The following is a 144179-nucleotide window of genomic DNA, read 5'->3' as shown; positions in this document are numbered from 1 at the left end:
CGTTGTCTACGAATATAGTCCCTAGTGTGGACAGTGTGTTACTTGCTATTTTTTTATACCCTTTCGATAACCGTGTTCCCCGGCCTATTTGTTGAAATAACCCGAGGTAACCAATGTCAATATATGTGTTAGGTGACCAAAGTTAACCAAATTGAGTACGTGTGTAATGTGACTAGGACATGATTGTAAGGTGACCAGAGGTCAGGTCAGCATAGTGAATATATGTACAAGGTGACCAGAGGTAACCAAATTAAATGAGTGTGTAATGTGACCAGAGCATCATTGTAACTGGACCAGGGGTAAACATAGTCAGTATGTGTCCAAGGTGACCAGAGGTAACCTAAGTCAATATATGAACAGCGGTGTAAGGTGACCAGAGGTAACCATAGTCAATATTGGTCCGGGAGCACAGTTATCGTCCCTTGATTTTCGTTGTCTACAAATATAGTCCCTAGTGTAGACAGTGTGTTACTTGCTATTTTTTTTATACCTTTTCCATAATCGTGGTCTCCGGCTTATTTGTTGAAATGACCCGAGGTATCCAACGTCAATATATGTGTTAGGTGACCAGAGTTAACCAAATTGAATACGTGTGTAATGTGACCAGGACATGATTGTAAGGTGACCAGAGGTCAGCATAGTGAATATATGTACAAGGTGATAAGAGGTAACCAAATTAAATGAGTGTGTAATGTGACCAGAGCATCATTGTAACTGGACCAGGGGTAAACATAGTCGGTATGATTCCAAGGTGACCAGAGGTTACCTAAGTCAATATATGAACAGCGGTGTAAGATGACCAGAGGTAACCATAGTCAATATTGGTCCGGGAACACAGTTATCGTCCTTTGATTTTCGTTGTCTACGAATATAGTCCCTAGTGTGGACAGTGTGTTACTTGCTATTTTTTTTATACCTTTTCCATAACCGTGTTCTCCGGCCTATTTGTTGAAATGACCCGAGGTAACCAATGTCAATATATGTGTTAGGTGACCAAAATTAACCAGATTGAATACGTGTGTAATGTGACTAGGACATGATTGTAAGGTGACCAGAGGTCAGCATAGTGAATATATGTACAAGGTGACCAGAGGTAACCAAATTAAATGAGTGTGTAATGTGACCAGATCATCATTGTAACTGGACCAGGGGTAAACATAGTCAGTATGTGTCCAAGGTGACCAGAGGTAACCTAAGTCAATATATGAACAGCGGTGTAAGGTGACCAGAGGTAACCATAGTCAATATTGGTCCGGGAGCACAGTTATCGTCCCTTGATTTTCGTTGTCTACGAATATAGTCCCTAGTGTGGACAGTGTGTTACTTGCTATTTTTTTATACCCTTTCCATAACCGTGTTCTCCGGCCTATTTGTTGAAATAATCCGAGGTAACCAACGTCAATATATGTGTTAGGTGACCAGAGTTAAACAAATTGAATACGTGTGTAATGTGACCAGGTCATGATTGTAAGGTAACCAGAGATCAGCATAGTGAATATATGTACAAGGTGACCAGAGGTAACCAAATTAAATGAGTGTGTAATGTGACCAGAGCATCATTGTAACTGGACCAGCGGTAAACATAGACAGTATGTGTCCAAGGTGACCAGAGGTAACCTAAGTCAATATATGAACAGCTGTGTAAGGTGACCAGAGGTAACCATAGTCAATATTGGTCCGGGAACACAGTTATCGTCCCTTGATTTTCGTTGTCTACGAATATAGTCCCTAGTGTGGACAGTGTGTTACTTGCTATTTTTTTATACCCTTTCGATAACCGTGTTCCCCGGCCTATTTGTTGAAATAACCCGAGGTAACCAATGTCAATATTTGTGTTAGGTGACCAAAGTTAACCAAATTGAGTACGTGTGTAATGTGACTAGGACATGATTGTAAGGTGACCAGAGGTCAGGTCAGCATAGTGAATATATGTACAAGGTGACCAGAGGTAACCAAATTAAATGAGTGTGTAATGTGACCAGAGCATCATTGTAACTGGACCAGGGGTAAACATAGTCAGTATGTGTCCAAGGTGACCAGAGGTAACCTAAGTCAATATATGAACAGCGGTGTAAGGTGACCAGAGGTAACCATAGTCAATATTGGTCCGGGAGCACAGTTATCGTCCCTTGATTTTCGTTGTCTACGAATATAGTCCCTAGTGTGGACAGTGTGTTACTTGCTATTTTTTTATACCCTTTCGATAACCGTGTTCCCCGGCCTATTTGTTGAAATAACCCGAGGTAACCAACGTCAATATATGTGTTAGGTGACCAGAGTTAACCAAATTGAATACGTGTGTAATGTGACCAGGACATGATTGTAAGGTGACCAGAGGTCAGCATAGTGAATATATGTACAAGGTGACCAGAGGTAACCAAATAACGTGTGTGTAATGTGACCAGAGCATCATTGTAACTGGACCAGGGGTAAACATAGTCAGTATGTGTCCAAGGTGACCGGAGGTAACCTAAGTCAATATATGAACATCGGAGTAAGGTGACCAGAGGTAACCATAGTCAATATTGGTCCGGGAGCACAGTTATCGTCCCTTGATTTTCGTTGTCTACAAATATAGTCCCTAGTGTAGACAGTGTGTTACTTGCTATTTTTTTTATACCTTTTCCATAATCGTGGTCTCCGGCTTATTTGTTGAAATGACCCGAGGTATCCAACGTCAATATATGTGTTAGGTGACCAGAGTTAACCAAATTGAATACGTGTGTAATGTGACCAGGACATGATTGTAAGGTGACCAGAGGTCAGCATAGTGAATATATGTACAAGGTGATAAGAGGTAACCAAATTAAATGAGTGTGTAATGTGACCAGAGCATCATTGTAACTGGACCAGGGGTAAACATAGTCGGTATGATTCCAAGGTGACCAGAGGTTACCTAAGTCAATATATGAACAGCGGTGTAAGATGACCAGAGGTAACCATAGTCAATATTGGTCCGGGAACACAGTAATCGTCCTTTGATTTTCGTTGTCTACGAATATAGTCCCTAGTGTGGACAGTGTGTTACTTGCTATTTTTTTTATACCTTTTCCATAACCGTGTTCTCCGGCCTATTTGTTGAAATGACCCGAGGTAACCAATGTCAATATATGTGTTAGGTGACCAAAATTAACCAGATTGAATACGTGTGTAATGTGACTAGGACATGATTGTAAGGTGACCAGAGGTCAGCATAGTGAATATATGTACAAGGTGACCAGAGGTAACCAAATTAAATGAGTGTGTAATGTGACCAGATCATCATTGTAACTGGACCAGGGGTAAACATAGTCAGTATGTGTCCAAGGTGACCAGAGGTAACCTAAGTCAATATATGAACAGCGGTGTAAGGTGACCAGAGGTAACCATAGTCAATATTGGTCCGGGAGCACAGTTATCGTCCCTTGATTTTCGTTGTCTACGAATATAGTCCCTAGTGTGGACAGTGTGTTACTTGCTATTTTTTTATACCCTTTCGATAACCGTGTTCCCCGGCCTATTTGTTGAAATAACCCGAGGTAACCAATGTCAATATATGTGTTAGGTGACCAAAGTTAACCAAATTGAGTACGTGTGTAATGTGACTAGGACATGATTGTAAGGTGACCAGAGGTCAGGTCAGCATAGTGAATATATGTACAAGGTGACCAGAGGTAACCAAATTAAATGAGTGTGTAATGTGACCAGAGCATCATTGTAACTGGACCAGGGGTAAACATAGTCAGTATGTGTCCAAGGTGACCAGAGGTAACCTAAGTCAATATATGAACAGCGGTGTAAGGTGACCAGAGGTAACCATAGTCAATATTGGTCCGGGAGCACAGTTATCGTCCCTTAATTTTCGTTGTCTACGAATATAGTCCCTAGTGTGGACAGTGTGTTACTTGCTATTTTTTTATACCCTTTCGATAACCGTGTTCCCCGGCCTATTTGTTGAAATAACCCGAGGTAACCAACGTCAATATATGTGTTAGGTGACCAGAGTTAACCAAATTGAATACGTGTGTAATGTGACCAGGACATGATTGTAAGGTGACCAGAGGTCAGCATAGTGAATATATGTACAAGGTGATTAGAGGTAACCAAATTAAATGAGTGTGTAATGTGACCAGAGCATCATTGTAACTGGACCAGCGGTAAACATAGACAGTATGTGTCCAAGGTGACCAGAGGTAACCTAAGTCAATATATGAACAGCTGTGTAAGGTGACCAGAGGTAACCATAGTCAATATTGGTCCGGGAACACAGTTATCGTCCCTTGATTTTCGTTGTCTACGAATATAGTCCCTAGTGTGGACAGTGTGTTACTTGCTATTTTTTTTTTATAACCTTTCAATAACCGTGTTCTCCGGCCTATTTGTTGAAATGACCCGAGGTAACCAACGTCAATATATGTGTTAGGTGACCAGATTTAACCAAATTGAATACGTGTGTAATGTGACCAGGACATGATTGTAAGGTGACCAGAGGTCAGCATAGTGAATATATGTACAAGGTGACCAGAGGTAACCAAATAACGTATGTGTAAAGTGACCAGAGCATCATTGTAACTGGACCAGGGGTAAACATAGTCAGTATGTGTCAAAGGTGACCAGAGGTAACCTAAGTCAATATATGAACATCGGTGTAAGGTGACCAGAGGTAACCATAGTCAATATTGTTCCGGGAACACAGTTATCGTCCCTTGATTTTCGTTGTCTACGAATATAGTCTTTAGTGTGGACAGTGTGTTACTTGCTATTTTTTTTTATACCCTTTCCATAACCGTGGTCTCCGGCTTATTTGTTGAAATGACCCGAGGTATCCAACGTCAATATATGTGTTAGGTGACCAGAGTTAAACAAATTGAATACGTGTGTAATGTGACCAGGTCATGATTGTAAGGTAACCAGAGATCAGCATAGTGAATATATGTACAAGGTGACCAGAGGTAACCAAATTAAATGAGTGTGTAATGTGACCAGAGCATCATTGTAACTGGACCAGCGGTAAACATAGACAGTATGTGTCCAAGGTGACCAGAGGTAACCTAAGTCAATATATGAACAGCTGTGTAAGGTGACCAGAGGTAACCATAGTCAATATTGGTCCGGGAACACAGTTATCGTCCCTTGATTTTCGTTGTCTACGAATATAGTCCCTAGTGTGGACAGTGTGTTACTTGCTTTTTTTTTATACCCTTTCGATAACCGTGTTCCCCGGCCTATTTGTTGAAATAACCCGAGGTAACCAATGTCAATATATGTGTTAGGTGACCAAAGTTAACCAAATTGAGTACGTGTGTAATGTGACTAGGACATGATTGTAAGGTGACCAGAGGTCAGGTCAGCATAGTGAATATATGTACAAGGTGACCAGAGGTAACCAAATTAAATGAGTGTGTAATGTGACCAGAGCATCATTGTAACTGGACCAGGGGTAAACATAGTCAGTATGTGTCCAAGGTGACCAGAGGTAACCTAAGTCAATATATGAACAGCGGTGTAAGGTGACCAGAGGTAACCATAGTCAATATTGGTCCGGGAGCACAGTTATCGTCCCTTGATTTTCGTTGTCTACGAATATAGTCCCTAGTGTGGACAGTGTGTTACTTGCTATTTTTTTATACCCTTTCGATAACCGTGTTCCCCGGCCTATTTGTTGAAATAACCCGAGGTAACCAACGTCAATATATGTGTTAGGTGACCAGAGTTAACCAAATTGAATACGTGTGTAATGTGACCAGGACATGATTGTAAGGTGACCAGAGGTCAGCATAGTGAATATATGTACAAGGTGATTAGAGGTAACCAAATTAAATGAGTGTGTAATGTGACCAGAGCATCATTGTAACTGGACCAGGGGTAAACATAGTCAGTATGTGTCCAAGGTGACCAGAGGTAACCTAAGTCAATATATGAACAGCTGTGTAAGGTGACCAGAGGTAACCATAGTCAATATTGGTCCGGGAACACAGTTATCGTCCCTTGATTTTCGTTGTCTACGAATATAGTCCCTAGTGTGGACAGTGTGTTACTTGCTATTTTTTTTTTATAACCTTTCAATAACCGTGTTCTCCGGCCTATTTGTTGAAATGACCCGAGGTAACCAACGTCAATATATGTGTTAGGTGACCAGATTTAACCAAATTGAATACGTGTGTAATGTGACCAGGACATGATTGTAAGGTGACCAGAGGTCAGCATAGTGAATATATGTACAAGGTGACCAGAGGTAACCAAATAACGTATGTGTAAAGTGACCAGAGCATCATTGTAACTGGACCAGGGGTAAACATAGTCAGTATGTGTCAAAGGTGACCAGAGGTAACCTAAGTCAATATATGAACATCGGTGTAAGGTGACCAGAGGTAACCATAGTCAATATTGTTCCGGGAACACAGTTATCGTCCCTTGATTTTCGTTGTCTACGAATATAGTCTTTAGTGTGGACAGTGTGTTACTTGCTATTTTTTTTTATACCCTTTCCATAACCGTGGTCTCCGGCTTATTTGTTGAAATGACCCGAGGTATCCAACGTCAATATATGTGTTAGGTGACCAGAGTTAAACAAATTGAATACGTGTGTAATGTGACCAGGTCATGATTGTAAGGTAACCAGAGATCAGCATAGTGAATATATGTACAAGGTGACCAGAGGTAACCAAATTAAATGAGTGTGTAATGTGACCAGAGCATCATTGTAACTGGACCAGCGGTAAACATAGACAGTATGTGTCCAAGGTGACCAGAGGTAACCTAAGTCAATATATGAACAGCTGTGTAAGGTGACCAGAGGTAACCATAGTCAATATTGGTCCGGGAACACAGTTATCGTCCCTTGATTTTCGTTGTCTACGAATATAGTCCCTAGTGTGGACAGTGTGTTACTTGCTTTTTTTTTATACCCTTTCGATAACCGTGTTCCCCGGCCTATTTGTTGAAATAACCCGAGGTAACCAATGTCAATATATGTGTTAGGTGACCAAAGTTAACCAAATTGAGTACGTGTGTAATGTGACTAGGACATGATTGTAAGGTGACCAGAGGTCAGGTCAGCATAGTGAATATATGTACAAGGTGACCAGAGGTAACCAAATTAAATGAGTGTGTAATGTGACCAGAGCATCATTGTAACTGGACCAGGGGTAAACATAGTCAGTATGTGTCCAAGGTGACCAGAGGTAACCTAAGTCAATATATGAACAGCGGTGTAAGGTGACCAGAGGTAACCATAGTCAATATTGGTCCGGGAGCACAGTTATCGTCCCTTGATTTTCGTTGTCTACGAATATAGTCCCTAGTGTGGACAGTGTGTTACTTGCTATTTTTTTATACCCTTTCGATAACCGTGTTCCCCGGCCTATTTGTTGAAATAACCCGAGGTAACCAACGTCAATATATGTGTTAGGTGACCAGAGTTAACCAAATTGAATACGTGTGTAATGTGACCAGGACATGATTGTAAGGTGACCAGAGGTCAGCATAGTGAATATATGTACAAGGTGATTAGAGGTAACCAAATTAAATGAGTGTGTAATGTGACCAGAGCATCATTGTAACTGGACCAGGGGTAAACATAGTCAGTATGTGTCCAAGGTGACCAGAGGTAACCTAAGTCAATATATGAACAGCTGTGTAAGGTGACCAGAGGTAACCATAGTCAATATTGGTCCGGGAACACAGTTATCGTCCCTTGATTTTCGTTGTCTACGAATATAGTCCCTAGTGTGGACAGTGTGTTACTTGCTATTTTTTTTTTATAACCTTTCAATAACCGTGTTCTCCGGCCTATTTGTTGAAATGACCCGAGGTAACCAACGTCAATATATGTGTTAGGTGACCAGATTTAACCAAATTGAATACGTGTGTAATGTGACCAGGACATGATTGTAAGGTGACCAGAGGTCAGCATAGTGAATATATGTACAAGGTGACCAGAGGTAACCAAATAACGTATGTGTAAAGTGACCAGAGCATCATTGTAACTGGACCAGGGGTAAACATAGTCAGTATGTGTCAAAGGTGACCAGAGGTAACCTAAGTCAATATATGAACATCGGTGTAAGGTGACCAGAGGTAACCATAGTCAATATTGTTCCGGGAACACAGTAATCGTCCCTTGATTTTCGTTGTCTACGAATATAGTCTTTAGTGTGGACAGTGTGTTACTTGCTATTTTTTTTTATACCCTTTCCATAACCGTGTTCTCCGGCTTATTTGTTGAAATGACCCGAGGTAACCAACCTCAATATATGTGTTAGTTGACCAGAGATAACCAAATTGAATACGTGTGTAATGTGACCAGGGCATGATTGTAAGGTGACCAGAGGTCAGCATAGTGAATATATGTACAAGGTGACCAGAGGTAACCAAATTAAATGAGTGTGTTTTGTGACCAGAGCATCATTGTAACTGGACTAGGGGTAAACATAGTCAGTATGTGTCCAAGGTGACCACAGGTAACCTAAGTCAATATATGAACAGCGGTGTAAGGTGACCAGAGGTAACCATAGTCAATATTGGTCCTGGAACTCAGTTATCGTCCCTTGATTTTCGTTGTCTACGAATATAGTCCCATATGGACAGTGTGTTACTTGCTATTTTTTATACCCTTTCCATAATCGTGTTCTCCGGCCTATTTGTTGAAATGACCCGAGGTAGCCAACGTCAATATATGTGTTAGTTGACCAGAGTTAACCAAATTGAATACGTGTGTAATGTGACCAGGACATGATTGTAAGGTGACCAGAGGTCAGCATAGTGAATATATGTACAAGGTGACCAGAGGTAATCAAATTAAATGAGTGTGTAATGTGACCAGAGCATCATTGTAACTGGACCAGGGGTAAACATAGTCAGTATGTGTCCAAGGTGACCACAGGTAACCTAAGTCAATATATGAACAGCGGTGTAAGGTGACCAGAGGTAACCATAGTCAATATTGGTCGGTGAACACAGTTATCGTCCCTTGATTTTCGTTGACTACGAATATAGTCCCTAGTGTGGACAGTGTGTTACTTGCTATTTTTTTTTATACCCTTTCCATAATCGTGTTCTCCGGCCTATTTGTTGAAATGACCCGAGGTAGCCAACGTCAATATATGTGTTAGTTGACCAGAGTTAACCAAATTGAATACGTGTGTAATGTGACCAGGACATGATTGTAAGGTGACCAGAGGTCAGCATAGTGAATATATGTACAAGGTGACCAGAGGTAACCAAATTAAATGAGTGTGTAATGTGACAAGAGCATCAATGTAACTGGACCAGGGGTAAACATAGTCAGTATGTGTCCAAGGTGACCAGAGGTAACCTAAGTCAATATATGAACAGCGGTGTAAGGTGACCAGATGTAACCATAGTCAATATTGGTCCGGGAACACAGTTATCGTCCTTTGATTTTCTTTGTCTACGAATATAGTCCCTTGTGTGGACAGTGTGTTACTTGCTTTTTTTTTTGATACCCTTTCCATAATCGTGTTCTCCGGCTGATTTGTTGAAATGACCCGAGGTAACCAACGTCAATATATGTGTTAGTTGACCAGAGTTAACCAAATTGAATACGTGTGTAATGTGACCAGGACATGATTGTAAGGAAACCAGAGGTCAGCATAGTGAATATATGTACAAGGTGACCAGAGGTAACCAAATTAAATGAGTGTGTAATGTGACCAGAGCATCATTGTAACTGGACCAGGGGTAAACATAGTCAGTATGTGTCCAAGGTGACCACAGGTAACCTAAGTCAATATATGAACAGCGGTGTAAGGTGACTAGAGGTAACCATAGTCAATATTGGTCCGGGAACACAGTTATCGTCCTTTGATTTTCGTTGTCTACGAATATAGTCCCTAGTGTAGACAGTGTGTTACTTGCTATTTTTTTTGTACCCTTTCCATAATCGTGTTCTCCGGCCTATTTGTTGAAATGACCCGAGTTAACCAACGTCAATATATGTGTTAGTTGACCAGAGTTAACCAAATTGAATACGTGTGTAATGTGACCAGGACATGATTGTAAGGTGACCAGAGGTCAGCATAGTGAATATATGTACAAGGTGACCAGAGGTAACCAAATTAAATGAGTGTGTAATGTGACAAGAGCATCAATGTAACTGGACCAGAGGTAACCATAGTCAATATTGGTCCGGGAACACAGTTATCGTCCTTTGATTTTCGTTGTCTACGAATATAGTCCCTAGTGTGGACAGTGTGTTACTTGCTATTTTTTTTATACCCTTTCCATAATCGTGTTCTCCGGCCTATTTGTTGAAATGACCCGAGGTAGCCAACGTCAATATATGTGTTAGTTGACCAGAGTTAACCAAATTGAATACGTGTGTAATGTGACCAGGACATGATTGTAAGGTGACCAGAGGTCAGCATAGTGAATATATGTACAAGGTGACCAGAGGTAATCAAATTAAATGAGTGTGTAATGTGACCAGAGCATCATTGTAACTGGACCAGGGGTAAACATAGTCAGTATGTGTCCAAGGTGACCACAGGTAACCTAAGTCAATATATGAACAGCGGTGTAAGGTGACCAGAGGTAACCATAGTCAATATTGGTCGGTGAACACAGTTATCGTCCCTTGATTTTCGTTGACTACGAATATAGTCCCTAGTGTGGACAGTGTGTTACTTGCTATTTTTTTTTATACCCTTTCCATAATCGTGTTCTCCGGCCTATTTGTTGAAATGACCCGAGGTAGCCAACGTCAATATATGTGTTAGTTGACCAGAGTTAACCAAATTGAATACGTGTGTAATGTGACCAGGACATGATTGTAAGGTGACCAGAGGTCAGCATAGTGAATATATGTACAAGGTGACCAGAGGTAACCAAATTAAATGAGTGTGTAATGTGACAAGAGCATCAATGTAACTGGACCAGAGGTAACCATAGTCAATATTGGTCCGGGAACACAGTTATCGTCCTTTGATTTTCGTTGTCTACGAATATAGTCCCTAGTGTGGACAGTGTGTTACTTGCTATTTTTTTTATACCTTTCCATAATCGTGTTCTCCGGCCTATTTGTTGAATGACCCGAGTTAACCAACGTCAATATATGTGTTAGTTGACCAGAGTTAACCAAATTGAATACGTGTGTAATGTGACCAGGATATGATTGTAAGGTGACCAGAGGTCAGCATAGTGAATATATGTACAAGGTGACCAGAGGTAACCAAATTAAATGAGTGTGTAATGTGACAAGAGCATCAATGTAACTGGACCAGGGGTAAACATAGTCAGTATGTGTCCAAGGTGACCAGAGGTAACCTAAGTCAATATATGAACAGCGGTGTAAGGTGACCAGATGTAACCATAGTCAATATTGGTCCGGGAACACAGTTATCGTCCTTTGATTTTCTTTGTCTACGAATATAGTCCCTTGTGTGGACAGTGTGTTACTTGCTTTTTTTTTGATACCCTTTCCATAATCGTGTTCTCCGGCTTATTTGTTGAAATGACCCGAGGTAACCAACGTCAATATATGTGTTAGTTGACCAGAGTTAACCAAATTGAATACGTGTGTAATGTGACCAGGACATGATTGTAAGGAAACCAGAGGTCAGCATAGTGAATATATGTACAAGGTGACCAGAGGTAACCAAATTAAATGAGTGTGTAATGTGACCAGAGCATCATTGTAACTGGACCAGGGGTAAACATAGTCAGTATGTGTCCAAGGTGACCACAGGTAACCTAAGTCAATATATGAACAGCGGTGTAAGGTGACTAGAGGTAACCATAGTCAATATTGGTCCGGGAACACAGTTATCGTCCTTTGATTTTCGTTGTCTACGAATATAGTCCCTAGTGTAGACAGTGTGTTACTTGCTATTTTTTTTGTACCCTTTCCATAATCGTGTTCTCCGGCCTATTTGTTGAAATGACCCGAGTTAACCAACGTCAATATATGTGTTAGTTGACCAGAGTTAACCAAATTGAATACGTGTGTAATGTGACCAGGACATGATTGTAAGGTGACCAGAGGTCAGCATAGTGAATATATGTACAAGGTGACCAGAGGTAACCAAATTAAATGAGTGTGTAATGTGACAAGAGCATCAATGTAACTGGACCAGAGGTAACCATAGTCAATATTGGTCCGGGAACACAGTTATCGTCCTTTGATTTTCGTTGTCTACGAATATAGTCCCTAGTGTGGACAGTGTGTTACTTGCTATTTTTTTTATACCCTTTCCATAATCGTGTTCTCCGGCCTATTTGTTGAAATGACCCGAGGTAGCCAACGTCAATATATGTGTTAGTTGACCAGAGTTAACCAAATTGAATACGTGTGTAATGTGACCAGGACATGATTGTAAGGTGACCAGAGGTCAGCATAGTGAATATATGTACAAGGTGACCAGAGGTAATCAAATTAAATGAGTGTGTAATGTGACCAGAGCATCATTGTAACTGGACCAGGGGTAAACATAGTCAGTATGTGTCCAAGGTGACCACAGGTAACCTAAGTCAATATATGAACAGCGGTGTAAGGTGACCAGAGGTAACCATAGTCAATATTGGTCGGTGAACACAGTTATCGTCCCTTGATTTTCGTTGACTACGAATATAGTCCCTAGTGTGGACAGTGTGTTACTTGCTATTTTTTTTTATACCCTTTCCATAATCGTGTTCTCCGGCCTATTTGTTGAAATGACCCGAGGTAGCCAACGTCAATATATGTGTTAGTTGACCAGAGTTAACCAAATTGAATACGTGTGTAATGTGACCAGGACATGATTGTAAGGTGACCAGAGGTCAGCATAGTGAATATATGTACAAGGTGACCAGAGGTAACCAAATTAAATGAGTGTGTAATGTGACAAGAGCATCAATGTAACTGGACCAGAGGTAACCATAGTCAATATTGGTCCGGGAACACAGTTATCGTCCTTTGATTTTCGTTGTCTACGAATATAGTCCCTAGTGTGGACAGTGTGTTACTTGCTATTTTTTTTATACCTTTCCATAATCGTGTTCTCCGGCCTATTTGTTGAATGACCCGAGTTAACCAACGTCAATATATGTGTTAGTTGACCAGAGTTAACCAAATTGAATACGTGTGTAATGTGACCAGGATATGATTGTAAGGTGACCAGAGGTCAGCATAGTGAATATATGTACAAGGTGACCAGAGGTAACCAAATTAAATGAGTGTGTAATGTGACAAGAGCATCAATGTAACTGGACCAGGGGTAAACATAGTCAGTATGTGTCCAAGGTGACCAGAGGTAACCTAAGTCAATATATGAACAGCGGTGTAAGGTGACCAGATGTAACCATAGTGAATATTGGTCCGGGAACACAGTTATCGTCCTTTGATTTTCTTTGTCTACGAATATAGTCCCTTGTGTGGACAGTGTGTTACTTGCTTTTTTTTTGATACCCTTTCCATAATCGTGTTCTCCGGCTTATTTGTTGAAATGACCCGAGGTAACCAACGTCAATATATGTGTTAGTTGACCAGAGTTAACCAAATTGAATACGTGTGTAATGTGACCAGGACATGATTGTAAGGAAACCAGAGGTCAGCATAGTGAATATATGTACAAGGTGACCAGAGGTAACCAAATTAAATGAGTGTGTAATGTGACCAGAGCATCATTGTAACTGGACCAGGGGTAAACATAGTCAGTATGTGTCCAAGGTGACCACAGGTAACCTAAGTCAATATATGAACAGCGGTGTAAGGTGACTAGAGGTAACCATAGTCAATATTGGTCCGGGAACACAGTTATCGTCCTTTGATTTTCGTTGTCTACGAATATAGTCCCTAGTGTAGACAGTGTGTTACTTGCTTTTTTTTTTGTACCCTTTCCATAATCGTGTTCTCCGGCCTATTTGTTGAAATGACCCGAGTTAACCAACGTCAATATATGTGTTAGTTGACCAGAGTTAACCAAATTGAATACGTGTGTAATGTGACCAGGACATGATTGTAAGGTGACCAGAGGTCAGCATAGTGAATATATGTACAAGGTGACCAGAGGTAACCAAATTAAATGAGTGTGTAATGTGACAAGAGCATCAATGTAACTGGACCAGGGGTAAACATAGTCAGTATGTGTCCAAGGTGACCAGAGGTAACCTAAGTCAATATATGAACAGCGGTGTAAGGTGACCAGATGTAACCATAGTCAATATTGGTCCGGGAACACAGTTATCGTCCTTTGATTTTCTTTGTCTACGAATATAGTCCCTTGTGTGGACAGTGTGTTACTTGCTTTTTTTTTTGATACCCTTTCCATAATCGTGTTCTCCGGCCTATTTGTTGAAATGACCCGAGGTAACCAACGTCAATATATGTGTTAGTTGACCAGAGTTAACCAAATTGAATACGTGTGTAATGTGACCAGGACATGATTGTAAGGAAACCAGAGGTCAGCATAGTGAATATATGTACAAGGTGACCAGAGGTAACCAAATTAAATGAGTGTGTAATGTGACCAGAGCATCATTGTAACTGGACCAGGGGTAAACATAGTCAGTATGTGTCCAAGGTGACCACAGGTAACCTAAGTCAATATATGAACAGCGGTGTAAGGTGACTAGAGGTAACCATAGTCAATATTGGTCCGGGAACACAGTTATCGTCCTTTGATTTTCGTTGTCTACGAATATAGTCCCTAGTGTAGACAGTGTGTTACTTGCTATTTTTTTTGTACCCTTTCCATAATCGTGTTCTCCGGCCTATTTGTTGAAATGACCCGAGTTAACCAACGTCAATATATGTGTTAGTTGACCAGAGTTAACCAAATTGAATACGTGTGTAATGTGACCAGGACATGATTGTAAGGTGACCAGAGGTCAGCATAGTGAATATATGTACAAGGTGACCAGAGGTAACCAAATTAAATGAGTGTGTAATGTGACAAGAGCATCAATGTAACTGGACCAGGGGTAAACATAGTCAGTATGTGTCCAAGTTGACCAGAGGTAACCTAAGTCAATATATGAACAGCGGTGTAAGGTGACCATATGTAACCATAGTCAATATTGGTCCGGAAACACAGTTATCGTCCTTTAATTTTCTTTGTCTACGAATATAGTCCCTTGTGTGGACACTGTGTAACTTGCTTTTTTTTTTTGATACCCTTTCCATAATCGTGTTCTCCGGCCTATTTGTTGAATTGACCCGAGGTAACCAACGTCAATATATGTGTTAGTTGACCAGAGTTAACCAAATTGAATACGTGTGTAATGTGACCAGGACATGATTGTAAGGTGACCAGAGGTCAGCATAGTGAATATGTGTACAAGGTGACCAGAGGTAACCAAAGTGAATGAGTGTGTAATGTGACCAGAGCATCATTGTAACTGGACCAGGGGTAAACATTGTGCGTATGTGTCCAAGGTGACCAGAGGTAACCAAAGTAAATATATGAACAGCGGTGTAAGGTGACCAGAGGTAACCATAGTCAATATTGGTCCGGGAACACAGTTATCGTCCCTTGATTTTTGTTGTCTACGAATATAGTCCCTAGTGTGGACAGTGTGTTACATTTTTTTTTTTTATACCCTTTCCATAACCGTGTTCTCCGGTCTATTTGTTGAAATGACCCGAAGTAACCAACGTCAATATATGTGTTAGGTGATTAGAGTTAACCAAATTGAATACGTGTGAAATGTGGTCAGGACATGATTGTAAGGTGACCAGAGGTCAGCATAGTGAATATATGTACAAGGTGACCAGAGGTAACCAAATTAAATGAGTGTGTAATGTGACCAGAGCATCATTGTAACTGGACCAGGGGTAAACATAGTCAGTATGTGTCCAAGGTGACCAGAGGTAACCTAAGTCAATATATGAACAGCGGTGTAAGGTGACCAGAGGTAACCATAGTCAATATTGGTCCGGGAGCACAGTTATCGTCCCTTGATTTTCGTTGTCTACGAATATAGTCCCTAGTTTGGACAGTGTGTTACTTGCTATATTTTTATACCCTTTCCATAACCGTGTTCTCCGGCCTATTTGTTGAAATGACCCGAGGTAACCAACGTCCCAGAGTTAACCAAATTGAATACGTGTGTAATGTGACAAGGACATGATTGTAAGGTGACCAGAGGTCAGCATAGTGAATATATGTACAAGGTGACAGAGGTAACCAAATTAAATGAGTGTGTAATGTGACCAGAGCATCAATGTAACTGGACCAGGGGTAAACATAGTCAGTATGTGTCCAAGGTGACCAGAGGTAACCTAAGTCAATATATGAACAGCGGTGTAAGGTGACCAGAGGTAACCATAGTCAATATTGGTCCGGGAACACAGTTATCGTCCTTTGATTTTCTTTGTCTACGAATATAGTCCCTTGTGTGGACAGTGTGTTACTTGCCATTTTTTTTTGTAACCTTTCCATAATCGTGTTCTCCGGCCTATTTGTTGAAATGACCCGAGGAAACCAACGTCAATATATGTGTTAGTTGACCAGAGTTCACCAAATTGAATACGTGTGTAATGTGACCAGGACATGATTGTAAGGTGACAAGAGGTCAGCATAGTGAATATATGTACAAGGTGACCAGAGGTAACCAAAGTGAATGAGTGTGTAATGTGACCAGAGCATCATTGTAACTGGACCAGGGGTAAACATTGTGCGTATGTGTCCAAGGTGACCAGAGGTAACCTAAGTAAATATATGAACAGCGGTGTAAGGTAACCAGAGGTAACCATAGTCAATATTGGTCCGGGAACACAGTTATCGTCCCTTGATTTTTGTTGTCTACGAATATAGTCCCTAGTGTGGACAGTGTGTTACATGCTATTTTTGTATACCCTTTCCATAACCGTGTTCTCCGGCCTATTTGTTGAAATGACCCGAGTTAACCAACGTCAATACATGTGTTAGGTGACCAGAGTTAACCAAATTGAATACGTGTGAAATGTGGTCAGGACATGATTGTAAGGTGACCAGAGGTCAGCATAGTGAATATATGTTAAAGGTGACCAGAGGTAACCAAATCAAATGAGTGTGTAATGTGAACAGAGCATCATTGTTACTGGACCAGGGGTAAACATAGTCAGTATGTGTCCGAGGTGACTAGAGGTAACCTAAGTCAATATTGGTCCGGGAACACAGTTATCGTCCCTTGATTTTCGTTGTCTACGAATATAGTCCCTAGTGTGGACAGTGTGTTACTTGCTATTTTTTTATACCGTTTCCATAACCGTGTTCTCGGGCCTATTTGTTGAAATGACCCGAGGTAACCAACGTCAATATGTGTTAGTTGACCAGAGTTAACCAAATTGAATACGTGTTTAATGTGACCAGGAGATGATTGTAAGGTGACCAGAGGTCAGCATAGTGAATATATGTACAAGGTGACCAGAGGTTACCAAATTAAATGAGTGTGTAATGTGACCAGAGCATCATTGTAACTGGACCAGGGGTAAACATAGTCAGTATGTGTCCAAGTTGACCAGAGGTAACCTAAGTCAATATATGAACAGTGGTGTAAGGTGACCAGAGGTAACCATAGTCAATATTGGTCCAGGAACACAGTTATCGTCCCTTGATTTTCATTGTAAACGAATATAGTCCCTAGTGTGGACAGTGTTTTACTTGCTATCTTTTTATACCCTTTCCATAACCGTGTTCTCCGGTCTATTCTGAAAACATATCCCACAATATGGCACACCCATAGGAAGCTTGTGTTAATATATGAAGTGTTTGTGATTAGTAGGTTTTGAGAAAAGTGTGACAAAAAATTTGGAAATCAAAATCATATTTTGAAAAATAAACAGTCGTTAAACAGGTAGTACATAGTCGCCTTGGTCTGAAAACATATCCCACAATATGGCTTGCTTATAGGAAGCTTGTGTCAAAATATTAAATGTCTGTGATTAGTAGCTGCTGAGTAAATTGTGAAGAAAGGTTGTTACGGACGAACACACACACATACTCATGGACTTACAGACAGGAATAAACCAGTATACCCCCTTCCCCGTTGTGCACAATACCATTGGGTAATTAAAATTCTCTTAAAGTTTCATCAAATTTCATCCAGTTTTTTAAGAGTAATTGCAGATACAAAGAGGAGACAGATGAACAGACACCACAAACACTATATTTCACAATTTTTTTAAAAGCAGGGGTATAACTAGACATCACTGATAAAAGAACCGTCTCTGTGAGCCCTGCTGTGAATAACGTGTGGTAATTAATTTGTATCTTTACCATAGAACATGGGGTTGTCAACTGAACCCAATGTTTTTGTCCTTGACCGTTGACCAAGGAAGTTGTACATACATTATGACACACCCTCTGGTGTTGTTTAATATACATGTCAAGCATAAACTTTGAAATCATAACGGTTCTCAAGATATAGAGTGGACATGATCTTTACCATAGAACATGGGGTTGTCAACTGAAACCAAAGTTTTTGACCTTGACCTTTGACCTAGGAAGTTTAACATACATAATGACACACCCTCTGGTGTTGGTTAATATACATGTCAAGTATAAACTTTGAAATCATAAGGGTTCTCAAGATATAGAGTGGACACGATCTTTACCATAGGACATGGGGTTGTCAACTGAAACCAAAGTTTTTGACCTTGACCTTTGATCTAGGAAGTTTTACATACATAATGACACACCCTCTGGTGTTGGTTAACATACATGTCAAGTATAAACTTTGAAATCATAACGGTTCTCAAGATATAGAGCGGACACGATCTTTACCATAGGACATGGGGTTGACCTTTGACCTAGGAAGTTGTACAAACATTATGACACATCCTCTGGTGTTGGTTAATATACATGTCAAGTATAAAGTATGAAATCCTAACGGTTCTCTAGATATAGATTAGACACAATTTGTTACAGACGGACAGACAAACGGACGGACGGACAGACTGATCACTATAGGGCGACCCGCCATTTGACGGGGGCCTAATAATAGATCCACTGTTGTAGGAACTCAAACAAATATATAGTAACGTTTATTTATAAATGACAATTTTTTTTTTTTTTCATGACATTGAAAAATAGAAATGCATGCATTGTACTTACATCAGTCAATGTTAAGAATGAATTAAGTGGATTGACTGTAATGAAAGGTAAAATCTAATATTTACAAATTAATAAAATTAAATACATTTTTTTCATGACAAGTTGTGTTACAATGTAAAAGAGGTAAAGACCCAAATATACATATTTATATCATAATATAAGGTAAAAATAAAAAAAATAATTGTGATTCTAAAATTGCTTAATCTGCATATTAATATTTAGTGTTTTTCAACATGTACACTATCATTTATGCTTATCACTAAAGACAAGAATGCAGACACTATAATGTCTCTCCCACATTAAATGTTTAATTTTAAATGAGGAAGCCCTTTATTTCAAATCTTACATCAAGTACATTTACTACAATAAAAAGCTATGCCAAGTGCAACAAAATATGACAACAGATGTGGTATGACCGAGCTCATTCATACTTTGCTCATTCCTGACCTGGTTATTCATCTTGCTAGGTTGGGGGAACTAGCAGGTATCTTTCATATGAATACATGTTAACGTAACACCCATTCAAAGTTCTAGATATAAATGTTTATTAAATCAGCATTCAGTATAATTCAGCAATCACAATAATCACATAAGTTCATGATACATAATATAACAGCATGCCTGGGTCATCCACCACGTATGACCAAGGCCAGTACTTTGCTCATTCCTGACCTGGTTATTCATCTTGCTAGGTTGGGGGAACTAGCTGGTATCTTTCATATGAATACATGTTAACGTAACACTGATTCAAAGATCTAGATATAAATGATTATTGAATCAGCAGCTTGATACGACCGCAGAGGTCGAATCCTGAACAGTTGGGGCAAATTTGGATACAATATTCAAGCTTGATACTGGCTGAATTTGGATTGTGATCAAATTTTTGACATAATATAGGTTTCTGAACCGAAATAAATATATATCAATTCATTTTTGTTAGATGAATTTCCCCTTTTCAAAGAACTGATTAATTATGTCTACATTATACTGGCCATCACATACATGGAAAAGCAATATGTAATAACAAAACTATAAAATCAAATATATAAATGTATCAATCATGTATCATATACGGTAAATTGGGTTATTTTGGTTGTAGTTTTATTTTGGTTTATTTGGTGCCTCCAATGAAAGTGCCAAAATTAAACACACGAAAATAAAGCAAACACTACAAATTGAAACACCAAAATCGTGTACCGGTACGACAATATCGTAATGTTAATTGTTAGGAAACTATTTTATGTTATTATATCTTCCGTATATTTCCAACAATTCTATACATAGCCAACTCTGCAAGTAAATACCTGATATAATTTGACAACGACACAATATAATTTTTACTTAATTGTCAATTTTCTGAAATTATTAAGAAAACACAATATGAATTTTTATTCACACATGTCATAGATATGCCAGGCTATTGCTGATTAGACCCTGTTATTGATAATTAGAATCAAAACTCCTTGTAATCCTTTATCTTCAATTAATTAACATTTACTGCCAGAGGCATACTGATTAAAATTTAAATCCTTGATCGTCAATAAATTAACATGTACTACAATAGAGATGATTAAAATTTATTTCATATGATATTTATAAAAAAAAATAATCTATTTAAAAAGTGATTTTAATGTATAAGACTTTATTTCATATTTTCTTTCAGCTTTGAACCAAGATATACGGAATTATTTGCAATTGCATCCGATTCGTTCATTAAGTTAACTTTGTCGTGTTTCTAGTTTGAGAAATTCAATGATATTTTGTCAATAAACGGGTAAATACAGGCAAATTTGAATGAGCCTGCTCACTACTGTTGCTCCAAAATTAAACATATTAATTGGAAGAAGCACCAAAATTACACACACCAAAATAAAACACATACCTTTCGAGAGAAAACCACCAAAATAACCTGACGCCAAAATTTCCCAATTTACGGTAAATACATTCATCATCATTTGAAAACTTGTGTTAAATAAACAAATTGAGTTTTTTTTGCCAATTAAATATAAATATAAATTCAAACTCTATATAAACTGTTAAGTAATCCTCATCAGAATATAATTACAATTTTTATAACATCTGGTTGTTAAATAAATAGTGTACTCTACAGTAGAAGAAGTGTAATTAATTATGTTAGTAAAGTATAAAAACTGGTACAAAATAACAAATACTACTTGCATGTATTTACAATATATACCTATTTTGCAGTTTAAATCAAAACTGCTTTATAATGCATCTAATTAACTCTATCACAATCTTGAAACACCTATAGCATGCCATTTAATTATCAGAATATACAGATGTCCCATAAGAGCATGAATAATTACTTATAATGTATGTTACAAAAATAAAATTATGCTAAAAATCTCAAAATATTAAAAAACATAGAGTTGAGAGCTATAGCTCAATATTTAAATAATTAATATAAAATGCTATGCTAAGTGCTAAATCTGTAGCAACATTATGGATTCTGAATTTTATAAGAAACATGATGTAAATCAGAAGCAAAAAAGGATGAAAAGAAAGATTATATGAGCAATAAAGAAATAGCCCCATTATAGCTCAGAAACTGTAAGATCTGGCACAAATTTGATAAAAAAACCCAATGATAAACATTTCATAAGGAATCTATAGAAAAATAAATGTGGATAGTGTCCACATGTGGACACAGATGATGCCCCTGCTTGCATATCATATAGTTATAAAGGGACATAACTGAAGAAAGGTAAAAGTGACGCTACCCAAATTTGAACTTGATCTGAGTTTTGTGGTAATAAGCATTGTGTGTAAGTCTCATAACATTTGGTTGAGGCTAACTTAAGTAGAGAACAGAAACTAAAAATTCAGCAATTTTTCTATTTGTAAACACGCATAACTCTAGAACGGTTGTGTATAAGTTTTATAACATTTGGTTGAGACAAACTAAAAAATTCAGCAATTTTTATGTTTATAAAGGGACATAACTCAAGAATGGTAAAAGTGTCGCCACCAAATTTCGTACCTAATCTGTATTATGTAGTAATAGGCATTGTGTATAAGTTTCATAACATTTGGTTGAGGCAAACTAAAGTTTGAAAACGGAAACAAAAAATTTATACTTGATCTTAGTTTTGTGGTAATGAATATTGTGTATAGGTTTCATAATGTTTGGTTGGGGCAAACTTAAGTTACAGAATGGAAACTAAAAATTTTGCAATCTTTCGATTTATAAAGGGGCATAACTCAATAATGGTTAAAGTGACACTACCCAAATTCAACTTGATCTGTGTTTTATCAGTGGAAGTCAAAATTAAACATTGTATTGTATAAAGCATTGATTGTAGTTGATTCAACTATAATCATGGACAAAGGAAGATAACTCCAATTTTAATAAAATGCTTCGCTGGGGCGCAGCTTGATACGACCGCAGAGGTCGAACCCTGAACAGTTGGGGCAAGTATGGACACAACATTCAAGCTTGGTACAGCTCTGAATTTAAATTGTGATTAAATATTTGACACAGCATAGGTTTCTGACACAGAAAGAATGTGGTCTAAGAACTTCAATTTTTTTAATTTACATATTATGGTCCAATGTCCAAAATCAAAATACATGGTTAGATTCAGCATATCAAAGAACCCCATATATTCAATTTTTGTTAAAATCAAACAAAGTTTAATTTTGGACCCCAACTTGGACAAACTTGAAAACTAGGCCCATAATCAAAAATCTAAACACATGTTTAGATTCAGCATATCAAAGAACCCCAAGAATTCAATTTTTGCTAAAATCAAACTAAGTTTAATTTTGGACCCTTTGGACCTTAATGTAGACCAATTTAAAAAACGGAACTTAAAATTAAAAATCTAAATACACGGTTAGATTTGGAATATCAAAGAACCCCAATAATTCAATTTTTGATGAAATCAAACAAAGTTTAATTTTGGACCCTTTTGACCTCAATATGAACCAATTTGATAGCGGGACCCACAAATAAAAAATCTAAATTCATGGTTAGATTCAGCATATCAAAGAACCCCATATATTCAATTTTTGTTGAAATCAAAAAAAGTTTAATTTTGGACCCCAACTTGGACCAACTTGAAGTTGGGCCCATAATCAAAAATCTAAACACATGTTTAGATTCAGCATATCAAAGAACCCCAAGAATTCAATTTTTGTTAAAATCAAACTAAGTTTAATTTTGGACCCTTTGGACCTCAATGAAGACCAATTTAAAAAACAGGACCCAAATTAAAAATCTAAAAACACGGTTAGATTTGGCATTTCAAAGAACCCCAATAATTCAATTTTTGATGAAATCAAACAAAGTTTAATTTTGGACCCTTTTGACCTCAATATGAACCAATTTGATAGCGGGGCCTACAAATAAAAAATCTAAAAACATGGTTAGATTCAGCATATCAAAGAACCTCATATATTCAATTTTTGTTGAAATCAAACAAAATTTAATTTTGGACCCCAATTTGGACCAACTTGAAAACTGGGCCCATAATCAAAAATCTAAATACATGTTTAGATTCAGCATATCAAAGAACCCCATATATTCAATTTTTATTGAAATCAAACAACGTTTAAATACTGGACCCTATCTTGGACCAACTTGAAAACTGGGCCCATAATCAAAAATCTAAACACATGTTTAGATTCAGCATATCAAAGAACCCCAAGAATTCAATTTTTGTTAAAATCAAACTAAGTTTAATTTTGGACCCTTTGGACCTTAATGTAGACCAATTTAAAAAACAGGACCCAAAATTAAAAATCTAAATACACGGTTAGATTTAGAATATCAAAGAACCCCAATAATTCAATTTTAGATGAAATCAAACAAAGTTTAATTTTGGACCCTTTTGACCTCAATATGAACCAATTTGATAACGGGGTCCACAAATAAAAAATCTAAATACATGGTTAGATTCAGATTATCAAAGAACCCCATATATTCAATTTTTGTTGAAATCAAACAAAGTTTAATTTTGGACCCCAATTTGGACCAACTTGAAAACTGGGCCAAAAATCAAAAATCTAAATACATGTTTAGATTCAGCATATCAAAGAACCTCATATTTTCAATTTTTGCTAAAATCAAACAAAGTTTAATTTTGGAACCTTTGGACCTTAATGTAGACCAATTTGAAAACTGGACCCAAAATTAAAAATGTAAATAACTGTTAGATTCGGCATTACAAATAAATAAATGTGATCAAAGATTTTACAAATCTAATGCGCCATACTGTGCAATTAAAGATTACTTCTTGAAATTTTCAATATTTGAAATTTGAAAAAAAAATAATATTTGAAGAATAATTCTTTTTAATTTCTGAAATCTGAAATGAGAAAAAATTGACCCCCCACAATTTCTTTTTATCCCCCCCCCCTTTTTTTCCCCCAAAAAATTCTTTCCCTCAAGATATGGTCATAATCTCAATTCAAATTTCCAATGGAGTTGGCAACCATAATTACCCATTTAAATTTACCATAGTGCTAACTTAATCTATTTTATTATAGAATTAAAAATATAGTGTCAAATCTTTCATATGGATTTTTTTGTAAAAAAAAAAGATGCAACATTTGCAGATATTTTTACTGGTCTTCCTTTATAAATATGCATTTCTTTAAACATAATTTAAAAGCAGTGTAAGGGAAGTAACCAAAACGTTGTATTTGGATTACCTCCCTTACACTGTTTTAAATTATCTTTATTGTTCATTAACCATTACTTTATACATAATTTAAAAGCAGTGTAAGGGAGATAATTTCAATGATGAATTTGATTTATCTCCCTTACACTGCTTTAAATTATGTTTTGTACTAAAGTATTTGTCCATTAACCAGGACAACCTTGTTTTCCCCCTTTTTTGCCCCTAATTCCTTAACGGTTTGAGCCATAATCCCCCAAAGCAAATCCTAACCATTAGTTTGTGGTATGGAAACTTGTAGTATAATTTCAGAGAGATCCATACACCGTTCCACAGTTATTGTCTGGAAACTAGAAAATGCTTATTTTTGGCCCCTTTTTGGCCCCTAATTCCTTAACTGTTGGTACCATAACCCCCAAAATCAATCTCAACCTTCCTTTTGTGGTATTTAACCTTATGGTCAAATTTCAAAAAGATCCATTCACTTAAACTAAAGTTAGAGTGCGAAAACCAATGTGTCTTCGGACGACGACGCCGGACGACGACGACGACGACGACGACGACGACGACGACGCCAACGTCATACCAATATACGACCACAAAATTTTTTTGCGGTCGTATAAAAATTACTTGATATTTAGAAGAAAATAAAAATTTTGCAATTTTTCCATTTATAAAGGGGCATAACTCTAGAACGGTTAGTGACGCCACCAAAATTCAAACTTGATCTGTATTTTGTGGTAATAAGCATTGTGTATAAGTTTCATAACATTTGGTTGATGCAAACTTAAGTAAGAGAACGGAAACGAAAAATTCAGCAATTTTTCCATTTGTAAAGGGGCATAACTCTAGAAAGTGTGAATAGACACCACCAAAATTCAAACTTGATCTGTATTTTGTGGTAATAAGAATTGTGTATAAGTTTCATAACATTTGGTTGAGGCAAACTAAAGCAAGAGAACGGAAACCAACTTTGGGATGTACGGACGGACGGACGTACAGATGAACAAGGGTAAAACTTAATGCCCCCTCCGCTACGGCGGGGGCATAAAAAAAGAGTAAGAAATAAACCTGATAAAAGAATATGCCCCATGTCCCATTATTCAAACAGTACAAAAATATTAATCTCTTTTTGGTGAAGTCACACCAACAAATCTGAGTCTGTAAGACACAAAGGATGCCTTCGCAGTAGAAAACTAGAAATACTTTGAAATAATAGTGAGGACATTCTGAATATCATTTAATAAATAAATAAATGGGAACACAGATGATGCCCCGGCTTGCATATCATATAAAGTTATAAAGGGACTAAACTGAAGAACAGTAAAAGTGACACTACCCAAATTTGTACTTGATCTGAGTTTTGTGGTAGTAATTATTGTGTATAAGTTTCATAACATTTGGTTGAGGCTAACTTAAGTTAGAGAACGGAAACGAAAAATTCAGCAACTTTTCCATTTGTAAACAGGCATAACTCTAGAACAGTAAAAGTGACACCACCAAAATTCAAACTTGACCTGTATTTTGTGGTAATAATCATTGTGTTCAAGTTTCATAACATTTGGTTGAGGCATATTAAAGTTAGAGAACGAAAACAAAAAATTCAGCAATTTTTCTTGTTAAGGGGCATAACTCTAGAACGGTTAAAGTGACACCACCAAAATTCAAAATTGATCTGTGTTATGTGGTAATAAGCATTGTGTATAAGTTTCGTAACATTTGGTTGAGGCAAACTAAAATTAGAGAACGGAAACCAACTTTGGGACTTACGTACAGACGGACGTACGTACATACGAACGTACAGACGGACGTACGTACATACGAACGTACAGACGGACAAGGGTAAAACTTAATGCCCCCTCCGCCACGGCAGGGGCATAAAAATTGTGTCTAAAAATCTGAAAAGATACTTGCCAATCCTATTACAAATGTACAACTGCATTATGTCCATACAAATATCCATGATGAAATAAACACGTTAACAATGTTAATATTTCAAAGACAACATTTACTGACAATACAGCCAAAATATGTAGTCGATTAATAATTCAATAAGACAATGCATAATAAAATGCTCCGCTGGGCGCAGCTTGATACAACCGCAGAGGTCGAACCCTGAACAGTTGGGGCAAGTATGGACACAACATTCAAGCTTGATACAGCACTGAATTTGGATTGTTATCAAATATTTGACACAGCATAGGTTTCTGACACAGAATGAATGTGGTCTAAGAACTTAATAATTTTTAATTTACCTATTCAAACCATATCATTATTATTTGCTTTTATATAAAAATCAGAAATAACCAATTTAAAATGGAAAATTTTAAAGAAAAAAAAGGGGAAAAAAATCCCCCCTCAAATGTTTTGAACCCCCTTATGATTCATCACCCTTAAACTCAATCCCAGCCTTCCCTTTGTGTTACAATGTATGGTACCTTGCAGTACAATATCAGAGAGATCCATACACTTGAACACAAGTTATTGTCTGGAAACTAGAAAAATGCTTGTTTTTTGGCCCCTTTTTGGCCCCAAATTCCTAAACGTTTAGGGCAATTACCCCCAAACTCAAACCAAGCTTTGCCTTTATGATATGGAACCTTGTAGTACAATTTCATAAAAATCAATACACTTACACACAAGTTATTGTCCTGAAACTAGAAAAATTTTACGGGAAAAATTGGTTTAAATCCTTGGAAATGGATATTTCGGCAACGTTGTTAAAACCAGTGAAATTATAGAGAACTTTTGTCTGAATAGCTGAATTCCCGAGAATGATATTTAACAGTGATACACTGTAGACTTTTGTGCACATTCCGGCGATGGAATTTATTGAGATCTGCTGTTGACGTGTGTAATCCTTGCATACCGTGTTCTGGTGATGGAATTTATAGCGTTTCCCTGTAGACTTTTGTAGTTTTTATCCTGCACGCTCCGGCGACGGAATTATCCGAGTCAGAAATGCTCTGCTTTAAACTTTTTTAACATTTGTACCAAATAGTATATTTGCGACTATAGGCGATATGGCGAGTGACAGTGAAGGCGAAGTAGATTTTCCACGTAATGTCGATCAGGTACAGATGTGGGCATCCACAATGAAGCTGAATCCAAACACAGCTTCCGAATTAATTAGACTTGGCTTCGATTCTATGGAAGCGATTTCATTGATTGAAAAAGAGGATATGCCAGCTTTTAATATTCCGCTTGGGCAGCAAAAAGTGTTGATGCGAGCAGTTGGAAAAACTTTCAAGGACGGTCGCGCTGAAGCTGGGAATATGGCGGACACGCACCCTTACGGAAATGAAAACGAGGCTACACAGAGAACTTCCGCTAGGATACAAAATGGCGGCACCAGCAACCAAGATGGCGACGGTGTAAACAACAAAGATGGCGACGATGTAAACAACAAAGATGGCGGCGCCCATACGTCAAACCCCCGATCGGAGGATGCCTATGTGCAAGAGATCCTAAAGATGATGTCGAGGGAGAAGAACATTACAGGACAATTTGTGAATGACTCTCATAATTCTTCCACAGGTAGAGACAATTTGCTGGTCAATGACATTTACTCATGGAAAGACCCTCAAATATTTTTAAAGTCTAAAAATTTTGATCCTAATGTGAATTTCTTTGATATAACTGATTTTGTACCTAATACTTTAGGGGGGCACTCAGAATCAGAGGAATTAGTTTCGGAATCGTCAGGAGGCAAATTGGTTTTCAAATCGGGGCCTGTCAAGCCAAAATTAGAAACATTGTCGGTAACACAATGGTCTATGGCTATTTTGTCCATAATGCATAAGTTGATAGCTATAGGAGAGTTACAATCATCCCAAGTTATGGATTATTTATCTTATACTATGCGCATTTATCTTTTTCTTTCGAGCTGTGAGTTGGTGTCTGTTTTTTTCCTTGATCGGGAATACCGACGCCTGCAAAAGCAACACCAATTTAGATGGGGTACAGAAATTCCCCATCTCCATTCTGTATTTTTGAGGCCAAAGTTTTTGCAGAGTCAGAATTCCCGCATTGCACCTCAAACTCAGAGCTCGAAAGTAATGGCTAATAAACATGCAGTTACATATGCTTCTCATTCTCCGGGGGGGAAGGATGATTTGCAAGAAATTCAATAGTCGTAGAGGCTGTTTTATGCCACACTGTAAGTTTGAGCATTCATGTGCTATACCTGCATGTGCTGAAAAGCACCCAGCATTTCAGCATACAAAAAAATAGATACAATGGTGAAGCCTACGCGTGCTCTTGATCTAATTTCATGGACTAATGAGTTAAGTGATGATTTTGACAAAGAATTTTTGTTATTTGGCATAGAACATGGATTTGACATTGTCACTAATGTCCCCCTACCAGAGAATGTACGCTCCAAAAATCATCCTTCTGCAAAGCCTAGTAGCCCTTTTTACAAACAGGCACATAAACAAATTTTAACAGAAATCGATAACGGAAACTATATTTTTGTCAATCCCCCCCCCCCCCCCCCCCCCAAAAAAAAAATTATCAGTCTGCTTGGGGTTATCCCTAAATCTGATGGCGGAGTTCGAATTATTCATGATTGTAGCAGACCAATAGGTTTTGCAGTAAATGATTTTGCAGGAGAATTTGATAAACAAAAATTTCAAACAGTAGATGATGCATGCAAGTTAGTTTCAAAAAATTTTTATATGTCAAAAGTAGACCTAAAGGCCGCTTACAGATCTGTCAAAATAAGTGAACAAAGTAGAGAGGTCACTGGGCTTACATGGACTTTTCCTGATGGTCATGATTACACTTTCATAGATAAAAAACTTCCGTTTGGATCAAAATTAGCACCTGGTATTTTTCATAGATTATCTCAGGCAATTCGCAGAATGATGTCACGTAGAGGCTTCACCATTGTGGCATATTTAGATGATTTTTTTATTTGCGAGAAGACAAAGAAGCGCTGCGCTCAGGCGTTAGCAATTTTAATTGCGCTGCTCAGGAAGTTAGGTTTTTGTATCAGCTGGTCTAAAGTAACAGACCCCTGCCAACAGATTGTATTTTTAGGGGTTGAGATAGATTCTACTACTTTAGAAACTAGACTTCCTATTGCAAAATTGCATGATTTGAAATCAGAATTGGCTGAATTTTAATTGCGTAAGCGTGCTTCAAAAAAGCAATTGCAATCTTTAGCGGGAAAGCTTAATTGGGCGTCTGCTGTGGTTCGAGGCGGGAGAGTTTTTCTCCGTAGAATTATAAACGGCATCATGCGATTACAGCTAGATTGGCATAAATTGCGTCTGACAGGCGAAATATTGCAAGATATAAAGTGGTGGCATAACTTTATTTCAACTTTTAATGGGAAGTCAATTTTACTTGCAAAGGTTCCTATCACCTCTGTAGCTACTGATGCTTGTAAATCAGGTGGAGAGGGTGTCTATCAAAATGATTGGTTTTATGTAAATTGGGCAGAAGATCACCCCTTTGCTTTGAAACTTCACATAAATGAATTAGAGGCTTTCTCAGTGGCGTTAGCAGTAAAGCGATGGGCCCCATATTGGCGTGGTCAGCGTATTATAGTTCATTGCGATGATGCGGTAACTGTAAGTTGCATTAATAAAGGTACATCAAAAAATGCTATTTTGATGTCCTTTTTGCGTGAGCTCTTTTGGTTATCAGCAACGTATAATTTTCACTTGATAGCTAAGCATGTTCCAGGCAAAACGAATATACTAGCAGACTGTATTTCACGGATGCATGATCTACCTTTCTGTGAACAATTTTTGCGTGAATATGTTCGACTGCCACTGTATTTACAGGATCTTGTTAGGCACATGTTGGGTTATGACAGCAGCAAATATTCGGGACATAGTTTTCGCAGAGGAGGGGCCTCCTTTGCCTTAGAATGTGGGGTTCCAGCTGATCTCATACAATCACAGGGTGATTGGAAATCTAATGCATACAAATCATACTTGGATCCTTCTTTTGCACACAGACAGGAAGTCATGAACAAATTTGCAGTTGCCCTGGGGAAATAATAAACCATTTAACCTACCTTCTACTGGTTACACCACACATGTTTGGGAAGTTTGGAATACCACAGATTATTAATTAATTAATTTGTGTATTGTTTTCAAACTGTACTGTTGTTTGTGTTTTATTAATATGAAATTTAAGCATTAAGGTGGTACCCAACACCTCGACTAATATTAATTTGGCTCGTTTAATTTTCCTAAAATTTTGACAAAATGTTTACTTTGACCCTTTGACAAAAATATAAAAATTTCAAATAATTTGAACCAACCACTTTATCAGAAATATTTTACTGGTTATATAGCAGTTTGACAAACACTAATTTTGATCATAGAGAAGCTTAATATTTCCTTACCAATATAACGTGATTAAAACGTTTAGTTGATTTTTACAGAGTTATCTCCCTGTAGTGTTAGGTACCACCTTAAACTGTGGTTCTTTTCCCAAACATGTCTTTGTTTTACACTAGTAACCATCTGGATTCACAGGTTTCCTGACTGGATTCCGATCAGAGTTAGACATTAACATGCATCTGATCTGAGACTGGTCTAGATTCCAACAGCATATATACACATACACACTATACACATACACAAGGGGGAGGGAAATGGGTGGGGCCGTTTCAAAGTGATGTGGATTAATCGCTTGCATATCATATAAAGTTATAAAGGGGATAACTGAAGAACAGTAAAAGTGAAGCTACCGAAATTTGTACTTGATTCCAGTTTAGTGGTAATAAGTACTGTGTATAAGTTTCATTACATTGGTTGAGGCAAACTAAAGTTAGAGAACGGAAACCAACTTTGGGACATACGTAAAGATGGACAAGGGTAAAACTTAATGCCCCCTACGCTACGGCGGGGGCATAAAAACGTCAATATCATAATTCAAACATATCTACGCTATTATAATAAAAGAGTGTTAGGTGTAGCAGATGGATTCCCACTTTTTCCTTGTTTCTGAAAAAAAAAACACAGATAAATTGATTTTTCTGTTTTACTAAAAAAAAATGTAACAGCACGGCAAGTTGATATGTGCTTTCAATGCAGTTATGTAACTATCTAATAAAACCATAAATTTGATCGCATATTTGGTCTCATCAGTCAGGGAATGCATCAAATTTACAATTTGTGGAGAACATAAAATACACCAATCTGACTTTTCCCTGAGACCTTCCTGGTTACATATGCTTGTAAATGTATAATATATACAGCATTTCTAAATATTCATCATTCATTTTTTTTTTTAAAGATTATAACAAGCCAAAAATTGTGTTTTAGTCAATACAGCATATTCAAAATTTAAATTGATGTTCCATTGTTGAAAATAACACTTCAATTCCATCAACAACATTATTACATTTTTTATCTATCTTAATCAGGGTCTAACAAAACGTAATTTTGAACTGAACCAGGAAAGTTTCGACCTGCCAGATAGTTAAAATTGCATGCCATGCAAAATACCAAGCAAACTGACATACTGTATCAGTCAATCAGTACTAGAACTAGATTGTACAAACAATAATTACATTAAAAATGTTTTGATTTTAAGCACTAATAAAATATATTATGATAGCATTTGTTAAAATGCTTTAAATTCAGTGTTACTGATCGATACAATTTAACACACCCATCTGGCATACAAATTTATAAGCCTAATAAGTTTGATGAATTATGTTGTACTCCATTATCTTTTGCCATCTTGATTGTAAAATAGCAGAACACAATATGTCTAAATCTTTAATTGAATAATTATGCAAACGCTGAGACTGGAATGCAATTAAAATATAATCTTTAATTTATCATTTATCAGATTCCTATGACTGTTTCTATTAATAGTAAATACTAAATTTTGATGATTTGTTTTGTTTGATTGAATTTATTAACTCTAGGTATCAAAAGTGATGTTAAAAAGAATACAAATGTCACTGTACATCGTAACAAACATGTCGATTTCAGATAAAATGCAAATCAGAGACAGACATTTGCCTCCAAGGCAAGCATTCTGTGATCAATATAAGATATGGGACAACTATTGAAAAAGAGAGAAAGAGACTCTTAAATCATGCTAAAGAAAGGACAGTTACTCATGACTGGGCAAAAGAAAAATGAATTTTACAAAATAATTTGAAATCCAATCATCAATGCAACAGAGGAAAAGAAACATGTAGAGTATAATTAACTTTTTTTTTGTTTGCTGGTGGTTTGTACCACAGGATTGTGTAAGCGTCTAGTGTGGTAATAGCCATAGGTTCCTTATTACCGCTAGCTAGCCTGCTTTGTAGGTGAAAAGAAAGCCGATGTGTAAGTCTTTCTGCCAGTACATAGCCTCTACACTATTCAAGACTTCTACAATGCTTCCCCGCGACAGCACATGGTAACTAGGATCTAGCATCCTAGGCATTATTGTAGAGGATCTCAGAGCAACAAGGACCCTAGAGATGCAGTGTGTAGGCCCATCGTTGCGTGGACACGCCCTTGCACTCATCAACCTTGTCCCAACTATGGTAAATAGTACCACTACCTTGAAGTTAGATCTGGGAAGATCAAAGGCTATGGGAGCAGCCTCAGAAAGAAAAGATGGGAAGATGGAGCTCGTCAGCCATGGTAGGCAATCGTCTATGGGAAGCAAAATCCAGACAGCAAAATTTCATCCTGCAGATAGTAGGTTTCACGCATGGCTTATCACCAGGCAGAGTTAACAGAAGATGATTACGGAAACTACACAAAAAGAAACACCGAATTTCGTGAACGAGGACATACCTCATACAGATGCATGACCAATTTTTTTTTTTTTTTTTTATTCACGCTGCTTGAAAAGGTACTGAATTTGAAAGAGCACATACGTTTTATTGCTTTTCAAGGTAAAACCCAGAGTTCAATGGAAGGATCAGCATTGCAAATGTTTATAACATATCCAAATCATGGTAATGATTTGTGCCTAATTTGTAAGCAGCTTTTCTTTGCCAAAAGTGTAGAAAAGATATGCATAAACTGCAAATTGAAAAGCTTAACATCTATTGTACAACATAGGCATATGCAAACGGATGAATACCAGAATGAAGAAGAAAGCTTAAATTGTAAGATGAAGAAACATAATAGATACGCATGTGTTTTGTGTAAAGATGTTTCAAAATACATCATTCCTGAAAATCCACCAGAGGAAAAACCCTATAATTGTGATATTTGTAACACAGCTTTCACACAGTCATCATCTCTGAACACCCACAAGCAAATAAAACATTCCAACCAAAAGCCATATAATTGTAATGTGGGAAAACATTTGCAATAAAAAATTATCTAACTGTGCATTCACGCACTCATAGCAGAGAAAATATATCTTATTTTTATATGGTATCAGGGTATTGAACTTAGAATATTTTGTACCTACATTTTGATATACATTATTTACTAGTGAAGAACATTCTAAGTTTCCATAATGCATTTCATACATATACATGCGCATAGCATCTGGTAGGTTGATATTACTAATATTTTGGTCTAAAGAAATTTCAAAACCATTATTAAGAACTAAAAAAATGATTAGTCATGCATGACCTTCAGTAATATATTGTTATCATAAGCATTGTATCTTTGCTGAGTTTTTTTTATCATGCAGCAATATAAAATTTGTCAAGATTTTTCGTAAATCAAGACAAATCCAAATAATTGAGAGGCAGAAGAAACCAAACGAAAATTCAATCTAAACTAACAAAGCAATGGCAACAAAAAAAAAAAAACAACAACATAAAAAACATGACAAGCAGCAGTCTACAAAACACAACATTGAAAACTAAAGACTGAGAATCGAATAGGTGCTCCGATAGGGTAAATAGGTCCTGCTGCACCTATCGTGCTATATGGTTACAGATGACAGCAAGAATTATACACTATGGTACAGTTGAACAAGGATGTTACAGGTAGCAGTAGACGGCACAGTTGACAAACAATGTTACAGGTAGCAGTAGATGGTACAGATGACAAATGATGTTACAGGTGGAGGTAGATGGTACAGTTGACAAACAATGTTACAGGTGGCAGTAGATGGTACAGTTGACAAATTATGTTACAGGTGGCAGTAGATGGTACAGTTGACAAATGATGTTACAGGTGGCATAAGATGGTACAGTTGACAAACAATGTTACAGGTGGCAGTAGATGGTATAGTTAACAAGTGATGTTACAGATGCCAGTAGAATGTACAGTTGACAAATGATGTTGCAGATGGCAGTAGATGGTATAGTTGACAAATTATGTTACCAGTGGGCAGTGGCAGTAGATGTTCAAGTTTATAAACAATGTCACAGGTGGCAGTAGATGGTACAGTTGACAAATGATGTTACAGATGACAGTGGATGGTACAGTTGACAAATGATGTTACAGGTGGCAGTAGATGGTACAGATGACGAATGATGTTACAGTTGACAGTAGATGGTACAGATGACTAATGATGTTACAGGTAGCAGTAGATGGTACAGTCGTCAAATGATGTTATAGATGGCAGTAGATGGTACAGTTTATAAACTATGTTACAGGTGGCAGTAGATGGTACAGTCGTCAAATGATGTTATAGATGGCAGTAGATGGTACAGTTTATAAACTATGTTACAGGTGGCAGTAGATGGTACAGTTTATAAATATGGTTACAGGTGGCAGTAGATGGTACAGATGACCAATGATGTTACAGGTGGCAGTAGATGGTAGAGTTGACAAATGACGTTACAGATGGCAGTAGATGGTAGAGTTGACAAATGTTGTTACTGGTGGCAGTAGATGGTACAGTTGACTAATGATATTACAGTTGGCAGTAGATGGTACAGATGACTAATAATGTTACAGGTGGCAGCAGATGGTACAGATGACCAATGATGTTACAGATGGCAGTAGATGGTACAGTTGACAAATGATGTTACAGATGGCAGTAGATGGTACAGATGACTAATAATGTTACAGGTGGCAGCAGATGGTACAGTTGACAAATGATGTTACAGATGGCAGTAGATGGTACAGTTGACAAAATGATGTTACAGGTGGCAGGAGATGGTACAGTTGACAAATGTTGTTACAGATGGCAGTCGATGGTACAGTTGACAAACAATTTTACAGGTTGCAGTAGATGGGACAGTTGACAAATGATGTTAAAGGTGGCAGGAGATGGTACAGTTGATAAATGATGTTACAAATGGCAGTAGATGGTACAGTTGACAAACATTGTTACAGGTGGCAATAGATAGTACAGTTGACAAATGATGTTACAGGTGGCAGGAGATGGTACAGTTGACAAATGATGATACAGGTGGCAGTAGTTGGTACAGTTGACAAATGATTTTCCAGATGACAGTAGATGGTACAGTTGACAAATGATGTTACAGATGACAGTAGATGGTAAAGTTGACATATGATGTTACAGGTGGCAATAGATGGTACAGTTGACAAATGATGTTATAGATGGCAGTAGATGGTACAGTTGACTAATGATGTTGCAGGTGGCAGTAGATGGTACAGTTGACAAATGATGTTATAGATGGCAGTAGATGGTACAGTTTATAAACTATGGTACAGGTGGCAGTAGATGTTACAGTTTATAAACTATGTTACAAGTGGCAGTAGATGGTACAGTTGACAAATGATGTTATAGAATGCAGTAGATGGTACAGATGACGAATGATGTTACAGGTGGCAGTAGATGGTACAGTTGACAAATAATGTTACAGGTGGCAGGAGATGGTACAGTTGACTAATGATGGTACAGGTGGCGGTAGATGGTACAGATGACTAATGATGTTACAGGTGGCAGTAGATGGTACAGTTGACAAATTATGTTACAGGTGGCAGTAGATGGTACAGTTAACACATGATGTTCCAGATGACAGTAGATGGTACAGTTGACAAATGATGTTACAGGTGGCAGTAGATGGTACAGTTGACAAATGATGTTACAAGATGCAAGAGATGGTACAGTTGACAAATGATGTTACAGGTGGCAGTAGATGGTACAGTTGACAAATGATGTTACAGGTGGCAGTAGATGGTACAGTTGACAAATTATGTTACAGGTGGCAGTAGATGGTACAGATGACAAACAATATTACAGATGGCAGTAGATGGTACAGATGACAAACAATGTTACAGGTGGCAGTAGATGGTATAGTTAACAAGTGATGTTACAGATGCCAGTAGATGGTACAGTTGACTAATGATGGTACAGGTGGCAGTAGGTGGTACAGATGACTAATGATGTTACAGGTGGCAGTAGATGGTACAGTTGACAAACAATGTTACAGGTGGCAGTAGATGGTACAGTTGACAAATGATGTTACAGGTGGCAGTAGATGGTACAGTTGACAAATTATGTTACAGGTGGCAGTAGATGGTACAGATGACAAACAATATTACAGATGGCAGTAGATGGTACAGATGACAAATGACATTACGGATGACAGTAGATGGTACAGATGATGAATGATGTTACAGGTGGCATAATATGGTACAGATGACAAACAATGTTACAGGTATCAGTAGATGGTACAGATGACAAATGATGTTACAGGTGGCAGTAGATGGTATAGATGACAAATGATGTTTGAGATGGCAGTAGATGGTACAGTTGACAAATGATGTTACAGATGACAGTAGATGGTAGAGATGACGAATGATGTTACAGGTGGCATAAGATGGAACAGATGACAAATGATGTTACAGATGGCAGCAGGTTGTACAGATGACAAATGATGTTACAGGTGGCAGTAGATGGTACAGATGACAAATGATGTTACAGGTGGCAGTAGATGGTACAGATGACAAATGATGTTACAGATGGCAGTAGATGGTACAGATGAGGAATGATGTTACAGGTGGCATAAGATGGTACAGATGACAAATGATGTTACAGGTAGCAGTAGATGGTACAGATGACAAATGATGTTACAAGTGGCAGGAGATGGTACAGTTGACGAATGATGTTACAGGTGGCAGTAGATGGTACAGATGAGGAATGATGTTACAGGTGGCAGGAGATGGTACAGATGAGGAATGATGTAACAGGTGGCAGTAGATGGTACAGATGACAAAAGATATTACAGATGGTAGTAGATGGTACAGATGACGAATGATGTTACAGGTGGCATAAGATGGAACCGATGACAAACAATGTTACAGGTATCAGTAGATGGTACAGATGACAAATGATGTTACAGATGGCAGTAGATGGTACAGTTGACAAATGAGGTTACAGGTGGCAGTAGATGGTACAGATGACAAATGATGTTACAGATGGCAGCAGGTGGTACAGATGACAAATGATGTTACAGGTGGCAGTAGATGGTACAGATGACAAATGATTTTACAGGTGGCAGTAGATGGTACAGATGACAAATGATGTTACAGATGGCAGTAGATGGTACAAATTACAAATGATATTACAGATGACAGTAGATGGTACAGATGACGAATGATGTCACAGGTGGCATAAGATGGTACAGTTGACAAATGATGTTACAGGTGGTATTAGATGGTACAGATGACAAATGATGTTACAGATGGCAGCAGGTGGTACAGATGACAAACAATGTTACAGGTGGTAGTAGATGGTACAGTTGACAAATGATGTTACAGATGGCAGTAGATAGTACAGTTGACAAATGATGTTACAGGTGGCAGTAGATGTTACAGTTAACAAATGATGTTTTACAAATGACCTTAGAGATGGCAGTAGATGGTACAGTTGACAAATGCTGTTACAGATGACAGTAGATGGTAGTTGAAAAATGATGTTACAGGTGGCAGTAGTTGGTACAGTTGACAAACAATGTTACTGATGGAAGTAGATGGTACAGATGACAAATGATGTTACAGGTGGCAATAGATGGTACAGTTGACAAATGATGTTACAGGTGGCAGGAGATGGTACAGTTGACTTATGATGTTACAGGTGGCAGTAGATGGTACAGTTGACAAATGATGTTACAGGTGGCAGGAGATGGTACAGTTGACTTATGATGTTACAGATGGCAGTAGATGGTACAGATGACAAATAATATTACAGATGACAGTAGATGGTACAGTTGACAAATGATGTTACAGGTGGCAGTAGATGGTACAGATGACAAATTATGTTACAGGTGGCAGTAGATGCTACAGATGACGAATGATGTTACAGGTGGCAGTAGATGGTACAGATGACAAATGATATTACAGATGACAGTAGATGGTACAGATGACGAATGATGTTACAGAGGCATAAGAAGGTACAGATGACAAATGATGTTACAGGTGGCAGTAGATGGTACAGATGACAAATGATGTTACAGGTGGCAGTAGATGGTAAAGTTGACAAATGATGTTACAGGTGGCAGTAGATGGTAAAGTTGACAAATGATGTTACAGGTGGCAATAGATGGTACAGTTGACAAATGATGTTACAGGTGGCAGTAGATTGTAAAGTTGACAAATGATGTTACATGTGGCAGTAGATGGTACAGATGACAAATTATGTTACAGGTGGCAGTAGATGGTACAGATGACGAATGATGTTACAGGTGGCAGTAGATGGTACAGATGACAAACAATGTTACAGAGCGCAGTAGATGGTACAGATGACAAATGATATTACAGATGACAATAGATGGTACAGATGACGAATGATGTTACAGAGGCATAAGAAGGTACAGATGACAAATGATGTTACAGGTGGCAGTAGATGGTACAGATGACAAATGATGTTACAGGTGGCAGTAGATGGTACAGATGACAAATGATGTCACAGATGGCAGTAGATGGTACAGTTGACAAATGATGTTACAGATGACAGTAGATGGTAGAGTTGACAAATGATGTAACAGGTGGCAGTAGATGGTACAGATGACAAATGATGTTACAGGTAGCAGGAGATTGTACAGTTGACTTATGATGTTACAGGTGGCAGATGGTACAGTTGACTAATGATGATACAGGTGGCAGTAGATTGTAAACCGGACAAATGATGTTACAGATAGCAGTAGATGGTACAGTTGACACATGATGTTACAGTTGGCAGTATATTGTACAGTTGACAAATGATGTTATAGGTGGCAGTAGATGGTAAATTTGACAAATGATGTTACAGGTGGCAGTAGATGGTAAAGTTGACTAATAATGTTACAGGTGGCAGTATATGGTACAGTTGAAAAACAATGTTACAGATGGCAGTAGATGGTACAGAGGACAAATGATGTTACAGGTGGCAGTAGATGGTACAGTTGACAAATGTTGTTACAGGTGGCAGTAGATAATACAGTTGACAAACAATGTTACAGGTGGCAGTAGTTGGCAGTAGTTGGTACAGATGACGAATGATGTTACAGGTGGCAGTAGATGGTAAAGTTGACAAATGATGTTATAGATGGCAGTGCATGGTACAATTGATAAATGAGTATACAATATCTCTGTATCAGGTGTGGAAACAGTCTTGTAGTATACAATATCTCAGTAGCAGGCATGAAAACAGTTTTGTAGTATACAATACTTCTGTACTCTTGGAGAGGAACATCATGTTAGTTTAAGTAGTAAACAAAAAATTTATAAGCTTACCATAAACTGCATCATGTTTTGCACCAGTCATGTAATGAAGACCTGCTGCACTACCTACAATAAAATAAAAATTGAATATTTATTATAATTGCCACTTACAGCTTGTTTACAAATTAATTATACATGAAGATACCTATTTTCTACAAAAATAAATGAATCTACAGTATTGTACAATTGTCAAACAATGAAGTTTGGTTTTATAAATCCAACATATGCCCAAAACAAGAAACATAGAAAGCATGCAAGAGAATTGGCATATTGTCATGATATCTTCAACTGAACCAAATTTTAAATCAATACTATGATTTGTTGTTCTGGCTGTGAGCTATTAGAGTATAAACTACAGGTAGTGATGTCAAATCAAACAGTTTTGCCTGAACAGTAGGATAAAATTTGATTTAACAGGTTAACTGGTATCTATATATATATATATATACATAGATACCAGTTAACCTGTTAATCTGTCAAATTTAAATTAAAAAATGGACAATTGTACATTATTGTGATATGATAAGTTTATCCTTTGGCATTATAAGGCTCTTTGAGCGTTCCCAGTGAAGTTTTTAATTTTTACTTTAGGTAATCGATTTTTTTGTAAAAGTTAACAGACAACTGAGTCAGATGAGGCCAAGTTATGATAAATGAAATAATGTAGTAAATGGTAAAATTTAATCTGCTTAAAACTGTTAAAAATACATATATATATTTAGGTTTACAAGGTTAACAATAGCAATCAATATATTGGACAATAGATCTGTCAAATCAATTACCCCAGACAATATTAATACTTTTAATTCACATTTATATAAAATCTATTAAAATTGCCAAAACATCTGCTAATCAGTTAGTATTTTTTGTATTTCATATTGGGTCCTTCTGACAGTTAACCAGTTAAAAGTTGACAACATTAGTATAAACAAAGTAGTTCTAAATAGTTTGGAAAGTAATACAAATTGTTTATTTCTGGATCTTTATTCTGTCTTAATTTAACACAAAATGATACATTTTTTACAGAAAATATATTTATTGAAATATCAACCTTTATAGAAAAAAATTATTAATGTCATTTCCAGGACATGAAAGGTGCAGAAGTTTGATACATGACTAATAGCAGTTTCACTTGTTTAATTTTACATGAAATACGTAGTAAATAAAGTGCCAATGAGACAACTCTCCATCCAGGTCACAATTCATAAAAGTAAACCACTATAGGTCAAAGTACAGTCTTCAACACGGAGCCTTAGCTCACACCGAACAGCAAGCTATAAAGGGCCACAAAAATGACTAGTGTAAAACAATTCAAACCAGAAAACCAACGTTCTAATCTATATAAACTAGCATCTTCGCTAGCCAAGGGTTACGATCCACTTCCCTCCTCTCCACCCTTGGCAGATTAAGCCAACATTTGTGATAACAATATGGTGCCATCTATCGGTAGATTAAAGTCACGTCCATTCTGAACACATTATTCTTGACCAATGGTAGCACTCGAACTCTTCAATTTGGAGGAAAAACACGGTAGCGTCTAGATTCTACACACTTGGTAAAGCAGGAAACGAAAATATACGTTGACATTCATACACAGGAACTTCTATTAGTTGATTAAAAACATTCAAATTGTCACTAAATATAGTCGTATGTTTAGGGATGTAAAGACTTGTTGCACAATAAGCATGTGGCAATTGTTTACATACACTTTCTACATTTACACATGATCATGTTATAGGCGCTTTTTGATTGGATGCAGGGAGTTTCGACTGCAACCAATGAAAATCATGACCTTGTGTCTCCGAAATTCTATCTCAATCCGCCAAGGGTGGAGAGGAGGGAAGTGGATCGTAACCCTTGGCTAGCGAAGATGATAAACTAGAGGCTCTAAAGAGTCTGTGTCGCTCACCTTGGTCTATGTGCATATTAAGCAAAGGACACAGATGGATTCATGACAAAATTGAGTTTTGGTGATGGTGATGTGTTTGTAGATCTTACTCAACTGAACATTCTTGCTGCTTACAATTATCTCTATCTATAATGAACTTGGCCCAGAAGTTACAGTGGAAAATATTTTGTAAAAATTTATAAAAATTGACTATAAAGGGCAATAACTCCTTAAGGGGTCAATTGACCATTTTGGTCATGTTGTCTTATTTGTAGGTCAACTTTGCTGTACATTATTGCTGTTTACAGTTTATCTCTATCTATAATAATACTGAAGATAACCAAAAGCTGCAAAATTTTCTTAAAATTACCAATTCAGGGGCAGCAACCCAACAACGGGTTGCCAGATTGGGCTGAAAATTTCAGAGCAGATAGATTTTGACCTAATGAACAATTTTACCCCTTTGTCAGATTTGCTCTAAATGCTTTGGTTTCAGAGATACGAGCCAAAAACTGCATGTTACCTTATGTACTATTTTTCGCCATGTCAGACCATCTTGGTTCACGGGTGGGGTCATCGGACACATTTCTAAAACCATATACCCTAATGATGATTGTGGACAAGTTTGGTTAAATTTGTCTAAGTAGTTTCAGAGGAGAAGATTTTTGTAAAAGATTACAAAAATTTACGAAAAAATGTTAAAAATTGACTATAAAGGTCAAAAACTCCTTAAGGGGTCAACAGACCATTTTGGTCACGTTGACTTATTTGTAGATCTTATTTTGATGAACATTATTGCTGTCTACAGTTCATCTCTATCTATAATAAAATTCAAGATAATAACCAAAAACGGCAAAATTTCCTTAAAATTACCAATTCAGGGGCAGCAACCCCACTGGGGTAAATGTGATCTCCGTAACTGCAGTTACGTATATCCAAAGATGGTGGACGACTTTCTAGTCAATATTTCTTTTATAGATTGTGAAATAACTATGTTCTATTCTTCGGTATTTTGTGTCTTATAAGACTAATTTCCTAAATTTGAAACTGAAATACTATGGGATTTTTCATAGTTTAACCGCTAAAAGGAGAAATCGGTCGTCCAAAAAACGTGATATGGGTAACTGAAAAAAATAAATTGCCGTTGATATAGGTAACTGGAAATATAGATATCTGTAACTGATTTCATTTCTATACATTTGTCCTTCTCGTTTGAGATGAAATTAGTGTCTCAGATTATTGAAATCATTATAAATCAGTATCGGAATTGTTCTTGAAAGTCTGGAGTCGATTCACAAAAAAACTTACGACTAAAATTACCCAAGTGAACCCAACAACAGGTTGTCCGATTCATCTGAAAAATTCAGGGCAGATAGATCTTGACCTGATAAACAATTTAACCTATGTCAGATTTGCTCTAAATGCTCTGGTTTTAGAGATATAAAAGCCAAAATCTACATTTTACCCCTATGTTCTATTTTTAGCCATGGCAGCCATCTTGGTTGGTTGGCCGGGTCACCGGACATATTTTCAAAACTAGATACCCCATTGATGATTGTGGCCATGTTTAGTTAAATTTGGCCCAGTAGTTTCAGAGAAGAAGATTTTTGTAAAAGTTAACGTCGACAGATGATGAACGCCAAGTGATGAGAAAAGCTCACATGGCTCTTTGGGCCAGGTGAGCTAAAAACGAGAAACACTTATGAACCATATGAACAAATGACAACTACTGAACATCAGATTCCTCACTTAGGACAGGTGCAAACAATTGCAGTCGGTTTAAACGTTTTAATAGGTACCAACCTTCACCCTTATCTGAAACAATAGTGTACCATCACAACATAGAAAGACACACTATAAAATATCAATTGAAATGGCTTAACTCAATCAAAAGACATATTAACACAAGTGAACATACACTGAACGAATTTATTTAATCCATGATATAATGTAAATACAAAATCAATAAAATAAGGGGTGAATAATTAAAGTAACAGTATTATACCGCTGTTTATTTTGTTTTATCATGTGTATTTTCATATCATTTTATGCAGTTGTATTGAAAATTTTCATTTTACTTGACTTTCATACTAATATATGCCCTTTATGTTGCATATTTGTTAATGCTTTTCCTATGACGAGGGCCTCAGGGAAGATCAGTTAAATAGAACTGTGTTACCCTCTAAAAATAAAGTTGTTGTTGTTAGTTCTGAGCCTGATTATGAAAGGTTTTGCCACCTACAGCAGTGGTAATTAATCTATTCCAGGGGTAGATAAAGTATTTGAACAATTCAAAGATTATAAACAGTTAATTTATTAAAATAAACACATACCTTACATAGAATATTTATTCTTCCTCTGCTGATAATTTTTCCTGGTCTTATTTCTTTCATTGAAGACTTTGTATTTTATAAGATCTCTTCTAATAACAGGGTCTGTTTCATTGGCCATTACTTTTGGATATTTTTTCATAAATACTTCAATGGCCTTAAAACCTGAAATACAATATTATTTTAATGAATTTTTTAAAAGTTTTTAATGTTCAACACAATAAACTGTTAACACAGAGATATGTCACACTTTTTTGTAATTTTGATAATGCAAATGTTGAAATTAAAAAAGCAATAGTTATGCAAATATTCAAAGTGAATGAACCATGACTGATGGTACATGGCTAAACAATCTCCATGGAAATGAGATGTGCCAATGCTAATATATATAATACAACTGCATACCAAATATCATTGACTTATCATAAGTCATAAGTCGTTTCCTTTAAACAAACCTACACACAAACATAATTTATTTAACTTGTAAACTATGTAAAAGTTTCAAAGTCAATGATCCATGATGAGGGGGTTGCGACTATATAATCTCCATGGAAACAAGACTGGGAAATGTGATGTGCTAATCCTTATACAACTGCAAACCAATTAACATGGGCCTACCACTAATCATTCAGGTTCCCCTAGCCTTGAACTGACCTGATCACAAACTATAATACATGTAAACTAAGCAAAAGTTTCAAAGTAAATAGACCATGACTGAGGGGGCGGTACCAAATAATATCCATGGAAACGAGATATTCCAATGCTTATACAACTGCATACCAAATATCATTGACCTACCACTTATGTATAGTGATTCTCCATAAACTTTTGTAAGGTTGACAAAAATAACTATCCATAAACACTGATCCAGCTAGGTGGTTTTCAGAGGGGTGGTGCCCTGTGCCCTTTTTAAAGTTTCCAGGGTGCCTTTTGCCTTTTTCATAGTGCCCTGACTTTTTGAAATCAATTGTATTTTATTTTGTTCATTTTGTTACATCGAGATGACTGTGAGGGCATTCCGATGTATTGCTATCGCCTAGATTTGCACACGTAACTTTCGTTTTGGGTTTGTAACCAATCTATAAACATGATAAATATGTGGATATTAACTAGTGCAAACTAACATTTCTTATCGTTAGTTATAAATACATCTCTTCAATGAATACTGATAAAAATATGTTTGTTTAGAACATAAATTAATAATATGAAAATGTTTTGTCGTTAGATATATATATATAAAAAATAAGTAAAAAATCATTGATAATATCTACGCAAACGTACCAAAAAATTGTGTTAAAGCATGCGGAAGAATATCTCAAAAACGTTATGCGACAATCCTGGCAAGGACCGGTAACTCTGTAATTGTTTTTGCGGGAAAATATGAATGCCTGCTCAGATCAAATCTTTTAGAAAAATCGAATTTTTACAGACGAGTGTCCACCATGCACTTGCACTGCACTATTATTAGAATAGTAGAATAGAATGATATACAAATGGATGAAAATTATATATACATGTAACTGTTATATTAATATAATATATAACAACAAACCAGTGTATACTGATTTGTATCACTACAATATAATAGTTATTACGGTGAGGTTGAATTTCCTGTCATTTATTTATCATCCACGAACGAAATTGTCTCAAAAAAATATATATTTCTGTACATTAACCTCAGTTTCAGGTATAGAGATGTGATTTTTTTCTGTGATAAGTGCTTTTGACCATCCACAAGAACTTGCGGTCATTTGATGTTCAGTACTTCAGTACTTTGATTATGATCTGCTATTTCGAAATTAAACTGCCTTGTCAACACTGCATGCTCATTGTAATATAAATAGGTAAAAATATGTTTAACTGTTGTTAACAGCTGATCAGTACACAAGTTAATTAATGATGATTTGAACTCATTAAATAAGTATCTATATAACATTATGAGTTTGTGTTTCTTGTCTTATTCCAATCACAATGCCCAAGTGTGAAAGACGTTTACAAGAGGAAATTAAAAAATCTAAAGAGACGAAGTCAGAAGTTTGGTCGACATTTTTAGTACTATGTGGGTCTTCTGTGTCAATTTTGACAGTTCCAATTTTAAATTGAGTATTTGATATTTGTAGAAAAACTTTGAGATTTTTTAACCTTTTAGATTTTACAAATGAAACTTTCTAACAATAGTCCTGGGCTATGATGATAATTGAAAAAAAACATCTTAAATTTTTAAAAACCTTTTTGATGTTTCAAATCATTCTTTCTAAATTCTAAAAACAAGAAAAAAATATTTTTTCAGAATTTGGAATGGAAGTAGTAACTAGACTCTCAAGAGCCTGTGTCGCTCACCTGTATTTACTGATGCTTTGGAAATCATGTAAAATAAGGTTAAACTCATAATTAATAGTATTAGATATTAGATATTATAATGATATCTAAAGCATTTTTTTTACCGAAATGACCTCTTATTTATTGATTAGTTTCTGATACAGTTAATCATAAGAATACCGCTAACTTAGATAATTATTTGTTACAAGTATTCAAACGATTTGTAAATTTTACGATTGATTAGATTTGATCGGACCTTTGATGTACTCACTAATAAGGTTACAAAATTATCATGAGTGTTTACAACTCTTATATAGTTTGACACTTATTAATATGGGGTAATTACCTGATAAGAGTACCTTACACTCTTATCCTAATTGACACTTATTAATAAGGGTATACACACCTGACAGTCATTTTATAAAATACATTTATGCACAATGCCCTTTGGCATTTATCTTGTTAAAACTAACATATACCGTTATTGACCTGTCAACAGGGAAAAACAGATTGTTTACAAAATCCTTTAACCATGTTAACTTCGAAACTACCAAATGTATGCATAAATTTTCGCAGAATTTATTTTCACGATTTTCGTTTATCCGCGAAAATAAACACCCCACGAAAATAACCCGCTATACGGTATCAGACAAATTATGGCATCGTCAATATTTTGTAGCCATGGTCTACCGAACTGCCATATGGAATCAAAACATACTGCATAAAAGCTAAACTGTGACAAGCAATACTTTGAAAACTTGTGTAACAAGGTGCTTGACAAGTTTTACAGCTTAATCAGACACATTTTGTTTAACTAGATACTCTTAGAATGATGATTGTGGTCAAGCTTGGCATAATTTGTCTCAGAGGAGAAGATTTTTGAAAAAGATTTAAAAAATTTACAAAAAAATTGTTAAAATCTCACTATAAAAGGCAAAAACTCCTTAAGGAGTCAATTGACCATTTTGGTAATGTTAAATTATTTGTAGATCTTACTTTGCTGTACATTATTGCTGTTAACAGTTTATCTCTATCTATAATAATATTGAAGATAATAACCAAAAACTGCAAAAATTTTTAAATTACAAATTCAGGGGCACAACACAACAACGCATTGTCTGATTTGTCTAAAAATTTCAGGGCAGATATAGATCTTGACCTGATGAACAATTTTACCCCTTTGTCAGTTTTGCTCTAAATGCTTAAGTTTCAGAGATTTTAAGCCAAATCTACAATTTACCCCTATGTTCTATTTTTAGCCATGGCTGACACATTTTTTTTTAACTAGATACCACAATGATGATTGTGGCCAAGTTTGTTTAACTTTGGCCCAGAGGAGAAGATTTTTGTAAAAGTTAACGACGGACAACGGACGCCAAGTGATGAGAAAAGCTCACTTGGCCTTTTTGGCTAGGTGAGCTAAAAACTTATGCAGTGTCAAAAAATACTTTTTTCATACTGAAACCTTTTAAAAACTTGCCCTTATACTATAACATACCAGGTAGTGATCCTTTGGACTTTTCTTTAGACACGTCTTCGACATAATCCTTGAAGTATGTTCTTACAACCTTTTCATCCTCCTTATTCCAATTAACATATCTCCTTCCTACAATGAAAATTACTATGGTCACTTAGTACTCTTTCAATAAAGGTACAAATTTAATAACAAACCCAGAAGTTTCAGTGAAGATTTTTGAAAAAGTTTACGACGACAGACATCGACAACTAACGACAGACGCCAAGTGTGATGACATTAGATCACATAGGCACTTTTGAACCCGGTGAACTAAAAATGATACCCTGTTGCTGTAGTGCCCAATTTGAAATTGACTTCAAGATGATAGTTACTTTCATTCAATGCTTTAAAATTGGTAATTCAGGGCTCGACAATAACGCTTGTCCGATACCAGAGGGAAAAAGGGTCGGACAAGTAAAAACTATATCAAGCTTGTCCGACGGGACAAGTAAAATTATTCTGCATAAAATAAATTTAATCCAACTTTGATGAAAACAAGACATGTTTACTTGCAATCGATAATTTAAAACTGGTTCTTTGTCAGGTACTTTTTAACAGGTAAAATGCATACTATTCTCGGAAACCAGTCTTACTGATCCGAATCAGCGATGCGCTTTGTAGATAAGGTAACTTTACAAGACAGTTCGTCACAAGCTCAGAAACGATTCGGCTCCAAGTTTAACATGTTTAATAGACAGTTTGGCCCCATAGGAGACATATTTAATAGACATGATTAATAGACAGTTTGGCAACGCAGGAGACATTTCGGGACCAAGACAAATCAGTACCTCATTTTCCTACCTTATTCTGTTGCTTTATAATAAATAACATACCGGTAATTTTTTTAACAAAAATATTTTTTAGATAAAAATGAAAAATTATTTACAATTAAATTCACAAAATCATATTTGATCATATGTACAAAAAAAAAACAATACTTGCAATACGGTGACCTATAGTTGTTAATTTCTGTGTCATTTGGTCTCTTGCAGAGAGTTGTCTCATTGGCAATCATACCTCATCTTTTTTTTATTTATTGCATTTGAATAAACTTTTTTCAACTTTAAAAAACCAGGATACAAATCCAATGAGTGTACATTGACAGCCCTATCAGATGGTGCCTCATGTGCAGAATCTGATGAGACTTTGGCATTGAGGAACTACAAGTAGAACCTAAGTTCTGTGACATGACTAGATTCAGTTAATTGTATTCAACTCATATTTTTGAATAGTATTTCAAAAGATATAAATCAAATTCTGTTCTATTGTTTTAATTCTTTTTGTTCCTTGAATCAACTTAAAATGCAAAAAAGGTTATTATTAAGATTTTTTTGGACAAGTTACAATTTCATTCGGACAAGTAAGTTTTGGTATGTACTTGCCCTACTGGACAAGTTGAAACAAAAGTTATTGTAGAGGCCTGTACTTGTTACCTGGCTACGTAATTAATACTTGAATAGTATAATCTTTTAAACATCTAATCACTTATCTCAGTGTTATCTATTTATGGTTAAGCACAACTTCATCAGTAATACTACATGACTGTCAGTCTCAAAGTACAATCTTTCTTACTATTGTAATAGCCTGATCTAAATAAGAAGTTCAGAGGAGCCTGTGTCTCTCACCTGAAATTTTTGTTTACAATTGATGGATGAAATAATGCAACCATTATACTTTTGCTTTAGTTTCAGAGATATAAGCCAAAAACTGCATTTTACCTCTATGTTCTATTTTTAGCCATGTCAGCTATGTTGGTTGGCAGGCGGGATCATTGGACACAATTTTTAACCTAGATAACTTATGATGATTGTGGCCAAGTTTGGTTAAATTTGTCTCTGTAGTTTCAGGAGAAGATTTTTGTAAAAGATTTCAAAAATTTACAAAAAATTGTAAAAAAATTACTTTAAAGGGCAACAACTCCTTATAGGGTCAATTGACAATTTTGGTCATGTTGACTTATTTGTAGATCTTACTTTGCTGAACATTGCTGTTATCAGTTTATCTCTATTTATAATAATATTGAAGATAATAACTAAACATGCAAAATTTCCGTAAAATTACCAATTCAGGGGTAGCAACCCAATGACGTCTTGTCTTGTTCGTCTAAAAATTTGTAGCAGATAGATCTTAACCTAATGAACATTTGTAAACCTTGTCAGGTTTGCTCTAAATGCTTTAGTTTCAGAGATATAAGCCAAAAACTGCATTTACCCCTTATGTTCTATTTTTAGCCATGGTGGCCATGTTGGTTGGTAAGCGGGGTCATCCAACACATTTATTAAAACTAAATCCCCCAATGATGATTGTGGCCAATGCAAGTTTGGTTAAATTTGGCCTTGTATTTTCAGAGGAGAAGATTTTTGTTAACGGACGACGCTGGACGACGGACACCAAGTGATGGTGAGCTAATGTCACTTTTTTCATAGTAAAATTCAGCTTATCAATATTCTGAGTGCCAAAAAAATCTTATCTTTTAAAGTTCAAATTATATCTTACTCAATATTGAAAATTGCATAAAATTAAGGAGATATGGTAACATTTTTTTAAAACTTACCTTTCTTTTTACTTCTGATTTGTTCTTCAATTTGGTCATCTGCAATTTAAAAAGAGAGGACATAACCAAGGAAAGATTCATTCTCATAAGTCAGCCAACCAAACAATAAATTTTCTAATTAGAATGAATTTGATATAATTCAAATGATTAGCTAATGTATAGAAATGCATACATTCATATATTTCAAATAAAATTGGTTGATAAAAATTTATAATAGTTAATATCCACATGATCGATAATACTTAATCTATTACCTTTACTTTTTCTTTTTAACCCTCTCTTGTGTGAACTGCTGCCTAATAAAGAAAAAAAAAGAAACATGAACTTTTAAAGAAAAATATGCTATAAATCCCTTAACCATGTTATTGCAATACTAATTGCAGTGCATGTCAAAATAAAGTTGATAACCACAATTATGTATTTATAGGATTAAAATGTCTATGTGGATATTTTAAATCACTATTTCCTGTAAAATCTACATTTGGTTACTGACATAATAAAATGCCTTTGAATACTATAGTGGTTTTGAATATTCAGACAAACAAATGTTGTCTCATTTTTACTGTAAAGGTATTCAAATGTAGTATCATGTCAGAGTCCTGATCATAAACATAGAAAAGGTAAGAAGATACCAAGACAAAGCATAAAATAAACCTTACTAAAAGTCAGGAAATACTCCTCAAATGCTTTTCTATGATAAACATTTCCAGCTTCACTAGTTGTAACCTTTGTGTTGTTCGTTAGAAGCGAAAATATGGTGACAAGTTGCATTCAGTGAATAATAAAAACTAAAGATAGAGATACTTTGGCTGCAGTAAATATTTCTTTTGAATGGGCCATATCAAGATTGTGTGAAAATCAGGAATTGTATTCTTTGATCTATTTTCGCATTATGACTAGGAATAGCAACATTATATTGCATACTTCATACTGTAAACCAACTTATTTTCGCGAGTGATTTATTTTCGTGACTTTCGTGAGAAGAACGATTATGCGAATATAAATCGTCGTGGAAAGTAAAACTTGGATGTTTCCTTATTAATCTTCCTCAAGTTTTGAGAATTGCGAAATTAAATCGGCGCGATATGGGATAGAAACAGCTAAACACAAAATTAAGTATCCGTGAAAAATAAGTTGTTTGACAGTATTTCTTTTAATTGATTTTTGTTGTTGTTGATAATTCACTTCTATATACTGACTAGTGTTAGTTTTGTCCTGTTGTAGACTAGACATAGTTTTGGTTTAAGTAAAAAATCATGAGTGCCTAGTGAATTGAATGGTCTTTTCTATTATTTTCTTTCAAACAGTTTTATTTTTATGTAGTAATCAATGTTCATTGAGAAATTCATTAGAGTTGATGTTAGTATTCTAAAAAGAATGAGACAAGGGTTTCCTATCTGGAATTCTTTTTAGGAGGGTTGGTTATCTCTCAGGTGTTATCAAACCAAGGTTTCTGAATTGTTTGATTGAGATATACAAATTATTTTATCACATCCATGGCAATAATACCAAATTTCCTTATTTACAATAGTTCCAAATTCTGGAACGATGTGTGGGAAATTATTAAAGAAATGCCGTTTGAGAAATTGCACAACTTTAATAAGGGTGCAATCTTTCTGTAAATTTTTTCAAATATCCTAGGATTAGTAAATTACCAAAGATGGTACCTTTTTCAACCTGCTCCCGTAACATTATTGTACTGGTTTTTGTTCATCATTGAAGGCTGTACTTTGACCTATATTTGATTACACCCACATCACTTAATCTTCGGTAGATTAAACTATTTCAATTGTAATCATACCACACATCCTTACAATTTTCATTTTGTGTTTAAGCAAGCCAAAATATATACCTTCACCATAATCTGTACTATAGTCACTTTCTGGACTAGAATCATTCTCTGAGTCACTTTCTGGACTAGAATCATTCTCTGAGTCACTTTCTATACTAGAATCATTCTCTGAAGAACTGTATACCACGACTGAAAAATAATTATCAGAAGTTATATTTTAACAATAGATAACCTTATATAAACATATGTTCATTGAATTTTTTTCTGAACAATTTTAAAAATACCAATTAGTTTAAATAAGATTTTGAAGGAAATATGTTAAGTAAATTTTCTCAATGGCTATTCTGCTTGACCTGAGAGAGTCTAGTGTCAAATACTTCCTCTCCTGCAAACACTAAACACTTATTCTTTTCAAGGTTAAATTGTCCCCTTGGGTGCAGGACATTTTAGTAACAAATTTGTAACTTCAGGGGTACTCTTTAGTTTAGCATTTTAGTGCTAATATTATAGTCCTTTTAGGCTCTGGATTAATCCATTTACCTGTATTTTCTATGGCCCATTTGAGCAAAAACTTATGCCTAGTTGAATAATACTACAAGGCCTATGATAAAACCATGAACAGTAATGTATGCTAGGTTAGTGTCTAATTTGTTTGTATTTAAAATTTTGTTAAAAATAGAAATAAATGTTGTTGAAACAAACAAAAGATAAAAATGCAATATGTGATGGTGTTTCTGTATACTATTATCAAATTACAATTCTCCAAAATGTCCTCCACAGGTCTCGTTTTAGCAAGGACATTATCAATTATAAATTCACAAGAAAATGTTCTTGTAAATAATAACAATAAAAACATCATTGAGATAAAAAAAAATATATAAAAAAATGGTATGGTATAACTTCCATACAATGATATTATTTCCCTACTCCAATAGCAAACGAGGAATACAGCAGGCTATAGGAGCTTTGAGTAAAATTGGTTTAAAATGTTGCTATATAAATAATTTCTTAGAGTACAAACTTCAATTCATTTTTTGATAGGTGTATACCTCTCTTGAACTTGCCAATATTTCAAATATGTATCCAGCCATAGATGAGAGAAGTTCATTTTTTAACAATTTTTTTTTTATTTCACATACTTATGCAATTAACTCAATAAATAATGAAAATAAAACATCATGTGTTTGCATATGTTTCTAATAACACATGCACAGTAATGTAAGATTGTTTAGAAATAATTTTATTTATATCATAAGTTACTTTTCTATTGGTTAATTGGTTTTACCACTGAATTTCTAACTTGACATTTTTTTTAAACCAAAAAATCTGAAAAAGAACCATCCCCTAATGAAAATGTTTAAAATAATTTAAAAACACAAACTTCAATTGGTATGATTTGAATTGTTAGTTACTAAATGTCTAGTAGCAAATATTTCATGCATATTCAAGATTATTGGTATGAGAACTTTAAAATAAAACAATGCAGACTAAAAAATCTGAAAGGTAAAACATATCATCGTAATAATAAATGGTATAATTTGATATTTTGAAGGTCTTTTACAGCCATTTCATACATTTAAGTGATAATTTAAAGCATATAATTGAGGTGGTTAATTATGCTTAACCCTGTAATTTTGTGGAACTCAAAGTTAAAGTAAGAAAATACATATTACATTTCTTTTGTCCTTTCTTTTCAGTACTTTTTGTCAATTCACTGCTACCTTCATCTACTAAAAGTGGAAAAAAACAGTAATCCTTTAATTTTATATACAAAAATAATTTATTAAAATTAATTAAATAAACTAAACACAAGTGAACCTGAACGCCTGGTAAATCTTCTGTCAGTAGATTTCATACAGTGGTATACAGGGTTGTTACAATAAAAACATAAAATGAAGAAGGTAAGGTAACAACAACACTTTAAGGACAGACAATTAAAAAGTCACAATGTTGCTATGGTGAGTAACGTTATAAATAACAATTGAAAGAGAAAGTGAAAGTAAGTAGATTATATGGAAGTAAACTATTAAAGGGGCTCTAGCTGTCAAATTCATGTTCACCAATTTAACTAAAATTCTCATATTTGATTTATAACAATGTAAACATTTGTCCAAACTATTGAAAGTTTTAAATTAACAGTTTACAGGTCATGAGCTCTATAATATGTAGCTTCGTTTCGTGTGTATTTTAGTCCAGACGCCATCATATTAAATATCGAGTTAACCTTTGATGACCATATAAGCGATTTAAACATAAATATAGATATAAATAGATTAAGCAACTTGTGCAATTAGATTTTTCTAGGTCTGTTTAATTTCATATTATAGATTAAAAATATATGTTTATTATTGTTTTTACCTGTATAAGAATGATTTTTTGTGGATCTAATCAGTCAATCAAATAATTAACTTTTGTTTCACTTTAAATGTTGACATTCTTTTCCCTTAAATAACTTTACACGGACAATTCATGCATTATCCATCTCTAGCTAAGGAGTTACATTGAAGTTCATATGAATACGGATGCATTGGGATTGAATTATTCACTTGCAAGTGAATAATTCATCATCAATGTTTCTTAGATTTTAAAATTTGACAAAATTGAACCATACTGGCTGCTTAAAGCCAATAATTATTTCACTATTTCACTTTCATTAATGATTGTACAAAAAAAATCATATTTTAGATTTTTTATATATCTCGTAGCTAGTGCCCCTTTAAGATAAATTAAAAATACAATTTTGTTGTTGTTAAAATGATAATATATGTGTACATGTACTATAAATTGAAAATATGTTACATGCAATTATCTAAATTAATGAATGCATACCATTACAATACAAATTATTATACCTTACATATGTACTAAACAATTCTTTTGGGTAAAACACTATCACGTGACATGGAATAATTCAGTAAATTTTCATTTAAATTGAAGGAAGCATGAATAATCCTAAAAATTAACACCCAGCGATGAATAACCCTACAAATTAACACCCATTGGGGAATAACCTTTTGAGCCTCTTAGTTTCTGCACACGTTCTTTCTCATAGAAAATGACTTCATCAACGTTTGTAAACAAAATGGCAAGCCAGCGGTTTGGGAACTCTACAGAGGACAATATACAAAGACTTCTTTGTGACAAAGACGCTAAAAACACAAAAAAAGCAACCAAAGCAGCTTTGACATGTCTGATGCAATTCATGTTATCGACAGAAAGAGATAACTTGGTATTTGATACACCAGAAAAACTGAACGAGTGTTTAATCAGATTTAACACAGACGCCAGGAAAAAAGATCATAAGCATATTACAAATTTTCAGCTCTGAAGGGATTAAGATTAGGACTAGCCAGGCATTTCCTTTAGGAAATGGATGTTGACATAATAAAAGACATATAAGATTCAAAAGGGCAAATGATATATTTAAAGCCGTTTCTTTGCAACTGAAACGGGAAGGATTTTGGAGCATTGACCACACCCCATCGTTGGGTCAACAAGACTTGCAAAAGTGATATGGAAGTGTTGCCATGGAAACTGATACCCGTGCAGGACTCCCTACACAAAGTATGGTTTGATATTATGTTTCACTTATGTCGGCAAGGACAAGAAAACCTATGAGAAATGAACAAAAGAACCTTTGCCATACAAACAGATGCCAGTGGAAGGGAGTATGTTTTCCAGGCCCATCATCAGCTTGATAAGAACCATCAAGAGAGTTCAGATAGCTGCATTACTGAAGGTCGCATGTATGAGTACCAAGTAAGGAATAACTCTAATCTAACCAACTATAGAGAAAAGTTCAGCAAATTTCAAACAAACAAAAAAAAGAGAGAAAAATTGCAACTTCTAAATTACACAAAAAAAATTTAAATTTGATTTGATTGTCAAATAGGCTATTGAGACTTACATGGCTTCAATTCGTTTGCTGTATTGTTTTTAAGTTGATGAAAAATCAGAGGAAATGTTCGTTTAACTTGCATGAAAAGACATTGATCACAATAAAAATGGTAAATACCAAATAAAAAAAAACGAACTGAAACTCTTTAATTATCACTTGATTCGTATGAGCATGCCCAAGTTTATAGAAGTGAATGTATTTATAACTATAAACATGAGAAACTGACAGATTTGTTTACCTATATTTTAATTTTTTTTTTAGATCACCCTCTGTGTCCTGTGGCAACTTTCAAAAGTACTTGTTCAAGCTAAATCCAAAAAGAGATGACTTATGGCAGTGTCCACTAAATTCTTAGAACCACTCCTGTGAAATATGGTACATGAACCAGGTTTTAGGAAAAAAACTTTGGCTAACTTAATGAAAGTTATCTCCAGACAAGCTGGTCTATCTCAAGAATTTACAAACCACTCAAATCATATAAAGTTCAATTTTGGACCCTTTAGAACTCAATGTGGACCAATTTGATAAAGGGGCCCAAATATCAAAAATCTACATACATGGTTAGATTCAGCATATCAAAGAACCCCATATATTCAATTTTTCAATTTTTTTGAAATCAAACAAAGTTTAGTTTTGGACCCAGATTTGGACCAACTTGAAAACTGGGCCCATAATAAAAAATCTAAGTACATGTTTAGATTCAGCATATCAAAGAACCCCAAGAATTCCATTTTTGTTAAAATCAAACTAAGTTTAATTTTGGACCCTTTGGACCTTAATGTAGACCAATTTGAAAAAGGGACCAAAAATTAAGAATCTAAATACACAAAAAACTCAATAACTCTAAAATAAAATTTTAGATCATCACCAAAAAATATACAGATCTTTAGATTAATATAACTAAGAAGTGTGTAAATTTTTAAGCAACAATCATAAATCGTTTTTGAGATACAGCGCGACATGTGTAAAAACACACATGTGGACACTGGACAGACAGACAGACAGACAGACAGACAGACGGACGGATGGCTGGACGCCGGACATTTGTATACCATATTACGTCCCGTCAAAATTTTGACGGGCCTATAAAAAATTCTTTTATTTATCTGTGTAAAATACAGAGGTCCTTTCTTGGCAATTTTTTCATACTGCAATTAATGGTTTGTGAATTTAATTGCATTAATATAAAATTTTCATGTTTTGTTACTTTTATTATACTAAGGCATGAGTTCAATTTGAAGAAATGCAATTTAATGAATATTTACCTTCACTTTTTGCACACTTGTTGTCATTCAGTGATGATGGTCCTGCGACATCCTCTAATAATACAAAGTAAATATAGAATAACAGAATGAATTGATTTATATAGAATTGCCCAAACACTAATTAGTGAAATAACCCATTGCCAGTTAGTAATAGATTAAACAGGTCAAGAGCACATGGTAAGCCCTTATATTATGCATATATTGAAATTGTTGCAAAAATAAAATGAGGTCTTTAGAAGGCATATAATCAGAGGCAAATAAAACTGCTCTGTAGAAAAATATGCACGAGGATACCCTTAGGCATATATATGTACTGTCAATTATGACTGTAAAAGGTCCAATAACTCTGGAATGACAAACGATACATTTCAAAATCAAGAGATCATTCACCTATCCAAATAATTCCCGAAAACAGTATTAAGGTACCTGGGGTGTCTTAAAGTTTGGGAATATATGTTTCTTAAATTCCTGTAAAAGACTTCTGGGTCAATCTTCTTTCAAATTTCAATATAAAAACTAGAGGTCATAGATCTTGTTTTTTCTTTTAAATTACATTGAAATTAACCAAATCACTGTTATGTTATATGGGTTATATAGTAGAAACTCAATTTTGAGGAAAGGTTTAAAGATAGAATTGGTTAAAATTCAATGAGAGCATTCAGCTCGGCTCTCCATAAATACATACTTCCAAAATATCAAATAAAAGTAGAATGAATAACTGGGTGGACAGGTATAGTTGTCCTTATTGCACTCATACCACATTTCCTTATTTTAATAGAGATTGCAGGGTCTTTCGCTTGTACTGTGTCCATGTGGTAGAATGTGTCCCTGTGCTTGTTGTGTATGTCCTTAAATTTAACAGCTATGGGTTTTTTGCTTGTGAGAAGCAGGGATGGGGTTGATTATTTTAAAATGTAATCGATTATATTACAATTACTTTGCTAATAAAATGTAATCGATTATATTACAATTACTTTGCTAATAAAATGTAATCGATTACATTACAAATTACACCTTATTTCAAATGTAATAGATTACATTAGATTACTTTTCTTTAAATATGTTAAAGTAATCATGATTTCTTTGGATAACTTTTGATTACATTCAATATTGCAATATCAAAGAATTTCTTATAACTTTTTATCCTCACGAAAAAAGCTAATTTAGGTGATTTTTTTTAAGCCTTAATTTATTCATCTTATTTAAAAGAATTTAGACAAGTTCAGTGTAACATGTGAAAAGTAGACAAGTGTCCTTTCTCTATGTAAAAGATATAACTTTGTTTTATTCTACAAATTTTAATCAACTGCCCAATTAACAAAAAACCTGAACAAGTAATGAAAAATCAATTAAGTATAGTTTCATTGTCTGAGGGGACATAATTGACACATCCATAAATGTTTTTACAGGTGTTAATCACTACTTTTTACAAACAATAGGTGAGCTTGGGTAGTAAAATTTTATTGTCTTAATCACAATATCAACAAGAGTTCTCAAGAGCCTGAATCACTCAGCTGTATTTCAGAAGAGAAGATTTTTAAATGTTAGTAAACTTGATGAACAAATTGTGTAAAATTGTCTTTAAAGGGCAATAACTCCTTAAGGGGTCAATTGACAATTATGGTCATATTAAATTTTTTGTAGATCTTACTTTGCTGAACATTATTGCTGCTTACAGTTTATATATATCTATAATAATATTCAAAATAATAACAAAAAACTGCAAAATTTTGTTAAAACTACCAATTCGGTGGCAGCAACCCAACAATGGGTTGTTCGATTCGTCTGAAAAATTCAGAGCTGATATATCTCGACCAATTGAACAATTTTACTCCTGTCAGATTTGCTCTAAAAGCTTTAGTTTTTGAGATTTAAGCCAATAAAATGCTCCGCTGAGGCGCAGCTTGATACGACCACAGAGGTCGAACCCTGAACAGTTGGGGCAAGTATGGACACAACATTCAAGCTTGATACAGCACTGAATTTGGATTGTAATTAAATATTTGACACAGCATAGGTTTCTCACTAAGAATGAAAGTGGTCTAAGAACTTAAAAATTTTTAATTTACATATTCAAACCATATCATTATTATTTGTTTTTATATATAAATCAGAAATAACCAATTTAAAATGGAAAATTTTAAAGAAAAAGAAGGAAAAAAATATCCCCCCCAATTTTTTGAACCCCCTTATGATTCATCACCCCCAAACTCAATCCCAGCTTTCCCTTTGTGGTATGGTACCTTGCAGTACAATTTCAGAGAGATCCATACACTTGAAAACAAGTTATTGTCTGGAAACTAGAAAAATGCTTGTTTTTTGGCCCCTTTTTGGCCCCAAATTCCTAAACGTTTCAGGCAATTACCCCCAAACTCAAACCAAGCTTTCCCTTTGTGATATGGAACCTTGCAGTACAATTTCATAAAGATCCATACACTTACACACAAGTTATTGTCCTGACACTAGAAAAATGCTTGTTTTTTTGCCCTTTTATGGCCCCTAATTACTAAAATTTTGAGGGAATTACCCCCAAAATCAAATCCCAGCCTTCCCTTTGTGGTATGGTACCTTGCAGTACAATTTCAGAGAGATCCATACATTTGAACACAAGTTATTGTCTGGAAACTAGACAAATGCTTATTTTTGGCCCCTTTTTGGCCCCTTATTCCTAAACCTTTTGGGCAATTACCCCCAAACTCAATTCCAGCTTTCCCTTTGTGATATGGAACCTGGTAGTACAATTTCATTAAGATCCATACACTTACACACAATCTGTCATGAAACTAGAAAAATGCTTGTTTTTTGCCCCTGTTTGGCCCCTAATTCCTAAAATTTGGACGCAATTACCCCCAAAATCAATCCCAGCATTCCCTTTGTGATATGGAACCTTGTGATACAATGTCAGAGAGATCCATACACTTACACACAAGTTATTGTCATGAAACTAGAAAAATGCTTGTTTTTTGCCCCTTTTTGGCCTCTAATTCCTAAAATTTGGAGGCAATTGCCCCCAAAATCAATCCCAGCATTCCCTTTGTGATATGGAACCTTGTGGTACAATGTCAGAGAGATCCATACACTTACACACAAGTTATGTCTGGAAGTTACAAAAATGCTTATTTTTGGCCCCTTTTTTGCCCCTAATTCCTTAACTGTGGGTACCATAACCCTCAAAAGCAATCCCCACTTTCCTTTTGTGGTATTGAACCTTATGGTAAAATTTATTGAGATCCATTCACTTAAACTAAAGTTAGAGTGCGAAAACTAATGTGTCTTCGGCAACAACGACGTCGCCGACGACGACACCAACGTCATACCAATATACGACCACAAAAAATTTTTTGCAGTCGTATAAAAACTGCATTTGACCCCTATGTTCTATTTTTAGCCATGGACGCCATGTTTGTCGATGGATCAAAACTTCGGATACAATTTATAAACTAGATACCCTAAGGAACATTTAGTTAAAGTTTGAAGGTATTTGGTCCAGTAGTTTCAGAGGAGAAGATTTTTGAAATAGTTTACGACGACAGACGACGACAGACATCGACAACAGACAACAGATGACGACGGACGCCAAGTGATGGCATAAGCTCACATGCTGCCCTTCGGTGAGCTAATAAAGTTAAAAGTGGTTTATTGTCATTATTTATATAATTGTTTAAAAATATTAATACTTGATGTAATTAGAAAGCACATACCAAAAAATATTTATGGACATTTTTGTTGTTCCTTGCATGATTGACAACTTGAACTCATTGTTAGAGTCAATTAACTTTGAAACATTCAAAGGATTTATATAAGTTCAAGCTTCAAGTGATGGTTAGCTTGCCTTGGCTAACAAATTTAAAGTCGACAGTAAAATTGATAAATCACTGCATCTCGCATCTAATTATCAATTCTATTGAAAAAGCTTTTGAAAAAGCTTATCTACCATGCCTTTCCAAATCCAAAAGGCTTTGCAGTAGCCCTAAACACATGAAACAGTTTCAAAACCACTTTTGAAAACGTCTACTAAAAGATTATCTACTAATTACTGTAGAGTCATAAATTTTTACCATGTTTTTTATTATTGCAAAAATTGTGGTGAGAAAGGACTTGCAAAACTCCCATCTAAAATTTTGATAACATTATTTCTATGCAGCTTTTCCATAAATCTCAATAATCAAACTCGCATTTGTTTCGATTGTTCAATGATCACAATAATTTCTAAATCTGTTTAATCTAAAATTTTATAGATGACAGAGTGAATACTTGACCCATTTAAAATTTTTATTCATATTTTGCATGAGTAATTGAGTAAGCAATGTAAAAAAAAATGATAATAAATAAAAGGGGCTTTACCACCCTCTTCCAAAAAGTAGAAGTTTAGATTGCTAGCATGCTTTTAATGAAAAAAGGAGGAAATAACACTAATGCCACTATATCAGAAAATAATACCTTGACTGTTGGGTTCCTCTTCTGCTGTTATATTACCTGAATCTGAAACAGAAACAATGCGATTGTTATTTAAACAAAACCTATAAAACACTTATCATAATAAGATAACTGTTGACACAGAGATATGTCTCACCAGTAATATCAGCATAAAATTCTGAAAAAGACAATCGAATGAAACTTAACAGTGACAAATGAACCATTTAAATGAGGAAGAGTCAGATGAAACCTGTACACTATTGAATCAATATAGTTGACCTCCTAAATATGACATCTGACATACAGACTTGACCATGAAAACTTCCCCTTTATGACTGATACATAAATGTCTCAGGTGAGGTCTGATGAACCTTGTCTGACAGACATGTACAGATATGTACACCTTGCAAAGGTCCTGTATACAAAATATAGTTATCCTATTACTCATAATAATGAGTATTTCAAATGATAAAAAATTTATACATTTTTTGTATGCAGTCATTAAACTATGAAAATGAGGTCAAGGACAATGGACATTTGACAGACAGAAACTTTATAACATATGGTATCTGCACAAAAAGATATGAAAACCTAAGGTCTACTAATTTCTGAAATATAAATTGTATACAAATAGTTTACTCTGCTGTCAATGCCGACAGATAATAATCCTTATAGCTCCCATTCTAAGGCTTTTTCAGAAATGGTATTTTAAACTTTTTTGGAGTAAAATGTAACTATCTTGTTTGATAGAATAGACAATTTAGATCAGAACAGCTATAAATCTGATGTTTGGACCATGTAAAATCAATATGTTTACACGATTTAGCTTAGAACATAAATGAAACTCACCTAAATCAAATTGGTGAAAGAACTTCCCCACTTTACTTATTTCTTGTATTGCCAATGGACATTGATAAACGTGTTTGTTAACTTCTTCAGAATGTCCCATATGTCTGTAGAAGGCTTCTCTTGTAGCATCTGTTACCTCCAAATTGGCAAATAATGTTGACATGTAATGCCTCATCTGAGTAGCATTAATCCTTTTTGATAATTCTGCCTTCTTACAAATTTTGTTTACACTTTTCCAGCCGCATACATGAAAGTTTGAATCTTTAATATTAGGAAATACGTATATATTAGTTTGTTTAACACCTGCTGCTTGTCTAATTTGCTGATCTGTTAGTTTTGTCATGGCCTTCCATGTGTCTTCAGGGATGAGAATTGGGAGAAGGTGACTAACACATTTACCAGATTGATATGTCAATTTATATTTCTGAAAAAGTTCTAATTCCTCTGGGTTTTTCACCTTTTTCATTTGGCTTTCATCTACCCATGCATCATCCTTTGCATCCATCCATTCTTTTAAAGTGAGTCTGCTTGGTTCCCCTCCTCTTTTTGCATGGAATAATGTTAGTCTACTAACTATAAGATCTCTGAGAAAGGTATATTCATTTGGTTCTAAAAACTTATAAGGGTCATCCAACTCTTTTATTTGTGTTAAGATAAACTGCCTAAGCTTATTAATGTCATCCTCTACTGGTAGCTGTCTAGGTCGTCTCAAGTTTTCTTGCCTATTTTTTTTGCAATTATACTCAGCATCACTAAATATTTCTCCTTTATAGTAGTCTAATAATGTATTGAAATCGTCAACTTTACTCATTTCATCTTTCTTGTTTTCTAAAATATATTTTCCTTTTAAGTGGGTAAGGACATTTTGTATAAGATGACCAACATTCTTTTTCAGTCCTGACTTCATCCCTCCGTCATCTTTTGCTGCCATTGAATTAATTCCATCCATAAAAACAGGAAAGTTCTCCATTTTAAAAATATCTAATGCAGATGTTACAGTTATATCTGATTTTTCAGCCTCCTCTTTAACATAGAAATATAAATTGGCAATTGTTCTCATCTGCTTCGTAATACTTTTCCTATTTTGCTGGGATTTGTCTTTTCTGGATACCATCTTCCTATAATAATGAAATCCAAAATCTTTTATATATGGATCACTTCTACAGAATCTTCCACTCTGGTCATCCCAAAAGGAACTCAAAATATCTTCCTTATATTCTTCTGAGTATTTGACATCCTTAACAGTTTCTATGGGTATAGCAACAGGAACCCTAGTGCATCCTTCTGCTGCAAAACATTTTATTTTGTGATTCTTCATATGTTCTTTTACAAAAAAACCATTGCAAGAAGAGCACATTGCTCTTTTCTCTATCTCACCATCTCTGTCTTTTCTTGCTTTTCGTTCTTTAATCAATTTTTTTTCGTTAAAATCATCCTCTTTCATTTTTAATAAATTATAATTATGGTAGCCTTTTCTCTTTAACACATCAAATGCCTGGTTCCTATCCCTTGGTGGGAGTTGCATTGCCATGATAACATCCTCTTCTCCTTTATGTTTTGTTTTTAGATGTCTGGTCAGATGAGTTTGAAATTTTCCACAAAACAAACAAGGTCTTTTAGGTTTGCCATTAGCTGTAAAAATGGAATTATTACTATATATATATTTATATATACATGTATATGATACTTGCTAACTGGCAACTATGAAAACTCTTTTGATAAATTGTAGCTATTTTATGCTGCTATTATGCAGTTAACATTTTGTTTGTTTATGTACCTTACATTATACATATGACTTAAACATACATTTCTTAAATTCTAACATATTCAAGTTCTTCGAATCCTTGACTCTTGCATTTTTTGGTTTGAGCAATCCTGAAAAAAGCAAATCTAGAAAATTGTTTCAGAAGCACCAAAGGAGTACGTTTCATAAGGGTTTTATTTGGCCCCAAATGATAAGACCATTGTATCGAGAAAATAAATATTTCAATCTGATGAAGAGTGAAGTTTTCTTATAAAGCGATAAAAATTTACAACAACAAAAGGCAATGCAAAAGTAGAGCTTTTGGTGTAATTTGACAAAATCCACTAGAACTCAAACATAATTAGGTCCATCAAATATTAGAGTGCAGGCACTGACAAACTAAATATAAGTTTGAAAGTCAAATATGGAAAGTGTTATCACAAACATTATGTAAAAAAAATTATTGTTGTAAACAAATGTTCATGCATGTTTCCAATCCGAAAAATCAATGGAAATTTTGACCTTTTTTAATTGAACTGACATGGAAAAATAAATTCTGTGAGATGATGAAAACAAGTGAAACTGCGAGCTTCTGCTCACTGATGATACTCCCACCCAAATGTTTCAGTAAACAGGAACCTGTTGAGTGATTAATTAGTCAGGAGCCTGTAATTCAGTGGTTGTCGCTTGTTATTTTGTAACATACATGCAGTGTAACCTGCCTAATCCAACATCTGAGTATTCCAACATCCTGCTTTAACCCACATTTTTTCATGGTCCAAAATTATGCCTATCCTTGCAGAAAAACATGAGTTTTCCAACACCCTGCTTAATTTGATAATTTTTTTTGTTGTCCCCTATGGTGTCAGATAACACAGGTTACAATGACTTTCTTTTTTGGTCATTTTTTGAACTTAGTTTTCTCGTTTGAATTGTTTTACATTTGTCATTTCAGGCCTTTTATAGCTGACTTTACGTATGGGTTTTGCTCATTGCTGAAGGCCATACAGTGACCTTTTGTTCATAAAATTTACCTCTACATAAAAACAATTCAGTTTCTTCGTTAGCTCCATCATCAATTACTGTTTCATTATACCTATCACCAGTCTAATTAAAAGAAAAAAATATAGCTTATCATTTTTATCATTACCAATACTGTTATTGAAGAATTAATGCAACTATGACTAAGAGATCTAGTGATAACAGATATCCAAAAATGATAAATGACAAAATAAAAATTTAAATTGCATATGACCTGTATTTCATGTTTCATAGCAATGTGTTAAAATTAAAAAGATACTGTAAAACACTATTTTTGCATTTGTTTTCAACTCATTGTTGAAGATTGCTCTTTTTTATTAATACAGCTGTTTCACAAGCCATGTCTCTTTTTAGGAGATAAATAATACTCAGATATTTTGTTTTATTTATGTACTAATTCCCAGATTTGATCTCTATGTTTCATCTCAAAGGACATAACTTGGAAATATTACCAGTCTTAAAACTCATGGTAGCGGTGACTATTTAATACTGAGGAAGGCCCAAAGTAAAGGTAGTGCTAAGAACAGAATTTTAGTATAAGTTTAAATTCTTAGAAGTTTGGGGCATATTAATGTTAAAAATATGCCACACATCCCTATGTTTTGACCTTTGAATTACATAGTAGTGCAATTTTTTTTTACGAAATTCATAGTAAAAGGGGCACAGTTTTACAAAAATGGCTCTAAAGAGAGTTCCTATGTGAAATTGCATTGTCTATATTTACTGAAGTGCAATCTGAAGACCGTATGGTGACCTAAAGTTGTTAATTTCTGTATCTCTTGTGGAGATTGAGTTGTCTCATAGGCAATCATACCACATCTTCTTATTTTTATTTTTGATATCACCTTCAAACCAAAAAGATAATGATCATAATCACTATATGAGACCTGCCATGACAGTTTGTGTCCAATTAAATAAGTTCTTATTTTAAATATATGATGTCTGTGATAATATTTTTCCAGAGAAATGCCGTAAAAGGTCAGGGAATTATCAAATATTTTAGTCTTTGCTGGAAATGAAAAATCACTTCTGATGTTAGAGTAAACAAATTTCGCTGCAGAAATATGGCAAGTCAGGATAGTATTGCTTTACATCTTTCTACCGCCACCACAATTACTAGGTTTTATTTGAAAAGATTGAGATTTAGATTTTCTTGATGAAATTCAATAACAATAGTGAATGATCTATACCCCGTGAACTCTGAATCAGAAAAGTCTGAGAGACAAATTTCATACAGTGACATAGAGTCTGACACTGACAGTTCCATTTATGATGAATGTGTGGCCAGGTCTTAAGCTAGTGGAAGTACTGATGATATTAGTTATTAGTTAACAAATGCACACATTCAGGAGATCAGATCAGTTTTTGCATTGAAATCTAACACATGTAAAAGTATATGTATGGGAAGCCATGCAGTACAATATTGACTGGGAATCGTTGGTTGAATATAAAAATATATAAAATAGCCTCCCTTTTTTAACGAGTCAAGTTACATAACTCCTCAATGTCATTATTTTATAATTAAAAACACAAGGGAGGTTATTTCAACCAGTTACCATGTTTCAAGGAAACTGCTCCAAGCATTTTTGAATTACTTCCTGAAAACTGAAAAATCACCATTTATTAATGAATAAAACCCCATCACTTAGAAAAGTAGAATCAAAAGATTAAAATAATAAACTAGAGGCTCTCAAGAGCCTGTGTCGCTCACCTGATTCTACTTTGGTTTTGGAAATCATGTAAAAATAGATTAAAATCATAACAGATACCCTAATAATGAGTGAGGCCAAATTTGGTTTAATATTGGTCCTGTAATTTAATAAAAAATCCTGGTGGCCATCTTGAACAGTAAATCGGCAACAAAGTAGCAACACTTAATCAGCACCTCATAAGAAACATTTATGCCATGTTTTGGTTTCATTCCATTCAGTGCACCTCTAGAAGAAGCATTTGTATGTATTTCCCATAGGGTCTTATGTTAAAGGAAGTCCCCCCATTGGCGGCCATCATGGATGAAGGATCAGCTTCAAAGTAACAAAACTTAGTCAGCACCTCATAAGGAACATTCATGCCATGTTTGGTTTCAATCCATTCAGTATGTGGTTCTCTAAAAGAAGACATTTGTATGTATTGTCCATAGGGCCTCTGTTAAACATTGTCCCCATCTGGCAGCCATCATGGATGAAGGATCAGCTTCAAAGTAACAACACTTGGTCAGCACCTCAAAAGGAACATGCATGCTATGTTTGGTTTCATTCTATTCAATGGTTATCTCAAAAGAAAACATTTGTACGTATTTCTCATAGAGTCCTATGTTAAACTAAGTCCTCCGCTGGCGGCCATCTTAGATTATGGATCAGCTTCATAGTAACAACACTTGGTCAGCACCTCATAAGGAACATTCATGCCATGTTTGGTTTCATTGCATTCAGTGGTTCTCTAAAAGAAGACATTGGTATGTATTTCCCATAGGGTCCTATGTTAAACATTGTCCCCATCTGGCAGCCATCATGGATGAAGGATCAGCTTCAAAGTAACAACACTTGGTCAACACCTCATAAGGAACATTCTTGCCATGTTTGGTTTCATTCCATTCAGTGGTTCTCTAAAAGAAGACATTTGTATGTATTTCCCATAGGGTCCTATGTTAAACTAAGTCCCCCGCTGGCGGCCATCTTGGATGATGGATCCGCTACAAAGTAACAACACTTGGTCAGCACCTCATAAGGAACATTCATGCCATGTTTGGTTTCATTCCATTCAGTGGTTCTCTAGAAGAAGTCCAAATTGTAAAAAGTTAACGCCGACGACGGACGACGGACGCCAAGTGATGAGAAAAGCTCACTTGGCCCTTCGGGCCAGGTGAGCTAAAACTAGAGGCTCTCAAGAGCCTGTGGCGCTCACCTGACTCTACTTTGGTTTTAGAAATCATGTAAAGATAGATAAAAATCATAACAGATACCCAAATAATGATTGAGGCCAAATTTTGATTAATATCGGTCCTGTTATTTAATAAAATATCCTGGTGGCCATCTTGATCAGTAAATCGGCAACAAAGTAGCAACACTTGGTCAGCACTTCATAAGGAACATTCATGCCATGTTTGGTTTCATTCCATTCAGTGGTACTCTAAAAGAAGACATTTGTATGTATTTCCCATAGGGTCCTATGTTAAACTAAGCCCCCCCCTAGCGGCCATCTAGGATGATGGATCGACTGCAAAGTAACAACACTTGGTCAGCAACTCATAAGGAACATTCATGCCATGTTTGGTTCAATTCCATTCAGTGGTTCTCTAAAAGAAGACAATTGTATGTATTTCCCATAGGGTCCTATGTTAAACTAAGTCCCCCGCTGTCTGCCATCTCGGATGATGGATCGGCTGCAAAGTAACAACACTTGGTCAACATCTCATAAGGAACATTCATGCCATGTTTGGTTCCATTCCATTTATTGGTTCTCTAAAAGAAGACATTTTTATGTATTTCCCAACGGGTCCTATGTAAAACTAAGTCCCCCGCTGGGGGCCATCTTGGATGATGGATCGGCTACAAAGTAACAACACTTGGTCAGCATCTCATAAGGAAGATTCATGCCATGTTTGGTTTCATTCCATTCAGTGGTTCACTAAAAGAAGACATTTGTATGTATTTCCCATAGGGTCCTATGTTAAACTAAGTCCCCCGCTGGCGGCCATCTTGGATGATGGATCGGCTACAAAGTAACAACACTTGGTCAGAACCTCATAAGGAACATTCATGCCATGTTTGGTTTCATTCCATTCAGTGGTTCTCTAAAAGAAGACATTTGTATGTATTTCCCATAGGGTCCTATGTTAAACTAAGTCCCCCGCTGGCGGCCATCTTGGATGATGGACCGACTGCAAAGTAACAACACTTGGTCAGCATCTCATACGGAACATTCATGCCATGTTTGGTTCCATTCCATTCAGTGGTTCTCTAAAAGAAGACATTTTTATGTATTTCCCATAGGGTCCTATGTTAAACTAAGTCCCCCGCTGGAGGCCATCTTGGATGATGGATCGGCTACAAAGTAACAACACTTGGTCAGCGACTCATAAGGAACATTCATGCCATGTTTGGTTTCATTCCATTCAGTGGTTCTCTAAAAGAAGACATTTGTATGTATTTCCCATAGGGTCCTATGTTAAACTAAGTTCCCCGATGGCGGCCATCTTGGATGATGGATCGGCTACAAAGTAACAACACATGGTCAGCACCTCATAAGGAACATTCATGCCATGTTTGGTTTTATTCCATTCAGTGGTTCTCTAAAAGAAGTCATTTGTATGCATTTCCCATAGGGTCCTATGTTAAACTAAGTCCCCCGCTGGCGGCCATCTTGGATGATGGATCGGCTACAAAGTAACAACACTTGGTGAGCACCTCATAAGGAACATTCATGCCATGTTTGGTTTTATTCCATTCAGTGGTTCACTAAAAGAAGTCATTTGTATGCATTTCCCATAGGGTCCTATGTTAAACTAAGTCCCCCGCTGGCGGCCATCTTGGATGATGGATCGGCTACAAAGTAACAACACTTGGTCAGCACCTCATAAGGAACATTCATGCCATGTTTGGTTTCATTCCATTCAGTGGTTCTCTAGAAGTAGTTCAAAATGTAAAAAGTAAACGCCGACGACGGACGACACCGGACGACGACAGACGACGGACGCCAAGTGATGAGAAAAGCTCACTTGGCCCTTCGGGCCAGGTGAGCTAAAAAGGAGCTTACATCAACAGATATAAACAATTAACCATGCATTTTTTGAGTTATTGTCCAACATGTTGACAACACACAGACGTACAACAGTATACCATAATAAGTCCAGTAACTAGAGGCTCTCAAGAGCCTGTGTCGCTCACCTTGGTCTATATGCTGCAGTACATATTAAACAAAAGACACTCTACAATAACAAAGACAAAATTAGAATTCATGACAAAATTCTCTGTTTTTGTGTTTTTATGGGGTCAATTGACAATTTTGGTCATGCTTACTTATTTGTATATCTTACTTTACTTGACATTCTTGCTGCATATAGTTATCTCTATCTAAAATGATTTGGCTCAGTAGTTTCAGAGAAGATTTCTTTTAAAAGATTACAAAAATTTACGAAAAATTGTAAAAAGCTGACTTTAAGGGGCAAAAATGAAAAATGCAACCATTATACTTTTGCTTTAGTCTCAGAGATATAAACCAAAAACTGAATTTTACCCCTATGTTCAATTTTTAGTCATGTCGGTCATGTTTATAGCAGGCATGTCATCAGACACATTTTTTAATAGATTGTGACCCAGTTTGGTTAAATTTGTCTCAGTAGTTTCAGAGGAGAAGATATGAGTAAAAGATTACAAAAATTTAACAAAACATTGTGAAAAATTGACTTTAAAGGGCAATACCTCCTGAAGGGATCAATTGACAACTTGATCATGCTAACTTATTTGTTTAGCTTACTTTGCTGAACAATTTTGCTGTTTACAGTTTATCTCTATCTAGTATAATAATCAAGATAATAACCCAAAACTGCTAAATTTCCTTAAAATTAACAATTCAGAGGCAGCAACCAAGCAACAGGTTGTCTGATGCGTCTGAAAATTTTAAAGCAGATAGATCTTCACCTGATGAACATTTTTACCCTGTGTCAGATTTGTTCTAAATGCTTTAGTTTCAGAGAGATATCCCAAAAACTGCATTTTACCTCCTGTTCTATTTTTAGCATAGGCAGCCATCTTGGATGATTGGAAAGGTCATCGGATAAATTTTTCAAACTAATTTCCATAAGGATGATTTAGGCCAAGAATGGTTTAATTTGGCTATGTAGTTTCAGAGGATGAGATTTTTTTTAAAAAGATGACAAAAATTTACCAAAAATTGTGAAAAAATTGATCTTAAAGGGCAATAACTCCTTATTAAGTCAAATGATAATTTTGTTCATGTTTACATTTTTGTCGAGCTTACTATGCTGAACAATTTTGCTGTTTACAGTTTACCTCTATCTAGTACTATATTCAAGATAATAACCAAAAACTGCAAATTTCCTTAAAATTACCAATTCAGAGGCAGCAACCCAAAAAGGGGTTGACTGATGCTTCTGAAAATTTCACAGCAGATAGATCTTCACCTGATGAACATTTTTACTCGTGTCAGATTTGCTCTAAATGCTTTAGCTTCAGAGATATATCCCAAAAACTGCATTTTACCCCCATGTTCTATTTTTAGCCAAGGTGTCCATCTTGGATGATTGGCGGGGTCATCGGATACATTTTTTAAACTAGATATCCTAAGGATGATATAGGCCAAGTTTGGTTTAATTTGGCCCAGTATTTTCAGAGTAGAAGATTTTTGAAAAAGATTACAAAAATTTACAAAAAATTGTGAAAAATTTACCTTAACGGGCAATAACTCTCTGATACATTTTTTAAACTAGACACCCTAAGGATGATATAGGCTAAGTTTGGTTTAATTTGGCCCAGTAGTTTCAGAGGAGAAAATCTTTGTAAAAGTTAATGGACGACGAACGACAGACGATGAATGACGGATGACAAGTGATGAGAAAAGCACAATTGGCCCTTTGGGCAAGGTGAGCTAAAAAGGTGTGTACAAATGCATATTTTTAACCGCTTTTTATGTACAATCTATCCTTTTATAGATCTATTTTAGAAATTATTTATTAATTGTAGCTCTTGAATTATCATATTTTTTATACTCAGATGAAGTATTAGTTGAAGAGTTCTAAATGCATACAAAATTCATAAAAAATGAAATATTATCAAGTCATAGGTATTGGGCCATAAATATTTTTTTCAAACAACAAATTAAAATTAGTGAACAGTTACATATATAATAGTTGCTTTTATCTATATGTATTGTTGGCTGAAAAAGAAGCTTGCTTTCTAGCTTTTTAACATGATCATCTACTTACAACTGAAGGACTGACATTTTCTTCTTTACTGACTAATGCTGGTTTGACAATAGAAGAAATGTTTGTTGAATCATTCACACATGAATTGTTCAGCTGCAAAAAAACCTAAATTTTGATTACAAGTTTCAGAGGTGAGGATTTTTGTAAAGTTAACAACGACAGATGGTGACAGACTACCTTGTGAAATTTACTAAGTCCGAAAATACCACTCATTTTGAGAGTATTAGAAGAAAAATCTGTAGACATATAACTTTCACTATGTTTACAAAGAACCTACAAAATATTTAAGCTGTAGCTCAAATACTGTAGGAAGATAGCCAGATATATCATGTATCTATATTCATATGGACGAAAAAAGACAGAATGATAGATTTTCCATACATTAAATATAGTTGACATATTACTTATAGGTAGTACCTAAAAATAAATTGCTTCGCTGAGCGCAGCTGGATACAACCGCAGAGGTCCAACCCTGAACAGTTGGGGCTAAAATGGACACGATATTAGCACTTGATACAGATCTGAATTTGGATTTTAATTAAACATTTGACACATAATAGGTTTCTGACACAGAATAAATGAAGTCAAATAACTTAGAATTGGTTATATGATTTGAATTTACATTATTTTTTTTGCTTTTGAGCAATACACTATGCTGTTGCAAATTGACCCCCACCCAACACCAACACCCTTTTTTTTTTGGCAAAAAAAAAAATATTTGAAGAAATTTTCTTTTTAATATCTGAAATCTGAAATGAGAAAAAAAATTGTCCCCTCCCACAATTTCTTATTTACCCCCTCCCCCAAATTTTTTTCATATCCCCCACCCACATTTTCCCTTTTCCCAAAAATAATTCTTCCCCTCAAGATATGGTCATAATTTCAATTTAAATTTCTAATGGAGTTTGCAACCATAATTACCCATTTAAATACATTGTACTTAAATATGATTGGATCTTCCTTAGACTGCATTCATACACTTAAACACAAGTTATGGTCTGGAAACTACTAAAATGCTTATTTGGGCCCCTTTTTTGGCCCCTAATTCCTAAACTGTTGGGACCATAACCCCCATAATTAATCCAAAACTTCCTTTTGAAGTAATAAACCTTGTGTATAAATTTCTTGGATTGCTATTTACTTACTAAAGTTATTGTCTGGAAACCAACCGTCTTTGGAAGAAGACAAAAACTATGACAACGACAACATGATACCAATATACGACAACAAAAATTTTTGCGGTCATATAAAAACTAAACCAAACACAACATTTACATCATGAACCAATGAACTATAAACATGAGATCAAGGACAGATGAAACCTGCCAGACTGACATGTACTTCCTACAATCATTACATAAACTACATATAGTTTACCTAACTGCTTAAAGTATTTCAGAAACAGAACTATTCACATTTCTTTAACATTGATCAGTCTGAAATGAGATTGAGGTCAGTGAAACCTTGTCTGAAGGACATGCAGACGTTGTAAGAGACCCATATACCAAATAAAGTTATTTAATCACTCTTAATAAGTGAGACATTCACATTACAAAAAATTATGTGCTATAGTACAAGGGTGCGTCACTCACACTGTCATTTTCTATCTTCAGTGGATTGTCAAATTTGGGTTAATTGGTATTATAATTAGAAAGATCATATCATAGGGAACATGTGAACTTAAGTTTTCAGTCAATTCGACTTCAACTTCTTCAAAAACTACCTTGACCAAAAAATTTACCTTGAAGCGGGACAGATGAACTGATGAACGGACAGTAGAACAAACAGACGTACAGACCGAAAAACATAATGCTAGGTTGGGCAAAAAAAACTATAATTTTTTCAAGCTGTCACTGAACCAAGAAAATGAGGAAAAGGACAACAGACATATGGCAGCAAAACTTTCATAATAAAAGGTTTTTTAATACAAATAGTTTATGCTGCTGCTGAATAGTACTCCCTATGTCTCACATTCTGTTACTTTTGTCGCATGTGAGACAAAGACTAAGTTTTGACCAAAAGAAATTTCCTAATTTCCAGTGAAAAGTTATAAGACATTAACATCTCCATGTTATGCACAGTTAAGTAGTGGTTTTAAAACATTATAAAAACTGTACCCCTTCATTGGTACATATACATCAGCAAACTAATATTCAGTTATAAATAACAAGTAAATAAAGCATACTCTGACAGTTCTTCTTGATTGTAGTGCCTGGTGCAGTCTTGTCAGACCTGAAAAATAAAATATTTAAAGTTCAAAACAGCCATGCACAGCAATGTCAGCATAAAGCAATTCACAGCATTGAGAAACATTACTAACTTAAAAAATCTGAAAAATGTTCTACGGGAATCTACATATTCATACCTGATGCAAAAACTGGCCAACTTTTGTTTCAGTAATAAAACAAACTAGATATCATTGAGATGGGAGCCATCTCTGTGGGCCCCGCTGTGAATAATGTGTGGTAAAAAATTTGTATCTTTATCATTGGACATGGAGTTGTCAACTGAAACCAAAGTTTTTGACCTTGACCTTTGACCTAGGAAGTTGTACATAAATTATTACACACCCTCTGGTGTTGGTTTATATACATGTCAAGTATAAACTTTGAAATCATAACGATTCTCAAGATATAGAGTGGACACGATCTTTACCACTGGACATGGGGTTGTCAACTGAAACCAAAGTTTTTGACCTTGACCTTTGACCTAGGAAGTTGTACATAAATAATGACGCACCCTCTGGTGTTGGTTTATATACATGGCAAGTATAAACTTTGAAATCATAACAGTTCTCAAGATATAGAGCGGACACGATCTTTACCATAGGACATGGGGTTGTCAACTAAAACCAAAGTTTTTGACCTTGACCTTTGACCTAGGAAGTTGTACATACATTATGACACACCCTCTGGTGTTGGTTAATATACATGTCAAGTATAAACTTTGAAATCATAACGGTTCTCTAGATATAGAGTGGACACAATTTGTTAGGGACAGACGGACGGACGGACAGACTGATCACTATAGGGCGGCCGCCATTCGGTGGGGCCCTAATTACATGACAGAACAACTGATGATACCCTCGATGAAATATTTCGGTAAACAGGAAGTTGCTGAGTGGTGAATCTGAAAACACATCGCACGGTAAAGCTAACTTATATAAACCCTGAAACCAAATTTCACAAAACCTTGTATTGTAGTTCCTGAGAAAAATGTGACGAAAATTTTCAACTTGGCTATCATGTGTAAAATGATACAAGTGTTTGGTAAACAGGAAGTTGTTAAGTGATGAATCTGAAAACGCATAACATGGTATAGCTGACTTATATAAACCCTGAAAATAAATTTCAGAAATCCTTGAATTATAGTTTCTGAGAAAAATGTGACGAAAATATTCATGGGACAGACAGACTGACAGACTGATGGACTGAAGGAAGGATGGACAAACAGAGGTAAAACAGTATACCCCCACTTTTTGAAAGAGGGGATATGATAAAAATTAATATGTTATCTCAGGAAAATTTAATGAAAATCATTCAAATAGCTTTATTTCACTGTCAGCTTGCTTTAACAAAAAAAACAAAATATTTAGAATAGGCTATGACTTAAATAGAATTTCATGATAACTAGAAGATGCCTGAGAAATTGCGGTACAATTGGGCAAGTGTTGAGACAAAGAGTCTTTAAATTTTGCAGGCAGCCCATCGACTGAGCATGCACTAAAGCATACAAGCGAAGATCGATAACAGTCTCAGAACTGGGATATATTCTCAAAAATTGGCGTTTTCTGTGGAAAAATAACAGTTTCAGACAAATTTGGGAATAACAAAACATTACATTTATGTGTCATATCACAAAAATTTCTGACTTTGTATGGTTTCAGAGGAGTTTCGGCTCAATGCAATCGGTCACTTCCTTTAGTACATAGATTCTTGGTAAAACATGACAAGATTTAAAAAATGTACACTTGTTTGAAGTTATTTAAAATTCCATTTAGTTGTAAACCATCTGTGAAGATGCAACCTATATGTGACTTAAGCCAAGATATCCAGGTTGTGGGAGTACCTAAGCTTAAATCAGTTAATTGAATATATATCAATTATAGTTTAAAAAGAAGCATCCTCTAATAACAGCCATTTTATATTTTGGCCCAGCAATTTCCAGCAGCATGTATTTTCACATTATTTTATTTGCAATATTTTCTTTCTTATAAAATGAATATATAATAGAAAGAATGAGACTTTTTTTAGTTATTTTTGTGTATTTGGATTACTGTCCCCTTGATGTTTACAACCTATCTCCTATTCAAATTAAATTTAAATAAGTCTATCCTACCATTCTGCAAAATTACTTCACTCAAGTTGTTATAAATGCATCTTAGGTTAAGTGTTTCATAATAAATTTGGAATGCATAAAAGTATGAGATTTGTGACTAGAATTTTAACATTACGCCTTTTTTTGCTATGACAATTCATGATGGCATACATATTAAAGCTCAATAAGTTTGGTCCATCAAAAAAATAAAACACATAAGTACAGATAAAAAAATTGTAAGATTTCCCCAGAACCCAGTGTCTATACTTCTTTATGAATCTAATAAATATTTTAAGAACTTTAACTGCAGACTGTTTGTAATGTTAACTAGAAGAAAAACTAAGTCCATATTTAAGTATTTATACAGAAAAACAGGAATTATATTTTTACAAAATTTCCTTTTAGATACTAGCTTTTGGTAATAAACAAGCTTCAGTCCAAGTTTGGTAGAAATCCAGAATAGTTTAAGAAAGTAATCAAAATTTTAAAAACTTTCACCACAGAGTGAATGTAAGGTTAACAAGCAGAATAAAATGCTCCGCTAGGTGCAACTTGATACGACCACAGAGGTCGAACCCTGAACAGTTGGGGCAAGTATGGACACAACATTCAAGCTTGATACAGCACTGAATTTGGATTGTGATCAAATATTTGACACAGCATAGATTTCTGACACACAATGAATGTGGTCTAAGAACTTAAAAAATTTTAATTTACCTATTCAAACCATATCATTATTATTTACTTTTATATATAAATCAGATATAACCAATTTAAAACGGAAAATTATATTGTTCTTAGGCCCCTTTTTGGCCCTAAATTCCTAAACGTTTAGGGCAATTACCCCCAAACTCAAACCCAGCTTTCCCTTTGTGATATGGAACCTTGCAGTACAATTTCATAAAGATCCATACACTTACACACAAGTTATTGTCTTGAAACTAGAATAATGCTTGTTTTTTTCCCCTTTTTTGGCCCCTAATTCCTAAAATTTTGAGGCATTTACCCCCAAAATCAATCCCAGCCTTCCCTTTGTGGTATGGTACCTTGCAGTACAATTTCAGAGAGATCCATACACTTGAACACAAGTTATTGTCTGGAAACTAGAAAAATGCTTATTTTTGGCCCCTTATTCCTAAACGTTTTGGGCAATTATCCCCAAACTCATTTCAACCTTTCCCTTTGTGATATGGAACCTTGTATTTTAATTTCAAAAAGATCCATACACTTACACACAAGTTATTGTCATGAAACTAGAAAAATGCTTGTTTTTTGCCCCTTTTTTGGCCCCTAATTCCTAAAATGTTGAGGCAATTACCCCCAAAATCAATCCCAGCATTCCCTTTGTGATATGGAACCTTGTGGTACAATGTCAAAGAGATCCATACACTAACACACAAGTTATGTCTGGAAGTTACAAAATTGCTTATTTTTGGCCCCTTTTTGGCCCGTAATTCCTCAACTGTTGGTACCATAACCCCCAAAATCAATCCTAACCTTCCTTTTGTGGTATTGAATCTTATGGTAAAATTTCATAGAGATCCATTCACTTAAACTAAAGTTAAAGTGCGAAAACCAATGTGTCTTCAGACGACGATGCCGGACGACAATGACTACGACGACGATGCCAACGTCATACCAATATACGATCACAAAATTTTTTTGCGGTTGTATAAAAACTAAGTCCATTTATAAGGAAAAAACAAAAAAACAAAAACAAAAAAAATTTATTTTTAAATCTTCTGATCATAAAAAAGCTTTTGTCCAAGTTTGGTAGAAATCCAGGATAGTTTAATAAAGTTATTAAAACAGACATGTGACAGAGTTGTCAAGCCACAACTGGAGATTTGGAAATTTTCAGCTGGAGTTTGGGCCTCATAACTGGAAATTTTTTATCGACCTTTTTATCGACATACACAAGATTTTTTTTAGGTGTTTAAACTGCATATCTTCCTTTTTTGTTAAAAGAATAATTATTCAATACCTTTAAACACCTGCATAGCCACTTTTACTTGATAAAATAGAAGACAAGGGGGGTTCAAATATTTATTCATCATATATAGTTCCAAGATAAAGTGATCAGCCATCATACATAGTTGGCAGAAAGTACCTCTGATTTAGCTACATTGTCAACTTTGGTACCACTACTGAACATGTTTGTAATAGAAGGTGTTGAATTGATAGAGTTGTGGGCTTTCTGGTGGGTAGCAGTCTCCATATTTTTGGTCAAGTAATTAGGGCCACCATAGTCAGCTTTGCAAGAAGTGTAGTAAGCATGGTCTCGACCCTTGGCACTGGACTTGCACCATTTGAAATCTGTTCTCCAGGCAGAGTTAAATTTGGCTAGATACTTGGTCTTCTTTAACATGCTACTGGGGTATTTGGTGATAACATACAGTTTGCATTTGTCAAATTATAAGACAAACTATAGGTATTCCATTGGCTTGGATAGAAAACAAGCCATATATATCATATTTGAGTTGATTTCATTTGACTTTGAGGTTCAGTATAAACTGTTCCATTTTTTCAGCATCAAAAATTTATTAAAGTCGTTGTTATACAACTTTTCCACTGTCAGTATTTCACTTTTAATCATCCAGATGTGTGTATTAAACTAGCTAGTTGATTACTAGGTAAATGCCAATCATCTTTTGTTGTTGTATATACAGTCTAATCCTTAACACCTTCATTGATTACTCGAGGCTAATTTCCTATTTACCTTTGTCACAAATTCAATAACAGGAAATGGTGACTTCTGTTTTTCTCTGACTTTTCCCATATCAATTTCAAGTTTCTCAGACTTTTTCCCTGTCCGTATCTATTTTGTAAACAGAAATTTGTACTGAAAATTTTTCGAGATTGACATTTTCAAAAAGCGGAAGATTTCAAATTTTAATGGGAGGGATGGAAGAGGGTCTGAAAAGGAGGAGATTTTAACTCCTGCCGGGAGAATCACATGTATGTTAAAATTTAAAAAACTTTAACCACAGATCTAGAGTGAATGTAATGTTAACTGCCAGAAAAACTAAGTCCATATATAAGTAAAATAATATACAGAAAAACAGGAAAAATATTTTTACAAAATTTCTTTCTGGATACTATCTTATGATCATAAACAAGCTTCTGTCCAAGTTTAGTAGAAATCCAGTATAGTGTAAGAAAGTTATTAACATTTTAAAAGCTTTAACCAGAGTGAATGTAATGTTAACTGGCAGAAAAACTAAGTCCATTTAAAAGTAAAATACAGATAAATTGGATTCTTTTTTACAAAATTTCTTCTGGATACTATCTTATGATCATAAACAAGCTTCTGTCCAAGTTTGGTAGGAATCCAGTATAGTTTAAGAAAGTTATTAAGATTTCAAAAACTTTAACCAGTTTAAGGGTGAATATTTGTGGACGCCGCCTCTGCAGACGGAATGTAGGATCGCTAAGTCTTGCTTTTTCGACAAAAGTTGAAGGCTGGACAAAAACATACACAATTATAATTTATACACAAATATTTACAAAGGTCAGTCACTAAAATTTATAGAATCACTCGTGGCAGGAAACAAGTCCTACAAGATCACTGCTGATGGTTGTCTGCTTAGAATTCTCTTATTGTAAATTTGTCATAATTGTCCAAATCCTTTTAATGTATTGTAATTAATGAATTTTAATTTAAACAATTCATTTTATCTTGGGTTGGGTCAAATGAATTCATTCAGTTTTTATATCAGGTGAAATATGTTCTGAACACTAAAAAAAACAGCATGCGGTGCAGATGAACTGATTTTGATTTTGTCAAGTGTATGTGAATGAATGTTGTGTCATCAATTTATACAACAAAAGTTGGTCCTCTTTTCTTCATCTGTAACTTTTCTATGAAAAGTGTTTACTAAACTATAATTTCAGATAATGTGTATATAAAGCTTTACCTAGATTTCTCATTATCACAGCACCAATATGTAGGCGGTACATTAGTAGTTCTTCTGGTGTCATTTGAAATCCTACATCACCATTTGAAAGGACTGTGTCTGCCATCTAATCAAGTAATAAAAAACACCACTTTGTATTCAAATTTATTGCGAACCCAATGAAAGTTTTCCACAGTGCCATCTCTATCTTGACCAGGTATTTATTATTATTGAATGAATACAATAGCTATTTTTCTCTGTGTAGTTTATTCACTGGGACCTTTAAATTTCTTCTAAGAGAAATCTATCATTCATTGATTAAATTACCTGTGTAAAAAAAAATTCTTATATATAGACAAAAATACTTTTTTTATACTCATTAATTGCGTGTGCTGATGTATTTATTCAATATTAATAATATATATTTTCATTCAGTTTAATATAAACATTGATTCAGAGAATAAACTACACAGAGAACAATAGCTATTGTATCTATTCAATAGGACAGGTGAACTTGCAAAAGTTTAAATACCTGGTCAAGATAGAGATGGCACTGTGGAAAACTTTCATTGGGTTCGCAATAATAAATTATTGACACTCTAGTGTTAGTTTTTTCTTTTTCTTTATTGCTTTAATTATGCATACTTATGTACAAATGTAAAATGAAATAAAATTAAACTAGATGTGTCAAAACCACACGAATGGCCCCATCTCAAAAAGTTGAAAAACTGCAATTTCAACAACACATGTGGACACAAACATGATGGTAGTCTCACATATCAAAAATCAACTGTGATTTTCAACAACTTATCAAAGTCCAAAGCCCGTAATTTTGGCAAAAATCAGGGGAGAGAAACCTAATTTAAACTTTAAATCTATAACTCATCATGGTTAACTCACATACCAAAAATCAGCCCAATATCTGAAGGCGTGTAGCAAAAAAGTCTGTATAACTGTGATTTTCAACAATTTATCAAAGTCCAAAGCCCGTAATTTTGGCAAAAATTAGCGGAGCGGAACGAAACTTAAACTTGATCTGTAACCAAACATGGCTTACTCACATATTAAAAATCAGCCCAATATCTGAAGGCATTTAGAAAAAAAGTCTGTATAATGGTTTGTTGTGGAATGACGGAATGACGGAATGACGGAATGACAGAATGACGGAATGACTGAATGACGGACAAGGGTAAAACTATATGGCCATAAAAATCTTGCTTCAAAAATTAGAGAACATTTGTGAGTACGCTCACATACCCCACACCCTCATATTGTCACTGGACAAACAAAATCTCAAAAGATTTCTAAGTTCAAAGACACATTACTCTACAAAGGTCAACTGATAAAAAATTTCCTGTGAATATGCACATTTACACTGTATGTCCTCATTATATACAAAGTTTCATGAAATTCTGTTGAGTGGTTTTTGAGAAGTTGCGATGACAAACTGTTGCAGTAGTATGATTAGGCCTAAATTCTAAGTTCAAAGGGGCATAACTCCTAGAAAAAAAAATCAATAGTAATTTCCTGTTGAAAAGCACATCTACATTAAATGTCCTTATTATCTACACTGTTTCCTGAAATTCTGTTGTGCGGTATCAGAGGACTGATGGACTGACAGAGGGACAGATGGACAGGTCTAAAACATTATACTCTCTGCAACTTTGTTGCATGGGTATAAAAAAGTAACTCATAAAAGACTTTCAAGTGAATTCAAACTTGTTGAACAACCAACCACTTAGCTAGCTACACTACAAAAAGTCATTCCTTAGAAACTAAATGTACTGAATTGTAGTTGTAGGAGGGAGCTGAGCCAACAATTTGGGGGGACCTTTAAGTTTGTGGGTTTTATTCACCCTCTATGGTCAGTAGGGGGTCATTAGTTAATCCTGTAACAAATTTATCGCATGACAGCTTTAAACCAATCAAAAATGGACAATTTATTCGCATGTGATATTCCTACATGGTTACAGGAAGTTGTTGAGTGATGGATCTAAAAAGGCATCACAAGGTATAGCTGACTTATATAAACCCTGAAACCAAATTTCAGAAATCCTTGTATAGTAGTTCCTGAGAAAAATGTGACGAAAATTTTCAAGTTGGCTAGCATGTGTAAAATGATACAGGTATTCGGTAAACAGGAAGTTGTTGAGTGATGAATCTGAAAACACATCACACGGTATAACTGACTTATATAAACCCTGAAACCAAATTTTTGAAATCTTTATGATGTAGCTCCTGAGAAAGGGAACCGATGGACTGACGTACTGATGGATGGACTAATGGACAGACAGACAGAGGTAAAACAGTATACCCCCACTTTTTTAAAGTGGGGGTATAAAAATGAACAAAAAAACAAATATGTAACACATAAACAAACAAGAACCACTTAATTACAGGCTCTTGACTTGGAACAGGCACATACATACAGAATGTGGCAGGCCCAGGTAAAACAGGTTAGCAGAATCCAACCCTCCCCTAACCTGACACTGTGTTGTAACAGTACACCATAAGAACAAACTTAAACAAGTAAAACTGTGAGCTGCGGCTCACTGATGATACCCCCGCCGAAATATTTTGGTAAACAGGAAGTTGAGTGATGAATCTGAAAAAATCACACGGTACAGCTGACTTATATAAAACCTGAAACCAAATTTCAGAAATCCTTGTCAAGTCATTCTTGAGAAAAATGCGACGAAAATTTGCAACTTGGCTATCATGTGTAAAATAATACAAGTGTTCGGTAAACAGGAAGTTGTTGAGTGATGAAACTGAAAACGCATCACACAGTATAACTTACTTATATAAACCTTGAAACCAAATTTCAGAAATCCTTGTCAAGTAGTTCCTGAGAAAAATGCAACGAAAATATTCATGAGACGAACGGACTGACAGATGGGCTGACGGAAGGATGGACAGACAGAGGTAAAACAGTATACCCCCACTTTTATAAGCGGGGGTATAAAAATCATTTGAAAAAGGCTAAACTCATCAGATGGATACAAATCCTACACAGAGTGGATTTGGCCTGGTACATGTATATCCCAACAACAAAAGAACACCAAGTACAGATTTGAGAGTACTCACAGTTACTGACAGCTAGTTCAAGGCCAATAATAACTAATAAAAAAATCATGTATGTATGACTAAATTAAGTTTTTTAAATAATATATCAAACCTTCAATACATAAACACCACATGATGTGCCATCCATTTGCTTTGAGTGCTCTAGGACTTGTACTCTCCATGATCCTTCCCCATCAAGCATAAAATCTGACCTTTTCTTCATAAAGTAACTGAAATTTGAAAGTTATAACTGAATATCTTGTAAATATGGCAATCACTATAAAATAACTTACTTCTCATATTGTACAGATTTCTTTCAGAGGCATGAATATTTATACAGGGTAATGCTCCAAACATTAGATCTCTTCCAATACAGTTTTGAAAAAGATCAACTTGAGTCGTCACTACAAAAAGTTAAGGATCATCATCATAAACAGGTAAATTAATAAGATTCTAAGTCTGTATAGAAAAAAATAAAAGAACAAAAATACCTACTTGATAATTCAAAATGAAGTCCCTAATCAAATGGCAAAAGCTCAAACACATGAAACAAATGGATAACAATTGTCCTATTCCTGACTTGGTACAGGCATTTTCTTATGTAGAAAATGGTGGATTAAACCTGGTTTTATAGCTGTTTTTAAAGTTGTTGACCTTCAACAATGAGAAAAAAACATACTGAATAATCAACTATCAAAGGCCAATACATGAAAAAAAATAAAAGTGAAATAATTCAAAAGAGAAAAATATTGGTACTACAGGCTCCTCACTTGGGACAGGCACATAAAGAATATGGCGGGGTAAACATGTTTGTGCGCACTCATCCCTCTCCTAACCAGCTGGGACAGAGGAGTAACACCAGCTTTTTATCATAAACTAGCTTCTGTCAATGTTTGGTAGAAATCCAGAATATTTTAAGAAAGTTATTACAATTTTAAAAACCTTAACAACAGAAGCATGTAATGCTAACTGGCAGAAAAACTGAGTCCATTTATAAGTAAAATACGGATAAACAGTTTTTTTTTTTTAACAAAATTTACTTCTTGATACTATCCTATGATCATAAACAAACTTCCGTCCAAGTTTGGTAGAAATCCAGGACAGTTTAAGAAAGTTTTTACAATTATAACCTCAACGACGACAGAATGTACGTAGGATCGCTATATCTCACTTTTGCGACAAAAGTCACAGGTTCACAAAAATCAATGTTAGTACTGGTAATAACAATATTTAAAGATTTACCATGGTGTTAAATTGGTAACCTTTAAGAATAAGTTTAAATGAATCAATTCTTAATTTACATAATTTATCAGTAAGAATAGATACCCAAAAAATTACATTCAAGATAAGCACAAGTTAATAAACAAGAGGCTCTCAAGAGCCTGAATCGCTCACCTGTATTTCAGAGAAGATTTTTAAATGTTAGCAAACTTGATGAACAAATTGTGTAAAATTGTCTTTATAGGGCAATAACTCCTTAAGGGGTCAATTGACAATTATGGTCATATTAACTTTTTTGTAGATCTTACTTTGCTGAACATTATTGCTGCAAAATTTTGTTAAAACTACCAATTTGGTGGCAGCAACCCAACAATGGGTTGTTCAATTCGTCTGAAAATTTCAGAGCCGATAGATCTAGACCAATTGACCAATTTTACCCCATGTCAGATTTGCTCTAAAAGCTTTAGAGTTTTTAGTTTTTGAGATATAAGCCAAAAACTGCATTTGACCCCTATGTTCTATTTTTAGCCATAGCGGCCATGTTTGTCTGTGGATCAAAACTTCGGATACAATTTATAAACTAGATACCCTAAGGAAAATTTAGTTAAAGTTTGAAGGTATTTGGCCCAGTAGTTTCAGAGGAGAAGATTTTTGAAATAGTTTCAGACGACAAACGACGACAGACAATGGGCGAAGACGGACGCCAAGTGATGGCATAAGCTCACATGGGGACTTCGGGCCCCGGTGAGCTAAAAATTGTTCAAATTAAGACTAAAAGTCTTTTATACTTACTACCAGTTCTCCATCAATTCATGCATAGACAGGAACATTTCACCCATTGGATTATAGTAACATATCATTTTTTCTTGTGGAAAAATAACCTGTAAAGTACATAAAACACAAAATATATATGAACAAAGAGAAAATTTAAATACATTTGCATCTTTGTAAAATATATCTCCTAGCAAAATATGGGTTTTTTTTGGATTAAGCCTAATGGCTCACATCATCTAAATATTTGTGACATAATTTAAAAAGATGGCAATGAAAAGCTTTGATTCTTTGGCATGTTGTGTTAGCTTCTTGAATAATTAAATTTGAATATCTCTTTGGCATCTTTGGCCTCTCTTTTAAACAAGATATATAGCATATTATGCATTTGTCTGTACATGATCAGCCATATGAAAAGACTAAAACTCTAAATATATCTGTTTATGTATGCAGAATCTACAGAGTGAGACTAAAGTATAACTGGTAAAATTGAGAATGGAAATGGGGAATGTGTCAAAGAGACAACAACCCGACCACAGAACAGACAACAGCAGAAGGCCACCAACAGGTCTTCAATGCAGCGAGAAATTCCCGCACCCGGAGGCGTCCTTCAGCTGGCCCCTAAACAAATATATATACTAGTTGGACATACATATGACTGCAGATTGTGAAATGTACAACTTATGTTTCAGATCTATGTTCAAATCAAATATCTTGACATACCAATAATGTCCAGTGATTTTGTCCTTCATTAACTGCTCCAATAATGCAATCATAGTCCTCGAAGTTGACCTACAAATAGTAATAGTAACAACATTTTAACAGCAAGACCAATTAGCAATCAAAATAGTGTTTAATCTTCTCATGACTAAACTATAATTTTGACTTGAGTTCTGAAATGCACACTGTAAACTCAGAAATTATTCTGTTCATTATAAATCTTGCGATTTTTTAAAAATGGACGAAAATGCATGATTAATTTATATGATTTAAGGAAAATTTGGTCTCATTGAGATACAAGGATATAAAAAAAATTGTAAAATGTTCCTTTTATGAATTACAGGGAAGTTCCAGAACAACCAATTTTTCCAATTTCCAAAGCCTATGAAAACAATGACTGAAGACAAGATCTTGCACAGTTAAATGGTTGAAAGTTAGAGAAAACTGGTACTGTTTATGTCAAAATATTTTTGGCAAAGTCATCTCATTATCCTATCATTTCAATTATAAGTTTACAGTTTACAATAAGACAGAACTTTTACATGCAAAATAGCTGTCGCCACAAATTGATAACTTCCTGTCAATCTGGAAACCTAAAAAAAAACAGTATCTAAAGCAGTCCTTTTTCATAGCGCCCTAGTTGGTGTTTATGCAGGTTTTACAGGACATTTTGTGAAATTTGATTAATTTTTAAAATATCTGCATTTTTACAATCTTTGTGCAATACACTTATAAATATAATTATATTTACCTCCTGTAAACAGCCATGTATATCTGCTTGCCTAGATGCAATTGCTGTCATTATAGTACTGTTAATATATATTGTTTTCTCTGATTCTGAAGTCAATTGATGCAAAAAGGCATCAATTACCTGGAAAGAAAAGTTTCTCAAAGTCTCATTTTGGTATCCAACATCATAACCTCACTTTTATTACAGGGCCGTAACTAAATTGAGGCAAATGCCTCATGTAGGAAATTTAAAAAACAAAAGCTGGTCTTCATATGCAAGTTCTGTTCACTGTCTGACGTAGCCCCCGTTTTTCAGGATCCATGTTTCTCATTTATTTTTAGTTTTCAGTGTCATTTGTCAATTATTTGTTGTTTTGTGTTTTCTCTGTTCCCAGGTTTGTCTTTTGTTCAATGATTGCCATTATCTGTTCTGTAAGTATTGCATTCCATTTGTAACATGTGTAACTTAGTAATTTTGTTTTAAACTTGAGTTTTATTTTATTTTCATGGACTTGGTATCTCTTTTTACAAACTACTTTAAATTGTACCCCAGTTAGAAACTACATCTTTTTGTAATTCAAATGTGTTATAAAAACTTACTTGACATAGTTATATTAATGATAATCAGCCCCCTCTTAACCTACTGTGGATTCATTTATTTTTGTTGATATCAATTTTCAAGGACTGTGGAAAACTTGCATTTTCGTGGGCATTTGATTTCGTGGTTTGGTCAATCTCTGCATACAAAGCCTATAGAAAATGTGTAATTTGTTAAAAATTTGAATTTGTGGTTCACCTTTACCAACGAAAATTGGTATCCAACGAATAATAATGAATCCACAGTAATTTGAAAAAAAAAAATCACATAATTGACAGGTATAAAAGATTTTCTGCAAGCCGAAACACCAAATAAAACCAGACACTTGGGTAAATCTAAGGGCTAGCTATATGTTGTATATCTGTATGTTGAATCCATACTTTCCGGAACTGTTGTATTGCATTATCCGTGATTGGTGTGATTATTACATGTATCAGCCTCTTTTTGTGTTTGAATCCAAAGTAAAATGATCATAATTTGAAAGCTCTTCGTTTTATTTATATTATACTTGTCTTTAGTCCCCCAAACCTAAGTCAGGTATATTACATAGTGGAGAACCTAAAATCGAAACAATTGGTACCTGATATTATTACAAAATGAACATATGAAACATTAAAATGAAGCCTTGAAATAGTTGTCAATAGTACAAAACACGTGGTTTGACTCACAATGTTACGTGAGGGCAGAAAATGGCTGTATATTTGAATAAAACTGTTTATTTGTGTATGTGAGATTTATCTCATTACATTTGAACTTTCTATGACAAGAAGATCGAGTGTTTAACTCATGAACCGATATGATAGTGACGACAATCTAGCTCTTTTTCATGACACTTATATGCCACGAAATTACGAATCTGAGGATGCCGAATTTAACGAATTACTTTCTTTAGTTCCTACAATAAACACTCCCAAAATGTCTGTGCCATTGGCAAATCAACCAGGTATTTTCATTCGAGATTCAGATGCAATAATGGAAAAATTGGCTGCTTGTCGCAAATTTGGGGGCTATCCCCACGAAAATGCGCCGGTGTTTATGAAAGAATTTACTTCATTTGCAACTCTTCACAAAATTGACCATGCCCATGATCAAAGAATGATTGCCGCTTTTCACCTTAACTTAACAGGCCCTGCATTAACATGGTTTAATTCACTAGTTGCGGGAAGCAAACGCACATGGAGACAATTTCTTGCAATTTTTGATGAAAAGTATATAGAGTTAGATTGGCAAAGTCCGACCGTGTTCCTTGAGAGCGAAAATTTTCAAAATATGAAATTAAGTAGGGGTCAAATTTTGGAAGATTTTTATGGACAGATAGTTGAGAAAGCTCAGATTTTGAAAAAGAAGGACCATGAAATTCTCTCTCAGTTTATCAAGGGTTTACCGGAACAGCTTGCGTTTTTTGTTAGGGCTGGTACACATAAAGACAGTGCCAGTGCATTGTCCGCAGCTAAAATGGGCGAAGCCTATGGGTATAGGAAGGACGATGTAGTCTGTGTTGCAGCTGCTAAGCCAATGGTTGTTAGTGATAATAATCCGGTTCAAGAATTACAAAACCAAGTTAAAGAGCTCACAAAAGCATTATCAGAATTAAAATCATAAACTAACGATATCAAACCAGGAATGCCTCCAAAATATCAAAACCCTCGTTACAACAATAACTTTTCAAGTCAGGCAGGAAATAACCGATCAATAAACTATGCTAATTATTGCACTGATACTGAAGACTGCGAATTTACTGATGAAAATTTAACTAGTTTCAAATCTCAATTTATTCATATGCCCGTCAAGGTTAATGTTTGAATCCAAAGTAAAAGGATCATAATTTGAAAGCTCTTTGTTTTATTTATATTATACTTGTCTTTAGTCCCCCAAACCTAAGTCAGGTATATTACATATAACACAATGTGTATGTTTGTCGACCTCTTGAACTCAAAATACAGCCATAAATCTAACAAGTTCATGCTTGTGTCAATTTCTTTAATCCAGTCATGTTTTTGTACCAATGTGTTCAACGATTCTTGCACTTTGGATATCATTTACAGTCCAAGTTTCCTGACACAAAGTCATTATATAAATAAAAAAAAATCAAGAGTTTTCTTATCAGAGAAATTTGTGACATAGCGCGACTTGCCTTCCAGGACACAGCACATTATTCGTTACTCAAATATTTCATGCCCATCTCGTAATTAATCAATCTTTATTCTCGGTGGACGATTTTGTCATCATAGAGCAGCAGAATATGTATAAAAAAAAAAAAAAAAAAAAAAAAAATCAGGGTGGGACGATTTCTGAGACAATAAAAAGGGACTATATTTTTATGTACCTCATCTGGCAAAAAGCCCCGCAAAAAAAATAAACTTTCTAACGTTACGCTGATGTTACCAATGGTGCCTAATGTGTCATTTGTACCAACTCGTGTCCATTGCCACACTTCTGATATACCTAAAAGTAATAAAATAAATGTTAACTAGAGATAATATCTGCAGCTGATTCTTATAACAATAGGTTCACTCTATGGCAGACATGTTAGTTTGAAAGCAAACATGCACTTTTTCGATTTTATGTTCTCAAGAAAATGTTTTCTGGAGCAGCAGTATCATACCAACAACATATTTTAATCCTACCTACCAAACTATACGTATATTTGTTGTTAGTCGGTTTCTCATTAGTTGTTATCCTGTTGGCAGTATTCTGCTCTAATAACATAAATAAGGAATTCATTTGTGCATTTCAGTTTAATGAAATATGGTCTAGGTAGGCAAAATCAAGAAAAACTGTTTATCCCCCTCCCCCTAACACCACCCCCCCCCACCATCACCATTGTGTACCATCCCTATATTAAGTCAGGCTATCTGGATCATGGGCTATTAGTTGTTTTTAGAAATTTTTCTTATGATTTAGATGGTGGTGGATGTGGTCTGTTGTAATACAGGTATCAAATATTTTAGATGATCCTCTTTTATTATTTTTATGTTCTCAAATTTGCTGTATAAATAATAACTTACAAGTTTTTGCCATTATATCTTGCTCTAAAATATCAATAATAGGTGTTGCAGTATATAGAGGTGTAATTAATTTCTCTGAACCTGCAGCTGGTGACAAGTGGGCATTTTTAGATTCTAAGGTTATAATTTCACTTGCTGGCACACTGTCTTTAATCCTCTCAGTGTTTTTGGATTCTTTTCTTGAAATAGCAGCTTTCTACAATTACAAAAATCCAAAATTCTAAGAGAAAAGCAATATTTGATTGGTTGATAAATTGATTGTTGGTGTTTAACATCACTTACAGCAACATGACTATATGCTATCCTAGTTAATTAGTAAACTCACCTGTCATGTGTGAAATTCAAAATCACGATCTCAGTGTTGACAGACTTAAGAAGCAATATTTGAAATTATAAACAATCATTACCAATTTTTTTTTTAAAAGTTCTTTTGTAAAGTGCAAGTGTTAAACTTCAATGTTCACTCCTTGGTATCAATTTTCTGAGATAAAGAACAAATCATATTGTTTTGGATTCAAACCGAGGGAAGTTCATTGTTTGTTTAACCTTTATATTTGTATGTGTCACAAAAGACAACAACACTCAGATATTTTTACCGCATAGTAATAGTTTTAATGGTCAACATGTTTCACCTATAGATAGGTGTCATCAGGACAATGTTACATATCAGATTTACAGTGAGGTGCATTTCTTGAGGTTAAGTGGTTAAGCAGTTAACTGGAAGTGTAAGTATAATTACGGTAGTTATGGTGACGTTTTATAAATAGAAAATGAAAGTGAAAGTGAAATGACATCGAGAATATAAATAGAATGAAAAGTAAATGTTGTTTAAATAAATTAATAAATTTAATAAGTAAAATTAAATATCCTTTAATTCAAGACAACTGTGAATACCTAGCGGTATCCACTCGTTTTTACCCTACCACGCAATCACCACTTCGGGTGTTGGTTCACTTGATAGAATTACACTTTATATTTGTAGTTTACCTGTACATATAAAATCCTTAAAAAATTGGTACATCACGAATAATTTTGAATTGACAGCATAAATCGTATTAATCATCGCAGTGTCTACTTACTTTTGAGAAATAGTAATTTTTCAATTACTCATGTCTACTTCCGCAAACAAAATAAATCCACTACAACAAACCTAATCTATTGCTTCTATATATGATTGATTACAATATAATAGAAATCCATATCAGTTTTAATCATATTGTTTTCACTATTGTCACACACAGTATTGTGGTTTTCTAACTATCTTTTTACTCATTTACTTGAGTCAATGGTTTTCAATGTCCTTTATCTAACTTTTATATTCAATCGACAACTTGGTCTCGCATTATCATCTTTATTTTCTAAATAGTGAAAAATGTTCAACTTTAATTTGGTTAAAAATTATTCCTGTGTAAATGTGTAGGACTGGGAGGAGGGGAGGATGCTGATGTGTGAAATTAGAATGACCATTTGCTGATGTGCAATGGTCTATATAACGTGTAATGGTTGTTTAAAATCAACAGATGTTCAATTATTATGAGATGAAGCTTTTTTAAGTGGTTAGTATATAAATTGCATTTGTTATTTTCTATGTATGCATGTCCTAAGCTATAGTTGCATATCAAATGTGTGATTGTCCTCTTTGATTTTCTGCATGTGACATAATTCTGGGTTAACATTCACTTTTTCTTTGTTCTTCTCTTCAGTTTCTTTTTCACTGTAATATTATAATAGGAGAGTCTGTCTGTGAACCTGTATGTATTAAAAAAACCAAGCTCCATTGTACATAAAATAGAACTTGTAAGATTTTCAGCAAAAAATATGCCACAGAAGGTTGACTTTCCCTTTTACACCAATCACATTTCCTTTAGTATAGTATATGGGTTTTATAATCTCCTTATTAACCGAAAAAAAGTCAAAAAAATGCTTCTAATAAACAATTTGACCTCAGCGTTACCCCAATTGCACTTAGGCTATCAACAAGACAGCTTTACAATGCTACCATTGTACTTCAGAGTAATCAAAATCTCACTTCAGCATCAAACCATTGCACAGCAGTGTGACCATCGTGATTCAGAGATCTTCTAATGTTAGTAACAGTATACTTACATTGCTTGAATTATAAGGAATATCCATATCTGTGGTAAGCTGTCTAGAGAATTGATTATCAACTATTGGAGGAGTCCACTGTGTTTTCCTGAAGCACAAATTATTTGTGAATTTATATGTGAGGCCAAATAAAATAATATGTGTTTCGGACTTTCCTATTACATCTTTGAAAAAAATAGGGTAGGTAGGTAGGGAATTTTTTTTATTTTACAATTTTTTTTTACATTAAGTCTATGGGAGAGAAATTCTGACTTAACAGTGCTTATTGAAAAATGACCAAAAAAACTTTAAGGTAGGCTATTTTTAAGCTTAAAATATAGGGTAGGTAGGGAAATAGGAAACACACATATTTTTTAATTTGGCCTGACTGTGATACATGTCATATGTGTTTCTAAGATTAGATTTGTAAGACTCAGATGTCGCGACTTCCAGTCTCTATTCGACGTCCCTTCCTCAAATCGACGTCCAAATCTGATGTCACAATAAAATAACATTCCAAATCGACTGCCAATTTTATGTCCCTCTAATCCACGTCCCTTTTATGGACTTGTCGCAGAGAAATCACGTCTTTATTAACTGGTGAGTTAAATCTAAAACTCAAAAAGTTGTTGAAAAATATAACACCAAATCATAATACTTTTCAACAATTGGGCGTACATTTTTATTCTTTGTATTGTTTGAGTCTGTATACTGTCCTCTAGATGTCTTGCGATTATCTTTGTCTTTGGTTTGTTGTCTCATTGCCGTACAATGTATATCCATATTTATTTGTGTTTTTTTTTTTAAACAAGAATGGAAAACAACAACATAGATCAATAAAATGAATGTCTTGCACCAAAATATTAATATTTATGTACATGTAGTAGTAATATGATGTCAGTGATTGTCTTTTTTTCTTTATCTGATGTTTGTCCTTTTATTTTGATACCAGTTATAGTTATAGTTTCTGTAAGCTACTTGTCAAAAAGACAAAACCATTATAATATAGAAAATATCAATAAAGATCAATTTAAAAATAAATTAATCAATGACATCGCAATGAGAGGAGACTTTGATAATTCAGACGTTGTGTCTGTGATTCATAACGTCACATTGGACGTCAATTAGAGGATTAAAATATTATACACTGATTTGAGAATGCAGCGTCAGATTTGGACGTCGATTTGAAGAACAGGCGTCAATTTGAGGAATGGCCGTCGATTAGAGACTGGACGTCAATCTGAGTCTAACAGATTTGCCAAAGAAATGAATTAATAAAAGGCAAATTGGGTCTTGATTAAAGGTTAAACAACCAGTACAAAAAGAGGATAAAATTTATCACCATTTGTGAAGTGTAAGAAGTTTACTAAAAATAGTTCTTTGAATAACTGTTCACATCTTAATAAAATTTCGTAAATATCAGTTTTCCTCTTATCTTTTTAATTGTTTTAATGAAAGTTGAGAAAACTGTTGAAAAGATAAATTTAACAGCAGCAAAAATATCACATTTCATTCATTTGTACTAGCATTTACAGTAATTGCACATTACATGTTACGATTTGGTCTCTTTTCCTAACAAATAAATAAAAAAGATCAGGTGTAAAACTTCAACAAATGTGCAATCTTTCTGTGAAGTTTCAGGAATCTGGATTGAAAACTGTAGGAGGAGTTAATTACACAAATTGATTACACAAATTAGGTATCCAGATGTCCCTGCCCAACTGCCAATCTGCCAAACATCAATATACATTTTAACCAATTTTTTAAAATTGTATCAAACCAGGCCAAAAAGCTGTCTACTTCTTGAAAACTCAATTTTCATAACTGATAAATGTTACTTAAAATAAAGCACATATTATATCATTACCTAGTTTTGACATTAAAATAATAGGTTTTGCCCGTTGAGTCCTTGGCATCTTTCCAGTTTGGTGGTAGAACAGGTGCTATGAACTGAGGGGGTGATGGTGGTGGAGGAATATCTTCTTCATCGGAAAAATCCAATTTTGAAAAATCATATGAAATCTGAAATAAGAATAGAAAGAAATTATGTTCTACTCTGGATTCATTTATTTTTGTGGATACCAATTTTGTGGATTGAGGAAAGTTTATAGTTTTGTGGATATTTGATTTTGTTCTTTTTCCAAATTCTGCATACAAAACAAATGAAAATTTGCACTTTATTCAACATTTATATCCACAAAATACAAAAGAAGGACAATAGAAAACAAAATGCCCTTCTTCTATCTAATTTGTTGGGGCATAAAAATATTACTCATTTAAATACAATCAAACAGCAAATAAATCTATTGCAAGGATATGTGCTCTTTTTATGCCTAAATAAAGGCAACAGTAGTATACCACTGTTTTCGAAATTCAAAAATCCATTGAGAAAAAACAAATCGGGGTTACAAACTAAAACTGAGGGAAACACATCAAATATAAGAGGAGAAAAACAACACAACAGAAACACTAAAAATCGAGGCATGCCTTTGACATGCATTGAGGAAAAAAATGGCTGGTCATTCAATGCATACTGTAGAACTTTGGTATTATGATAATTTTTATATTCTAAATTTAAAGCATATGCCAGTTTCCTACAAATATTCACACAGTGGGATTTCCAGTGAACGAAAAACAAAAGAAAATTCACTCTTCTTATGATAGAGTTGAGAAAGTCAATAATAAAACAATACCGGTGACGATACCGATCAAAATTTATTTCTAACTGATAATTGTACATTTTAAAGAAATTATTTGTTAAGCTGTGATATTAGAAATATATATGCAAATACACAATGTTTGATGTTCAGTATTTCTCGAGATAATCGCTTTAGAAGCTTGTAAAACTGAAATTTGGTCACCAATTTTCTGAGTGTTCCAAAAAGTCCTTAGCATGTTACAATTTCCCAAACTATGCTTATTTTTTCACATTTAAGTTATCGAGCACACCGGTCTGCTCTTGTCACTTGTACATACAGTAGAGAACTATTGTCTTATCATGAATATAAAAATTTAAAAGTCTGTCTGTGCAGGTTAAAAAATTAAAGATAACTAATTCTATAAAGTAGGTATCTTTCTACTATTTTGTATACAATTTTAAGAAAAGGTCGTCTCGAATTTTGTACAAGTATTTCCGGCCTTCTTTATTCATTCACATTCAATGTTTACATCGAGACAAGGTCTGTTTGATTTTGCTTAGTAACTTAATTTCAAAAGTGACAAACTTTGCTGCATATCAACTGATTCCTTTGGAATTTTTTTCCTGACTTTCTCTTTATCTAGCTGTATATATATACGAAAAATTAGCATGTTCCAGAGAGGTATACAGACAGTAAAAAAATAAATTGAAGTTGGTACTTCAGGAATTAATTCGCATAGCAACATTTTAAACCAGTTTTACACCAAGCTTCTGTTACCTGCTGTACTTGTCGTTTGCTACTTAAGGAGGAAAATGATAACATTGAGTGGAAGTTTTGTTTTTATTTCAATTTATTTCTATTTTCACTATTTACCAGAACGTTTTTCCGTGAATCCATAATTGATAGCGTCCTTAATAAAATGGGACAAACATTGAGAAGATCTAGTTTCCAATGTTTACAGGGGAGGTAATATTTTGTCACTAGATTTTCCACTGCACATTTGGGATGTATTTTGCTGAAAATTATTCTAAATTTCAATTTATATTTTAATTCAAATTCATTGCACATGTTTAATATTCATCATCTATCAAATATCAACATAAAGTAATGCCCTCTTATTGTTTCCTTCACACTTTTTTTTATTACTGAATATTGTAAACCCCAACTATTCAGTGCCTTTATATCTAACACTGGATGTATGTATGTGTGTATCTATCTTGTTTTAAATGTATTGTATTGTTTTATGTAGCCAATTCAAACTCTTCTAAAAGCTACTTGTGAATTTGTATATTGACACATTTTAATTTTTATAGATTTAAGGTTAAACTATCAAATGAAATACAATGTACATAAATAACTTGATACAGAACCACTGCTTTAACATATTTCATTTTTTCTAATGGTTCAATGTATACAAATTTCAGTGTTATAATAGATCTAATTACTTTAAATTCAGCAAATAATTGAAATAATTTAGAAAAAAAATCATTGTCTTACATCATGCGTCTTCATTTCTACTGTCTTTGATTCAGCAACATCTTCTTTATCACCTAGAGATATAATAAGCACATGTGAAAAAGTGTAATATTTTCATGTTGTACCTCGGAACCAACTGTTTGTTGCACACTTCACTGGTTTCTTGTTTTACTTTTACTTATTGTGATCAGAAATCATAACTTTAAATTATTTAGTCTGACATAAAAAAATTAAAGTTTCAGGAACTCTAAGAATCTATATTTCAATAATGTTCTGAAACAACAAAACTTGTCAGCTTAAATGATTCAACTTTGAAATTTTTTTTTTTTAAAACGGAAACTTTATGAGGTAAACAATTTTTGAAAATGTAATATTGATTAAATTGAGGATAGTGTGGTCATTTTGCAAACATTTCGTAGTTTGTGAAATCATTGGACACTGGTTTCGTGTTTAACTTTTACTTATTGTGGTAAGAAATCATAACTTAAGATGATTGTGTCTGCTGGAAATTATCATAAGGATCTATATCTCAATGACGTTCTCAAAACAATTAACATTTTAGGCAAAAAAGACTTACAAACTGAAAAATATAACAGAAATTTCAAGATTGGAAAAAATTTTGTAAAAAAAGGAATATTGAAAATATTTTTGAAAATGGAATATTGATGAAATTTGTTAATTTTATGAAACAAATATTAAACATACTTCCTGTCTCTTCAGGTTGGATTAAACCATCTGCCACCATGAGATCAGGACCTTCAGGTGAACAAGGTTTACCTAAAATAAATACCAATCATTCTGAAAACAGATAATTATGTCGAAAAAAGGGTCAATTTAAATTGAAAGGTTAGTTACTAAACAAAAATTATTGCCTGATTTATGCAACACAAAAGTTCAGGTGTCAGACCATTAACAAAACAAATACTGTCTCTGGACATGGGTCTCTACATGCAGTCTATTGAAATAAAATGTGTAACCAAGCATAACTGGTCATTCCCTTTCATTGAAGACAAGAAAACTTTCACAATTTTCCTTGCAAAAGCAGTGTTGTAAAATTTCCAACTGCAAAAAAGAAGTAGCTTATGTGGCAGATGAAACAACTGCTTAAAATCCCTTGATTTCATTGTCTATATTTCTTCAGGAAAATATTGTAACATTAGACATGTTAGATTAAGGTATCATTGATGCTTTTAGCATTTAAAAAAAAATCAGATGCATAATTAAACCTCACATCTGTGCACATGCGCACACATGTACTAGTTTCAAACAACGTGGATCTGACAATTTTTGGTTTACAACCTTTACTGCTACCTTTTACAATTTTCATCAAATTATGTTCATGTATGTGTATTTCACATAATATCAACTTTTTTGACTAAATTGATAAGATGCAAACCGCTGATTTAAAAAATAACAAAAAAACTTTTAAATAAATAGAGCGATCAACATCTGGTACAAAATAGTTTACCTGTTGCTTGAAAATTATGATCTTATTGTCTTAAATACGTTTTTTCCATAGTCTCAATTTATTTTGCTTAAAAGTAGTAAGAATTAAACAAGGAATGTTTTTAATTTCAATAAAAAAATATCTTCCAAAAAGATCGATTGATACAAATATGTTACTCGACATTGGTGATCACAGGTAAATCTCACCTGTTTGACACTTAATTAACATTGTTTGAAATGAGAGGGGATTACAGTGGGCGATATCTTTTTGCGCCAAATCTGAACTCATTTGTGCCACAACTTATTTGCGCCAATACTACTTCAGTGCCACTTCTTTTTAACAAGAGTGCACACGCTGAAATGTCTCGCCTTCTTTACTAATCATTGATATTATGTTGATTGTCCTAAATATAAAGCTTTATTACAACTGTCACATAAACTTAACATTAACCAAGTAAACTAAACATTGACCAATGAACCATGAAAATGAGGTCAAGGTCAGATGAACCATGCTAGGCAGGCATGTACAGCTAAAAATTCTTCCATACAACAAATATAGTTGACCTATTGCTTATAGTTTAAGAAAAACAGACCAAAACACAAAAACTTAACACTGAGCAATGAACCTTGAAAAATGAGGTCAAGGTCAAATAAAACCTGCGTGACTGCCAAATAAATCATAAAATATTTCCATACACCAAATATAGTTGAACTATTGCATATATAGTATTAGAAAAAAAGACCAAAACTCAAAAAACTTAACTTTGACCACTGAACCATGAAAATGAGGTCAAGGTCAGATGACACCTGCCCGCTAGACATGTACACCTTACAATCATTCCATACACCAAATAAAGTAGACCTATGGCATACAGTATAGGAAAAACAGACCAAAACACAAAAACTTAACTATAACCACTGAACCATGAAAATGAGGTCAAGGTCAGATGACACCTGCCAGTTGGACATGTACACCTTACAGTCCTTCCATACACCGAATATACCAGACCTATTGCTTATAGAATCTGAGATATGGACTTGACCACCAAAACTTAACCTTGTTCACTGATCCATGAAATGAGGTTGAGGTCAAGTGAAAACTGTCTGACGGGCATGAGGACCTTGCAAGGTACGCACATACCAAATATAGTTGAACTATTGCATATAGTATTAAAAAAAAAGACCAAAACTCAAAAACTTAACTTTGACCACTGAACCATGAAAATGAGGTCAAGGTCAGATGACACCTGCTCGCTAAACATGTACACCTTACAATCATTCCATACACCAAATATAGTAGACCTATGGCATACAGTATAAGAAAAACAGACCAAAACGCAAAAACTAAACTATAACCACTGAACCATGAAAATGAGGTCAAGGTCAGATGACACCTGCCAGTTGGACATGTACACCTTACAGTCCTTCCATACACCGAATATACTAGACCTATTGCTTATAGTATCTGAGATATGGACTTGACCACCAAAACTTAACCTTGTTCACTGATCCATGAAATGAGGTCGAGGTCAAGTGAAAACTGTCTGACGGGCATGAGGACCTTGCAAGGTACGCACATACCAAATATAGTTATCCTATTACTTATAATAAGAGAGAATCTAACATTACAAAAAATCTTAACTTTTTTTTCAAGTAGTCACTGAACCATGAAAATGAGGTCAAGGACATTGGACATGTGACTGACGGAAACTTCGTAACATGAGGCATCCATATACAAAGTATGAAGTATCCAGACCTTCCACCCTCTAAAATATAAAGCTTTTAAGAAGTTAGCTAACGCCGCTGCCGCCGCCGCCGCTGCCGCCGCCGGATCACTACCCCTATGTCGAGCTTTCTGCGACAAAAGTCGCAGGCTCAACAAAAACTATATGTATCATTTGTGCCAATTTTATGAACTTATTTACATTTACTTATATATCTATCAATCTCTTTTATCCAGGCTTGAGTCCGACAGTTTATCGACTGGCAGAATAAAGTCATTTGAATACAAAATATATGCTGAATTAAATTGCTCACTCATATATACATACAGTTAAAACTATAAAATGTCTATGTTCAGGCTGGTATTTATAATTTAAAATAGAAACATATTCCTTTCTGCCCACTTCTCCTCTCACTAGTTTTTTTAAAGCTTTTTCCGAGATCTCCATCTTATTTCTTCATTTTTCTTAATAATTAAATGCATGACGGATTTTGTGATCTTCTACAATGATGATAGGTTTCCCTTATTCGGACTCTATTTTATAAAACGATATACATGTATTAGACATATTTCCAAGTAAAAAACTCTTCTATTACTGAACAATTTATGTATTGGTGAGTTTTCTTAATTTTGATGAGTGTTCAGTTAATCTAAAGTGGATAGGTTAACGGTTACATGAATGATATAGGTAAAAATATACAGGTAAATGTGGCGCAATTTGATTCTATTTACTGGCGCAATTAATACCATCAGAAAAATGGAGAGTGGTGCAATAAGTACCTTTTCAAAACTGTAATGGGCTCAAATTGATTCTGCCCATTACAGTAGTGCTTCTTTATAGATTACTGTCAGTTTTATGACTAGAAAAGTGTGGCTGTTTAAGGCAAAAGGTCAAGTCTTATTGGTTGATTTTTCTGAATCACATGAATGTTTAAATGGCACACCCACGTAGGATACCGTTTCATGCTTTGCCCAGTCGGACAGTCTGGTAAACTGAAATTTGTCCTGCAAATACCACCGTTTTGGAAGCCTTGAACTAAACTTGTAGGCTAATCAACTTTAACCAAAATTTCAAGATGTAAATAATTTTTGAAGATGGAATATTATAGAAATTTGTTAATTTTATGAAAGAAATATTAAACATACTTCCCGTCACTTCAAGTTGGAATAAACCATCTGCCACCATGTGATCAGGACCTTCAGGCCTAGGTGAACAAGATTTACCTAAAATAAATACAAATCATTCTGAAAACAGATAATTATGTGGAAAAAAGGGTCAATTTAAATTGAAAGGTTAGTTACTTAACAAAAATTATTGTCTGATTTATGCAACACAAAAGTTCAGGTGTCAGACCATTAACAAAACAAATACTGTCTCTGGACATGGGTCTCTACATGCAGTCTATTGAAATAAAATGTGTAACCAAGCATAACTGGTCATTCCCTTTCATTGAAGCCAAAGAACACTTTTACAATTGTCCTTGTACAAGCAGTGTTGTAAATGTTAAAGTGTTTACAAAAAGGGAAGTGACTTTTGCGGCAGATGAAACAACTGCTGAAGGTGTAATACCACCATTGAATTTCCCTTATTAGTTTTTGTTAAATTTGCACTTTTCAAAAAATTGTGCAGAATTTATCTTTGTTTCAAGTAAAGAAATACTTGGCATGAGCATTATTCTGTCCAGTACTATAAACAAAATTTCACATAACATTTCATTCCATATATATAAGAAAATAACCATTACTGGAAGTTAACCAATCAAATTTTCAACTCTTATTTACCTGTGTACAAGCTTTAGTAACCATGTAACCTCAAGTTTCCAAAATATTCTATAGAAATCCCAAATAAAAAAATAATGATGCTTTGAAATACCCAAGATATATATTTATGACCCAGAAATTTTTTACTGCAATGAAATGAAGGATTAACAAGTGAAACTGTCAGCTACTGCTCACTGAAGATACCCAAGCCGCAATTGGATAATTTTAATAGTGGAAAAATATGCGAGTTTTCGGTAAAAAGTAAGTTGTTGAATGATGAATCTGAAAACGCATCACACGGTATAGCTGGCTCATATAAACCCTGAAACCAAGTTTCAGAAATCCTTGTAATGTAGTAATGTAGTTCCTGAGAAAAATGCGGCGTAAATTTTCAACTTGGGTGTCATGACTTGTGTAAAATGATGTCAGTGTTCGGTAAAAAGGAAGTTGTTGGGAGATGAATCTGAAAATGCATCACATGGTATAGCTGACTCATATAAACCCTGAAACCAAATTTCAGAAATCTTTGTATTGTAGTTCCTGAGAAAAAATGAAAAAAATTTCAACTTGGATGTCATGTGTAAAATGATGTCAGTGTTCGGTAAAAAGGAAGTGGTTGAGGGATGAATCTGAAAACGCATCACACTGTGTAGCTGACTCATATAAACCCTGAAACCAAAGGACAAGGTACACTAAGGGCCTTATATGGTCCCCTTTTTTGTCACAAAATCATTTTCATGACATAAATGAACTGAGCATCAGAAAAGATTTCTATGTATCTGTTCTTCAGTAGCACATGCGTATTTTATCTTCATGAAAACAGAAACCTGATTTTGGGTCGCTTAAAGTGTGTTGATAGCGTCAAAATATAGAAATTGTAGTTGATTTTTGGACTGCAATCCTTCGTTTTAAAAGGCCTCCGCCAACGTGAGCCACAGTAATAATTAGTGATAAAGATGGTATACAAACAGGGTTTCCCAAATAAGAAAAGAAATAATTACACCTTAAAATCCCTAAAACTTAACATGATCAAGCTACAGACCTAATATAAAATCATTGCTTTCAATAGTTTTGACCGAATTTGACCATAACTTTCCTTGCACATGTGTTTTATAAATTTTCTAAATATCTGGAAACAGGAAGTGGCTTAACTACAAATGTCAAAGGAGTATGTTCAATAACACCCTAAAACGATCCCTATTTCTAGCTACAATTATAAATTAGGATTTAATGACCAATATCACAATGAATCATAGCTAATACAATGACTATATAGAAAATATGTCTTTTTGTTGAAAATTTACGTACTTACTTTCTATTCATGATGTCACAAATATCACTCATTTTGATTTTGACCAAAAATTCAATGAAAACGGGTCAATTTCCAATGATTTTTTGGACAGGAAACATAAAGCTCATGCGTCAACAAAAAAGCTTTTTAACAAAATATTTGTTATCACATTTTACATATCTGACTTGAATATTAAGTTTGTCGACGCCTGTGCTCTAAGTTTCCTAGGCCATAATTTGGTTGAAATTTTGACAATTTTGTTAAATCTCGCAAAAATCTCTATTTTGATCTTTACAGGATGTAAAAATCAATGCTTTTAAACTAGAACTTTAACAAAAAAGTCCTATTAAACTTTCTCACGTGTCTTTTTATCACTTTAAAACATTTATTGTCTTGAAACATTGAACATAATAATCGGGGCCAAATATGACCCTTACCAAACTTACTTCTTTGCTAACACGGTAAAAAATAACATTATCAGGCTGCAGACCAAATATAACCTTATTTCCATGGATAGATTGCTAAGAAAAACTTTCACAATTGGCAATGCAGGTAAAAAGTTCTAAATGACTTAAATGCGGACTTTTTAATATGAACTATGTTCATAATTTCACATTATATGCAAATTTGTTAATATAAAAAACAATATTCAACTGTAAACTTTTATTGTATTCAACAGTGGTCTGTTTTGCTGCTTTTAAAGCAACACCAGTAGGCACATAGTCAAAACAACTGCTAGTTTGGTTACATTTACTTGATAACAAGGCACACAATATATCATTGTCGAGTTCTGATCAGAATTCAGGGTAAATTTCTTTATAATTGAAAATGATCTCTCACAGTCAGAATTGATATTTGGCTGAACTATAATAGCTTCATGAAGCTTTGAAAGAGTGTCATAATGTTTTTTTTTTTGCCATCTAAAATGTCATCTATGATCTCTGCCATTGCTCCCAACAAACTATACAATATATGTTGCTATTGCCTGGTCAAAGCTGGGTAGTTCATCAGAAGACAGCTAATACTATGAGAACTGATCCAACAGTTCCGTGATATTTCCATCCCTTATGGCCTGTGGAAATCTGTTGGCTACATTTTAAACTGAAAAAGAAAAATATTTTATAATTGTTAAATGCTTAATCAAATAGCTATGTATTTTAGTTCTCCTCTCATATGTATTGTTATGATTGCAACATAGAGTGCACAATGCGTTACTCATCCCTCAATGATTTAAAATCGAACTCCCAAATATAATTTATAAATCTTGGTACGTACACATCGTTTTCGCTTAGAAATCGGCTCTATAGACGACGGCACAGGTCCTGAAAGCTACCTCTTCCTGTGGACATTTCCCCTAAGTGAATTTGAAAGAAAGAAAGTCCCAAAATTGTAAAAACTAATCACAAACTACTTACCTTGAGAGCTTTTGCTGTTCGTCCATATAGAAAAATAAACAATGGCCAGATAACAATTACTTAGCCTGGGATCCTGGCCAACTGTTTGACATCGACGAAGTATTAGATTTGGTCAGGATGCCAGGCTAAACAATTACTTCGAAATTTCGGTATTTATCGTGTTATAATGAAAAAACCCGAGAATCGCGATATCACTTACAACCTAAAAATCATAACGAAAAAGCGTGTAATTGCGTGTAAAGTGGTGAAAAGCGTGTACACACCATGTGATAAAATCCTCACGTGTAAACCGTTGAAAAAGCGTGTATTACACGCGAATATCATGTCAGTTGGCAACTATGGTCATAAGGAGTATTCATGCCATGTTTTATTCCATTCCATTCAGTGGTTCTTTAAAAGAAGACATTTGTATGTATTTCCCATAGGGTCCTATGTTAAACTAAGTCCCTCTCTGGCGTCCATCTTGGATGATGGATCAGTTTCAAAGTAATAACACTTGGTCAGCACCTGAAAAGGAACATTTTTGCCATGTTTTGTTCCATTCCATTCCTTGTTCTCTTAAAGAAGACATTTGTATGTATTGTCCATAGGGTCGATGTTAAACAAAGTACCCTACTGGTGGCCATCTTGGAAGATGGATCAGCTACAAAGTAACAACACTTGGTCAGCACCTCATAAGGAATATTCATGCCATGTTTGGTTTCAATCCATTCAGTGGATCTATAAAAGAAGACATTTGTATGTATTGTCCATATGGTCCTATGTTAAACAAAGTCCCACCCTGGTGGCCATATTGGATGTTTGATCGCCTACAATGTAACAACACTTGGTCAGCACATCATAAGGAATATTCATGCAATGTTTGGTTTCATTCCATTCAGTGGTTCTCTAGAAGAGGTTCAAAATATAAAAAGTTAACGACGACAACGAAGATGGACAATTACAACAGACAAGGACAGACAACAGGTGCCAAGTAATGAGAAAAGCTCACTTGGCCTTTTAGACCAGGTGAGCTAAAAACCAAGCCATAATTATGAAAAAATAATAAAGTTACACATTATTTGATATATGCTCTTATAAGCAGACTTCATAAGAACCAACTCCGACCTGTTGGTCCTAACGTTGACAAAATTTAAAGACGTCTGCCAATTTCACAATTGAGCCTGTCTGTTTGTACGACTGCTATCATACAAAAGGCCTTTTGGGTCACTGGGGTTACTTCTACCAACATTTTGTAGTTTGTCAAATCATTGGACACTTGTTTTTTGTTTTACTTTTACTTATTGAGGTCAGAAATCATATTACTTAAATAAGGATGATTGTGTCTGACAAAACTTGTTATAAGGATCTATATTTCAATGATGTTCTCTAAACATTTAAACTTTTTAGCAAAACATATTTAACTGAAAAATAAAACGAAAATTTCATGTGAATAAATTTTGAAAATGGTATATTGATAAAATTTGTTGATTTTATTATAAGAAATATTAAACATACTTTTTGTCTCTTCAGGTTGGATTAAACCATCTGCCACCATGAGATCAGGACCTTCAGGTGAACAAGATTTACCTAAAATAAATACAAATCATTCTGAAAACAGATAATTATGTGTAAAAAGGGTTAATTTAAAGTGAAATTTAAAACAAATTTAAATTGAAGGTTATTGACTAAACAAAAATTATTGTCTGATCAATGTAAAAGTTCAGGTGTCGGACCATTAACAAAACAAATACTCAGTCTGGACCTGGGTCTCTACGTGCAATCAATTAAAATAACATGTGAGCCAAACTGATCATTCCCTTTCATTGAACAATGAGTAATGTGAAATTTTCAACAGTCTGCAAAAAGGAAGTGGCTTACATGACAGGTAAAAAAAAATTGCTGAAACACTCAAGTTCAACATTATCAAGCTACAGAGTTTTGACCAAATTTGACAAAAAAATTTCCCTTGTTTCTAGCTTATTGTACTCTATAGTCCAACCCTATCTGGCAGGTTCAATTTTGGAGAATAAAACTGCTGACTATACAAGCCTGAATTCGTTGGTGGTGCTAAAAACTTTGCCTCTGCGCATTTTTCACAGGGTCTTACCCTTTTGATTTGGCAGTCCTACTACAAATCTTCCTCCTATAAGACAATACACAAAAAATCAATTAGTTTTCAATTCTATAATTTTTTAATTATATGATGAATGACAGCTGAAAGATTTACTTGTTGACAAAATATTTTTGTATACATAATAATTAGATATTTGGGCCATCTTTTAGTCCTCCTTTTAATATGTATACTATCTGACACTGAATAATTGGTGTAAATGAAGAAATGTATATGGAAAGGGTTGGTGTTTAATGTCTAGTGGAAAACATAACATGCATATGGGATGAAAACATGTAAATGTGAATCACTGCTTAGAACCAGATAGACATGCTGAGTCAAAATTTCAACAATAGTATTTCCCAAACTACCAGTCAACATGAAATATGCAACCCAACCCAGAACATTTCAATTAATTGGTTTGACACAGATCAGGATAGAACCCAAATCCTCCCACACACGCTAGGCAAACTGCCACCACAAGACTATTCAGGCAGTCCACAAGGAAAGGCTCTTCATTTTTATGGATGGCAGAGATGACAAAATATCACACAGTACAAAGTTAGTAGAACTTTCCTAATCTATCAAAAGCTAGATTGAAAACTGTGAAGTCATGCATTAGATAAACCATAAAAGTGAATTTTCACTTGAACTTGCATTGGTCTATAGTATGTTGTGAATAGTGATTTTATTTCTAACCGTACTTTAACTGAATGGTCTCAGAACTTTGAACATTCTATTGAAAGGTAAACCATTTTACATACCAAAAATTAATACTTACTTTTCAGTTCTGATATTGAAAACTTTTTCAAACTGACATAACACTTCTTTGTCATCTGAAAATATTATTTTTGAAATTATTTCCAGTCTGAATAAGGTATATAATTGGTTAACTGGCAAATTCCATTAAACTTAGTTTAAGCATACATATCCATAAACCAATCTTACGACTAAGGCCATCCAAAATGTGTTTGTGCCTGGACATAAATTTTCTTGAAAATAGGCCTCATAAGCAACATAATTTTCAAGAAATCTTATATAAGACTGATTTTTAGGCTTTTCAGTCAAAACGTTTTTATTGCAGACTCTTTACACAGAATATAAATAAAACAAGAATGTATCCATAGTACATGGATGCCACACTCGCACTATCATTTTCAATTTTCAGTGGACCATGAAATTGGGGTCAAGACTCTAATTTGGCATTAAAATTAGAAAGATCATATCATAGAGAACATGTGTACTAAGTTTCAAGTTGATTGGACTCCAACTTCATCAAAAACTACCATGACCAAAAACTTGAACCAAAAACTTTAACCTGAAACGGGACAGACGGATGGACGAAAGAATGAACGAACTGAGTGAGGAAAGGATGAACGAAAGGACACAGACCAAAAAACATAATGCCCCTAAGTGGAGAATAACAAAATAAGAGGTACACATCAATAACATAGCAATACATCTGCACAAGCAAAAACATTTATAAGATATAGACTGAGAAAATCCTTATGATCTTCATTTATGATGTCTTTTATTTTGAATGATTTAGTTTTCATTTTTTAACATCTTAATTTTGATTATCTGATTGTTGTGTTTTTGTTTCTTAACCAATAAACACAACAACTAATCCTATATATATATTAATGTTTTTGTCCAATTAGTCAAAATGATATGCAAGGCCAGATTCAATTCACCTCAACATGGTCAGTACTTCAGCTTGCTGTCAGTAGTTCAAAGTCTTCTTTGACACAATATTTTTCAAACAAGTGTATTTCTTGTACTTTTGGTTTTACTTGAAATGTACCATTTCTTATTCAACAGTTCCAAATTATAAAGGACAGCTGATACTCAGATCTCAAAAAGTTAGGTAGTTGATCATGTACCAAACGTTTGTCTTATGAATGTCTATAAACCAAATCCCTGTTACTTGTTGTCTTTTGTTATCTAAATAACTTTGTCATTGAGGGAATTTTATACACATTGTTGTCAATTTAATGGAATTTTATGCAACTGTCATACAAGTAAGAGGTTTAGCTAGCTATAAAACCAGGTTTAATCCATTATTTTTTACATGAGAAAATGCCTGTACCAAAGTCAGGAATATAACAGTTATTTTCCATTCCTTTGATGTGTTTGAGCTTTTGATTTTGCCATTTGATAAGGGACTTTCCTTTTTGAATTTTCCTTGGAGTTTGGTATTTTTGTTATATACTTTTTGTTATGGAAGATTAATTTTAACTTTATAAAAGTTGTTGTCTTACTTGAAGTTTCGAAGATTGCTCATGGACAGTACACAAAGAGTCTTCCAACATGTTTGGAGTTCTTGGTTCACCTATTTAATTCAAATATAGAATTGTAAGCATATGATATTGCAAATGTTTAAAGGCAATCTGTAAATTTAGGCATAACAGAAGGCAAAACTATTACACTCTACTGGTAAATATTATGTGTCACTGACGATGACTATATATAGCATGTAAGAAAAAAGTAAAAACTATAACCTACAAGATAAAGACTATCATAGCAACATTGCATCCATCTGCCAATGAAAATTACATAATACAGATATTCACAATATAGAGAATTCTGACTTGAAATCTAGAAGTGAATTTAAATATTATAGTCAAATTAGAAATTATACAATCAGGAAAAGAACTATTTTAGCAGCAAATCATTTTGCCCTTTTTGAAAGGACAAGAAGTGACCTCTTACAGAAAGCACATATATATTTTTTTTTTCTTTTTTAAAGGTTCCACCTAAATAATCCTCATTGCTCATAGTCTATAAGGGTGTGATAAACTCAGATTAACTCATAACATGAAAACATGCAGAGAAAATTTACAACAGATAGATCTCAACTAGATTAACATTTTTACCCCATGTCAGATTTACTCTAAATGCTTTAATTTCAGATATGTAAGCCAAAAACTGTATTTCACCCTTATATTCTATTTTTATGGGCCATGTTGATAGGCAGGCAGGGTCATCGGACACATTTTTTCAACTAAATACCCTAATGATTAATGTGGCCAAGTTTGGTTAAATTTGGCCCAGTAAGTTACAGAGGAGAAGATTTTTGTAAAAGTTAATGGACGACGGACGACGACGGATGTCAAGTGATGAGAAAAGCTCACAATGGGCCAGATGAGCTAATAAATCGTGGTACTATCATATAGAATCATCAAAATATCTAAATGAACAGCAGACCGGAAATGATTTCCAGTATTCACTTCATCCTACAATAGCCTTTTCTTTATACTATAATCAGGATAATGGTAGGTTTCTTAATGACTTTAAATCATCTGAAAAGGAACACAGTAGTCCATTTTATTATAATTGCATGAATTTAAAGTGAGATTTTAACAGAGAGCGCCTAGTTTTCCTCTTCTTATTCTTCATAATTAAGGTATGAAATATTCCATCGACATCTGATGACCACATACTGTTGCATATGTGGACTATATATAAAATTTACCCCAATTTAAACAGAAAATAAATATTTATAGTACAATGAAAATAACAACCTTGATACTATAAACATTCTAACTTTATGTTATTAAATAATAGTACAGAGAACAGCAAGAGGGAGCTTTTGTCTGACGTTATTAACTGATGGTGCCTGAACAAGTACCACAGGAGCTGATTCCACTCACAGTGACACAATGCAAATGATTAGAAGGGACCATCAGAGAAATATGGGGAATAATGAAATCAAAGTTATTTGTTAATTTGTTCATATTCAAACACTTCTTATTTGACTCAATTTCAAATTTAGAATTTTGTGGAAGACATTTATTATGGATTGCCATGTCCAAGGATAAAAAGCCTTTTTTTAAATGTTTTTCGTTAAGCAATTGCTGTATCATTGCTAGGCTGTTATAAGCATCTAGTACACTAAATCTAAGGGTCACCATTCATTTGTCCCGTAATTAGGCTTGTATAGTTTGCACTGGTACATTATCCGAACCCCCCTTCTCGCCATGAAATTTCAGGTAAAACAAGTGAAACTGTGAGCTACTGCTCACTGATGATACCCCCGCCCAAATACTTGACGGTAAACAGGAAGTTGTTGAGTGATGAATCTGAAAACACATCACATGGTATAGCTGATTTATATAAACCCTGAAACTAAATTTCAGAAATCCTTGTAATGTAGTTCCTGAGAAAAATTTGACGAACATTTTTCAACTTGGATGTCATTTGTACAATGATGTAAGTGTTCTGTAAATAGGAAGTTGTTGAGTGATGAATCTGAAAACGCATCACACGGTATAGCTGACTTATACAAACCCTGAAACCAACTTTCTGAAATCCTTGTTATGTCGTTCCTTAGAAAAATGAGACGAAAAATTATTCATGGGACGGACGGACGGACTGACGGATGGATGGATGGACTGACTGATGGACGGACGGATGGACAGACAGAGGTAAAACAGTATACCCCCACTTTTTTAAACCTGGGTATAAACTCTGAACTGTTACAAAATGTCTGATGAAACTCCAGTAATTTCAAATCTTGTGTGGTAATTTGTGGTATCGTTTTCCATCATCAAACAGAAGTTGAAACTGCTTGTAAATGGTTCTAGAACACTTCACAATTGTCATGATTGTTAAAATAAGTCAATATCACACAAAAAGCAATTTAGAAACTTGTGTATATTTAAACCAGAAGTTTGAATAGCTCATGTAAAAGAAAATAAATACGGTGAGAGTGTACGGAAAAATCTGTATTTAATAGATATCACTAGAATACGACTTTAAAAGTAAAACAGTTCCATTCTTGTGTAAAACAATGTTTAATATTTATATAACACTGATGTTTGAAGGATTTTAAGCTAATACAAAACACAGATTCCAGTTTATTTTAAGCAATGCAGTGAAAGAAACAAGAAATTTGTAGTGAAGCATTTAGTTTTTAAATTTATCAGTTTTAACTTGATATTGAATGAAAATAAATATTAATATGGATAAGGTAAATTATTAGTTTTGAAAATGATAATAGCGCCCTCTACAATAATAATAACAAACATGGCAGAACGTAAACAAACCATCTCGCGAAATAGAATTTTTCTATTATTTCTTGCTTATTGCACTCTATGGTTCGCACCCCTGTATGGCAGGTTCATTTTTTGGAGAATAAAACTGTGGACTATACAAGCCTTTATTCGGAAGCTTTGAATTCTTCTTAAACAAACAATATTATTTTGTTTTGTTCTAATTTTGTACTAATAAAGCAATTAATATGTGATAATCTTTGTATCTAATAAAAACTGTTGCTAGGCAACCTTTCTTTTAACAGGAGCACAATAGTTTTTTTTCTTCAAGTAACTTAGGGCATTGACCATCAATGATATAAACATTAACTTACTTGGAGAGGGCTAAAAGTGACCCTAATCATACCTTGTCCTTTACTGATTGACAATTAGTAATGGCACACAAACTATTATGCAATAAATATGTCATAATTAAGGATCATTTAAGCCATGGTTTAATGTAGATACATATTTATTTAGTCCATGAATCAGAATCATGTACATTCGTATCAAGAAATTTTCAAAAAATCATGAGTTTTGGGATAATATAAGTCTCCAAGAATATTGCTTTACATAGCAAATTAGACAAGACTGCCTTAAATGCAAACCATTATTCCCGTTGGGGCAGTAGGCGACGATTAAATTATGGACAACAGAAAACAAATAAAGACAAATTTAGCTGAATGATAGATACCTTTATCATGTGAAGCTTTAACTGTCTTCAAGCTATTCTTGTCAGACTGGAAAAGAAAAATCAATTCAATGTAGCCTACAAGAATCTTGCATCACTTATCAGGCATCTATACAATTCACAACTACATATTTTTTCTCTTCCCCATAAATAACATGAGCCCGTTATTCAGTTGTTGTCTTTGGTTACTGTTTATTATATTTGTTGTTATTCATTTTTTTAGGATAAATCATGCTGTTGCATGGTAATCTCGTTTGAAAGTTTACATTTTTATTTGTCTTACTATAAGGTATGCATGGATTTCGCTCAATGTTGATTGCAGTAATATGAGTAAACATGACCTACAATTTCTTAAATCCAAGTCTTTTGGTTCCAGTGGATAGTTGTCTCAATGGCAATCAAACAATGTCTCCTTATTTTCATACAATTGCTTTCGAAATGGGACATTAAAAAAAAACATAAAAACACAACAATTTTTTTTATAAATTCCCCCTAAATGATGCTTCAGATAAAATCAAGTCTCTTTGTTTCTTGCTTTAATATGTGTAGTATTGTGAATCTTTGAGGACAGTTTTTTGTGGATTTTGTGGGTACAGATGAATAGTTAATTCAAATGTTCAACAAAGTATAAATTTCTCTTAGGATTGTATGCAAACTTTAAAGATTATCCCAAAGTCTGCATCAGCAGAGGAAAAATTTAGCATAACTAACAAAATATGAAAAATGTAAATCATAATGCAATTGGCCTGGTTGAGCAATTTTCATCAATAAAGCCATTTCTTAATCAATCAAGGACTATTACATCAGATCAACAACAGTGATAAACGCACAGATATGTCTCGCTTTTTTGTTATTTTTGTTGTAAAATGCAAATGTTGAAATCAAAATAGCAATACCTTAACATATAAGATATGCAAAATATTCAGAGTCAATGAAAAAAGGTACAGGGCCAAACAATCTCCATGGAAATGAGATGTGTCAATGCTAATACAAGTGCATACCATATTATTGACCTTCCACTAGTGGTTCCCCATAAACTGACCTAATCACAAACTAATACATGCAAACTAACCAAAAGTTTCAAAGTCAATAGACCATGATTGAGGGGCGTGGTCAAATAATCTCCATGGAAATGAGGTGATGTGCCAATTCTAATACAACTACAAACCAAATATCATTAACCTACCACCATTGGTTCCCCATAAACTGACCTAATCACAAACTAATATGTGTAAACTAAGCAAATGTTTCAAAGCCAACAGACCATGACTGAGGGGGCTGGGCCAAATAATAGACAAAGAAATGAGATGTGACAATGCTAATACAACTGCACACCAAATATCATTGACCTACCACCAGTTGTTCTACATAAACTGACCTAATCACAAACTAAAACATTGCTGATGCCACCGATGAAAGCGCTGTATGAAACAGCATACCAGGTCTTGCTATAAGTCTTGCTTTTTTACTACATCATGTACATTAAGGTGATACACACATTATTAAAATGGAACTTGACCACCATTTTCTAATCAGTAACAACATAAAAAAAAATTTAATCATTGATTGATGTTTTATCAAGTGATCATTATCATAAACAGCTGGAGCAACCTGGCCAAAAAACCTGCTGACACTGCTGTAAATGTATTACCCCAAATAAATGACCAGTGCTGTACATGTATTACCCCAAATTAATGACCAGTGCTGTACATGTATTACCCCAAATTAATAACTAGTGCTGTACATGTATGACCCCAAATTAATAACCAGTGCTGTATGTGTATTGCCACAAATTAATAACCAGTGCTATACATGTATTACCACAAATTAATAACCAGTGCTGTACATGTATTACCCCAAATTAATAACTAGTGCTGTACATGTATGACCTCATATTAATAACCAGTGCTGTACATGTATTACCCCAAATTAATACCTAGTGCTGTACATGTATGACCCCAAATTAATAACCAGTGCTGTACATGTATGACCCCAAATTAATAACCAGTGCTGTACGTGTATTGCCACAAATTAATAACCAGTGCTGTACATGTATTACCCCAAATTAATAACCAGTGCTGTACATGTATTACCCCAAATTAATAACTAGTGCTGTACATGTATGACCCCAAATTAATAACCAGTGCTGTACATGTTTTACCCCAAATTAATACCTAGTGCTGTACATGTATGACCCCAAATTAATAACCAGTGCTGTACATGTATGACCCCAAATTAATAACCAGTGCTGTACGTGTATTGCCACAAATTAATAACCAGTGCTGTACATGTATTACCCCAAATTAATAACCAGTGCTGTACATGTATTACCCCAAATTAATAACTAGTGCTGTACATGTATGACCCCCAAATTAATAACCTGTGCTGTACATGTATTACCCCAAATTAATAACCAGTTTTTAGTTTGTTTGAAAACCAAATAAATTTGACAAGGCCTCTTTTAAACATATAAATGGTATTAGAAAAAATCAAAATGGATCATCAACAATAACTCATATCATAATATAATTCAAATAAATTCAGTCATTTAAAATGTTAGAAAAATGTTTAAAAATCAAGCTTACATTTGTTGTTTTGGACTTTTTTCTCCATGGCAGGTTTTTGGATTGATCCCCATAATCGTAGCGTAACTCCTCTCCCCTGACTATTTCTTTGAGGGCAAATAATGCCAAATGGGGATTACCATCCACATGAATACGCCTCATAATAGAATTTTTTTCTCTGCCAACGCCATCATTGACATACCTGCCCATTAATTTTGAATTTGTAGCATCAATGCTGAAAAATGAAATTTCACAATAAACATTCATTGTCAATGATCAATTAGCAGTTTTGTAAAGCCTGTCATGGCATATTATACAATATTGTACAATTAGTAGTAAATTGATCAAAATATACAAGAGCTAGTACCGGACATGAAAAATACCTGTGTCAATGCAGATGTTAGCATCCATATGTCACCCTACAGCCTTCAACAATGACCAAAACCCAAAACATGACAAAAAATGTAAAAAATATCAAAAGAATCAACTGTTGACACAGATATGTGTCTCACCTTTTTGAAATTTTGATAGTATAATAAAAATATTGAAATTAAAATGGAAATATCATGTACCCTATGCAAAACAATCAAATTCAATGAACCATGGTTGAAAGTGCTGGTGCAAACTATTCAAATACATGTAATTCAAGCAAATGTTTTAAAGCCATTAGACAATAACTGAGGGGTATTGAGCCAAATATTCACCATTGATATTTGATGTGCCAATGCTTATACATCTGTATACCAAATATCAATAACTTACATCAAGTGGTTCCCCTTAAACTGACCTAATCATATCATAGTATCAAAGAAACAGACTTAACCAGAAAAAACTATAAACATTGACCAATGAACCATGAAAATGAAGTCAAGATCAGAGAATCCTACCAAACAGACAGACACCATGTCCTTTTTTCCATATGTACACCTTACAATCATTACATACACCAAATATAGTTGACCTATTGCTTATTCTTGTATCTGAGATTAGGACCAAATTTCAGAAACTTAACATTGACCAATGCTACAGTTGACACAAAAAAAAATGATCATGCTGCACAGAATGTTTTTGAAACAATGGAGAACTAGACATCATTGAGATGGGAGCCATCTTTGTGGTCCCCGCTGTAAATAACCTGTGGTAAAAAATTTGTATCTTTACCAAAGGACATTGGGTTGTGAACTGAAACCAAAGTTTTTGAGCTTGACCTTTGACCTAGGAAGTTGTAAATACATTATGACACACCCTCTGGTAGTGGTAAATATACATGTCAAGTATAAACTTTGAAATCATAACGGTTGTCAAGATATAGAGCGGACACGATCTTTACCATAGGACATGGGGTTGTCAACTGAAACCAAAGTTTATGACCTTGACCTTTGACCTTGGAAGTTGTACATACATTATGACACACCTTCTAGTGTTGGTTAATATATATGTCAAGTATCTATAATATTATATGAGAAGACCTCATTTTGTGTGTTGCTTTCCAAGATAAATTAATCATTATGCCTCTGTGTCCCATAGGTATCATGCATAGTCGTGTTTGTCATCCTCGCTTTTCATTATTCAGTTTGGGTTATTTTTGGAGGAAAAACGAAAATAAAGGCATTCGGATATTGTGTCCGTCATCCGACGGACTTTTAAGTCATAGACAAGACCTCCTTTTAGGACTGTTTTAACATTACACATAATTTTCATAAGTACTTGGGGACAGGACAATTATTTACGTGTTTTTCTGTATACTATGATCATACATATACTATAAATAAAGTGTATTTGCTATTTACTATCATTTATATTATATAGAGTCTCTATATTATGTACAAGTGACCGCCTTGCATAGTAAACTTGGAATTGAATGATAGTAAATAGCAAATATAATTTACTTATAGTACATGTTTGTTCATAGTATAAAGAAAAACGTGAAAATAATTGAAATTAATAGAAAAAAATAACGGACTGTGGAAAAAAGGGAAGGGCTAAAAACTCATCCTACAACAGTTTACATAATTTCAACAATGCTCTAAATGCCTGCAATTTCGCGGGTGTGTTCTAGTAAACTTTGAAATCATAACGGTTCTAAAGATATAGAGCAGACACAGTCTGCGCCATAGGACATGGGGTTATCAACTGAAACCAAAGTTTTTGACCTTGAACTTTGACCTAGGAAGTTGTACAAACATAATGACACTCCCTCTGGTGTTGGTTAACATACATGTCAAGTATAAAGTATGAAAGTACATGTATGAAGTTTCTCTAGACATAGAGCGGACACAATTTGTTAGGTGTGGACACTGGACAAACAGACAGAAAGATGGATGGACTGACTGACTGATCACTATAGGGCAACCCGCCACTAGGCGGAGCCCTAATGATCTTTACAAATTACTACTGTGTAGCATCATCACCTGATATAGGCACTCCAGAAGCAGTTGAAAAAACAAATGGGTAGTCAGGACAAGGTCAAATTCTTCTCATTTTCATAATATTCTACGTTTTGCTGACAAGTAAAGTTTTCTAATACTGATTCCTAATACATGTAACATAGCCATTATTTGGGTCTGATTATGATCCTTTAATGACTTTTTCTCTCTCAAATCTTCAAAATCAGAACTGGTGGTACCTGTTCAAAGAAGCATGTAACAAGTTGAAACTCATTTAAACACATTTATCCTTCAACTATTCATTTGAGGTATTTGTAGAACAAAGTTATATTATATTTAAGCTTGAACAATATTGTGACATAATTAGTTTTTATCTATTGTTTTCTGAGAATTTCATGTAAATGAAGTGAATAAATTGTACAGCATATGTAATATGTGTTCAATAATTCTGTGAAGTTTAAGGGATCTAAATTTAAAATTGAAGGCAGAATTGTTTACACAAAACAGATCCCTCTTTTGTTAATTTTGCCAAAAATTATAACCAAGTTTGGAAAAAGAGAAAAAATTCCTTTAACAATTCCATAATAGCAAGTGTACAATATTTCCGTCAAGTTTCAATTGCTACACTTTATATTGCTAAATCAACACCGAAAGGGTACTGTCACCTGCATTTGTAAAGATGATTACTGTAAGATCTAAATAATCACTTATTAATTGTGATGTACATGTGAGTATGTTAAAATTGTGTAGACATTTTAAATACACAAAATGTTGTTAAAAAGTAAATGTCAATATTTCAAACCCTAGCAAATTTTTATAAAAAGGAAAAAAACATCTCTCTTACCCCTCCCCCTGAAATTACAATCTGAATAATGAATTAAAATGTTTTCTCACAAAATATGCTTAGAATAATCCTGAAAAGTCACAACATCATCATTTTGAAACCAAAAAAATGCAGCTTTCTTACCTCAGCTTCTGATCCTCATTATCTCTAAAAAAGAAAACATAACATCCATGGCCTTTTCTGACATGGCTGTCAAGTCTCCTGTCTCCTTTTTCACTGGACATCAACTTGCCTTCATACTCAAGTAGAAATTCTCCCTTCATAAAAGCTCTTGTTGTAAAGACCCCTTTTCCTGAAATGAAAAAAAATTGCTTATATCTACTTAATACAATAAAATGCTTCGCTGATTGCAGCCTGATATGACTGCAGAAGTCGAAACCTGAACAGCTGGGGCAAGTTTGGACATAAAATTCAAGCTTGATACTGTCTGTTGGATTGTGATCAAATTTTTGACATAAAATAGGTTTCTGACACAAAATAGATGTGGTCAAAGATCTTAAAAATCTATTACGCAATACTGTGCTATTGGGTAATATTGTTCAATTGAAGATTTCTTCTTGAAACTTTTCAAAAATTTGAAATTCAAAAATTTTGGAGAAAAAAAATATGAACCCCCCACCCCCCAAAAAAAAAATTTGGGAAAAAAAAATTACCCCAAACTTTTTGACCCCCCTTGGAGTAATTACCCCCAAACTCAATCCCAGCCTTCCATTTGAGTTATGGCACCTTATAGTACAACTTTAGAGAGATCCATACATTTAAACACAAGTTATTGTCTGGAAACTAGAAAAATGCTTGTTTTTGGTCACTTTTTGGCCTCTTAATTCCTACATGTTTGGGGCAATTACCCTCAAACTCAATCCCAGCCTTCCCTTTGTGATATGGAACCTTGTGGTATAATTTCAGAGAGATCCATACACTTACACACAAGTTATTGTCCAGAAACTACAAAAATGCTTGTTTTTTTGCCCCTTTTTAGCCCCCAACTCCTAAATTGTTGGTACCATAACCCCTAAAATCAATCCCAACCTTCCTTTTGTGGTATTTAACCTTCTTGTAAAATTTCATAGAGATCCATTCACTTAAACTAAAGTTATTGTCCAGAAACCAAATGTGTGTCTAGACGACCACGACGACAACCACATCATAGCATTATACAAACCCAAAAATTTTTTTGCTGTCGTATAAAAACTGAAATATTCATGTAGTCTGGTAGTTCCTTCTATATCTAATTATGATATCAGAAAGTGAATAAAACTAAAGGCTGTTAAGGGTATTTGTTGCTCACAGAGGTCTATGTGCATCTTCCACAATGGGGACAAAAAAGTGTAAAAAAAATTGTCATTTAAAGGGAAATAACTCCAATAAAGAGTGATCCGATAATTTCAGGCATGTGAATTATTTGTAGCTCTAGTCTTGCTGATCAATTTTGCTATCCAATTTTCTCTCTATCTACTAGTCTTTTTAAGATTATAGGAAAAAATGAACAAAAATTGGTAATAATTCCTATAAGTCATCTGACAGTTTAGATGAAAATAGACAATAAGTAAATTTTTCCACATTCTGAACATTTTCTCTAAGTCGCCACCGGCAGATCACTATTGCTATGTCGCGCTTTCTGAAACAAAAAAAAAGATGTGGTATGATTGATACTACTCTCCAGCAGAGGCCAAATGAATTAGAAGGTTAGCATCTATAGGTCACTGTTACATATAATGACCTTCAACAATGGGCAAAGCTCAAAAGCAAGCTTTAAACGTCATCGAAATGAAAAAATGTAAAAGAATTTAAATGAGAAAACTTATTTTCATCATCAGCATTACAGTAACCTTCATACTAAAAGACCCATTGGTGGCCTTTGGCTGTTATCTGCTCTTTGGTCGGGTTGTTGTCTCTTTGACATATTCCCCATTTTCATTCTCAATTTTATTTTTTACAGAGATTATCTTTAGTGCCGTGTGGAGACAGTAGAGTGCCTCCCCATGTTTCAGGTTTATGCTATTATAATATACTAGATAATGGAGTGTGTGTCTGAGCGAGAACATCTCTATGTTCATTACTTTAGGAATATTTATTTAAAACACAGATTTCACTATTCAGCCCCATTAGGGGCCAGCTGAGGCCCACCTCTGGGTGGGGGATTTTCTAGCTGCATTGAAGACCCATTGGTGGCCTTCCGCTGCTATCTGCTCTTTGGTCGGGTTGTTGTCTCTTTGACGTATTCCCCATTTCTATTTCCAATTTAATTTTTACAGAGTTTGTCTTTAGTGCTGTGTGGAGACAGTAGGGTGCCTCTCCGTGCTTCAGGTTTATGCTATTATAATATACTAGATAATGGAGTGTGTGTCTGAGCGAGAACATCTCTATGTTCATTACTTTAGAAATATTTATTCAAAACACAGATTTCACTATTCAGCCCCATTAGGGGCCATCTGAGGCCCACCTATAAGTGTGGGATTTTCTCGCTGCATTGAAGACCCATTGGTGGCCTTCCGATGTTGTCTGCTCTTTGGTTGGGTTGTTGTCTCTTTGACATATTCCCCATTTCCATTCTCAATTTTATTATTTTAGCTTCTTTTTGATAGCTGAGGGATAGTTATGATAACTAGACTCAGCTAGTGTTATCAGGAAGCGTTCCTTGGACGCACGGGTTCATGCATAGCTCATTCAGACAGAAAACCATGCGTCCAGGGTGACTATACGTGCCTTAACAAGAATATTGTTAGTATGACAAACACAGGTTTCCTCTCCATATGACTAATCAACAGTGGAACAATAAAATCAGTTGTAACAGTGAAACACCAAATCAAATATATAGTTGAATAGCATTGGAAACCAAAAGTTACAATAAGGGACAACCAATGACCAGATACTTTTATGTAAATACAATTAAACAAAAACATTCAAGTATCAAGTGTAGTACAACATTGTCATTTATTTATCTGATGTTGCAGGATCATTTAAATTGAGTGTGATCTCAGTCATTAAACCACCCCTGGGGATATCCTTAACCTGGTCGTTCCAGTCAAGGTTTAAGGTATCTTAATCCAACTTTTTTTTTTTTTTTTTTTTTTTTAAAGTAGGTCTGGCGATAGGACTGGCAAAACTGTCTTACAGGATCCAATGTTCACAAGTACTATATAAAAATCTAAAAACTTAGCCACACGTGCACCTATCCCAAATAAACCGAAGGGTGATTGAATGTGCTCTAGAAAGGTAATAAGTTACTGCATGCCCCACTAGTGCCACCAGATTATATAAGTTTGAGAGAAAATACAAAACTGGCTGAACAGTTAAAACAAACCAGACTTTAAATGAACAATTGCTCATCAAGGTATAAACCAAATAAAACAGCCATCACATATATAATGAAAGAAACATATTTAAATATGGATGAACATCTCGGTTTGATATTACTTCATTATAACATGCCTAAATTCAACATCTTGATGATGAAAAAAACCAATACATTAAAGAACTTGGTGGTGAAAAACCCAATTTGATATTTGCTTGAAGGGTGAATTGGAGTTAATAATGCAATTGAAAAAACTATTTCACTCAATTACATAAAAAATAATGGGTAAAAACCCCAATTTGTGAATTCTTATGTGGAGCTCTGTTATATATACTGAATCTGATTAGTTCAGTTTGTGGGGAACCAGTACTGGTAAGTCAATAATATTTGGTGTGTTGTTGAACATGTATCAGAATTCCAACATCTCATCCATGGGGATTAGTTGGTCAACCCCCTTAGTCATGGTTGTCATGATATATTGACATTAAATCTTGGACATGTTACAGCTTAAAATTAAAAGGTCAAACCTCAGAAAATTACAATAAGACCACCATCAACATCATCTTAAAAATTACATGTATATGTACATGCATATTAATATTTTGGTGAAAGAAGTTCATCCTCTCGATCTACTTTGTCACATTCCTTACATATTCATTTAAATAAATGCCACGAGGATTATTATTAATATACATGTACAACAACAAGAAAACAACCCACTGCCAAAGATAATTGAAAGACGTCTAGAGGTCAATACACTATCTCAAACAATAGACAAAATAAAAAACTAAAAGTACAGCCAATTGCTGAAATGTATCATTACATGTATTTGCAAGATTTAAAATATTATATCTTTCACAACTTTTTGAGTATTAGTTCAATCTATCATTTTATAAAACTTTGATTTCATTGTGGCTAGTCTGTAAAAAAGTCATCAATTAGAGATACCAATACTATTGGGACATTAATTTGAGAACAACAAAAAAGATGTCTATTTCAGGGATATATATATAATTGGTCATACATGTAGATTTGAAATCTTATTTTATTATGACGTCACATTTGGATGTCGACTTCAGGAATGTTTGTTCACCTGTTTTCAATGATTAGGTGGAAGTATGTTCTTATTTCAAAAAGAGGCAGGCACTCAGCAAATATTATTAATTTGTGCATGAACTACTTGCTAGAAACTGAATGTTTTTACCACAACTTTGTATGTTTTAACTGGAATACATATACGTACATATAATATAAAAAAATACGTGTCTTTTTCAGGACTTCTGATCCATGTTTGGCATGTTTGTTAGATCATAGAGGTGGTTATGAAGGGTGAATGTTCATGACAGTCCTCTATTACAAAGTATATCACTGGATTGAGCTTTTTGTCCAAGTGTATTATTAAAGTGTTTTGCTTTGAGCTCAGTTCATTGTTATGCAAATGCATTCTTTGTGAAATAAAGATTTGACAGACAACTCACATCTGCACATGATCTGCTGCAAGGTAAGATGATTAAATCTGTCAGCACAAGCAGTTGTACCATCCATTCAATGTAAGTATTTAAGGGGAGATTAAAGCATTTTATCATGTTTATTTACACTTGAACCAAACATTTTTTGTCCAGAAGCCAAATAAAAAAAGCACAAATTAACCAAACAATGCTACTCGTGCTACTAACAATATGATGCTAGGTGGTTTTGTTTTTTTTTAACATCTGTGCTGCCTGCTGATGAGTCCTGAGTGTAAATGATCATTCACTTATACATACCGGTAATGTTAGTAAGTATAAATTATTTTTTTTAATCCTTTTGTCCGTAAATCCTTTTCATATCTAAAAGAATTTTAATCAGTGTGTAGGAGTTATGAGCATCTGTATTGGAATCTGCCATATCTGGTATATCATCATTACTTAAAACCATAATATATCTTCATAGAAACAATTTCCACATTCAAACAAAATCTTTTACTAATGATACTGGGAAGATCCTGAACAAATTTTCAGTTTTATGTGGACAAACCCAAGTAAGAAATTACCACCTCAAAGGAACATAAATAGAACCATACAAATATTACGTGCATGCAGGTTCACAGACACCATCTCGCATACTAAAATTTAAAACTGATTTAAAGTAGTGTCTCCTCCATAACAGTCTTGAACATTAAAACTCAATATTAAATAAAAGACACTGCTATTTTCAGTGTTTGGTACAGGTTTGCTGTCACTGTGCACAACAGTTCAACATAGGACCCTATGGGGAAAAACCAGAGAACTGTTTGTGTCAGAAATCACTGTCAAACATCCAAACATACTATCCACACTGATCTGTGTCCACACTTGTGTATATATAAAAAATATTTTCAAAGTAAATCAAGCTGGATCATTTCATAAAAGTTAGGACAAAATTAAAAAGAGTGTAGAATTTAAATAAATTGATTGACTACAATAGCCTGAAATGGATGTTTTACTTACATTATGTTGCTTAAATCAGTCTTAATCTATCTTTAAAGGGAAACTTCGCAAAAAAATGAAAAATTGATATTATGTTCATTCTGTTTAAAAAAGCACAAATTCATAAATATTAAAGTTTTATTCTGCTATATAAGAGATCACCATCGATTTTAAATTTAGAGTATCAATTCTCTGCATGCGGCCATTTTGACATCTTCTCGGTTTCGAAACCACAATATATCTATAAACCACAAAGGACCAAAACTAGCAGTAACCTAACGTAGTCGTAATTGCGTGTCGATATCTTGTCAAGCGTACAGTTGTTTTATCCGACAAGAAAAGCATAAACAGTTTCCCGGGTCACAAACATGATTATAATAGACATGGTTGTTCAACCTTTCCTAACTAACATGATACGGAAAATGTAATTATTTTTTTTTAATAACTAAAGTCTGTCGTTTTTAAACTGTTTTTTTTTACCAAGGATTTGTATTTGTTACTATACAAATTCTTGTTTTTACTAAGTTTTGAAACAAGAAATTTATATGGGAATTAGTTAAAAAGTTCAAAGTCATAAATAAGTGTCCCGTGTATAATTGTTTTCGAAAATCTAATTTGTTCATACTTTTTTTATGTAATAAACTTTTATGTAATAAACCAAGGCTCCGTGTTGAAGACCGTACTTTTACCTATAATGGTTTACTTTTATAAATTGACAATTTGTGAATTGGATGGAGAGTTGTCTCATTAGCACTCATACAACATTTTCTTATATCTAATTATTTAAATAAATTCAGACCTTCCCTTATCTGATCATCAGCATGCATATGGCTAAAGGAATTATTCCCAGAGGTATTGTGAGGTGACACGTCCAGGTATTCATGCGATTTCCTGTCAGACTTAAAAACTCTTATTACACAATTACATAAAGCAAGTTCATGCATCCCTTCATTTCTGAGGGTATTGATCAGTGTACACGGCCGATAACTTATAACTTTCCATTTTGAAACTATCGGGTGAAATATACATCTTTGTCTTGTGTGTCCGAGAGTGATATACTAGTCATTACTAAACACATACGCTTGTTTATAAATAACATTTCTGGTGTAAAGAATGATATTTATGAAAATCTAAATAATTCCAAAAAAAGATTTGATAAAATTTTTCCAAGGGTAAATTGTGGAAAATGTAAGTATATACTCGTTGTCAATAATGATGGACATTTTGAAACATACAAATATTGATATAACAAAAATGTACGCACTTGTCGGTCATTGGTTAATACGCCTAGATAGAAAGTTACGGATATAGATAGTCGCAATTAAAAATATATACATGTTTTTGAATATAACAGAGGAACATCCAGAACCAATTTGATTTAAATACAGGTTGATTTCTCACTTGCTTTGGTTCATTGAAGTTATGGACATAGTAAAATCACAGATTTATATTTCATTTAGATTGTTCTCAAACAGTTAAAGAAATTCGTCATCACCACAATTGTTGGATATAATGTATAATGATGTGAACATGGTTCTAAAAGTACATTATGCTAACTTTCCTATTCCGACATGCATGTAATATATATGCCACTGGACGTACACTAATGATCCCCAAAAAATCTATTTGAAGAAATAAAGAAACTTCACTCCGGATAGACTGATAGTATTTGTATTAACGTCTGATTAGCTAGATGGTTGATTAATTTATTTAGTTGGCTTGTGGGGGAATAAACTATTCCCAATATTGCACTTATGCATAAAATATTAAATGAGAGTAGTATAAGAGAAAATATAAATACGAAAAGTCGCATATCTGGTAAAAAAAAGTCTCACTGGCAACTATAGAATTTCACGTTCAATTGTCATTCTTAATCAAAATAACGGACAGTCATTAAAATGCATGTACACTTTGATAAAAAGGGGTGCCGCAGTTGCATATTATTCATCATACATCTATTTCAAGTATATACTTTCCTGTCATTCTTATAAGTTAACGCAGAGATGTGTAACTATACATCTCCAGTTAACGACAATCAACCATATAAATATTTGAATCTGATGTGACTTACCGTTCATCTCTTTCTTTTTTTTCTTCTTTTTTTTTTTGATTTGGGCAGGTACACAAACATTGTAATGTTAAATATACTATTCCCAGGTTGGGAGGGGGCTGTGGTTGGAGGTAAAGTATATTGAAAGTTACAAAATAAGAACGTTGTATTAATGAATTTACATGAAGAATTCTGATCTTGGACAAAGGTTTCTTTTTTTTTAGTTCAGTGATTTAAATTGAGAGAAAAAAATCTAGTCAGAATTTAAATCGTACCGGCAATTTCCACCTAAGACTCCTCTAAAATCATGAATGGTCAGGCTTCACAATCATCCGAATTTTCTTTGCATTGGTACATTCAGTATCGGTAGCGATTTACCTTGACATTTCCGGGTATAACAGAGCTACTTGTATATTACCTGTATGTGCTTAGGTGACGTTCCATGAGGTCTTATGTATACAGGTTCACATTTATAATGGTTTCTGATATAACAAGGTTTTATGACATTCACACTTCTGCATGTTCTGTACACCATATTATTATCTTATTTTCAGACCAAACGTGTGGATGTGAATATTTTCCAGGAAAAATATTGAGTATCACAAAGTATCAAATTAATTTCGGGATTTTTTTCTTTCTTGGTATCAAATCACAGAAATTTAAAGAATATACTGCTTGTCCGCTTGAGGTGTATTCTTGTCAGTTAAGACTGACATATATGTCTCTGGTATAGAGTGGGTTTATGAATGAATGATAAGTCTTGCAAAGGTACAAGATATAAAGCACATTGAAAATTGATTTCGCCGATCTGTCTCCATTCAAAAAAGGAAAGTTGACGTAAGATTGAATCTGTTATTTTTTTCAAACATCGTTGGTCAAATAGCTAAAGTATGTACACGTTGTGAGATTTTAAATATTTTAATAAGGGCATTCCTGATTAGGTAAATTTAGATCGCTGTGGACGGACCAAGCTATATTAATCATGTAACCGCGAAAATTTTCTCTAAACATTGAAATACTCAAGGTTAATACCCATGATAATTTGAAAAAGTAAGTACAGTGTTTGGTTTATACGCTCGTTTTCGTGGGCCATTTTTATTTATAAAATTATTTAATTAAAAGTAATTCAGAATTTCGATGTTACAACAAAATACTCACCTATCTATTTTAAAATTAAGCTTACCAAAAATATAAAAGATATATATAACGGCGATTCAGGTATTTTGCCACCATATTCCTCTCCAAATAATTAATGTTTTTATCATTCATACGAAATGTTGTTCACACCTGTAACGGTGAACCGTGTTGGCTAAAATTCACTGAGTGAAGATCAAAAGAATAGAATTACAGAATGCTAATCTTTTAATTACCTTGAATTTAACCACGCATTCAACAGGTAGTCACTAAGTGTCACAGTACAATACACATTGTATTTACACTGTACTAGTGGGAAATGTTTGCTAGACTGAAGTAAGAGACTTCAGGTGAGAATACAAACATGCATTTGTAAAACAATATCAGTTATATATGTTTGTTCAAAATATCCATCGGAAAAAAATCATAAAAATATATTCTATTGTATGATTTACTTTTATTACTATAATCATATCAGAAATCCTTTAAATATAAATCGTACATCTTAATTATTAGTTGGTTAATAGCTACGCCAAAAGTCGTCGATGCGCTTTAAATCGCGTTATTAGATGATTAACGAACAAGACTTACAATGAGATTTATTCACTCCCGGCATGCAAAAAGACTTAAACTACGTCACATAAGTCAGGAAGTTCGAACAAATTAAATTATTAATTCCCAATTTTCTTCTTTATTAGTGTTCATATCCAGATAAAACTTGGTGAATATGTTTTTTATGGTATTATGAACATATTAAGATGAATAGTAAAAAATCGCGAATTTTCCCTTTAATTTATCAGCCAGGATGTTTTCAACATAGAGATATAAAACTAGCTTGTTAAAAGTCTAGATGCATTTATCATTTATAACACTCAACAAGAGGCTCTCAAGAGCCTGAATCGCTCACCTGTATTTCAGAGAAGATTTTTAAATGTTAGCAAACTTGATGAACAAATTGTGTAAAATTGTCTTTAAAGGGCAAAACCTCCTTAAGGGGTCAATTGACAATTTTGGTCATATTAACTTTTTTGTAGATCTTACTTTGCTGAGCACTATTGCTGCTTACAGTTTATATATATATCTATAATAATATTCAAAATAATAACAAAAAACTTCAAAATTTTGTTAAAACTACCAATTCGGTGGCAGCAACCCAACAATGGGTTGTTTGATTCGTCTGATAATATCAGGGCCGATAGATCTTGACCAATTAATCAATTTACCCCATGTCACATTTGCTCTAAAAGATTGAGTTTTTGAGATATAAGCCAAAAACTGCATTTGACCCTTATGTTCTATTTTTAGCCATGGCGACCATGTTTGTCGATGGATACAAACTTCAGAAACAATTTATAAACAAGATACCCTAAGGAACATTTAGTTAAAATTTGAAGGTATTTGGCCCAGTCGTTTCAGAGGAGAAGATTTTTGAAAAAGTTTACGACGACGACGGATGCCAAGTGATGGCAAAAGCTCACATGGGGCCCTTCGGTGAGCTAAAAAGGAGGATCCAAGCCCTGTTACCCCTCCCAATCCGCCTCTGGTTTGTATTTATTGGAATTCATTAACCATTATAGATTATTATGTGCATATGGCATTGAATCCCTCTTTTTTTCATTTTTTGTTTAAGGTGGTACCTAACACTACAGGGAGATAACTCTGTAAAAATCAGCTAAACGTTTTAATTACGTTGTATTGTTAAGGAAATATTAAGCTTCTCAATGATCAAAATTAGTGTTTGTCAAACTGCTATATAACCAATGAAATTTTTCTGATAAAGTGGTTGGTTCAAATTTTTTGAAATTTTTATATTTTTGTCAAAGGGTCAAAGTAAACATTTTGTCAAAATTTTATGAAAATTAAACGAGCCAAATTAATATTAGTCAAGGTGTTGGGTACCACCTTAATTCTATTAATATTTTATTATGTATTTATTGTAACAATATTATTTTATGTGTTATTGTTCTCAGTTATAAGTATAAAGATTGTAAATATATCATTTCCTTTGAGTTAATTAGCAATTAGAATTTAAGGCATGTAAGAATGGTTTTCCATTTTTTTTTTTTTTACTTGGCATGTCATTTTCTTCCACTCCCATTTCCTTTTTATTTGTAGTGGAGGAAACATATAGGTTGCAGAGATTATATAATTTCTTCAACATGTTCAATCTGTTCAAGAAAACTAATCATTAACACTGAACTATGAATTAATTTTTATCAAAGACAAACATCTCTGTCAGATGGAATTTACACCTTACAAAATAATGTTCTAGATATAGTAACAACTAAATGATTACTGATTCATTAAAATGAAGTTAAGGTCATGTGATCCTGTCAGACAGGAAAAGTAATAGTTACACAGAAATTAGTGTGCTAACATTCCATTGGCAAATTTAGTCTGATACATTTTACAAAAGTGTGGGACTTTTACATCATGCACTGTCTAGAATGTACATGAGTCATACAGTAAAATTCATTAATGGCATTTGTTTAGAATCAGAAAAATATCAGGGTTGAAAAATGTGCTCACTGATTTATAAATAAATTTAAATGATTTCTGCTAAATTGTTTAGTAAAAATTTAGGTCTAAACTGTAATCTTCCAGTTTTCTATACTGGAGTGTAATAAATTATTTAATAACTCATGTTTACTTTCAAAGTTTCCATTCTTTGGCTGACTCATAATGAGTATAACAGGTTGTACTAAGGACCTTTCTAATGAGTAAAATTAAGAATTGGAAATGAGGAATGTGTCAAAGAGACAACAACCCGACCAAAGAGCAGAGACCTTGTTTTCTTTCAAATTTTGAACCTTGAACATGTTGAAGTACAAATAAATAGTTTTCTTATTTAATTGTTCCATATTTTTCATATTTGTGCCTTTTATAGACAGTTTTTCTCATTGTTGAAGGTGGTAGGGTTGCCTATAATTGCTTACATCCACTTCATTTGAACTCTGGTGGATATCATCTGATTCAATAGAGTTGCCTCATTGGCAATTATATACCACATCTCTTAATTCATTGTTATTCAGGTGATTTTTTCAAGCTTAATTTTCTAAATATATCACTGAATAGTAATCTTACATGTATATATGCAACTACTCAATATGTAATTTTATATTTTTAAGCTAAAATATATTCAATAAATACATTTATCATATATTTGTTATGAAACATTGGGGTTTGCATATTTACACAATATATATATAACCACAGATTTGCCCTATTAATATTTCCAAATAACCAGTTAATTGTGCCTTGTCATTTGGTTATTAATGATGTTGTAAGCATTTCTAACAGCAATGACTGATGAAGAGGTGCTCATTTTGTCAAAATCAATGAAAATTAATTTGTCAAATAAATAAAGATAACTAACGCTTAACTGCTAAAAGAAAATCTCACATGACATTACAATTTTCAAGTATTTTGAGTTTCGTAATAGTGAAATTATTTCAGTGGAAAAACATTTATGATCTTGCCAGACTAATCATAAAATTCTTTCCTTAAGCATATGTATAAATATATGACATGTTCTTTTCCATATGGGCCCTAGTATCATCCCTTGATCCATATGAGCCCTCAGCTTGCGCCTTTAGCTAATATTAGTGTCTTGGGATGATACCAGGACAGATATGGAAAGACATGTTTCAGTCTATAAGTACATATAAAAATAATTAGATATGGTAAGACTGCTAATGAGACAAATATCCTGGGACCAAAGTTCAAATGAAAAGGATATATTACGCGCAATTGAAGTTTACTGTATGGATTTCAACAAAGATAAAACAGTCATGCTGTATAGTCAGCTATAAAAAGCCCCAAAATGAAAATGTAAAAAATTAAACAAGAAAACTAATAATATATTTATAAGTATTTTTGTGCTTTACATCCTATGAGCTGTGCCCTTTAACAATACCATTGCTTAAATATTTTACCACATATATACATTATTATAAGTAAACCAGAAATATATTAGTGCATCTCATGCATCACACACACACGAATACTGTGAAAGTACTTTTATTCGTGGGGTACCAATTTTCGTGGTTTTCGTGGAAGGTTTTATCCACGAATTTAAGTGTCCAACGAAATATAACAACTGTTGTCCAAATCAAGACATGGAAAAATCCCCTGTAGGTTCGACTACATGGATACGGGCATATTTTCTAGAGAAAACATCAAATATCAGCAAACGCACTATGAACTATATGCAGTGGCGTAGCAAAAGTGTAGCATGTACAACTTCAGACAGGATTTTAATTTTTAAATTATAAACCAAAGTAAAAAATTAGCTTTGAAAAATGAAAGTCAGACTTCCGGTTAAGATGTATGATGATGAAGTGTTAATTTTATCTGCTCATAATTCTCTCACGGAAAAAAATAATAATTGTTGCATATTGGGCTTGCTTTTTTTATTTCAAAAGTATTATTTCATAAGTATTCATTCATTTTGTTTAGGGGCCAGCTGAAGCCCACCTCCGGGTGCGGGATTTTCTCGCTGTGTTGAAGACTCATTGGTGGCCGTCAGCTGTTTTCTGCTGTTTGGTCGGGTTGTTGTCTCTTTGACACATTCCCCATTTCCATTCTCAATTTTCTTCAAAGTACATTTGTAGCATTTTTATGCAATTTTTTTCTTTAGATGACATGTTTATGGCCCAATTAACACCTTTGATGATCGTTAATCTCTTGATTATTGTCGGGTTAATTGGTGTCACCACTTCTGATTACACGTGTGCAACAATCAAAATGTTTACTTTGCAATTTTCTTCAATGAGACAATTTGTATTCAGAGATGAGTCAGCTTATTTCTGAAAGCAATTATTTTATAAAAAATTTGATGAATGTTGTCAGAAAATTAAAGACGAACATGTAAGTGAAAATGAACACCATATGATTATTTTCAAGATACTTCGTTTCTGATGGGATCCAATTTTCACCCAAATTTTTTTCTCAGAAAACTAAAATCCATGAATTTAAGAACCCACGAACATGTAACTTTTGCTCAATCCATGAAAATTGATAACCATGAATAAAAATACTTTCGCAGTATGCATATATGTAGTAGCATGCTTTCCTAAGCTTAAAACCAAATTTCATGAGCTCTAATTTGCAGTTCCTGAGAGAAACACAACCAACATTTATTGCAATATAGTTCCCTCTCCTAGAGTGAGGATGTATTGATTTGATTTGAATTTATATTATTTATTTTTAGAAGTATACAGTGTATTCAATGGAATTAAGGTTATTACTCTTCAGAATCAGGATTACTTCAGTTTAAATTAAATGATCCATAAATCAGCAGACATATAATTATTTAATACAACAGAGAAATTTATTCAAGTTGCTTGTTTATCACTTCAAAAACATTAAACATAAATAAACAGTCAGTTGGCAGGTTCAAAATATTGCAATCTTAAACAGCATGAGTTACAGACATGATTTAAATTAGAAATCTAGTTAAAATGGTTCTTTTTTCTTCCATTGGTTTAGGAATTTCAGACAATTACAAGTATCTCACACATATCCAAATAAAATAAGGGATATATTTTAAACATAGTGAAACCTGTTGCGAATGTTTCCTGTGCAGGTTTTAAATAGTGTGTTTTTGTTGGATGTTTGTATGACAGGCAAAAGGACACAATATGTTTAACAAAATAAAATTGTACTTTATTAGCATGGTTGATGAAGTTTATCTAAGTTGAATACTGAAATATCAGAAATTATTGCAATAAGAAATTATTGCAATAATATATTATTGTGAATTTGACATGACCATACAAAATTAAAGATTAATTTTTGCAATTTCATGAAAAAAGTGCAAACAGATATAATTTTAATTTTGTATTCGTATATATATGGATTGTGATTTTATATTATTGTGATAGTCATCCTTCTTTAAGACAATTTTCAACCAATGTTTAAATATTTAAAGTCTTGCAGTGAAACACCACCATTCAGAAGTCAAGTGCTACTAAAAATAAACCCCGGTTTTCTGAATATCTTCAATAAGCATACTATCGAGCACATTAATCCTCAATTTTTAAAGCATAATCTTTGACTTGTAAATTTTAACTCAAAATTAATGTAAAAATAAGAAGATGTGGTATGATTGCCAATGAGACAACTCTCCACAAGAGACCAAACATCACAGAAATTAACAACTATGTCACTGTATGGCCTTCAACAATGACTATAAACCATACCACATTATCAGCTATAAAAGGCCCCTAAATGACAAATGTAAAACAATTTAAATAAGAAAACTTAAGGCATGATTTATGTTCAAATTGGTCTATATGTATATTTCATTTCTACAAATTTGTTTGCTAGTTTAAGTAAACAACAGCATATGTTCTAAAAACTAAAATAACAAAAAATACCGAACTTCGAGGAATATTCAAATCGGAAAGTTCGTAGCCAAATGGCATAATCAAAAGCTCAAACACATCAAAAGAATGAATAACAACTGTCATATTCCTGACTTGGTACAGGCATTTTCAAGTTGAAGTGGGTGAATTGGTGTCCAAACAAATTAATGGAAACCTTACAATAATTTCTAATTCACTGTACCTTTGATGCCAAAATGTTAGAATTTACCTAGAAACTGAAATGGAAGGCTGTATTGTTACAAAGATATCAATGGAGGACAACACATAAAATTCTAACAAAACTCACCTATTTCAGGGTTAATATCTTTGACAATAAAACCATCCTTGTCAATACCCTGTCTTATATACAACTCTGCCTCTTTAACTGCACTAGACACCTAATGAGGAAAAAGAAATGAAAATTCTATGATTGTTTGAATTCATATGTTATGTATGTATATATATTAACTTATGAAGTAAGATTGGTTTAATACATGCTAGCTATATTCATAAAGCAAAGGCTGATCCAGGAATTCTTTCACAAGGGAGGCTCAACTGCCAAGTTAAAAGGCAAAAGATGGATGTCAATAATAGCCTCTCGAGAGATTCACTTAGTGTAAAAATAGATGCTAGTTTGTCCCTCACATTTGGATGTGCAGGAGCAATTTTCCTAAAGATTGGACTCTGATAAGAAGGGAAAAGTAGCATTATATCTGCACCTTTTAATTTTATTGAACCTATATGCTGAGAGTACCATGAGATGCACAAGCAGATTGTAGAGGTCACTAGCGTATTTGGTCTTATGAGGTCAATTCATGAAATTTATCCCTCTTAAGTTTATTGGAAATAATGGATATCTTACTTGTTTTTATTTGGAAATTAATTTATTTGTGACATTTGGAATACGATATTTACGATTTGATATAGTTTTTGGATTCATTAATATTCTAACGATGTAGCTTGTGATGGATAATTTTGTTACGTTGTCAGCAAACATTTGCTAATGGAACGGTAACGGAACTTTCTGGCAAGGCCAAGACAAGTTCTAAAAGTGACAATATTTTCAGCCCAAATTATGACCACAGGCAACTTATTTCGCCAGGTTATGATAACAAAAAACAGTGCTTTTCAAGCGAGTATTGAAAACATTATTGTAGGAGGTGGAGCCATGGGTAATACTCCTGTCAATCAAACACAGGAAGTAGCTATATCGGATGTCTACAATATGTTATTGCAGAATCAGTTATACATACAAACTTTGATGCAAAAACAGAATTTACAAACTGATACTATTCAGACAGCACCAAAGATTTATTCTAGACAATTGGCAACAATGGCCAGACCAAGAAAGGTCTTCAAAATAAATCTAGAAAAGATAACTATCAATCACAAATGGACTGTTTGTTTGACACAAACAATAATATTTCTGCACCTTCTGAATTATATCCAGATGTTTCAAGTGACAAACAAAGTTAAGATTGCAATGATGAAGATTGTTCGGAGAACAATGATCATGATGAACATGAAGCAGATCTAGAAAAAACTAAAAATGCAAATGTCTTAGAACCAATGAAAGATTTTATTATAAATTCTGATGAAAAGACAGGTCCAAAAATTAATCATGGTTTAGCCAATCATATGAACCAGGGACTGAGGACAAGAGTGAATGAAGATAAATTCAAAGAACTCACCAAAAAGTATGATAAACCTGGAAGCCATTGTACATAGCTTATAGTGATGACGCTAATTTAGCTCTTGTAAACCGATACATTTATTCACATAGCACCATTAATATGATCATTATATGCCTTGGTTGTATTTTAAAAGCTAAATGTATCTACTACCTATTGAGCATCATTTATTGTATTTTTCTGCATTCAGTCAATTTAAAACTATTGTCTGATCGGTTGTCATGTGGAATTTTCAAAAAGTTAAAAATGTTTTATAAAATCCTAATCAAATATTTCATGGAAAGAAAGACTAACAAGAGGCTCTCAAGAGCCTGAATCGCTCACCTGTATTTCAGAGGAGAAGATTTTTAAATGTTAGCAAACTTGATGAACAAATTGTGTAAAATTGTCTTTAAAGGGCAATAACTCCTTAAGGGGTCAATTGACAATTTTGGTCATATTAACTTTTTTGTAGATCTTACTTTGCTGAACATTATTGCTGCTTACAGTTTATATATATCTATAATAATATTCAAAATAATAACAAAAAACTGTAAAATTTTGTTAAAACTACCAATTCAGTGGCAGCAACCCAACAATGGGTTGTTCGATTCGTCTGATAATTTCAGGGCCGATAGATCTTGACCAATTAAACAATTATACCCATTGTCACATTTGCTCTAAAAGATTTAGTTTTTGAGATATAAGCCAAAAACTGCATTTGACCCTTATATTCTATTTTTAGCAATGGCGGCCATGTTTGTCGATGGATACAAACTTCGGATACAATTTATAAACAAGATACCCTAAGAAACATTTAGTTAAAGTTTGAAGGTAATTGGCCCAGTAGTTTCAGAGGAGAAGATTTTTAAATGTTAGCAAACTTGATGAACAAATTGTGTAAAATTGTCTTTAAAGGGCAATAACTCCTTAAGGGGTCAATTGACAATTATGGTCATATTAACTTTTTTGTAGATCTTACTTACCAGAACATTATTGCAACTTACAGTTTATATATATCTATAATGATATTCAAAATAATAACAAAAAACTGCAAAATTTTGTTAAAACTACCAATTCGGTACAGCAACCCAACAATGGGTTGTTTGATTCGTCTGAAAATTTCAGGGCCGATAGACCTTGACCAATTAAACAATTTTACCCCTGTCACATTTGCTCTAAAAGATTTAGTTTTTGAGATATAAGCCAAAAACTGCATTTGACCCTTATGTTTTATTTTTTAGCCATGGCGGCCATGTTTGTTGATGGATACAAACTTCGGATACAATTTATAAACAAGATACCCTAAGGAACATTTAGTTAAAGTTTGAAGGTAATTGGCCCAGTAGTTTCAGAGGAGAAGATTTTTAAATGTTAGCAAACTTGATGAACAAATTGTGTAAAATTGTCTTTAAAGGGCAATAACTCCTTAAGGGGTCAATTGACAATTATGGTCATATTAACTTTTTTGTAGATCTTAGTTTGCTGAACATTATTGCTGCTTACAGTTTATATATATCTATAATAATATTCAAAATAATAAAAAAAAACTGCAAAATTTTGTTAAAACTACCAAATCGTTGGCAGCAACCCAACAATGGGTTGTTAGATTCGTCTGAAAATTTCAGAGCTGATAGATTTTGACTAATTCAATAAATTTACCCCATGTCAGATTTGCTCTAAAAGCTTTAGTTTTTGAGATATAAGCCAAAAACTGCATTTGACCCCTATGTTCTATTTTTAGCCATGGCGGCCATGTTTGTAAATGGATCAAAACTTCGGATACAATTTATAAACTAGATACCCTAAGGAACATTTATTTAAATTTGAAGGTATTTGGCCCAGTAGTTTCAGAGGAGAAGATTTTTTAAATAGTTTACGACGACGACAGACGACGACGACAGACGACGACGACAGACGACGGACGCCAAGTGATGGCATAAGCTCACATGGGGCCCTTAGGGCCCCGGTGAGCTAAAAATTGGCAGAGGATGAAGACTAATAACCTAGATAACACACACAAACAAGAATGTGTCCATAGTATACAGGTTACACAGATGCCCCACTAGCAGTATCATTTTCTATCTTCAGTGGACCGTGAAATTGAAGTCAAAGCTCTAATCTGGCATTAAAATTAGAAAGATCATATCATGTGTACCAAGTTTCAAGTTGATTGGACTTCAACTTCATTAACAAATACCTTGACTAAAAACTTTAACCTAAAGCGGGACAGACGAACGGACGGACGGACGGACAAATGAATGGATGCACAGACAGAAAAAACATATACCCCAAGGTGGTGCATAAAAATGAAATTATTTTGAAATTATGCATTTTTAAGATCCACTTTTTATATGTTTTCAAGTACTTTTAGTAAAAATTTGTTAATTGAACACACCTACACTGTTGTTATGACTCATTTATTAATACTTACATTTTTCTGGCCTTTGATTTGAGCACGTTCATTTTTCCTTGTCCTGTATAAAAAATATTTCATTTTAATACATTTTATATGTTTGAGCAATTTCAAAATTATTTTAGAAATTTCTGAATTATATTGATTTAATTTAAAGAATATACATATCTGTGTATATATATAGGATAAGATTAGAGATCACCAAATGCGGCCAAAAAATATGAAGTACTGTTTTATGTACATGTACATCGCATGTATAATTAAAGAACCTTTGTGAGCACGCTCACATACCCCAAAGCCCCCACATTGTCACTGGACAAACAAAATCTCAACAGATTCCTAAGTTCAAAGACTCATAACTCTACAAAACAAACTGAAAAGTAAACTGATAAAAATTTTCTTGTGAATATGCACATTTACATATTATGTTTTCATTAACTACAAAGTTTCATGAAATTGTCTTGTGTGGTTTCAGAGGAGTTGCGATTACAAACTGTTGCAGTAGTATATTTAGACCAAAATTAAGTTCAAAGGGGCATAACTCCTAGAAAAAAATTGAATCATAATTTCCTGTGGATATGCACATCTACATAGTATGTCCTTATTATCTACAAATTTTCATGAAATTCTGTTGTGTGGTTTCAGAGGAGTTGTGATGACAAAGTATATTTTGGCCAAAATTTTAAGTTAAAGGGGCATAACTTCTAGAAAAAAATTGAATCGTAATTTCCTGTTGATATAAACATCTGCATAGTATCATGTCCTTATTATCTTCAGTTTCATGAAATTCTGTTGTGCGGTTTCAGAGGAGTTGCGATGACAAGAACGGGACTGGCCAAATTCTAAGTTAAAGGGGCATAACTCCTAGAAAAATAAATGGGGAATATGTCCATGTGACACAGATGATGCCCCCGCTTGCATATCATATAAAGTTATAAAGGGACATAACTGAAGAACAGTAAAAGTGACATTACCCAAATTTGTACTTCATCTGAGTTTTGTGGTAATAAGTATTGTGTATAAGTTTCACAACATTTGGTTGAGGCAAACTGAACTTAGAGAACAGAAACGAAAAATTCAGCAATTTTTCCCTTTGTAAAGGAGCATAACTCTAGAACAGAAAAAAAGATGCTACCAAAATTCAAACTTGATCTGTATTTTGTGGTAATAAGCCTTGCACATTAGTTTCATAATATTTGGTTGAGGCAAACTAAAGTTAGAGAACGGTAAAGAAAAAATTCAGCAATTTTTCCATTTGTAAAGGAGCATAACTCTGGAACAGTTAAAGTGACGCCACCAAAATTCAAACTTGATCTGTGTTTTGTGGTAATAAGCATTGTGTATAGGTTTCATAACATTTGGTTGAGGAAAACTAAAGTTAGAGAACGGAAACCAATTTTTGGACGTACGTACGTACGTACGGATGGACGGACGGACAGCTGAAAAACATTATACCTTCCGCAACTTTGTTGCGTGGGGTATAATTAAACATTAAGGGTTGTTCCAGAATGAAACAAATGGGCAGGAAGGAGAAAAGGTGTATGGATAGGGCTTGATATTACCATTTGTCAGATTGACCTAGACAATTAAATGAAGGTATTGGACAAATAGAATTAACATATAATTTTTTATTGACAAGCGGAAAAACTATTAATTAGATCTGATTTCCTCTAATGACCTATAAAAAGAGTTGCACAACATAATTATTTATTTAAGTACATTGGTTTGCAATCATTCAATGATTAATTGGCCTCTTTGACAACTATATTGCTGTTAAAGGTGTGAAATGGAAAACAAATTTCAATTTTCTTCAGATTTCTTGTTTGATGGCATGAGCTATTAAGCCACACCAATTAAATTCTTGTTCTACCGGTTTTTTTTTCGACTCCAACAATTGGGGCGAGCGGGTTGGAAAATTTTAATAAAAAAAACTTTAATTTGCAAATTTTTGAGGCGAAGCTTGAAAAGTAAAGGCAAGTGAATATATTTATTTTGTAAACATAGGTTTTGACAATATTGATCAAAACACGATGGTATAAAACTTGATTTACCACTTGTACTTTGACATTTCTTTAATTTATGAAGTGTTTTTTTTTCTTTCCTGTTCACCAAGAAAGATAATTGAATAATTACTTCAACTGCTTTAAATGATCTCCATTGAATTGTCATAGATGTCTTTCCTCCTTTACAGACATGACTTCTAACTAGCAACATGGTGGCTGTCTTGCAAGAAGCAGGAACTGCTCATCCTTCCGGAACACCTGAGTTCACCTCCAGTTTTTTGGGGTTCGAGCTGTTCGTTAATGTGTGTACATTTTAGTTCTTTATGTTACATGATGGTTGTCTGTGTCTCTGTCGTTTTGGTGTTCTCATTTTAGTTCTTTGTCTTTTATTCTTTTTGGCACTTTGTATATACATAATATGTGGTATGAGTGCCAATGAGACAATTCTCCATCCAAGTCATAATCAGGTTGGGAACAACCCCTCAAAAGATGGGTAACCTCTCAATGTAATAACTCTTTTTTTTAGGAGGAGTACATTTCAAGTGATATACAGTATTTTTTTTTTGTAAAAACCACTTTCTAGTTCAAAAGGGCACATATTTATATCATTTGAAGAACCTTTTCCCAAAGAACTATACATATATGGTATTACATGGTCAAAACATGTCCAAGAATTTTGTAATAGGTGTCAGACCACCAATTACTCCCTCCAATTTAGAACGTATGTGAAAGTAGGCCTACTCGGACAAAAAATAGTGCATTTGATGTCATTGTTTACTTAAACTAACCAACAAATTGGCAGAAATGAAACTTTTGGTGAAAGAGAATTATATTAAGACCATTTTCAGCCAAAATTTACTTGTCTATGAGTTTGCATTCAACAGTGAGGATTAATGCACTCCATAGTATACTAATTTAAGATTTCCAGAAAACCAGGGGTTATTTTTAGTGGTACCTCTATTCGAGAGGCCTCTTCTTTCTTATATGATTTTAAAGGTATGTTGAAAATTGGCATGTAGAAAGCTGATACATGTACAATTCAGGATATACCTGGTTTCTATGAAATTAAACTTAAGGTAAAATATTTAGAAAGCTGTGAAAATTGCAAATTTTGGTTGAATAGATAGGGACTTTTAATTGGTGGTCTGACACCTTTAGAGGGAAATTGCGGTTAAACCCCAAAGTCAGAAAACAATTGATTTTTTTGTCTTAACTGATCATTTGAAATGATAGTAGCCACATTTCAATCTTTTTTGGGTGAAAAAGTCACATATTGCAAATTAAGAGCCTTAAACCTGAATTTGTGCTATTTTTAGCTTTTCCCAACCTGACAATATGCTTTCATATAAACAAATGTCCAAAATTGTTATAAATGCACAGTAAGTTGTTTCTGTGGTGTTAAACATGAAAACATCGGTTGTTTACTACCCAAAAAAAATTGTTGTCATGAAGATTTAATGAAATTATTTGATTTTTACCTCTTATATCATTGTGTCATACCATGTATTTGGCAGATAACATAGCCTGATGTAAACACTGCATAAACTCACAAAAATCCCATTTATTATCTCAAATAAAATTTTTATATCTTAAATTTTATTGACTGATAGTAAATAAAACAATTTAATGACCATGACTGCACTTTTGATCAATTAATAGTCCCATTACTGACACCAGGTGAAAAAAAGGGGGTCAATATTCCTTGACTCAATACCTTGGATTTTTTACTAAACTCATTGCAAAAATTGTGGAAAGTCTTTAAAGCAGTAGAACAAGCAAGGAAAAATCAACACAAACTGATCTTGATATTGAAAGTTTATGTTCCTGTAGTCCAAAAATGAAATTTTCAAGTATTTTCTAAAAAAATCATACATTACAGTCAGTTTAAATTGAGCTGTAAAATTTGTACATGTAATATAAGTCGCATTATGCTCAGATAGGATATTTTTAACTACAAATTGACTATGGATTAAGAATAAAGAAAAACAAAAGATTTCTGATCAGCTTTTTTGGCTCTTTAGGTGTCAGACCACCAATTACTCCCTCCAATTTAGAACATATGTGAAAGTAGGCCTACTCAGACAAAAAATAGTGCATTTGATGTCATTGTTTACTTAAACTAACCAACAAATTGGCAGAAATGAAACTTTTGGTGAAAGAGAAATATATTAAGACCATTTTGAGCCAAAATTTACTTGTCTATGAGTTTGCATTCAACAGTGAGGATTAATGCACTCCATAGTATACTAATTTAAGATTTCCAGAAATTAAACTTAAGGTAAAAATTTAGAAAGCTGTGAAAATTGCAAATTTTGGTTGAACAGATAGGGACTTTTAATTGGTGGTCTGACACTTTACAAAAATATAAGAAAGCATCCAAGCCGTGGTTTGACGATGATTGTAAAGAAGCCAGGAAAAATTATAAATCATCAAAAAGAAAGTTGAGAAGAAATCAATCTCAATTTCAGGAGGCCGAAACTAAATCATTAGAGAAAAAATATAAGAGGACTATATATGGATAAAAGTATGAGAAAACATAGGAAAAAAATTAGAAATAGAATAAATAATTTGAAATCCACTAATCCAAAAGAATATTGGAAAATTTTGAATAGTGGAAAAAAACAGAAAAGCCCTAATATACCTATGAATGTATTGTTAGATTATTTTAAAACATTGAATGCTGGTAGCGCAAATGAAGATGGCGAAAATGTAAACAACCAAAACGACATTGGTAGATTAAATATGTCATTGAATGTACCCATAAATGTAGATGAAATTGAAAAAGCAGTTAAAAATCTGAAAAATAATAAAGCCTCTGGTGACGATGTTATTATAAATGAGTATTTGAAGCATTCATTTCATATTCTATCTAGTATATTAGTAAAGCTGTTTAATATTATATTTGACAGTGGCATTATTCCCGAGATTTGGTTATTGGGAAATATTATACCATTATATAAAAGCAAGGGTGACAAATTGGATCCCAAAAACTTTAGGCCTATCACTATTATTAGTTGCTTTGGTAAATTATTTACCTCTGTTTTGAATACAAGATTAAACAATTTTTCTGATGATTATCAGATAATTTGTGAAAATCAGTCAGGATTTAGAAATGGATATAGTACTACAGATAATTTATTTGTTATTTACATGTTATTTAGCTTAATGAAAAGTAAAAAGAAAAAAATGTATTGTGCTTTTATTGACTTCGCTAAAGCCTTTGATAGTGTATGGAGAAATGGATTGTATCAGAAATTGCTTGGACACGAAATTAATGGTAAAATTTATAACGTAATATTCAATATGTATAGTGGTATTAAATCAAGAATTGTATATAATGGTCAATCATCTGACTATTTTCCTTGTAATATTGGTGTAAGACAAGGAGAAAATCTCTCTCCTTTTTTATTCTCCCTATATCTGAATGATTTGGAATCTTTTTTACAAATGCATGATGTTTTGGGACTAAGCTGTATATCTGAAGAAATTGAGAATGAGATGAATATTTATATTAAGCTTTTTGCTTTATTATATGCAGACGATACTGTTCTATTTGCTGAATCAGTTGAATCTCTTCAGTCTCAACTTAATACATTTAGTGAATATTGTAAACTTTGGAAACTTAGTGTAAATTCTAGTAAAACGAAAATTATGATTTTTTCTAGTGGACGTTTATCGCAAAATCCTCATTTTTATTTTAATAATATTGAATTAGAAGTTGTTAAAGAAATTCCATATTTGGGATTGACTTTTTCGAGGACAGGTAGCTTTGCAAGTACTAAAAAGATATTAGTTACTAAGGCATATCGAGCTATGTACGATGTACTTAAAAAGGGGAGAGTTCATAACCTTTCTGCGAGATGTCAGTATGATTTGTTCGATAAGATAGTGAAGCCTATTTTACTTTATGGGTGTGAAATTTGGGGGTTCAGTAATATAGATATTATAGAGAGAGTACATTTGAAATTTTGCAAGCTACTACTGAACTTGAAGAAGTCGACCCCAAACTTTATGGTTTATGGCGAACTTGGTGTCTATCCCATGGCAGTCTACATTAAACTGCGTATGGTAAATTATTGGTGTAGAATTGTCCACGGCAAAGAAAATAAGTTGTCACACATTTTGTATAACTTTATGTTTTTTAAATATTCACAGAATAACTGTACGTCTGAATGGGTTATTTTTATAAAAAATATTCTTGAAACATGTGGCTATAGTAATATCTGGTTAGCACAAACTGGCTTTAACAC

General features: G+C 34.0%; 1 protein-coding gene and 4 long non-coding RNA genes across 13 annotated transcripts; 1 reads left to right on the top strand and 4 right to left on the bottom strand.

The window, feature by feature from the left end:
- Window positions 1-34397: 34397 nt before the first annotated feature.
- On the top strand, window positions 34398-40181 carry LOC127721891 (uncharacterized). 9 transcript variants are annotated; one of them, XR_007991512.1, is made up of 6 exons: window positions 34398-35046; window positions 35694-35921; window positions 35960-38163; window positions 38594-39213; window positions 39327-39541; window positions 39881-40181. It is a non-coding gene; the product is annotated as an uncharacterized LOC127721891 (long non-coding RNA). The 9 variants fall into 9 exon arrangements; XR_007991520.1 differs by lacking the exon at window positions 35694-35921 and having other exon boundaries at window positions 34398-34773; window positions 36454-38163; XR_007991518.1 differs by lacking the exon at window positions 35694-35921 and having other exon boundaries at window positions 34398-34773; window positions 36340-38163.
- Window positions 40182-40230: 49 nt separating this feature from the next.
- LOC127721096 (uncharacterized) lies at window positions 40231-90561 on the bottom strand. The gene is made up of 19 exons (XM_052227776.1): window positions 90418-90561; window positions 87516-87635; window positions 86768-86836; window positions 86066-86154; window positions 84165-84282; window positions 81008-81113; window positions 74959-75005; window positions 72774-72866; window positions 65824-65896; window positions 63046-64677; window positions 62221-62262; window positions 57781-57834; window positions 54291-54347; window positions 52678-52806; window positions 51080-51121; window positions 50826-50864; window positions 48254-48361; window positions 44440-44601; window positions 40231-40284 (listed from the first exon to the last, which is right to left on the bottom strand). Exons 2-18 carry the CDS (start codon window positions 87564-87566, stop codon window positions 44441-44443), a joined length of 2910 nt encoding a protein of 969 aa, XP_052083736.1. The 5' UTR covers window positions 87567-87635; window positions 90418-90561; the 3' UTR covers window positions 40231-40284; window position 44440.
- Window positions 90562-104168: 13607 nt separating this feature from the next.
- LOC127721890 (uncharacterized) lies at window positions 104169-106505 on the bottom strand. Its single transcript, XR_007991511.1, has 2 exons — window positions 106433-106505; window positions 104169-104621 (listed from the first exon to the last, which is right to left on the bottom strand). It is a non-coding gene; the product is annotated as an uncharacterized LOC127721890 (long non-coding RNA).
- Window positions 106506-107813: 1308 nt separating this feature from the next.
- Window positions 107814-112794, bottom strand: LOC127721889 (uncharacterized). Its single transcript, XR_007991510.1, has 3 exons — window positions 112755-112794; window positions 109289-109359; window positions 107814-107863 (listed from the first exon to the last, which is right to left on the bottom strand). It is a non-coding gene; the product is annotated as an uncharacterized LOC127721889 (long non-coding RNA).
- A 2555-nt stretch (window positions 112795-115349) lies between these two features.
- Window positions 115350-134232, bottom strand: LOC127721888 (uncharacterized). Its single transcript, XR_007991509.1, has 3 exons — window positions 134148-134232; window positions 118670-118838; window positions 115350-115550 (listed from the first exon to the last, which is right to left on the bottom strand). It is a non-coding gene; the product is annotated as an uncharacterized LOC127721888 (long non-coding RNA).
- Between the last annotated feature and the right edge of the window lie 9947 nt (window positions 134233-144179).

Source organism: Mytilus californianus, unplaced genomic scaffold (assembly GCF_021869535.1).
Source record: "Mytilus californianus isolate M0D057914Y unplaced genomic scaffold, xbMytCali1.0.p SCAF_12, whole genome shotgun sequence".
In the NCBI taxonomy this organism is placed as follows: Eukaryota; Metazoa; Mollusca; class Bivalvia; order Mytilida; family Mytilidae; genus Mytilus; species Mytilus californianus.
This window is presented reverse-complemented; position numbering and strand designations above follow the sequence as displayed.

Bases quoted from the DNA above. Each gene is read 5' to 3' on its own strand.
- LOC127721096 (XM_052227776.1), bottom strand. From the start codon at position 87,566: ATGACAGCAATTGCATCTAGGCAAGCAGATATACATGGCTGTTTACAG. The intron at 72,867-74,958 runs GTATGCTTTATT...GTTTTTTTGCAG, and splicing joins AATCAAGAAGAACTGTCAGA to CTGAACAATTCATGTGTGAA. The intron at 62,263-63,045 runs GTGAGTTTCATT...TTTCTGTTTCAG, and splicing joins CTTTCACCAATTTGATTTAG to ATTCAGGTAATATAACAGCA.